The sequence below is a fragment of the Solanum dulcamara genome, chromosome 9 (assembly GCF_947179165.1).
Source record: "Solanum dulcamara chromosome 9, daSolDulc1.2, whole genome shotgun sequence".
NCBI lineage: Eukaryota > Viridiplantae > Streptophyta > Magnoliopsida > Solanales > Solanaceae > Solanum > Solanum dulcamara.
The window spans coordinates 31,418,334-31,562,512 of NC_077245.1; the positions used below are offsets into that span (position 1 = coordinate 31,418,334).

General features: G+C 37.4%; 1 pseudogene; it reads right to left on the bottom strand.

The window, feature by feature from the left end:
* Window positions 1-55,676: 55,676 nt before the first annotated feature.
* Window positions 55,677-55,796, bottom strand: LOC129904743 (5S ribosomal RNA; annotated as a pseudogene).
* Window positions 55,797-144,179: the final 88,383 nt, after the last annotated feature.

The following is a 144,179-nucleotide window of genomic DNA, read 5'->3' on the forward strand; positions in this document are numbered from 1 at the left end:
GGCTATCCCTTAGTCACATCCCCTTAAGTTGTTACTTCCACTTATTTTGTCATATTTCTTTACCTTATGAATGTAATGTCTGCTAAGATAGCTTGGTTGGGTCCCTCGCATCTCCGATCGCCGTGTCATGGCTTGGCCTTGGTTTGGGTTATAACAAAATTTGTATTAGAGCATAAGATTTAGAAGAGTCCTAGGAAGTCTAACATTCCGCGTTAAGTAGAGTTTTATTCATTGGTGTGAAGCGCGCTAGATCTATGAATAGAAGGCTACTAAATATCTTAGGAAAAGTCTCACTTCTTTCATGATCCATGTCGTACGGTAGAGTGGTTAAGTCTTTCACTCTAACGCTTGTTCTTTGTGATTTTCAGAATATGCCTCCATGAAGATACCCCACTAGAAGTAATATGGTTGAAGAGGAGCAACAAGCTCTGAATGATCCTTTGAATGATAAAGTCTCTAATGACGAGTTTCGAGCGACCTTTCAAGTACTTGCACACGCCATTACGGCCTAAGTTAACCATGAAGTAGTTGTTCCTATGAACCTGAATATTGGTACGACAGCAACACGAGTTCGTGATTTCATTAGGATGAATCCTCTGATGTTTTGGCATTCTAAGATGGAAGAGGATCCACAAGAATTTGTTAATAGCATTCACAAGATTATGGATATCATGGGGATTAGACCAGTTGAGAGGGCAGAGTTGGCCATGTATCAATTAAAGGGTGTTGCTCGTATTTGGTATGATCAATGGAAAAGTGAGAGGCCTAGAGAGGTGGATCCCGTGACTTGGGATGAGTTCAAAAGAGTATTTCTTGATCGCTTCTTTCCATTGGAGTTGAGGGAAGCCAAAGTACAAGAGTTCATCAATATTAATCAAGATGGGATGAGTGTGAGGGAGTATGCCCTCAAATTTACTCAATTGTCAAAATATGCTCCATTCATGGTTGCTGACTCATGAGTTCGTATGAGTAAGTTTGTGTCGGGTATGTTAGATATAGTCTCAAATGAGTGCAAAATGGCTATGTTGATTCGATAGATGGACATATCTAGACTCATGACCCATGTAGAGTAAATCGAGAGTGAGAAGCTAAAGGAGAAAAATAGGGAGTCCAAGAGGCCAAGGACCGATGATGGTGATTTCTCTCATGGTAAGTCTAAAGGAGGTGGACGTTGGCATTTTCACCAAAAGTACTCAGGACAAGGTTATTCTAATTCTACTACTCCAAGGTTTGATAAGGATAGAGTGCCCAATCCTAGCCTCAAGGAAGTGCTCCAATCGGCCAAGCTACTCCCGCATGCAAGAAGTATAGTAAGAACCACAAGGGTGAGTGTTTAGCGGGCTTGAATGCATGCTACCAGTGTGGTAAGCCGGGTCATCATGCTAAGAAATGCAAGGTCAAAGATGATCGTCCTCAAGGCTAGGTTGCTCATGGAGTCCAAATTGCTCAAGATGCTCAAGTACAATCAAAGGGTGGTCAACACAACAATCGGTTCTATGCTTTTCATGGTAGGCAAGAGGTGGAGGAGACTCCCAATGTTGTTACGGGTATTACGGGTCTTTCACTATGATGTTTATGCCTTACTTGATCTGGGTGCAAATTTGTCTTTTGTTTCCCCTTATATGGAAATGAGATTTGATGTTAGCCCCAAAACGCTGTTAGAGCCTTTTTTCGTTTATACTCCCGTGGGTAAGTCGGTTATGGCTAAAAGAGTGTATAGAAGTTGTCTGATTATGGTATTCCATTAAGTTACTCTATGTGATCTCATTGAGCTTGAGATAACCGATTTTAATATTATCCTTGGTATGGATTGGCTATATGCATATTATGCTTCTATTGATTGTACAACCTGAGTGGTTAAGTTTCAATTCCAAAATAAGCCGATCCTAGAATGGAAGGGTAGTAATTTCGTGTTCAAAGGTCAATTCATTTCGTGCCTTAAAGGTTGGAAAATAATTTCTAAAGGTTGTATCTACCATCTTGTTAGGGTTAGGGATGAAACTTCTAAAGCCCCTACTTTAGAGTCGGTCCTTATTGTTAATGAGTATCTGGATGTGTATCCTAATGATCTACCCGGTGTCCCTCCCGATAAGAATATTGATTTTGGTATAAACCTTTTTCTGGGTACTCAACCTATTTCTACCCCTACTTACCGAATAGCCCCAGCAAAATTAAAGGAGTAAAGGATCAATTGAAAGACTTGTTAGACAAATGTTTCACTAGACCAAGTATATCCCCATAGGGTGCTCCCATTTTGTTTGTTAGAAAGAAGAATGGTTCACTACGTATGTGCATTGACTACATTTAATTGAACAAAGTGACCATTAAGAATAAATACCCAATTCTGAGGATAAATGATTTTTTTGACCAATTACAAGGGGAGAGTTACTTTTCTAAGATTGACCTTCGATCTAGTTATCACCAATTGAGGATGAGGGAGTGTGACATTCCCAAAATGGAATTTTGAATAAGGTATGGCAATTATGAGTTCCTAGTTATATCGTTTGTTTAACTAATGCCCCTGCGACATTTATGGATTTGATGAATAGGGTGTTCAAATAATATTTGAACATGTTTGTAATTATATTTATTGATGATATATTGATTTACTATCGGAATGAAGAGGAGCATGCTAATAATTTGAGAATTGTGTTGCAAACTCTAAGAGACACGCAATTATTTGCCAAGTTCAACAAATGTGAGTTTTGGTTAAGGGAAATGGCTTTTCTTGGTCACATTGTGTCCAGTGAAGGGATTATGGTTGATCCTAAGAAAACTGAGGCGGTTAAAAATTGGCCTAGATCATTCTCTCCTTTAGATATTAGAAGTTTCTTAGGCTTATCCGGATACTATAGGAGATTGGTGGAAGGATTCTCATCAATCTTATCACCTTTGACCAAGTTGACTCAAAAAAGGTGAATTTTCAATGGTTCGAAGCTTGTGAAAAGAGTTTCCAAGAGTTGAAAGATCGTCTCACTACCACTCCTATTTTGACCTTGTCGGAAGGGTCCAATGATTTTGTGGTATATTATGATATTTCAAGGGTTGGTGTTGGTTGTGTTTTGATGCAACATGGTAAGGTTATAGCCTATGCTTCTAGGAAACTTAAGGTGCATGAAAAAAATTATCCAACCCATGATCTTTAACTAGTGACGGTTGTGTTTGCTTTGATGATTTGGAGATACTATCTTTATGATGTCCATGTGGATATGTTAACCGACCATAAGAGCTTACAATATATGTTTAAGCAAAAATAATTGAATTTTTGGCAAAGGAGATGGCTTGAATTGTTGAAGGATTATCATATAAGTGTGTTGTATCATCCGACAAAGCTAATGTGGTCCCCTATGCACTAAGTAGATTGTCCATGAGTAGGTAGCACATGTTGAGGAAGGTAAGAGAGAATTGATCAAATATGTTCATAGATTGGCACGTTTAGGTGTGCAGTTGGTTGACTCCAATGTTGGAGGTATTCTTGTTCATAATGGTTCAAAATCGTCTCTTGTAGCTGATGTTAAGGCCAAACAAAACCATGATCCATTGTTGGTTGAGTTGAAGAAGTTGGTTGCCGAAAAAGCCATTGAAGCTTTCTCCCAAGGGGGCGATGGTATAGTTCTTTATCAAGGTTGGTTGTGTGTGCCCAATGTTGATGGGTTAAGAGAGTTGATATTGAATAAAGCTCATAGTTCTTAATATTCAATTCATCCGGGTTCCACCAAGATATATCGTTATTTGAGGGAGGTGTATTGGTGGAATGGAATGAAGAAGGACATAGCGAAATTTGTGGCTAAGTGTACTAATTGCCAACAAGTTAAAGTTGAACATCAAAGACCGAGAAGTTTAGCCCAAGATATTAAAATGCCTACTTGGAAGGGGGAAGATGTGAATATGGACTTTGTAATGGGTTTGCCTCATATTAAGAAGCAACGTGATTCCATTTGGGTTGTTGTGGATCGAATAACTAAGTCGGCTTATTTTTACCATCAAGACCTCTTATGCTGCCGAAGAAGTTGTATGTCCGTGAGTTGGTAAGACTTTATGGTGTGCCCTTATCCATGATATCGGATCGAGGTACTCAATTCACTTCACACTTTTGGAAGTCATTTCTAAAGAGTCTCAGTACAAAGGTTAAGTTAAGTATCGCTTTGCATCCTCAAATTGATGGTCAAGCTGAAAGAATGATCTAAACTTTAGAGAATATGTTGAGGGCATGTGTCATTGATTTTAAAGGGAGTTGGGATGAACATTTGCCATTGATTGAATTTTGCCTACAATAATAGGTATCACTCTAACATCCAAATGGCTCCTTTTGAAGTTTTGTGTGGGAAAAGATGTAGGTCCCTGGTGGGATGGTTTGAAGTAGGTGAGATGGACTTGGTTGGTCTATATTTGGTAATAGATGCCATGGAAAAGATGAGACTAATAAGGGAGAGATTGAAAATGGCTCAAAGTTGTCAAAGGTCCTATTAGGATTTTAGAAAGAGAGACCTCAAATTTTAGGTGGATGGTTGGGTTTACTTGAAGTTTTCAACCATAAAGGGTGCAATGCATTTTGGCGAGAAGGAGAAACTAAGTCCTAGGTACGTTGGGCCTTATAAGATATTGAGATGTGTTGGCAAGGTGGATTATGAGTTAGATTTGCCACTTGAGTTAGCTATGGTCCACCCGGTGTTCCATGTATCTATGTTGAGAAAGTTTGTTGGTGATCCAAATTCCATTGTAACTTTGGAAGATATGAGTGTTGAAGAGAATTTGACTTACGAGGAGGTTACGGCGGAAATCTTAGAATGGCAAGTTAAGAAGTTAAGAAACAAAGAAGTTGTGTCCGTCAAAGTATTATGGAGTAATCAACAAGTATAAGGTGCTACTTGGGAAGCGGAGGTGGATATGATAAAATAATATTCGTACCTCTTTCCCTCTACTCAAGCCTAAAGTAGTAAGTTGTTCTTATTCCAACTTAATTGAACTCTTACATATTCAGTTCCTCCTATGTCACTCATATGCATGCATATTCATGAAAGTTGATTTTAAGTCATGATTTGTCTTAAAGTTTGAAGTTTTCATGTTCCATGCATTTTAAGGTGACATTATTACCATGCTGGGTTGCTAGTCCTCTGTCCATGTCTCTTTTATTCTAGTTAAATCTCATTCGAGGATGAATGTTCCCAAGGGGAAGATATTGTAAGACCTAGAAAGTCAAAAAGTTGGAACCAAGGAGAAAACTCTCAAAATTTTGAACTGACCCATGTTTATGAGTCTCTCTATGACTCATAGAACTTTCTACGACTCGTAAGAATGAGTCGCAAGGGTTCCATAAAAAACCTTAGATGACACCCTACGACTCAACAGGACAAGTCGTAAGAGTGTCCATAATTCGTAACAATGATCCGTAACCCAACTTCAGAGGCCATTTTTCAGAAGTCCCTCAAGTTCAAGTCCACGACTTGACATGATGACTCATAAAAACTGTTATAAATCATAGAAATTACTCATAAGCAAAGATCAGAGACCCTTAAAGTTGCAGGTTTTAGGACCTGCAGGATGGATCAACTCTATGACTCGTAGACAAGTTGACGAGTCGTAGAAATGACCCATTTGCAAACTTCAGAGACTTGAAAATCAGGCCTTTTTCTCAGACCTGTATGACGAGTCGTCTTGACGACTCGTCATTTATTCTATGATTTATAGAAAGGGATTCGTTGGGTCAAGTTTCAGTTTTAATAAAGGGTAATTATGTTATTTTCCAAGTTCGGTTCAATGAACGTAGTCACAATTATGGCTACGTTCAACCCTATATCTGGCCAATTCTTTCAAAATTCCCTCATTCTATATCACTTTCCCAAATTCTCTAAGGCAAGAACAAATTCTCTCAAGGTTTTTTCTCCAAGCTACAAGCTAGGGTTTCAGATTTCTACAAGGGTCCTTCTCAATTCTAAAGTTATTTCAATCAAGGTATGTGGGGATCGATCCATGGTTTCCTTTCAACCATAGAGTCCCAAAGTTTCCTCAAAGTTTCTTTCAATTTTCAATTGAATTATGAACCCTAGTTTTGATGAATTGAATTGTGTTGATTTTATCCCATTTTAAATTATTATCAATGATTATTCTAAAAATATGTCTACATGAATTTCATGATTTCAAGTTGATTTACGAATGACCATGCATAAAGCTATTTCAATAATGATTTTGAGGATTCAAAGATGATTTTCATGAGTTGATTTTAATGATTTTCAATGAAAGTTCTATGATTTAAAGTTGAAACTATGATTTTTAATGATGAAGTTATGATGATGATCAAGTTATGATCAAAGAAGTCATTATGGTGTGATAAGTACAATTCTCACACAATCATGTTAAAAATAGTGATAAGTACAATTTTCACCGAAGTTATGGATTCTTATGAATCACTAAAGTTAATGAGCTATTCCAAATATGTTTAATGAAGATGGATTGATAGGTAGTTACTATCTTTCCCTATTATGTTATGATCATGTTTTATGAGTTTCTATTGGGATATTGACTAAGCACCGAGAGGGCTTCTAGGTGGGGTTCGATCTGGTAACGCATTAGTTACCCCAGGGAATCCTAGTAGCAACTTGAAGTCCTAAACTACGTTGCCCGCGTAGGATTTGCCTTCATGGCGTAGCTAGTGGATCCTTATATAACACAGTTGAGATGAGTACCATTATGAAGTATACCTTGGCAAGGTAGCCTCCTCTTTTTTGATAAGGGTTCCATCAAATTCTATGCTATATCTTGCATGGTCTTAAATGTCAGTTAAATATTTTATCCCATACCAGTTAAATGTTAAATTATGAGTTTTATGATGATGTTTTATGATATGCATTGACCATGAGTTTTCATATGTTTTCAAATGCTTTTAAGCCTTGTTCATTTTCATTATGATAGTCATGCATCTTATAGCATATTGTTCACAATTCTTTACTTGTTCATGCATACCTCAAATACTTAGTACCTTCTATATACTAACACATATTTGACTACATTGTCTCCTAATGTAGGGGCGGATGATACTCAAGATCATCCTATTCGTGGCTAAAGTTATTTAGATATCAAGAGTTGGTGAGTCCTCATCCTATCGAGGGCAATGACTTTGTTCATGTTGCTACTATTTTGATATTTTCATATGTTCGGGTGAGCTAGGAGCTTTTCCTAAGCCCCATCAAAGATTAGACTAGAGGCATGTTTAGACTCTATGTGATGTAGTCCGGTTAGACATCTATTGAGTTGCTATTCCTTAGTCCTATCCCCTTAAGTTGTTACTTTCACTTATTTCGTCATGTTTCTTTACCTTATGAATGCAATGTATGCTAAGATAACTTATTTGGGGTCCCTCGCATCCTGATCGTCGTGTCGCGGCCAAGACCTAGTTAGGGTCGTGATATCTTACCGGGATATAAAGGCATTATCATTATGAGAACCTAGTACACGCCTCTAGTTCTTAGACTCGGTAGTCGCCTCTAGTCTTTGAGATTTGGTACTCGCTTCTAGTCTCCTTGAGATTGGGTATTCGCCTCTAATCTCCTTTAATCCTACAATGGTACGTAGTTATGGGACATGGGCATTCACAACAGAATGTTATTTATAATACAAATATATCATAGGAATAGCTCATGAAATGCATTAGGAGAGGCAATAATCTTCACCAATCCACATCCTAAAAATAATCATCGTAAATCATAAATTTGTCATAAATCATAGTTCATGAAACTTGTTCATAAGAATAGCTTATTATCACGTGATTCCTATAATGTGGGTGTAGTCCTTCCATCATTATAAATCCTTTTTCATAAAGAGTACCATTAGGGTCTCAAGTCACCCTATCATTAGCTTTCTTGAAATATCATAGAACATTCAAAACCTTTCATGGGTCATTCATAAACCTTGAAAATCATTTATAAAGCTTTCATTGAAATCTCTTGAAATTCATCATCATAATTCATTAAAAACATACTTGAAAATAGCATATAAAATGGGTTATTGAAATTCACCTTGAGATCATGCAATTTATTGTGAATTATGCATAATCTAATCAATAATCATAAGATATATCATGAGTAAAAAGAACCAATGCAACATCATAAAATTAGGGCTTTTAGAAGAAGAAATCATAAGAGAGTTTGAGAGAAAACTTGGGATTCCATGGGTGAAATGGCCCAAGGGTGAATTTCCACATACCTTAATGAATTCTAGACTTGAAATTTAAAAGGAAACTTGATTTCTTGAAATTTTTGACTTGAAATCTTTGGGGTTCTTGATGGGGAAGTAACCCTAGGATTTTTTGACAAGATTTCTTGATATTAGTATGTTTAGATTGGTGATTATGAGAGGGAAAGTAGTTACTTAATGATACACTCCTTTAAAAACCTCAAAACGACTTAGAATAGGGTTAAAAAGTTATGGAAAGGATAAAAATAACCATAGGTCACGTGCAGGAAGTTGTTGAAAAATTGTTGTAGCAATCCTTCACGGAAGGCAATACAGCCCATAATGATCTTTGCGGTCTGTAGCGGCGGTCATGAGCATGCAATTGCCTAACATGGCTTCACTAAAACAGGCATAACATTTAACTTCAAACTCTACAAGAGGCAAACTCGATGGTGTTAGACAGAGGACTCAAAGACCTTTAATTTGATAGGTCATGAAATACCTAATTCTTTATATTCTAGGAAATATGATTGTTTGAAGTTGACCCATGCAAAATCTTATATCGACACTCAATTAGTAAGGAACCTTTAAACTCAATTTTGTGCTATAGGATTCTTGTGACCTTAAAAAATCTCCAATTCTATTCCCATAGTAAAGAATTAACATTAACACCTACGCACAATTAAGAATCACCTGGTACACCCTATATACATATGAAGAATGATTCAGAATTTAGCTTAGAAAATTTTGGGGTGTTACAACAATCTAGAACTAAGAACTAAGGAATTTAGTACCACAAAAAAAAGATTTAAGCGAAATAATAAGAATGTTTTAGAAGAATAAACAATTGTTATCTTTCCCAAAATTGAAACTTTAATGTATGATGAGGATTTCTTTCCCGCAAAATCAAGCTTGTTGGGAATGCCAGATGCAAGAGTAGTGTCACAATTTGAAATTGGGTCATGATAGCGCCTACTACAACCTCCAAGTAGGCAAGCCTAAACCTAAAACACAACTTGCGGAAGACAACAATTTAAGTATAATAATAAGCGGAAGACGGGAAAACATATAGAAAATGGGTCATATTATAAATCTGCAGTTTGATACAAAATATACAAAAGAGGCGCAAAAGTGACCGAGAAGACAAACTAACACAAGACCAAATCCTCGGACTTGGTGTCACCTATAAAGGATCTACTAAGTATAGAAAAGTTATATGTACGAGAGAACTAAGTATGCAAAAATACAAAACACAAGTTAGTATAAAAAGAGGAAAATCAACAAGTGTTTGAACGCCTGGAGCTCACCACGATCCGAGTTTGTGACTGCCAAGGAAGATCCAACACTCATGGTGGATGGCCCATATTGAGAGCTGCATTAGGAAAAAGATGAAGAAGTATAGTATGAGTAACATGGGGTACTCAGTAGACATAATAGACCGACCGAGCTTAGAAAGATCATATATATAAATAAGCAACATGATAGTTCAAACAAGAGTTTGATAAAAGGCTAAAAGTAATACAAAACTACCAACAAGTGAAGCAACAACTAATCTACCACACCAAACAATAACACAATCAGTTAATCACACAATAAGGTGCAATACATATGTGGCCAATGCAGAGTGAATGCAAAACATTTCGGATTTGCCTCGCCGGCTGTCCCATGGACCCCCAAGGCAACTACAAAACTCCGCCAAAGCTTATCAGAAAAGTAAAAATCCAGAATTTAATCTGCAGTCCATCAGAGCTTATCAACATGTGCCTTATAAGGAAAAAATGGTACATTTCTCTCAAAACCAAGTTTTCATCAGTAAAATCAGTCGAAAATAAGTAATCCCGCTCTTTTGGAGCTAAAAACCAGTGGAAAGCGTAGTTTAACCAAAAGTAGTTCAAAAGCCTCTTTTCTTTGAGAAATTAGATGCAAGTATGACATGATCATGCTTTCAGGAAACTACAACCCAGTCATCATCACAAATTAATCTGAATCATATACACAACTGTGTAAACACCTGTCACAGCTCTAATGTATTAACCTAGAATTTCTGCTGTCTAAGATCACGTTCGTAGCCCCAACAATCCAAACAATAAAGAGATACACTTAAACATAACTCAAAAGAGGGACACAATTCATGAAAGCAACCAATGCAAGTACAACTAAGTTTCACACTACCTATGAGCAAACTAAGGATCTAAGCGACAACCAAGCCAAAAATCAACCTAAACTAATGTTAATCAACTAAAATACAAAGCTATATAACCCGAAATGGCCAATAATTCTCAGGATTAAGCACATCTATAACCTAGTCCCAACACCATTATAGCTATCAAATTACTAAATTACATAGATAATAAAGCTAGGCCAAGTCTAAAAGGGGAAAACCAGAATGTACCTTAGGGCCGAAAATCACACACGAACAACTACTCGAGTAATTTTCTCTTTCAAAGAACCTCAGACTGCTTTCAAGAACATAACGAGCAAGTCAATACGGGACTAATGATATCCATATCATAATTATGAAATTCAAATTAAAATCAGGTAAAAAGTTAACCCTCAAATGACATTATAAAATTATGAAACTAAAACCATCATTATATTTCCCTAAAGATAAGGATTACATGACCAAATGTTGGGCGAAAATGGAGTTCAATTCAGACCTCAAATGATACAAATACTAATCCTTGAAGGTTTGAAATCAAGGAATTTAAGGTCAAAAAAGGAATTGAACCACATAATTAAAGCAAGAATCGAATTTAGAAAGTGGAAAGGAAAGGAATTACCTTTGAAGCACCGGAAATAGTAAAGAAATAAGCAAATTCACCTAAGCCCGAGCTCGCCTTAAATGGGTTTCTTCCTTAAAGATGTGAGGAAGAAAAGAGAATTAAATCTCGATGATAACCGCAAAAGCAGTCAAATGGCCACTTAAGCAGCTATCACTTTAGCCATCAAGGGTCGCAAACAGACCCTCATAATTCATTCGGGGTCCAAACTACACAAACTAAAATGCTACCTACTCGGAAATGACATTCTGGACTCAATGAAATCGACAAAATAACCAACAGAGATCATTTCATAAAAATGTTGACTAAAGTCAACACTTACAAAGAAAAGCCAAGTATAATGCTAAAACCACAAACTTACCCCAGAAGCCTCGAAAATCAAACCAGAGGTCATTCTAGATCAAACTCGGCATTCCAGAGCTAATCTCAGTGATGGAATTTAAATCTGAACATGTTTCTAAAGAATGGTGACCAAAGTCAAATTTTAGCCAAAACTTTCAAAGTTAAAATGCCTAATTGCATAAACTCAAAAAGAAGATCTGAAACCCAAACCAACCATCACACTAGACAAAAATGAACCTTCCAAAGCTGATAGAGTTGAATTTTTTTTCACTCGACGTCAAAATCTTTAGATGTTGACTAAAGTTAGCTCATTAAACTCTTAAGCCTCCAAAATAGCCAAACCAACCCATAACTCACCTGAAAACCTTAGGAAGTGTTACACCCATCTCAACACCACATAAAAGCTATAAAGAAGCTATAAAAAAGGGCAAAACAGTAAAAGCTTATAAACATCCCTTACTAAAAAGGACTTTCATCCTTGAAAGTAAAAGAAAAGAAAGTAGTTGAAGGCTCAAAAAGGTAAGGATATCGGGTTCACATATAAATCTTGGTCTCCCAAGTCGCCTCCTCAATCGGATGATGCCTCCACTAAACCTTCACTGATAGGATCTCATTATACCTTAGCTTCCTAATCCGCCTATCTAGAATGGCCACATGCCCCTCCTCAAATGCCAATGACTCATCAACCTGAATTGATACCCATTGAAGCACGTTAGACTAATTTGGAACCTACCATCTTAGCATAGAAACATGGAACACAGGGTGAACAGTTGAAAAAGTTGGAGGTAAGGCTATCTTATAAGCCACCTTTCCTATCCATCTCAGAATCTCATTAGGGTTGATGAACCTAGGGCTAAGTTTTCCCCTCTTTTCGAATCTCATTACACCTTTAATGTGTGACACCTATAGAAACACATGATCACCAATCATAAACTCTAAGGGTCGTAGCCTCTGATCCGCATAGCTCTTTTGGCTACTCTAGGGAGTATGAAGTCTTTCCTGTATCACACGAACACAATACATGGAATCACATGATAGGTCGGTGCCTCATAGCCTAACCTCAATGGCAACAAACTAGCCTATAAGGGATCAACACCTCCTACCATACAACACCTCGAATAGAGCCATCTGAATATTTGAATGGTAGTTTTTATTATATGCAAACTCTGCCAAATCTAATAACTAATTCCACTGACCCCTGAAATAAATAACACCGGCCCAAATTATGTCCTTTAGGACCTAAATAGTCCTCTCAGATTGATCGTTAGTCTGTCGATGAAAGGCTGTGCTAAGCTCAACTCTAGTATCCAACTCCTCTGAATATACCCCCAAAAATTCAAAGTGAATTGAGTTCCACTATCTTAAATAATGGACACCGGTACACCATGCAAATGGACAATCTCCCGAATATAGATTTGAGCTAACCTCTCCAAACTGTTTGCAGTCTGAACCGGCAGAAAGTGAGTACACTTGGCCAATTGATCTATGATGACCCAAATAACATCAAAATTCTGCAAAGTACATTCAAGCCTACCATAACTTCTAAAGCTATCTGCTCCTACTTCCACTCCAGAATAGGTAGTTGCTGGGTCAAATCACCTAGCCTTTGGTGCTCGTACTTTACCTACTAACAATTCAAGCACCTAGCCACAAAAGTTGAAATATCCCTCTTCATCCTATACCACTAATGGTGCTGCCTAATATGATGATACATCTTCACCGCAGCGGGATGCATAAAATATCTAGAATAATAGGACTCTTCTAGAATCAGCCTAGCAAAGTCTCCAACTTCAAGAACACATATATGGACCTTAATTCTTAAAACACCCTCTTGGTCTAAGATTTCCTTCCTTGCCTTACTTCTAAGCAACCGATCTCGTATCACCCTCAATTGTGTATCATTGACCTGCTTTGTCTGAATTAACTCCACCACAGAAGATCTAGCCTCCACACAAGCAAGTACCCTATCCTGCTCAAAAATATCAAGTCTAACCATTCATTTTGATAGGGACTAAATGTCTGGAGCCATAGGTCGCTTTTCCACAGCTAAGAAAGGCAAATTCCTCATACTTACTGCCTTCTGGCTTAAGGCATCTGCTACCATATTAGCCTTGCCTGGGTGATAAAGAATTGAGATGTCACAATCTTTTAGTAACTCCAAATATTTGCGCTATCTCAGATTAAGTTCCTTCAGGTTGAAGATATACTAAAAGACTATGATAGTCAGTGAACTTCATATAAATAGTGCTGCCAAATCTTCAACGCGGACACTACCACCACCAACTCCAAGTCATTAGTGGGGTAGTTCTTCTCGTAAAGCTTTAGCTGCCTATAAGCATAAGAGATAACACTACCCTACCGCATCAACACATAACCCAATAACGAAAGCATCACACTAGACCCTAAACCCATGTCCCTCAATGGGAAGAGTCATAATCAAAGCTGAAGTCAACAAGGCCTTAAGGTTCAGAAAGCTCCCTCACATTCATTAGACCACTGGAAAGGGACATTCTTCTGAATCAATCTAGAAAAATATGCCGACATTGAATAAAACTCCTCTACAAACTGATTGTAGTGGCCTATTAAACCGATCAAACTACAAACCTTAATGGGAGAAGTAGGTTTAGCCCAATCATGAACTATGATGATCTTTGCCAAATCCACCCTAATCCTATCCTTGGACCCCATATGCCCTAAGAATTCTACAGACTCAAGTCAAAACTCACACTTACTGAATCTGGCATATACAACCCTCAGATGCTGCTCCCTGCTCCTGGTGTAGACTAGAATGTTGTCAATGAATACTATTACAAAGAAGTCTAAGTAGGGTCTGAACACATGGTTCATCAACTCCATAAATTCTTTTTGGGAAATAATCAACCTAAAAGACATATAATACCCTGAAGGTTGGAAAATTAGAACGAAGGAAAAATATTGCAAAAGAACTGCTAGTGCAGGCTCTACGAGCTGACCTACGGGCTGTAAGAAGAATTACGTTCGTAGGAAGTCCTCATAGGTGAGGTCCTAAAATTTGGAAAATTGGCTAAGTGTGGGTTCAAGCGTCGAGTGGGATCTACGGACCATATAAAGTCCTACGATCCGTAGATAGGGTTCGTAAGAGAGGTTTTTGAAGTTGGCAAATTCTAGTAGCTCAAGTTATGTTTGACGAAAGGGTCCTACGACCATAAAAGGAGCTACGGACAGTAGTAGGCCCCATACTTAAGATTTAGAGAAGTTGTTTTGGGAGTTGTACATGATGGACATGTTTGACGAGCTATAGGTCCGTCTACAACCTGTAGCCTGGGTCGTAGGATGATTTTCAATAACTTCTTATCACGAACTAAGCTAGACCATATATATGACACAGTGATTAAAATTCCAAAGGACTCTAACCAAGCCTCTTAGCATACATAGTAAGACACACATGCATAGCATAAAATCAAAAGTAAAGTTTAAATGCAGAAGATAGTCTCAAATATAAAAATCTCGATATAAGATAATTCAAGCATAATAGTTAAAATGAATTAAACATACTTTTATAGTCTGACAAATCCTCCACTATACTTAGACGGGGGCGTAGGACAAGCCTTAGCTCACCTAAATCATAAGAAATAACATTAGTCTAAAAGTAACAAAAAATGACATAGTGGGTTTTCCCTTGGATCATGAGAACTCACCAAATTTAGCAACACCAAATGGAGACCAGAACTAGCCACGTGGATGGGTAGGAGCGTAGTGACCTATATTATAAAATAATATAGGCAAAAGTATGCGTTAGTACATGAAATGTACTACGTATGTTAGAAATATGCATAATGTTAAATAAAGGACATAATAAGCGTGAACATGATATGCATGACCAATATTCCTTAAAAATGCGAGGAAAAACATAAAATCATGAGCTAAGTACAATGCATCATAAAAAGATATCATTCAAAAGCTTGTAAGAAAATATAGTCATTTTATGGGATATGGACTGTAAACGATAATAAAATTATATGAGCTATAATATGGAGTCCAATGTAAATCCTACTCTAAAAGAGGAGGGGCTACTTGCCAAGGTAGACTCCTTATCATTATCATCATGAGATATTTGTAGATCCACTAGCTAAGTCATTTAAGACAACCTACGTAGGCACGTAGTTAGGGACTAAAGCTTGCTACTAATGACTCCCTTACCAAGTCTCCACCTTAAGCCCTCTCAATGCTGAGTGAAATCCCAAAATAATAGATAAAATCATAAGATCATCATAACATTAGGAAAGACATTGCTCATATACCAATCTACATTCATAAAATCATATAAGAGTATCTCCTTAAATCATGATTAACAACATCGTTCATACATATACTTACATTTCTAAGCATCTAAATCATGATTTCATTTATATTATGAGAAAACCTTTCACAATTCATTGATACATATTTGAAAATATCCTTAAAATATAATTAATCACTTTCATAAAATATTCGTAAATCCTTCATAAACTTTATGATTGTAGTTCATAGTTCATACTTGAAAATCATAAACATAATCATGGGTCTGTATAAAATCAATTAAAAATTATGTATAACAATTAACTCATGCATAATAAGATAGAATAATATCAATGGAGTTGAAATAGAAAATATCCATGAATAATTGACATGAAACCCTCATAGAATTGGGTGAAATTGAACTTGAAAGTTGAGACTCTTTTGGGACCCAATGGATGAAAAGAATACATTGGTGAATTCACACATACCTGGATAATCATGGCCCTTAAAGCAAGCTTCTAACAAGGTAGATACATTTAACATCATCTATGACATCAATAGTCCTCCATTTGACATCACCCATGAAATCACAATTCTCCATTAAATTTTCAAATTTTTCTTTATAGTTATTTTAATTATTGTTAGGTCCCTCCTTCACACCTATATATACCCATCGTATTTCATAATTTGATTCATCAAGCTTTGTCAAACAACTTTCTCCTCTTTATATACTTCTTTACATATTCTCAAAATATAGTTTTAATTCTTAGTAGTGTATAAATACTATTTCGGTGATTCATATACTCTGGGTATTACATAAAATACTCCGACGAGGTACTCAAGAGTGTTCATTAAGTACTTTAATTCTGAGTAAGGCTTTAGATTCCATGTATGTAAGGCTTCAATGAGAGTATTCCTTCCAATCTCATACCTAAAGTATTTTGATTATATGATAAATTATGTTTATTTTTTTAAGCTTTATTTTAAGGTATGTGGGTGTTTATCCACGGGTTCTTTCACCTATGTAGTCTAAAACTCTTTCAACTAAATCTCTTGATTTCAAGTATCATTTTCTTATGGGTAATTCTTATTTCTACTTAATAGCATGAATCATGGTTAAACTAATGATTATTTGTCTATTTTGATGCAAAAATGATTTCATATATATGAATTGATGGTTTTCAAGTATTTTCTCTATTTAGCTCTTTAAAGGTTCTTGAAATTCATGGTAGGTTGTTTAAAACATGATTTTTAATTAATGGATTTAAAAGTATTTATGCATATTCATTTACATACATGTTTGAAAGTTGAAGTGATTTGAACCCACCTAGTTTTCAATGAAGTTTGACTTAAAAGTTTTGACTCCAAATAAATGTTTATGAAAGCAATGTCTATGATCAAACGAGAGTCTTATGAAATAAAAGAATGATGAAATGATATGAATGATGGATTCTTTATGAAATAAGTACAATTTTTGCATAGTTGAATTTTCAAAATTTTTAATGAGCTATTCTACCGAATATGATATTTTAAATTCTCAAGCTATATGCTATGAATATTTTGAAGTATTAAACTATTCTGTGGGATTGACTTAACACCGAATGGGTCATTGAGGTGGGATTCGGTAAGGGAATCCTAGTAACAACCCTTGTCTCATTAACTATGTGCCAACATAGGAGCCTTTGTAGGCTTAAGCTAATGGATCTACGAAATCCCTTAAAGTTAAAGTGAAAGAATGAATGTAAAATTTGCGGAGTTCTACCCTAGGCAAGTAGACTCCCTGGCCAACGTAGGGGGTTATGTTGGATTCCATATAATAGCTCATATGGTCTTAATATAGGTTATAGTTAACTTCCCACAAATGAGTGTTTCAAATGCTATTTACATGATTACTCATTCATGTATATATCCACACATGTATGATTTAAATGAAATCTACTTGATTACTCATGCATGCACTCATTTATATACTTTACCTTATAAATGTCCTAAATATTTTACTTTGTAATGCATGCCTACATACTTGGTACATTCAAAGTACTAACACATGCTCTTTTACCTACATGATATCACTATGTAGGGACTGGTTTTCCTCCTCGTTCTCCTCCATGTGGCTAGTTGATATTTCTCATTTGAAGGCTACTTTTGGTGAGTTCCCATGTTTCAGAAATAATATTTCTTTATCTTTATAGCATATGATATGTTGAGATCATTATACTTACTGTGGCATTTCTTTCTATAATGATTGAGGATGAGCTAGAGACTTGTCTTAGCCCCATAAAATCTAAAAGGTAGAGGTATTGTTGGACATATGTAAGTTAAAGATTTACTATTATGAATTCCACTGGTTTATTTATTATCATTACCTATTAAAGGATAAAAGAATGCTAAGAGGCTTGTTTGAGGTGCACTCGGGTTCTTCATTCGTCATGTCACGTCTAGGCATAAGGTGTTATGACCTAACCCCGTAGGCCGCGACTAGTGCCTGATTTGGACATCCATATATACCCTTAGCCCAAATTAGTATATTAGAAGAATAAGCAGATATAGAAATCAAGTGGGGTCGCTAGATAGCACACAAAAGCCGATAAGGCCGTCATGGAATATAAAAGCCCAGAGCATATACAGAACCCACAACACAAATCTACAGACCTCTACAAAATGATAGCCTAATCATATAATATGATAGGGCCCCGCCGTACCCCTGACCAACGTGTACAAATATGCAATAGAAAAGTTAATACCAAAATAGGGTCTCCGGATAAAAAAGCACTATCAAACAGTTGAGTAGATGTCCTAGACAAGCGGATCGGCAAATCGAGCGTCTGTACCTATGGACGTCACGCAGACCCCAAAGATAGGGGGTTAGTATGGAAATTATACTGAGTATGTAAAGCATGGGCTGTAATAAATAAAGTCATAAATAGATCAGAATATGCAGAAAATAAGTAAAATATCTAGAATGTCAAAATACTGATCACAAACACAAATCATGCATGCGGAAAACATATGTCATATCTGGCCCCATTAGGGGACTTGGTGAACAAAATATGGTCACCCTCCCATCCCTGGCGCCACAGCACAACATACTCTAGTATAGGGAACATCTCTATAATAGATCATATCACATTAGATGGCCATATTATATCATATCATCAAATATCAGCATATGCGTACATGGCACAACATACACCACAACCCATGTACATGTCATACCTGCCCCCTCACGTCGGGGCACAGCGAATAATGTAGAGAAGTACACGTGATAACATATCCTAGCCCGGGCTAAGTGGAAGAAGCATTAAGGCATCCACGAGTGGAGTAGTGAGAAACTAAATATAATTTAAAACACTGTCAAAGACTCAATAAAGAGTAACAATGAATTTTCATTTGAAAATCAGGGCGATAGTCATATCAATCATCCCTCAAGTATCACTATTGATCATATCAAAAGCGCCTTAGAAATCATAGGCATGAATCAAGACGATACAAAATAACTTATAAAAGTCAAGGACATTAACTACCAGAGAATCTCTAAGAACAGGAATCATGAATCACCCTCGAGACTTATAAATAAAATTACCCCTAAAGCTCATATTAATCCTCACTTAATTATAAGACATGCCGAAAGAAAGAAGGTAACTTCACATACCTATGCACAAAACATGCCAAGAGAAAGAAGGTAGCTTCACATACCTATGCCAAAAACATGCCAAGAGAAGAAGGTTCACATACCTCTTTAGGGATTAATTGTAACCCAGCTTGCCTCAATATCTCCTTAACCTATTTAACATGAAATTAATACTAAGATTAATAACCTTTTATTTACCAATTTCCAACTCTACACCCAAGTATTCATAGGAATCATTCCCTTATCCCTTTCCCTCGACTAGTTTATTACTAGTTCCAAAGTTACCAAAAATAGGGCAGCATCTCCCCTATAAATTGCCCTATCCAACTGCTAATCTTGGAGCCCATATTACGAACAACATCCAAAAGATATATATAGATAATCAAATCACTTCAACATTACTCAATACAACTCCAAACAACTAGCTCAAAACTAAGATACCAAAATAAAGTTTTTAACCTTTATTTCATAAAACCTTTAATAATACAAAATGGAGGTTCATGTGGATGCAAACAGAAGTACCCATACCCCTTTTAGAAAACCTTTCAGCCCCTGTAACACATAATCAACCCAGCTGCAGCTGCAATACCACAATCACAACATACTACTCAACTCCGATTTAACTATAACGACTTTAATTTAGTTTATTTCTAATGTCAAGCATCCTTATGCAATTTTTCCACTTCCAACCTTATTTAAGACATGTAATATACCTTATAAACACATCATAAACTCCAATTTGAAAGGGAAAACCTTACCTTGCCTGAAACTCGCCAAAACTCACCTCGGAAGTTCTTTTAGCGCGGGTAAAACTTCATGGCTGTTTGTTCAACTTTTGGTGCTTCTCCAAACCATGAATTTAAATTAATAATACCTTCATGCCATCATGGTATAGCCTAAATAATTAATTCATGGAACAAAATTGGAAAACTTACCTTTTTCTCCCCTTGGCCGCCACTATTTTCTCTATAGCTCTAGGGTTTCTTCTCTTCTTTTTTGATCTTGAATTTTCTAGAGAAGTATGGAACTAATGAGTTATAAGACACACATATATAGAGGCTACTTTAGGGGGTGACATATGTCATCCCCATAAGTGGTGATACGTGTCAAGCCCTCATTGGACCAACACACCACCTCCTCCAACCATGAGCTGCCACATGGCATGTGGAGGCCCACCCTTGCTCTAGCAGCTGCCACATGGCACCTCTAGCTGCTGACATATGGCACTCTCCCATGCTGTCATATGGCATCTTCTTTTTCCCATCGTGGGTTTGTAATCTCGTCTTACTTTACGAACCTATGTAATCCTTGCTACATAAGCTTGGTATGTACTGAAGTAGCTTAAGTATGTAAGATTTCCAAGTTGGTAGCTTAAGTAAGTAAGTTGAGTCCTATGACTCATTATTTGGTCTCTAACTTCTTCTGAATTCTTACGACCCTATTTTCAATCTTCTCTATTGTTACACCCCACATCTTTGAACTCGGAATGTCCCTTAAGTTACTTAGAATCTAGCATGTGAGCCACTTAAGTTACGACACTATCAAACGGCTCTAAGAAAGGGAGAATGTGATACCCCATACTAGAGAAGGTTGGAGATGAAATCATAAGAGTCCGGAAGGAATTGGAGGCCAAGTAATGAGTCGTAGGAATCGATTTACCTATGTAAGCTACTAAGTTAAAATTCATATGCACTTGAGCTACTTAAGCATATATCAAACTTACGTAGCACGGATTACATAGGTACATAAAATAAGACGAGATTACGAGCCCGCGAGGAAGAAAAAAAAAAGATGACACATGGTAGCAATTGAAGAAGTGACACGTGGAAGCACCTCAAGAAGGCAGGTGACCCACCTGCTTGGGGTCAAGTAGGTGACCCACCTGCTTGGGGGAGGTGGACCCCACTGCCACATGGCAGTACCCCATTGGTCGTGTGTTGAGGTGGCCCAATAAGGGCTTGACACGTGTCACCCTTAGGGGATGACACATGTCACCTTATATATATATATATATATATGTATACGACTCCTTAGTTGTTCATTATCCAAAAATAGCAGCAGCCTTGGAGAAACAAACGTGAAAGAGGGAAATAGAGAGGCAGCCATCGTTGTTGACGATTTAAGGTTAGTTTTCCAATTTTCTTCCGTGAATGAATTATATACGGTGTACCTTAAGTACATGGATACGTATATATGTATTTTAAGACCTTCATGGAAGTAAAACTCCAGCTTTGCAATTGGAATTTGGAAGAGAAAATAAGAGAAAACGTTAATTAATAAACCCGTTTTCGGAAGGGACAGTGGTTAGTAATATTGGTATAACTTCTTGTGTACAAATTCGTTTCGAGTGATTTAATATGTTTTGGAAAGGTATTTCGTGTTTCTATAACTTTCATTCAGACTCCAAAATCCATTTCTACTTGTATCAGCTTGAAAAGTTGTGATGAAGTGTAGAGGAGGTACTGCTCAAATTTGGTTTTGGAAATTCCACACGGACAGCTGTAAGTATTTTGGTCATATCTTTTTGTACAAAATTGATGTAGGGATGATTCTATATTTTTTGCGACCCTAAGACATATGTATATAACTTTCATGAAGGAGGTAAATCCTGTTTCCCTCCATTACCCCTTTGAAACGAAGCGACAAGGTAAAACAGTAAACTGTCCAGATTTCACATTTTGGATAGTTTTGGCGAGTTTGACAAGTGTAACGTAAGGTAAGGCCTTTCCTTTTAAATTGGAGTTTATGGTATTGTTATATGGTGTATTACACCCCTTGTATGCTGCTAGAAGTTTAAGAATGTCGTAGAAATGCTCGACGTTCGAAATAAACTAAATTGGAGTCGCTAGAAGTGAATTGTCATCGAAATAAAGTGTCGTTCTTGTGAGTTGCTGCTGAAGGGGTGTGGCTTGTTGTTGCAGGGCCTAAATATGTCCTAATGTGGGTTAGGGTTCTGCTGGTTGAGACCCCATGACCCCTCGTTACGTATAATTAAAGGCGTCACAAAAATAAAGGCTAGATGCCCTATTTTGATATCGTATTTTCGAATAAGTCATTTGGAGTTTATACTGTATATTGTTGATATGAATTGCTGCAGGTTGTTGTTGTTGGTTGGCTGTAGGTCTTAGGGACATAATTGGAAATTTGGATGGGGCACATTGTAGGGGAGGTGCTGCCCAATTTTCGTTAACGCCTTAACAAACTAAAGGACTAGTCGAGGAAACGACTAAGGAAATAGATTCCATTAACATTAAGGCGTAATCCAAGATGCTAGAAATTTAAGAGTAGTTGATATTAATATTACTTTCATGTTGAATAGGTTCAAAGGACGGCGAAGCAAGCAGGATAAGGAATAATTCAGACAAGGTATGTAAAGCTTTCTCTTGGCATGTTTTGGTATAAGCTCGTACAACTATCTTTCTTTCCTTTTGGAAAGTTTTAGCCTTAAGTGAATTGTGTGTGGAATGTGGGGATAATTCCATTCCCAAAACTCCAAGTACGCCTCATAACCCCTATCCACTGCTTAGTTTTGGAATTTCTGTAAGGATTGAGTATTGCCTAGTAAGGCTTTTACGTGTTAAACAGTAGTGTGTGAAAAGCTATCTCTCATTTTCCTTGACACGTATTTGGTACAAAAATGAGATTATGATGCCATAATGATTCACCGAGCCCCATGATGGGCCGGGTATGAAATATGTGGATGCAGATCCCCTGAAAGAAAGTACAGACTACATAAAGCTTATTCTCTTTCTTCTTTTGGGCATGCCTTTGTCTTAGTTGAAAGTTGAATATGATCTGAGCTCTAGGGTAACTCTATTCTCGAACATCTTTTATTTACTTCTGAATATTGAACTCCTATGGTAACCGAACTATTTCCCTGGAAATTATTATATGCTAAAGAAATAACAAATATACAGGCTCCAAGTCTTACAGACTATATGTTAGCAAATGTTTCTGGTTCCATAAGTGATTTGGCTTTACTTTAGCACATGTCTAGGAGCCCCAAGATTATAATTGAGACAGCCCATAATGGCATTTAGAGGACACTCGAGATTACTACACCGTTACTCGGGTCCTCAAACAAAAGCTTAACTTCCTTATTTTGTCGAGTCTATGATAATGATTTAAATTGCATATAGTTACTCACTACTCTACTCGTGTATATTGTAACATTTCTTTCCCTGAGTCCCGGGCCAGGATATGTTCTCGTGCACAGTTCACTGCATTACTCACTGAGTCCCTCAATAAAGGGCCAGGATACGTGTATAAATATATGATGATGTGTTGTAATAAGGTGGTGATGACACTGGGGCCATGATGGTTTTACAGAGATGATTTTACAAAGATGATTCACCAGACCCCCAAAAGGGCCGGCTATATGATATGACTCGAACATGCATGTTTTTGTAATTCACAAAGTACAGGTACATGTTTCTGAGTTGATATCTTATCCCCTGTTTCTCTATCTCAGATATGCTTCCAGTTGTATTATATTATGTTTTACATACTCAGTACATATATCGTACTGACTCCCTTTCTCGGGGGGCTGAGTTCATGCCTGCAGGTACAGATACAGATTTTGGGAGTCCGTCAGCTTAGAATTCCATGCAGCTCAGCTGGAAGAGGCTCCATTGTATCGGGGCCTAGTTTTGATACTGTCCACGGATGTATAGAAATTGTTTTATCCATTCAGGGGTACGGCGGGGGCCCTGTCCCGCCATATGTTGTCATTTATATGTTTAGAGGTCTGCAGACATGTATATGTGGGTTGTGTATGTCAGTTTGATTAAGCTGGGTCTACATGATATATGATATATGTTATTATGTTATGGCAGCCTTGTTGGCTTGCGTGCCCTGTCATGTTGTGATACAAACGAAAAGGGCTATAGTTTATGAAAATATTATCGCCCAGTGGGGCTCTGTTATATGATATTGTCTTATTTATGATTTAATGTGACCTCAGCTAATAGATATGTGTACGGGGGGTCTAGGTCGGACCCCAGTCGCAGCCTATGGGGTTAGGTCATGACATCTATTATAGGGTATCTCATTCTCTGTTCCTTAGAGTTATTTGATGACGTTATGGATTATCCGACTCACATGGTGACTTCTAAGAAGCTTAAGAGCCTTTCAACAAACTTAAGAGCTTAGGAATCTTACGTAACTTAGGAACCTTCCAAGGTACAAAAGTACGGGGTATAACATCCTTTCCCCTTTTAGAAAATTCGTCCTCGAATGTGAACTAAAACCTTTCCTCAATATCTTATATAGATTACAGGGAAATTTCTTTCTATTATAATAACACATACTTTTCTCACATAACCAATATAAGAGTTCAAAAGTTGGGATTACCTGTAGACGTAGGGAATAAGTACGGATACTTGTGTTTTATTTCCTTTTCAGCTTCCCAGGTCATTTCTTCATGATTGTTATTTCGCCACAGCACCTTGACGGAAGCTACTTCCTTAGTCCGCAACCTTCTAATCTACCGATCTAGGATGGCGATAGGTTGCTCTTCGTAGGATAACTCCTCTGTGACCTGGATATCATCTACGATATATATTCGAGATGGATCACCAATGCATTTGCGAAGCATTGATACATAAAAGACTGGATGCACTGCTTCCAGATCCGTTGGTAGGTCTAGCTCGTAGGCAACCTTGCCTATTCGGCGAAGGATATGGTAAGGGCCAATATATCTCAGACTCAGCTTCCCCCTTCTTGCCGTACCTCATTACTCCTTTCATGGGAGACACCTTCAAAAACACCCAATCACTCACTTGAAATTCCAAAGGTCAATGTCGATTGTCTACATATGACTTCTATCGACTTTGGGCAGCTAATAATCTCTCCTTAATAAGCTTTAACTCCTCCCCTGCTTGTTAAACCACGTCTGGGCCTATTAGTCGTATTTTGCCAATATCAGACTAACCAATGGCGACGTACACTTTCTTCCATACAACATCTTATATAGGGCCATCTGGAGACTAGAATGATAGTTAATATCGAGAGTAATCTTGAAAGGTAGTAGGCAATTGTCCGAGCTACCTTTGGAGTCAACCGTATAGGCCCACAATATATCTTCTAGCGTTTAGCTATTAAGATTAGTCTATCTATCGGTCTGAGGGTACAATGGTATACGAAGACCTGTGTATGTTCCCAGTCTTTTTGTGGGTTGATCTTCAGTAGTTAACTGTAACTCGGGCTCCTTCGTCTGAGAAAATAAGTATGGGAACTCCATAAAGTCTCACCATTATCTTGATCTATAATTTCACATAATCTCGACTAAATAGGTAGTCCTTGATTAAAGGAACACGGGCTGATATTGTTAATCTGTAGATGACATTTCATATAAAATCATTAATCCATGGAGTACAAAATGAGTCTTATAGCCAAGGTCGTGTTGTATAATCTTCGACCTCATATATTACTTCTTGTCTTCTTTAAATGACATCAACTGGTACTCTTACCTTTTGGGTTTTGCTGTTTTTTCCCATCAGGGTTGGCTATCGAGTGGTGCTAAATTTCCCTCACACAATAACCTTCATAGCCGTTCTGTGTTTTGTCTATCATTACTGGTATAGTGTTGAAGAACTTTGGCATACCAGTGTGCCATTTTCTAGTAACCAGCTACTCTTGCTCGTTTTGCTTAAGCCTTTTTTCAACTCCCTTAGCCCTACTTATAACACTCTAGGTACATAACCTCGTGTCGTTGCTTCAATGTTAGTTCAGATTTTTCCATGGTTTTTTGCTCAGTCTTACTCTCTTATTGTGTTCACCCCTTTTTGTATACACCCATCCATTAGGGTCGCTGCTAATGGTTCTCTGCACGATCTTAGATATCATAGTATCTATCCATTTATTGCTGGCCTTTAGCCCTTTGCTAACTCGTGCCAGCATGGGATCTCGCTTGAAGTTTAAGCGTTCCTATTAATATGTGATAGTGTTGGTGACTTCATCTCACACTTGTATTTCTCTTGTCCACTTCCCCTTTTAGGGTGTACCCATGTCATCCTCTATTTATTTTCAACTATTCATATGCATATGATTCTGTTCCAACACATTTGACCTACTGCACCATATCTATACCTTCTATTAGATCATCTATACTTTAGGTTGCCCCTATAAGAAACCTTAATACAACCATGGGGTGCTTAAAATTCTTGATAACTAGTACCCAATCTAGTCCAAGTACTGGTACTCAAGTCATATAATTAATGTAGTAGTTTATCCAGAGCCACATTCCTTTCTTGCCCACCAGTGATTAGCTAGCGCTCACAATCGTTTCCACTTCTCCATTTGGAAGTACTTGTATTCTAGTGACCCGTATTTCTAGCTCTGCTATAACACTATCTTCATCCCAGTGGATACCACTTATTCCTCCAACGGGAGTTTTCCTCCGAAATAAAACTTCTTAAGTAAACATGGGGCCCCCTTACCAACAATCACGGAGGGTACCCCTACAACTTTAGTTCATCATAATAAGGGTACTCGGTATTGACTTCCAAGCCGCATGATAAACTTATAGTTCATTCCATTTTTTATTCTAGAAAATGTCGGCAGAGTTTCCTCTATATTCCTTACTATACCAAACTTGCACTCAGGAAATACCAACAATGCCATTCAAGGCCAACGTATATATACATCTATATCACATCCACAATGCCTCACAGGGCTTCCTACCCTAAGCCGAAATAAAAAATGACAATTTGCCCCATATATCCCATAAAACTATACTTATCACTCCCCTATACCTGTAGTCGATCAGTCCCCAGTTTGACCCAGTGACTTAGGAGGTGAAGTATGCTCCCCATTTCTCTCTGGTTGCCATTTTCTTGTCTGTCCCTTGTAGACTTCCCCCTTCACTTAATTCCATCTTTCTCCTTAATTCCACTTTATATGAGTCAGTATTACCACTCGTGGAAGCTCCTACGACTCATAGGTTGAGGTCAGTTCCATTTTCTAAGAATTTTCCTTTTGTTCAAACTTTCTGACTTACGGGGTCTTTCACCTAAGTTCTCCTAACTCTCGCATTCTCACCCTAATAGTTAAATACCAAATTCTTCTCTATGAAGTTCTCTCTCAAGAGCCTTCTTATTCCTCAAGCAATTCACGAGAAAATCAAGGTCAAGTCTCCAAGTCAAGAGAAAATTAGGGCTTCTAAGATCTAAGGTATGTAGAATTCATCCATAGGTCTTCTCACCCATGGAGTCTTAAGGTTCTTCATAAATTTTCTTATGAATTCTTCTTCTAAAAGCCTTAGTTTTATGAACTTGCACTAGGTTTCCTAATTTTGATGTATCTTATTATTATTGGTTAGATTATGCATAATTCACATCATATTGCATGAATTCAAGTTGAATTTCAATGACCCATGTTATATGCTATTTCAAGTATGTTTTCAAAGAACTATGATCATGAAATTCAAATGATTTCAATGAAAGTTTTATGAATGAGTACCAAGGTTTATGAATAACTCATAAAAGGTTATGAATGATGTTTTAAGCAAGAAACTATGGTGTGTAAGGTAGTTCTCACACAATCATATTAAAGAGGTGAAAGGACATTCTCACCAGCCCAAGGATTCTTATGAATCAATTATGTTAATGAGGTATCTTATGATTTTCTTATGATGAGGATTGATATCTTTTATTTTCTTTACTAATGATGTTAATGACTATATTTTTATGAAATTCCATTGGGATAATGACTAAGCACCGAGAGGAATTTAAGGTTAGGTTTAGTTTGGTAGCCCTAGTAGTTACCCAAGGGAATCCTAGTAGCATCCTTTAGTCCCTAGCTATGTTACCCGCATAGGTTTATGATGCCAATATGGCCTATATAGTTGATCCGCATATAGCTCATAAATTTGATGTTCTCACGGAGTCTACCTAGGCAAAGTAGCCTCTCTCTTCTCGATGTTGTTATAGTTCGCATGGTCTTATATATCGGTTAAAGGTCCTATCCAATATCAAGGTATATGAAAAGTTATAAAGTTCTTATGATAATGTTTTAATGCATTAACCATATGATTATGATGTTTGAAAGTTTCAAGGTGTAACTTATGTTTTAAGATAATGGTCATGCATCTTATTATTCATATTGATTATGTATGATATTCATTATTCATGCATACTTCTCACATACTTATTGCATTCCATATACTAACATATATTTTATGCCTAAATTATATCATAATATAGGGTCGGATGATCACCGCGTACCTCCCACTAGTGGCTAGAGTTGAGCTTTGTTTCCTTATAGTCAGTGAGTCCTCATGTTTCGAGGAGAAGACTTTTATGGAGTTTATGTTGTCTTTTCATTCGAGTTTGTGACTTGTTCTCTTTTATTAAGATTTTCTATGTTGATACTTTATTATGCATCTATTTCTTAGTCTTATTTCTTTACTTAAATTATATATGCTTATGTATAATATACTAAGAGGCTTGGTTGGGGTCCCTCGTGATTTCAATCGCCGTGCCGCACCTAGGGTCTAGCTTAGGTTGTGACAAATTTGGTATCAGAGCAGAAGGTTTAAAGTATCCTAGGGAGTCTAACATGCCGTGTCGAGTAGGATATTGTTAATCGGTGGGAAGTGTGACACATATTTGAAAAGGAGGCTACGAGGTGTCTTAGGAAAAACATCACTTCATTAATGATCTCATCATACGCTAGAGTTGAAACTCTAAGGATTCTTCCTTTAATGCTTTCTCGTGCAATTGCAGAAATATGCCTCTAGGAAGGAACCCCATTCTGTCACGACCCAACCTAGGGCCTAGTCATAACACGGTGATCGAAACCCTAGAGGGCTCCAACCAAGCCTCTTGTACATATCATAAGCATACATAAGGTAAAATATAAAAGTGAAAACATAATAAGAGAGTCTAAGCCATGTATAGAAATCTAAAAAAAATATTTTATGACAACATAGACTCAAACATATATCCAACTAGATTCCTCAAAATATGAGTATGGGCGGGGGTTAAGACATGTCCCTAGATCACCCTCAATACACAACATAAGAAAATATCTTTTGAAAAGAAAGTAGTAAGTAACTTGAAACTAGTCCTCGGTCAATGAGGACTCACCACAACGCCTTCGATTAGAGGATGCCTACTAGTTATATGAATGATAAGAATTTTCAACCTCAACCCCTATATTATGAGACAATATAGGCAAAAAGTATACATTAGTACATTGGAATGTACTAAGTATGAGGGTGTGACATGCAACGTAAATCATGAAAATGCAAGGGTCAAGTAAATCACATGATAAGATGGAATACATAAAGTCATGAGAAAAACATATTGACCAAAGCATTTAAAAGCATAAGTTCAAAATCATAACATACTTAAGGAATCATACATATGTGGGATAGGAACCATAACTGACAATTAGACCATGCAAGCTATAACATGGAATTTGATGATACCCACATCGAGAAGGAGGAGGCTATTTTGCCAAGGTAGACCCCTAATCATGAACATGTGCTATTTGTGGATCCACTAGCTAGGCCATCAAGGCAACCTACGGTGGCACGTAGTTTATGGGATATGAGGCTGCTACTAAGACTTTTGGTAGGGCCCCCACCTCAAGTCCACTCGGTACAAAGTCAAATCCCATGTAATACATACATAACATAAGATTATACTATCATATATCATAGTCATGTTCATAGGCTTAAAATCATATAGTAGCTCATTTTCATAACATACTTGTAATGTGAGAATTGTCCTTTCATCATTATAATCATTTTTGCATAATTCATATAAATGGGCCTTAGGTCACCATATAAGATCCTAAGTCACCTTACTTCATAACTTGCATGAAATTCATACCTTAAAACATACTTAGAATTCCTGATCACCATGGGAACACATAGTCGTAATTCATACTTTGAAAATTCATGACCATAGCTTGAACTTAAAATTAGGGCATGACATGAATGCATGACCAATTGACTAAAAATTCATGAAATTAGCTTGAAGATATGCATGATCATAAACTTTATATCAGCCCATACATAATTCCTATAGATAATATCATTTGAAAGTATAATTGAAAATACTCAAATTTTTTACATCATGAACCCTAAAAATCAAAATAGGATAATTCATGAAAAAACTCTTCAATTTAATTGAATAGCCATCAATTTATATCAAAATAGACTAATGATCATACTTTAAATCAATATTCATGCAATTGGAATAGAGATCACAAAACTCATAAAATATCATTCTTTAATTTGATAGAAAACTTGAGAAATTTATTGGGCTTCATGAAAGAAAGGATCCATAAATCAATACCCACATACCTTGAGTGAGAACACAAATTAATTGGGAAGAACTTGAGAGTTTTGATGGAGAAATTGAGTGAATTTGCTTGAAGTCTTCAATGGAAACCCTTGAGATCCTTTTTTGTAGAGAGAGAAATATTTGATAGATGAATTGTAGAAGAATGAATTAAATTAGAGGTTTAGGTAAATTTATAGAGTTGAATTAGGTCCTAAAAATGTCTAGGTTCATTAACTAATAATTTGGAAAAAATCTAAAATGCCCTTAAAAAAACTTAATTTCGACCAGGAAACCTTCCCAGGTCCGCAATGCAGACTTGTCGCGACAACTCGGCCAGAAGACTATCCCCAGTGCACGACACGGTTCTGCCGCAGACTACTCTGTCTTGTGCATCTTCCCAGGTCCACAACGCGGTCTTGTCGCGGACCACACTATTTTATGGTTTCTTCAAAAATCTTTCTTCCATCTACGGGTCCTAAAAATCCATCGAGACCATTTTCCTGCAGGTTTTGACCTCCTAATCGATATTCTGAACTCTATTTTTCAAAAAGATTAAGGATAATGCATTACACGAGTGACCTATTTCCAAGTCATTCTTAGGGTATATATATATATAGATTTTTTATAAATATTTTGAGGGATGTTACACATCCAAAGGAACGTTGAGAAGTAGAAACAAGTTCAAAATGACCCTTTAAAAGAGCAAGTATCTCATGCGGAGTTTCAGGACGCATTTCATGTTCTTTCCAAGGCCATAGCCACTTAAGCTAATAGGGATGTGGTAGCTCTTGTGAACTAAAATATGGGTACAATGTCTAGCCAAGTTTGTGACTTTACTCGAATGAACCCCCTCGAATTCCATGGCTCTATGGTTGATGAGGATCCAAAAGACTTCATCAAAGTCATTTCTAAGATTGTTGGGATTATGGATATTAGTCTAGTCGAGAAGGTGGAATTAGCGGCTTATCAACTCAAGAGAGTGACACATGTTTGGTATGATCAATGGAAAGATGAAAGAGATAGAGATGATGGTCCCATTAATTGGGAGGAATTCAAGGGTGCTTTCCTTGACCGATTCTTTCCTTTGGAGTTAAGGAAATATAAGGTACAAGAGTTCATAAATTTGCACCAAGGTAATATAAGTGTGAGAAAGTATGCCCTTAAGTTTACTATGTTATCGAAGTATAATCCTTTCATGGTGGTGGATCCAAGGGATTGGATGAGAAAGTTTGTTTTGGGCGTGTCCAATTTGGTGGATAAAGAATGTAGAACCGCCATGCATATCAAAGAGATAGACATTTAAAGGCTTATGAAACATGCCAAGCAAATAGAGGAGGAAAAGTTAATAGAGAGATCTAGAAGGGAGTCTAAGAGGGAGGCTTGGACTGATGGTGGAAATTTCTCTTATGGTAAGTCTGTAAATGATGGTCGTCCATAGTTTATTCAAAACTATTTCGGCCAAGATTCATCTAACACTCTGACTCCAAAGTTTTATAAATAGGGTGCCTAACCCTAAGGTTCAAAGAGGAGCTCCGAGTGGGCAAGTCATCCCCCTATGCAAGAAATGTAGAAGAAACCATAAGAGAGAATACTTAGAGGGATTGGATGTATGCTATAGATGTGGGAAGTCCGGTCATTAGGCAAAGGAGTGTAGGAGTGGTGCTAGACCCTATAATCAGACATAGGCCACATACCGTCTGGGTCAATAGGGTACTACTTTGGGTGGAGTTAGTGCCAAAACATATTTTATGCCTTTTAGACTTGTCAGGAGTTAGAGGATTTCCCTAATGTGGTGACTGGTATGTTGAAAGTCTTTGACTTTGATGTTTATGCATTGTTAGATCTGGGTTCTAATCTATCAATTATAACTCTATCTTGATATGAAACCCATTGTTAATCTCGAAATCGTGTTAACACCTTTTTTGGTCTAAACTCCAGTTGGTGATTCAGATGTGGCTAAAAGAGTCAATCGAAATTGCCAAGTTTCAGTTTTCCATAAAATTACCTCAGTTGATCTTGTAGAGCTTGATATGATCGATTTTGATGTTATTCTCGATATAAATTGGCTTCACGCATATTTGTCATGATTGATCCTAGGGCCTAGACATGACACGATAATAGGAAGCTCAAAAGATTCCAACCAAGCCATCTTAGCATACATAGCATACATAAGACAATTAAACATAATGAAGTATGCGGGAGAAATAACTCAACATAGATGTCAATGAGAAAGTAAGTTCAACTCATTGTCCAAATTGGACTACGCCCCTTTAATTGTCTAAACATGCCTCTAAGTCTATTCTTGATGGGGGATTAGGACAAACTCCTAGCTCACCTAAAACATAGAAGGAAGTCAAAGCAATCAACATAAAAGAAAATCCTATCCTTGATAAATAAGGACTCAATAATGACAACTTGAGAGTGCTAAGTCAAATCTTTCCACGAGTAGGATGAATGTGGTCATTGGTCCCTACATTATGAGATAATGTTGGCAAAATATGCATGGATAATAAATATAAGGCATAATCAATATGAATCATAGGATGCAAGACCAATATCTTTTAAAATATGTATAAAATTATGAAAAAATTAAAAGCATTTATCTCATTGGTCAATGCATCAAAAAATCTCATATTCATCATAAAAACTCATAACTCAATTAAAATTGTGTGGGATAAGACCTTTAACCGACATCTTATGACCATGCTGGCTATAACATGGAATCTGATGTAACTCCCACATTGAGAATAAAGAGTCTACTTGCTAAGGTAGACTTCTGTAAGACCCCAGAAATGTGAAAGGTCTTAAACAAAGAACCAAGGAAGAATTCTTAGAAAGTTGCAGAAAACTGGCTCAGAAGCTGACCACGGAAGCCTTTACGGACCATGGTAAGCACCACGAACCATTGTGTGTCACCGTGGTAGAGATTCATAGGCTTAGACTATAAGGGACTAACTATGATGGAGGACCACAGACCATGGTGAGAAACACAGGCTGTGAATCCCTACGTGGTGAGACCTCCTCAAAGTCCTCAAGAATTTTCCCAAGGTAGGGTCCATGAAAGACCACCACTGGCCGTGATGAGTTTTACAGACCATTAAGGTATCCGTGAAGAAGCTTCAAAGACTACCTTGCAATTTCCTTTTCTAAAATTGTCTAAGTCCTTTATCATGGGACCCTACCACAGACCGTGGTGGGCACCACGGACCATGAAGGGTTCCTGTGAAATATCTTCCAGCCAGATATTTTTAGGGACATTCTAATCTTTTTCTATGTTTTAAATCAAAATAATGTCATTTTGAGGATTGAATTCTCTTATCTAAAGACCCTAAACCCTTCCAAGGCCTCATTGCTCACATTTGGACTTAAGACTCTCAAATTCTCTCTTCCCAAACTCTCTCAAGAACCTCAAGGCAAGGCTAGGGTTGCAAAATTCAAGGCATTCAAGTGTCCTTTCTTTCTCAAGTGTTCTTAGGGATTTTGTTTCCCCAAGGTACGTGGGTTTTAATCCATGGGTCCTTCCATCCATGGAGCTCAAATATTTTCTCAAACTAGTTTTTCAATTTTAAATAATGAAATCTTATGGGCTTTTAAAGATGACTTTAAATGTATAGATTATGATATATTTAAAGTTTCCTTACATATATTGATGTATATTGACTCTTGATTTCATAAAGTTATGATGTTATTAAATTGCCTATATGAAGGCTTGAAAAGAGTTTTAAGACATATATGGTGGGTTGCTTTTAGTATGTGTATTTTTTGCATTTCCATCACTCCCATGCATGCAAGAAGTCTTTAAAGGCATTTAAAGATTTTTGTGAAATGAACCCACCTGGTTTCCTATGATAAAGTAAAGTTGAAATGAAGTTTGGCTCCAATGAATGTTATGAAATAAATGCTTATGAAGGGGAGTCTTTATGAAATGATTGATTGATGAAAGAGTTTCTTAGCCAAAGTAAGGTTTCAATGTGAAAGGTCAATCCTCACATTGAATTAAATAAAATGTCTAAGATCATGATATGACATCCCTATATGCCGTCAATGCTTTTGAACATTTTTCCAAAAGGTAGGTCCGATTAGCATGGTACCCAGAATACCATCACATATTGTTGACCTAATTTTATTATAAATCAAGGTTAATTAGTAGGATGGTAAATGGGGTATGGTTGCCATGATGATATTATAAATCAAAGGTTTTTATGAGCTATTCCACCATTTGATATTTTAAAGCTAAAGTTATATAATTCTCATGCTATATTGATGTTCAAATGTTATTCTGTGGGATTTGACCTAGCACCGAATGTAGCTTGTAGATAGAGACTCAACTGAAGGGGTTCTTAAGTAAAGTCTCATATTGCATTAACTATGTGCCACCATAAGAGCCCTTGTAGGCTAGGCCTTTATAGAAATCATATGTTAAATTTAAAATTAAAGAATGTTTAAGTTGATCGGAGTTCTACCCCAGCAAGTTAGTCTCCCATGTCTCAATGCAGGAGTCATTGGACTGTGTCGATGCTGTAGTCATTGGCTTGCCCCAATGCAAGAGTCATCGAATTCAATGTAATAGCTCGCATAGTATTAAACGTCAGTTATGTTCACTTCCCCATAAAATATATGTTTAAGGTTTCATATGATAATTTCTCATGCATGCATCTACTTATATATATTGCTTATATATGCCTCTGACTTATGTTCTTTAGTTCATAGAATACTCACATACTTAGTAAATTCAAACTACTAATGCATACTTTTGGCTACGTGATATCACCATATAGGGACTGTCGTCACTCCACACTCTTCTCCCCATGGCTAACTTGATCATTGAAGGCTACCACTTTGGTGAGGTCCCGTGTTCTAGGAATAACACTCCCATCCTATCTAGATTATGTTATATTTAGACACGTAAGTTATGTTTTGATATTTGACATAATTTTGAGGGTGATCTAGGTAGATATCTTAGCCCCCGCCAAATCTTTAATGTAGAAGGTATGGTTAGACATAGTAAAGGATATTGTATTGTCTTTGACTTTTATTAATGTGAAGCCCCTTAGTCCCTATATCCCTTATGTTTCCGCTTGATTTGTTTATCATTATCGATGAAATGCTTAATGAATGCTAACAAGCTTGGGTGAGGTACCTCTGGGTGTCTCATCCATCATGTCACGTCTAGGCCCTAGGCTTGGGTTATGACAAACTTGGTATCAGAGCATGAGGTTTTGGAATGGTCTTTGGAGTCCAACATACCACTTCAAATAGGGTCTTGTTCATGGTTGAGAAGCGCACCACAACTATGAATAGGAGACTATGAGATGTTTAGAAAAGTCTTCACTTCTTTTAATTCATGTCGTCCCATAGAGTGTCTTAAGTTTTCCTTTAACGAATGAGTGGTTTTATGTTCTCTAGACAATGCCTCATTGAATAAAACCTCTAAGAGTAAGGGTTGATGATGAGGATAAAGATCCTCCAGTTTCGGATGCCCTACACCATGAGAAATGGGTAACCCATGCCGAATTTTGCAATATCATTACATTGTTGGTCCAAGAAGTAGCCAACCAAGAGCATCAAGGTATTTCTTCTTCCCAAATGCAAAAAATGGCCTCTAGGATTTGGGATTTCCAAAGGATGAATCCGTTCGAGTTTGACGATTCTAAACTAGATGAGGACCCTATGGAGTTTATTGATGAGGTATACTGGATTGTGTCCATTATGGGTGTGCGAACAAATGAGAAGGCTGAGCTAGTGGCATGTCAACTCAAAGATGTAGCTTGAGTATGGTATGGGCAATGCGTTATGTAGAGGGATGAAGGGATGGGGGCGATAGGATGGGAAGAGTTCAAAGGTGCTTTTCTAGACCACTTCTTTCCATTGGAGTTAAAGGAGATCAAAATCCAAGAGTTCATCAACCTCCGTCAAGGGAGTATGAGTGTGAGGGAGTATGCCCTCAAGTTCACAAAACTATCCAAGTATGCTCCTTTCATGGTCTCTGACCCTGTGCTAGACTGAGTAAGTTTATTTTCAGCATCTTAAGCTTGGAATCCAAGGAGTGCAAAACGGCCATGTTGGTCAAGGAAATGGATATCTCCCAATTAATGACTTATTCCGAACAAATCAAAGATTTGAAACTGAGGGAGAGGTATAGTGGGTTCAAGAAAGCTAGAGTGGATGGTTGAGGGTATAACCCTCAAAGGTCCGGTTATGGTAGCAATGGCAAAGGTCAAGGTGGGCAACGATTTATGGGACAAAGTTCCACTAATACTCCTCCTCCCAAGTTCAACAAGGATAAAGGTCCTAATCGAATAGTCTAAAGAGATATTGTTGGCACCTAAGCATTTTCCCCATGTAATAAATATGGGAGGAGCCACAAGGGGGAATGCTTGGCCGACTCAAATGTATGCTTCAAATATGGCAAACTGGGTCACCATGTTAAGGATTGTAGAGGTGGTAGTGGTAATAGGCCTCAAGGCTAAGTTTCTCATGGCCAACAAGCTCAAGGAGGTGGTCAATGCACCAACCATTTCTATGTCTTGCATGGGAGGCAAGAGGTTGAGTAAGCACCAAATGTTGTTACTGATATGTTAAGGTTCTTTACTTTTGATGTATATACATTGTTAGACCCGGGTGCAAACTTGTCATTTGTTAATCCATTCTTAGCTAATAGGTTTGATTTATTATTCGAAATATTAGTAGAGCTTTATTTGGTGTCTACCCCTGTGGGTGAGTCGATTGTGGCTAGAAAGGTTTATAGGGGTTGTCCCATGTCCATCTTGCTTAAAGTTGTTCCTTGTGATCTTATAGAGCTTGACATGGTAGATTTTGATGTCATCCTTGGGATGGATTGGCTACATGCATCTTATGCTTCCATAGAGTGTAGGACTCATCAAGTCAAGTTTTCATTCCTAGATGAGTCCATTCTTGAATGGAAGGGTGGTGATTCGATGGTGAAGAGTAGATTCATTTCTTATCTCAAGGCTCAAAAATTAATTGCTAAGGGTTGTATTTACCACATAGTGAGAGTTAGGGATGTTGACTCTGAAAGTTCTCCTCTTGATTTGGTCCCTATAGTCAATGAGTTTCTCGATGACCATCCCAGTATCCCTCCCGAAAGAGAAATTGATTTTGGTTTCGATCTCCTCCTCATTACCCAACCTATCTTTATTCCTCCTTACTAAATGGCCTAGCAAAATTCAAAAAATTAAAGGAACAATTGAAGGACTTTCTAGAAAAGGGGTTCATAAGGCCAAGTATCTCATCCTGGGGTGATCTTGTGCTATTTGTAAGAAACAAGGATGGGTAACTTCGAATGTGCATAGACTACCGACAATTAAATAAGGTAACCATTAAGAACAAGTATCCACTTCCTAGGATAGATGACTTGTTGGATCAATTGCAAGGAGCAAGTCACTTCTCCAAGATCAACCTTCGGTCCAACTATCATCAACTAAGGGTGAGGGAGTGTGACATTCCCAAGACGGCATTCCAGATAAGGTATGGTCACTTTGAGTTTTTGGTAATGAGTTTTGGGTTGACGAATGCTATGGAGGTGTTCATAGACCTAATGAATAGGGTGTTCAAACTCTACCTTGATACTCTCATTATGGTGTTCATTGATGATGTTTTGATCTACTCTCAGAGTGAGGAAGAACTTAAGGATCATTTGAGGGTTGTGTTCCAAACGTTGAGGGGTAGGCAATTATTTGCAAAATTTAGCAAGTATGAGTTTTGATTGAATGAGGTGGTCTTTCTTGGTAACATAGTGTCTGACGAGGGGATTAAGGTTGATCCTAAGAAAATGGAGTCGGTCAAGAATTATCCTAGACCATTGTCTCCTTCGGATATTTAGAGCTTCTTGGGTCTAGCTGGTTACTATAAAAGATTCGTCGAAGGGTTTTCTTCCATCTCATCTCCTATGGAAAAGTTGAATCAAAAAAAGGAGAAATTCATATGGATGGATGAGTGTGAAAGGAGTTTCCAAACATTGAAAGATGACTTACCTCCGCTCCTATTTTGACCCTACCAGAAGGATTAGAAAGGTTTGTGGTTTATTGTGATGCTTTGAAGATTGGTTTTGGGTTGTGTCTTAATGCAAAATGGTAAGGTCATAGCATATGCTTTTATGCAATTGAAAGTGGATAACTACCCTATCCATGATCTTGAGTTGGCGGCCATTGTTTTTATTGCCTTGAAAATTTAGCGGCACTACCTCTATGGGGTACATGCAGATGTGTATATCGATCATAAAAGCCTTCAATATGTATTCACTCAAAAGGACCTCAATCTAAGACAAAGAAGGTGGCTAGAGCTCCTTAAGAACTATGACTTAAGTGTGTACCATCATCCAGGGTAAAGCTAATATGGTTGCCGATGCATGTAGTAGAGTGTCTATGGGGAGTGTGGTCTATGTTGATGAAGGAAAGAGGGAGTTGGTGAAAGATATTCATCGGTTCGCTAGATTAGGTGTGAAGTTGTGCGGTACCGATGATGGTGGTTTGGTTGTCCAAAGTAGGTCCGAATCCTCCTTGGTGGTGGATGTCAAGATGAAACAAGACCTTGACCCGAGACTTGTCGAGTTAAAGAAGTTGGTGAAGGAAAAGACGGTAGAGGCCTTTTCACAAGGGGGAGATGGGTGTTATATTACCAAGGTCGGTTATGTGTTCCGAAAGTAAATGGCCTAAGAAGTTTGATCTTGATGGAGGCACATTATTCTTCATACTAGGTTCACCCTGGTTCAATAAAAATGTATTGAGATTTGAAAGAGTTGTATTAGTGGGGTGGCATGAAGAAGAACATAAAAAGGTTTGTGTTCAAATTACCAAAGAGTGAAAGATGAACATCAGAGGCTGGGTGGCCTAGCCCAAGATATCGAGATCCTTACTTGGAAGTGAGAAGAAGTGAATATAAATTTTGTAGTAGGTTTGCCTCACACTCAGAAGAGTCATAATTTGATTTGGGTAATTATTAATAGAATGACTAAGTCGGCTCATATCCTACTGGTTAAGACTTCCTATAAGGCCGAAGATTATGCAAAGTTATATATTCAGGAGTTGGTGAGGTTGCATGGTGTTCTATTGTCAATCATTTCATATCGTGGTACTCAATTCACTTCTCACTTTTCGATATCATTTCAAAAGGGCCTCGGTACAAATGTAAAGTTAAGCACTGCATTCCATCCTCAAAGCAACGGGCAAGACGAAAGGACAACTCAGACCCTAGAGGATATATTAGGGGCTTGTGTGCTAGAGTTCCAAGGGAGTTGGGATGATTACCTACCTCTCATCGAATTTGCTTATAATAATAGTTACCACTTAAGTATTGAGATTGCGTCGTTTGAGGCTTTGAAAGGGAGGAGATGTAGATCCTAGATTGGTTGGTTTGAAGTAGGTGAGACAACCTTGTTAGGTCCTGATTTGGTACTTGATGCTTTGGAGAAGGTGAACATCATTAGAGAAAGGATGAAGATGGCTCAAAGTCGTCAAAAGTCCTATTCCAAAACTAAAAGAAGGGATCTTGAGTTTAATGTGGATGATTGGGTGTATTTAAAGGTTTCACCCATGAAGGGTGTGGTTCAATTTAGTAAGAAAGGGAAATTGAGCCCTAGGTATGTAGGGACTTATAAAATCCTAAAGCGTGTTGGCAAAGTTGCATATGAGTGGGAATTACCTTCGGAAATGATCACGATTCACCCGGTATTCCATGTATCAATGTTGAGAAAATATGTGGGAGACCCTAACTCCATTGTGACTTTGGAGGTAGTAAATGTTGGGGAGAATTTGACCTATGAAGAAGTTCCGGTTGAAAGTTTTGACCAGCAATTCAATAGGTTGAGGAAAAAACAAGTTGCCTCCGTTAAAGTCCTTTGGAGGAATCAACAAGTCGAAAGTTCTACATGGGAAACGGAAATGGATATGATAAAAAAATATCTTCATCTCTTTCATACTGCTCAAGCCTAAGGTAATATGTCATTCATGTTCAAATGTTTAAGACTATTATGTTTCAGTTTTTCCAAGTCTTCATGTGCATGTATATTCATGAAGTTGAATTTTAAAGTTATGTTTTAAGCTCAAGTTTAAAGATTTCATGTTTGATGCAACTTCAGTATCATTGTATATATGTTGGGTTGCTAGTCCTCGTGCCATGTCCTTTCTATGTCAATGATTCTCATTCGAGGACAAATGTTCCGAAGGGGAAGATATTGTAAGACCCTGGAAATGTGAAAGGTCCTAAACCGAGAACCAAGGAAGAATTCTCAGAAAGTTGCAGAAAACTGGCTCAGAAGATGACCACAGAAGTCTTCACGGACCGTGGTATACACCATAGACCATGCTGTGCCATCGTGGTAGTGATTAGAGGCTTATACTGTAGACGAATAATCACGATGGAGGATCACAGACTGTGGTGAGCACCACGGGCAGTGAAACCCTCTGTGGTGAGACCTCTCCAAAGTCCTCAGGAATTTTCCCAAGGCAGGGTCCACAGACGACCACCACAGGCCGCGATGAGTTTCACTAACCGTCAAGGTGTCCATGAAGAAACTTCAGAGACTACCCTGCAAGTTCCTTTTTCTGAATTTCTCTAAGTCCCTTATCATGGGACCCCACCATGGACCATGAAGTGTCCATGTGAAGTCTCTTCTGGCCAGATTTGTTTAGAGACATTCCAGTCTTTTCCTATGTTTTAAATCAAAATGGTGTAGTTTTAAGGACTAAATTATGTCATCTAAAGACCTTAAACCCTTCCAAGAACTCATTCTTCACACTTGGACTCAAGTCTCTCAAATTCTCTCTTCTCAAACTATCTCAAGAACCTCAAGGAAAGACTAGGGTTTCCTCAAGGCATTCAAGTATCCTTTTTTCCTCAAGTGTTCTTAGGGATTTCATTTTCCCCAAGATATGTGGATTTTCATCCATGGGTCCTTCCACCCATGGATCTCAAATAATTTCTCAAACTATATTTTCAATTTAAAATGATGATATCTTATGAGATTTTACAAGATGACTTTAAATGCATGGATTATGATATATTTGAAGTTTCCTTACATATATTGATGTATATTGACTCTTGATTTCATAAAGTTATGATGTTATTAAATTGCCTATATGAAGGCTTGAAAAGAGTTTTAAGACATATATGGTGGGTTGCTTTTAGTATGTGTATTTTTTGCATTTCCATCACTCCCATGCATGCAAGAAGTCTTTAAAGGCATTTAAATTTTTTTATAAAATGAACCCACCTAGTTTCCTATGATAAAGTAAAGTTGAAATGAAGTTTGCCTCCAATGAATGTTATGAAGTAAATGCTTATGAAAGGGAGTCTTTATGAAATGATTGATTGATGAAAGAGCTTCTTAGCCAAAGTAAAGTTTTAATGTGAAAGGAAAATCCTCACATTGAATCAAATGAAATGTTTAAGATTATGATATGACATGTATGACTCCCTATATACCCTCAATGCTTTTGAAATTTTTTCCAAAATGTAGGTCCGATTAGAATGGTACCAAAATTACCATCACTGATTATAGACCTAATTATTTAGGAAACAAGGTTCATTAGTAGGATGGTAAATGGGGTATGACAACCATGATGATATTATAAACCAAAGGTTTTACTGAGCTATTCCACCGCTTGATGTTTTAATGTTTAAGTTATATAATGCTTATGCTATATTAATGTTCAAACATTCTTCCGTATGATTTGACCTAGCATCGAATGTAGTATGTAGATGGGGATCTCTACCGAAGGAGTTCTTAAGTAAAGTCTCATGTTGTATTAACTATGTGCCACCATAGGAGCCCTTGTCGGCTAGGCCTTTTTAGCCATCAAACGTTAAAGTTAAAATTAAAGAATGTTTAAGTTGATCAGAGTTCTACCCCAGCAAGGTAGTGTCCTTTGTCTCAAAGTAGGAGTCATTGGCCTTTCTCAATGCAGTAGTCATCGGCCTACCCCGATACAGGAGTCATCAGATTGCATGTAATAGCTCGCATGGTTTTAAATGTCGGTTATGGTCACTTCCCCACAAAATGTATTTTTAAGGTTTCATATGATCATTTCTCATGCATGTATCCACTTATGCATATTGCTTATACATGTCTCTCGCTTTTGTTCTTTACTTCATAGTATACTCACATACTTAGTACATTCAAAATACTAATGCATACTTTTGCCTATATGATATCAACATGTAGGGACCAGTGTCACTCCACACTCTCCTCCTCGTGGATAAGTTAATCGTTGAAGGCTACCACTTTGGTGAGTTCCCATATTCCAGGAACAACACTTCCATTCTATCTAGCTTATGTTATATTTAGACACTTAAGTTATGTTTTGGTATTTGATCTAATTTTTAGAGTGATCTAGGGACACGTCTTAGTCCCCACCAAGTCTTTAATGTAGAAGGTATGGTTGGACATAGTAAAGAATGTTATGTTGTCTTTGACTCTTAATAATGTGAAGCCTCTTAGAACCTATATCCCCCATGTTTCCGCTTGATTTACTTATCATTACCAATGAAGTTCTTAATGAATGCTAAGAGGCTTGGGTGAGGTACCTCTGGGTGTCTCATTCGGCTGTCATGACCAGTCCCTTCTCTTGGGTCATGACAACTCAATGAGAACAACTTTAATTTTTTGAGCTATATGTGGATCCACAAGATAAGCTGAGAAGGCAACCTACGGGGGTAACATAGTTTGGTACTTTAGGTTGCTACTAGTATTTTCTTGGATAACTAACTACGTTATCAGACCGAACCCTACCTACAAGTCCTCTCGTTGCTTAGTATATATTCCAATAGAATTCATTAAAAACATAGAAGAATTATCAACTTCATCATGAAAGTAATCATTAAAGTAGCTCATTAACTTTAGTGATTCATAAGAATCCATGAACTTTGGTGAGAATTGTCCCTATCACCATCAGAACCAGATTGTGTGAGAATTGTACTTATCACACAATAATATTTTTCTTAGATAATCATTGATCATCATTATAACTTTCACATTAAATCATAAATCTCAATTTCATTCATAAAAGCTTTTCTTTGAAAAATCATAGAACTTCATGATCACAACTCATGTAAGTGGTCACTGAAAGTAAATTCATGCATGGTTATTCATAATTCAATTTAAAATCATGAAATTAATATACAATCATGCTTGTAATGATCATTGATAAGAACTTAAAATGAAATAGAAACAGCCAACACAATTCATCAAAACTAGGGTTAGAAATTAATTGGAATTCAAGAGATCTTTTGAGGAAACCTTGGGACACCATAGGTGAAAGAAACCCATGGATCACTATCCACATACCTTGAACTTGATGAGTCTTAAATTATAGATATTGAAACCTTGACCTTGAATGGAATTGCTTGAGGGAGAAGAAGACCTTGGGAGAGGGTTTTATGATTTTGGGAATTATGGAGAGAATAGTTTGAAGACTTTACGGTAGTTAATAGATAGGAATTTAGTCTCTAAACCCATCTACATACATTAATGAGGTATATGGAAAAAACTAAAATAACCCTCATTAAAAATGAATCTGGAACTGAGGATGGACCTTCACTACGGACTGTTAAAGGCATCACGGTCCATGGTCCCCTCCATGGTTGGGGACTTGGAAATTTTTTGAAAAGGTTGTGGGAAGGCTTCTCACCATAAGACCCACCACATCCCGTTATGGGCACCACGGTCCGTGGTGGTTTCTGTTGACCTGCATTCTTGGGGTATGCAGGAATTGTTTCAGGACCTTCTCTATGGAGTACTTCACGGTCCTTGGAAGTCATCACGGTCCTCTATCATGGTTCATGGAAAGGATTCTGACAGGGAGCCATAACGGTCTATGTTACGCACCACGACTTGTGGTGTCCTCTCGGGGTCCTCACCTCTGGAATCAATTAGCTGGGCATGGACCACAGTGGCACTACACGGCCCGTGGTTCTCTTCACAGCCCATAGTAGGTCCCGTGAATACCATCTGGTTCCAAACCCTACAATGGTGTACCATTTCCCCATTAGGAACATTCATCCTCGAATGGGACTCAAACTTGCATGAACGAAATAGGAAAGGAATATAATAGCCCAACATGAATGCAAAACATCTCAAAAATGCATAAAATATGAAATATTTAATCTCAAGCTAAAATATAAGTTTGAAACTCATTTCATGAATATGATTGCATATGAAACCATGAGAACAACTGAAACACATGATTTGGGCTGGTTAGATCAATAAGGAACTAAATATCTCAACTAGGCATGGAAGGAATGAGATGAGGATATTAAGACATCATATCAGCTTCGACCTCTCATGTTGCACCCTCAACCTATTGGTTCCTCCATAACACTATAACTAAAGCTATTTCTTTATTTTTCACCTTTTTAACTTGCTGGTCCAAGATCTGAACCGGAACCTCTTGATATGAAAGACTCTTTTTAACCTCAATATTGTCCAATGGCCCAATGGAGTTAGGATCACCAACAAACTTCTTCAATAGTGACACATGGAACACCAGATACACCGATGCCAAATAAGAATGTAGATCCAACTCATAAGCCACCTTTCTGATCCACGTCAAAATCAGATATCAGCCAACATAGTAGGAACTTAGCTTCCCTTTCTTACAAAATGAATCACACCCTTCATGGGTGAAATTTTTAAGTAATTCCAATCATTAACCTTAAATTCAAGTCCCCTTCTTCTCACATCCGAATAGGACTTTTGTTGGCTTCGGGCCATTTTTAATCTTTCTCTAATGAGCCAAACCTTCTCCATAACCTTAAATACCAACTCAGGTCCTATATAAGCAACTTCAGCTACCTCGAACCAACTGATAGGGGATCTACACCACCTACCATATAACACCTCAAATAGAGCATCTCAATGCTAGAATGATAATCGTTATTATAAGCAAACTTTATCAATGGCAAATGATCATCCCAATTTCCTTTAAAATCAATAACACATGCTCTCAACATATCCTCTAATGCCTGAATGATACGCTTGGTCTTACCATCCATTTGTGGAAGGAAAATTGTACTAAGCTTCCCTTGAGTACCAAGACCCTTTTAGAAGGATCTCTAAAACAGAGATGTAAATAGAGTACCTCGATCTGAAATGATAGACAATGGAACTCCATGAAGCTTAACCAACTCTCATATATATAATCTACCATATCCCTCGGTTGAATATAAAGTTTAATAGGAAGAAAATGAGATGACTTGTTTCCTAGGGGTACGAGGCAAACTAGTAACAAAGTCTACATTCAAGGCTTCCCACTTCCAAATAGGAATTTCAATGTCTTGAACCAAACCTCCCAATTAGGAATTTCAATATCTTGAGCCAAATATCTCAATTTTTGATGATCAACTTTCACTTGTTGACAATTAGGAAACTTAGCCATGAATTCCACAATATTACTTTTCATGCCATTCCACCAATACACTTTTTTCAGATCTCGATACATCTTTGTGGAACATGGATAAATAGAATACCGCAAACTATGAACTTCAAAATTATCATATCTTTCAAGTCATCCACATTTGGAACACACAATCAGCCTTGATATATCAAAACACTATCTCCCTTTTGGGATAAAGCGTCAATGGCTTTTTCGGCACCCGCTTTCTTCAATTCCACCAAAGTGGGATCACTATCTTGCTTTGCCTTTACATCCGCCACAAGAGATAATTCAGAATCATCTTTCATAATAACACCACAATCTTTGGAATCAACCAGTCGGACACCCAAATGGGCTAATCTATGCACAATTCGAATTAACTCTTTTTTTTCATCCTTAATATGAGCAACAATGTCCATGGACAATCTACTAAGAGTGTCAGCAACCATATTTTCCTTACCCAGATGGTATGACATATTTATGATATAATACTTCAAAATCTCAAGCCATCTTCTCTATCGATAATTCAATTCCTTATGAATGAACACATATTTCAAACTTTTGTGATCGGTGAAAACATCCATATGGATGCCATACAAGTAGTGTCTCCACAATTTCAAAGCAAATACCACCGCAGTCAAATCCAAGTCATAAGTTGGGTAATTCTTCTCATGTACCTTCAGTTGCCTTGAAGCATAGGTTATTACTATTATACCCCATACTTTTGTACCTTGGAACATGTTCTTAAGTCTCTTCAAAGGTTCTTAAGTATCTGGAAAGGATCTTAAGTTACTTGGAAGGATCGTAAGCCTCTTAAGTTTCTTAAGGCTTTCTAAAGTTTCTTAAAGCTTCTTAAAGCTTTTTAAGACTCGTTAAGAAATCTTAAGCTCTTAAGAGTTACCATGTGAGCTGAAAAATCTATAACACTACCAAACAACTCTAAGGAAAGGAGAATGAGATACCCTATAGTAGAGAAGATTGGAAATAAAGTTATAAGAATCCGGAAGAAGTCGGAGACCAAATAATGAGTCATAGGACTCGACTTATTTATGTAAGCTACCAACTTGGAAATCTTACATACTTAAGCTACTTGAGTACATACTAAGCTTACATATCAAGGATTACATAGGTTCTTAAAGTAAGACGAGATTATGAACCCACGAGGAGGAAAAGAGAGTGCCACATGGCAGCGTGAGAGATTGCTACATTGCAGCATGAGAGAGTGCCATATAGAAGCATTAGAGAGTTCCACATGTCAGAAAATGGAGCAAGGGTGGTGGGCCACACATACCACGTGGAAGCCCAAGGTTGGAGGGGGTAGTGTGTTGGCCCAATGAGGGGTTGACACGTGTCACCTCCTAAGGTGGACTATATATATATATATGATGCATGACTCATTCTTATCAAAAATTCATCCTTATCTCCAACAAATTCAAGAAAATTCTAGAGAAAGAAAGAAGAGAAGAAACCCTAGAGCAACAGAAAAACTAGTGGCGGCCAAGGAGAAAAATGAAAGGTAAGTCTCTGATTTTATTCTGTGAATTAATTATCTAGGGTGAAACAAGATGTTATGAAGGTGTTAGTAATGAAAATTTATGATTTGGAGCAGCCCAAAATGTTATCAAACAGCCACAAAGTTTTAGGCGCGCTAAAGGAACTTCCAAGGCAAGTTTCGACGAGTTTGACAAGTTTTGGGCAAGGTAAGGGATTCTCTTTCAAATCAGAGTTTATGATGTTTATGTGAGGTATATAAAATATATTAAATAAGGTTGTAAGTGGAAAAATTGCATAAGGATGATTGACGTTAGAAACAAACTAAATTGAAGTGGTTATAGCTAAATCAAAGTCTAGTAGTGGTTGTCATTGTGGTGCTGCAGGTGCAGCTGGTTGGGTTGAATGTAGAACGGCTTTAAAGTGTTTTAAAAAGGGTGTGGTGATTCTGGTTGCAGCCACACAACCTTCTGTTTGGTATGGTTAAAGATTTTGAGAAATAAAGATTAAAAAACTCTATTTTCGTATCGTAGTTTGGAGCTTTTATTATGTAAGGTTAAAGTGATTTACTTGTAAATATACTGATGGTTGTGTTTGGTGGTATGGTTTTTGCGGATGAGTTGAAATATCGTGGATGTTGAATTTATAGGGGAGATGCTGTCCGATTTTCGTTAGATTCAGAACTAGTAACAAACTAGTCGAGGGTAATGGATAAGGAAATAACTCCTATGATTACTTGGGTGTAGGAGTTGGAAATTGGAAAGTGAAATTTCTTTAACCTTAATATTAATTTCATTTTAAATAGGTTCAAGAGACGACGAGGCAAACGCATAAGAGTAATCTGTAAGAGGTATGTAAAGCTACCCTTCTTTTTTTTGGCATGTCTTAGCCTTAAGTGATTAATATACGAAATGTGGGGAAAATTCCATTCATAGAACCCCAAGTATGAATCATAAGTCTTATTCACTTCTCGATGGTAGAATTCCTATACTAGTTGAGTTATTGCCTCTCAAGGCTTCTATATGATGGAGAGTAGTAAGTATGTTAAGTTATCTCCTTTCTCTTGGCATGTTTTGGCATAAGTACGTCGAGCTACCCTTCTTTCCTATTGATATAGCTTTGACATAAGTGTGGTGCTATGATGGTAAGGTAATGCAATAATAAGGTTATGATACCGAGCCTATGACGGGCCGGTATGATATTTGTAATGATGACTCCTTGAGGAAAAGTAGAGACTAGGTAAAACTTATTCTTTCTCTTCCTTTGGCATGTCCTAATTGTAAGTAAAATGTGAAATGATCTCTAGGGTAACTCTACTTTTAAGTCCTAAATGTAATCCGTATTTCTTATTCACTTCTGAATGTCAAACTCTTGTAGTAAATTGAACTACTCTCCTTGAACTCCATAGGTTGAGAAGTACTGGATGCATAAACTCCTAGTCCTAAGGACTATGTGATGACGGGTATCCCTTATTCTATGAACTGTTAGTATTAATTTATTACATGTCTAGGGTCCCTGAGATCCTAAGTGATATAGGCCTCAATGGCATTTAGAAGGCACTCGAGATGGCTACATTACTATTCTGGTCCTCGGACGATAGATTAATCTTTTTACATTATCGAGTCTCTGATAATGATTTAGATTATATATGGTTACTCACTACTTGATTCGTGTATACTATAAAACATCTGACACCGAGTCCCATAAAGGGCCAGGTATGGTATATGATGATTATGACATCGAGTCCCATAAAGGGCCGGGTATGGTATATGATGATATGATTATATTGAGTCCCATAAAGGGCTGGGTACGGTATATAATGATATGATGACACCGAGTCCCATAAAGGGCCGAGTACGGTATGTGATAATGTGATGACACTGAGTCCCATGAAGGGCCGGGTATGGTATATGTATGCAATGATATAATATGATGATGTAGATCAGACCGAACATTCCTCGGCATTATTATATGATATATGGATCGGACCGAACGTTTCTCGTCATTACTATATGATAAGTGGATCAGACTAAATATTCCTCGTCATTACTATATGATATGTGGATCGGGCCGTCATTCTTCGGCATTATTATACAATATGTGGATCGGGTCGTATGTTCCTCGGTATGTACTTACTATATACATGGATCGGGCTGTACGTTCCACAACGCTAATAATATATATGTGCATATGATGACAGAATGATGTAGATGGTACACCAAGTCCCCAAAACGGGCCGGGTACTATACGTGATGGTAATATGTATGACTTTGTTTTATATGATGCGAGTACGGTAAATGGTTAAATGTTATACTTGTCCCCTGCATCCCTACGCCAACTATAATTTCCTTATGATGTCTATGCTTTACATACTCAGTACATATGTCGTATTAACCCCTCCTTTCTCAGGGGGGCTGCGTTAATGCTCGCAGGTACAGATACACACTTTGGGGATCTGTCAACGTAGGTGTTCCACTTAGTAGTTTAGAAGCGCTCTATTGTGCCGGAGCCTAGTTTTGGTATTAACCCTCGATGTATATATTTATTTATTCATGGGTACAGCGGGGGCCCTGTCCCGCGTTATGTTACTGTTTTTACTCTTAGAGGTTTGTGGACATGTATATGGGTTATGTATGGGTTGTATATGCATGTATATACAGTGGTGCCTATGATAAGCCTCGCCGGCTTATATGTTATCCTGCCTATTGATGTGCTATAACTTAAACAGGGGAAAATTTTACTTACAGATAGCAGAGATATACGCGAGTGCCGAGTTCGGGCACCCGTCATGGCCTACGAGGTTGGGTCATGATAAAAGTGGTATTAGAGCGGTTTGGTCCTCGAAATGTCTACAGACCATTTCTAGTAGAGTCCTGTTTATCGGTGTGTTATGCACCACATATATAAACAAGAGGCTACAAGGTATTTAGGATGTTATCTTTCTTTCTTATCTTAGATCGTGCAATAGAGCCCCGCCATAGGAAATGAAATTCCTTTTTTACTAACCTTTGGTTTCAGCTAAAGAACGACATCGACAGAAGAAAGTGATGGATGATATTGAAAGCTACACAGTATACAGGTAAGTAATGGTATAAAAGAGGCATGCTGGATAAGGTAAGAAGATTGAAATATGATTAAAATATAAAGTTGAAAATTGAAGGAAAAAGTAGACAGGAAAGTGTAATGGGTGCAGTTCGAGTTGGACATATGAGGTAAACCCATCATTTTATACTGTGGTTGATATTGGGCTCCCTGGGCGGCTGTGATATGATACGAAATCATTTTATACTGTGAGGCATTATGGTTTTGATATGATACGATATGGATGTATATATACGTTGGCCTTGCATGACATTTCTGGTATTTCCTGAGTGCAGGTTTGGGATAGGAAGGAATATAGAGGGAACTCTGCCAAATTTATTTTGGAGATAGAAAGAGAATGAGATATACGATTGTAACATATCTTGAGAGATCGTATCCACGGTAACGATAAGGATAAAAGCTCATGAAGTAGAGAAGGGTATTGTGTATATGTACCTCCACTTTGGAAAATAGTGGGATCCCTCAAATATAGGGAATAGAAATTGCAAAACAACTGAGGTATTGTTAAATTATCAAAGGAACAAGTGGTATCCATTGGAAAAAAAGTGATAAACAAAATATGAGACACATGTCATTAGAGTATAAGTGCCCCTAATGGAGAATCAGATACGATTATAAGCACTAGTGACGTACTAATTGGGATGAATGAAATGTGGCTTTGGCTAAACTACTACATTAGTTATATGACTCGGGTACCAATACTTGGACTAGATTGGGTGCTAGTTATTGAGAATTCTGAGCACCCCATGGTTATATTAAGGTTTCTTATAGGGGCAACCTAAAGTGTAGATGAGTTAACAAAAGGTGTAGACATGGTGCTGTATGTCAAATGTGTCGGAACAGAATCATATGCGTATGAACAGTTAAAAATAAACAAAGGATAACATGGGTACACACTAAAGGGGGAAAGTGGACAAAAAAAATACAAGCGTGAGAGGAAGTCAACTGACACTGTCACATGTAGACAGGAACACTTAAACTTCAAGAGAGATCCCATACTGGCACGAGTTAGTAAGAGCTCAAGGCTAACAATAAATAGATAGAAGACGCGGCATCTGAGATCGGGTGAAGAATCATGGATGCCTACGAAAAAGGGTGAATACGATAAGAGAGTAGGACTGAGCAAACTAAGGGCCGCGAAAATGTAGTAGGGCCGTGTTTGAGTAAAGATTAAGATATGACAACAACATCATTGGTCGCTGATATCGGGACGTACAAGTAGCAAGGAGAATAGAAAATCTTCTACAGTAGGAAATGAGGAGACTAAGGAGTACGTAAAGGAAGAAAAGAAAGAAGTTGGACAAAATAGCTGTTACACCTCACCCTTTTAAACTCAGAATGTTTCATAAGTTCCTTGGACATTACCATATGAACCGGATATGCTACGACACTATCAAATGACTCCAACGAAGGGAGGATGTGATACCCCGTAGTAGAGAAGGTTGGAAGGGGAATCATATAAGAATCCAGAAGGAATAGGAGGCCAAGTAACGAGTCGTAGGACTCGACTTATCTACGCAAGCTACTAATTTAGAGATCTTACATACGTGAGTTACTTGATTACATACCAAACTTATGTAGCACGGATTACATAGGCTTTTAAAATAAGACGAGATTACGAACCTACGAGAGGGAGCAAAAACTAGTTTCCGAACTTACGAAAGTGAAGCAAGCAGGTGACAAGCAGGCAGGTGACTCACCTACTTGGGATGGACCCCACGCTGCCACGTGGCAGCCCCTAACTGGTTGCATAGATATGGTGGACCAATCACGGCTGGACACGTGTCACCCTAGGGGGCTGACACGTGTCACCCCCATAGCCACCCTATATATATGTGTATTGTGACTAATTAGTTCATTCCTAGCCAGAAAATCAGTCCAAAACATGGAGAGAAAACGTGAAAAATGAAGAAGGGAAAGGCAACCATGTCTGGAAGAATTTAAGGGTAAGTTCTTCAATTTTCTTCCGTGAATTAATTATATACGGTGTACCTTAAGTACGTGGATACGTATATATGTATTTTAAGACCTTCATGGAAGTAAAACTCCAGCTTTGCAATTGGAATTTGGAAGAGAAAATAAGAGAAAACGTTAATTAATAAACCCGTTTTTGGAAGGGACAGTGGTTAGTAATATTGGTATAACTTCTTGTGTACAGATTCGTTTCGAGTGATTTAATATGTTTTAGAAAGGTATTTCGTGGTTCTATAACTTTCATTCAGACTACAAAATTCAGTTCTACTTGTATCAGCTTGAAAAGTTGTGATGAAGTGTAGAGGAGGTACTGCTCAAATTTGGTTTTGGAAATTCCACACGGACAGCTGTAAGTATTTTGGTCATATCTTTTTGTACAAAATTGATGTAGGGATGATTCTAAATATTTTTCGACCCTAAGACATATGTATATAACTTTCATGAAGGGCGTAAATCCTGTTTCCCTCCATTACCCCTTCGAAACAAAGCGACAAGGTAAAACAGTAAACTGTCCAGATTTCACATTTTGGATAGTTTTGGCGAGTTTGAAAGGTTTAACGTAAGGTAAGGTTTCTTCTTTAAATTTGAGCTTTATGTGTTCTGATGGAGCATATTACACGCCCTATTGGTGGCTGGAAATATGAAAATGGCTTAGAAATACTTGGCGTTCGGAATAAACTAATTTGTAGTCGTTATAGTTGAATTGTTGTCGAAATAAAGTATTGCTTTGTGAAGTACTGCTGCAGGGGTATTGGCTGGTTGTTGCAGGGTCTAAATATGATCTAATGTGGGTTAGGTTGTTTCTGGTTGAGACCCCATGACCCCTCGTTATGTATAATTAAAGGCGTCACAAAATAAAGGCTAGACGCCCTATTGAGATATCGTATTTTTGGAATAAGTCGTTTGGAGTGTATGTTGTATATTGTTGGTATGAATTGCTGCAGGTTGTTGTTGTTGGTTGGCTGTAGGTCTTAGGGACCTAATTGGAAATTCGGATAGGGCACATTATAGGGGAGGTGCTGCCCAATTTTCGTTAACGCCTTAACAAACTAAAGGACTAGTCGAGGAAACAACTAAGGCAATAGATTCCATTAACATTAAGGCGTAATCCAAGATGCTGGAAAGTTAAGAGTAGTTGATATTTGTATTACTTTCATATTGAATAGGTTCAGAAGACGACGAGACGAGCAGGATAAAGGGTAACTCCCAAAAGGTATGTAAAGCTTTCTCTTGGCATGTTTTGGTATAAGTTCGTACAACTATCTTTCTTTCCTTTTGGCAAGTTTTAGCCTTAAATGAAGTGTGTGTGGAATGTGGGGATAATTCCATTCCCAAAACTCCAAGTATGCCTCATAACCCATATCCACTGCTTAGTATTGGAATTTCTGCAAGAATTGAGTATTGCCTAGTAAGGCTTCTATGTGTTAAACACTAGTATGCGGAAAACTATCTCTTATTTCCTTTGACACGTATTTGGTACGAAAGTGAGATTATGATGCCATAATGATTCACCGAGACCCATGATGGGCCGGGTATGAAATATGTGTATGCAGATCCCATAAAGAAAAGTACAGACCATATATAGTTTATTCTCTTTCTTCTTCTGGCATGTCTTGGTTGTAGGTTAAACATGATATGAGTTCCGGGGTAACTCCATTCTTAGAATCTCTTATTTACGTCTGAACATCGAACTTTTATAATAATCAAACTATTTCCCTGGAAACTTTTATATGTTAAAAAGGTAACAAATGTACAGGCTCCAAGTCTTACAGACTATATGTTAACAAATGTTTCTGGTTCCATAAGAGATTTGGCTTTACTTTAGTACATGTCTAGGAGCCCCGAGATTATAATTGAGACAACCCATAATGGCATTTAGAGGACACTCGAGATGACTACACCGTTACTCGGGTTCTCAAATAAAAGCTTAACTTTCTTATTCTGTCGAGTATCTGATAATGATTTAAATTGCATATAGTTACTCACTACTCTACTTGTGTATACCGTAACACTTCTTTCCTTGAGTCCCGGGCCAGGATATGTTCTCGTGCACAGTTCACTGCATTATTCACTGAGTCCCTCAATAGAGGGCCAGGATACGTGTATAAATATATGATGATGTGTTGTAATAAGGTGGTGATGGCACTGGGGCCATGATGGTTTTACAGAGATGATTCACCGGACCCCCGAAAGGGCCGGCTATATGATATGACTCGAACATGCATGTTTTTGTAACTCATAAAGTACAAGTACATGTTTTTGAATTGATATCTTATCCCCTGATTCTCTATCTCAGATATGTTTCCAGTTGTATTATATTATGTTTTACATACTCAGTACACATATCGTACTGACCCCCTTTCTTGGGGGGCTGCGTTCATGCCCGCAGGTACAGATACAGATTTTGGGAGTCCGTCAGCTTAGGATTCCATGCAGCTCAGCTGGAAGAGGCTTCATTGTATCGGAGCCTAGTTTTTTATGCTGTCCACGGATGTATAGAAATTGTTTTATCCATTCAGGGGTACGACGGGGGCCCTGTCCCGCCATATGTTGTCATTTATATGTTTAGAGGTCTGCAGACATGTATATATGGGTTGTGTATGTCAGTTTGATTAAGCTGAGTCTACATGATATATGATATATGTTATTATGTTATGGCAGCCTTGTCGGCTTGCGTACCCTATCGGGTTGTGGTACAAATGAAAAAGGCTACAGGTTTATGAAAATGTTATCGCCCAGTGGGGCTATGTTACATGATATTGTCTTATTTATGATTCAATGTGACCTCAGCTAATAGATATATGTACGGGGGGGTCCAGGTCGGACCCCAGTCGTGGCCTACGGGGTTGGGTCGTGACAATAGCATTAGCACGAGCAAGTCCTAGTATGAAGTCGATATGTAAAGCAAGACGGGCCGAGAGACGAAAAGACTGCGTTTACCTCATACTAGTGGTATAAGAGTAGTTGTACAACCTATGAATAGTTATATACAACATAAGACCAAGCGGAGGAGTACATGATGAAAATGAGTTATGATGTTTTGGAGACATTACAGAGGAATACGAAGAGAATTTAAATCAAATGGCCAAAAAGGACACAGTCATGGTTGAATTAAAGATCTATCCCAACACCGGTTGTAAGAGAGAAGAAGAGAGGGCAAGGTGAAACATGAAGACTAGCAAGAAGACGTTAAGGTAAATCTTGGGCTAAGATGAGTGCCTTCACATATTATTGCAAGGATGGAAATGGAACGTGACACGAGGACTTCACAGGGGGGTCACCCATCCTAGTACTACTCTCGCCCAAGCACGTTTAACTTTAGAATTCTGGTGGAATCCGGTGCATTAGTGCTGTTATGATCGCATGAGATGGAAGAATCCAAACTAGCGGCAAAACAATGACACGAGATTATGTACCTAGAGTGTTATAAGTTACGTTAAGGGAATTGTAAAAAGACTTAAGAAAAACAAGTAGGGTTAGATGATTACTTATAGATGGCGCACATGTACGCCATAGTTCTTCAACATAATACTAGTTAATGATAGGCAAACACAGAACGGCTATATAGGCCATTATGTGAGGGGATTTCAACACCATTTGGTAGCCAACTCTGAGGGTCAAAATGCAAAACCCAAAAGGTAAGGGTACCAGTTGATGTCATCTAAAGAAGGCAGGAAGTAATACACGAGGTCGAAGATTCCATAATATGACCTTGGCTACAAGACTCACTTCGCACTCTATGGACATATGATTCTGGAGGGAATGTTACCCGCAGATTAACAATATCAGCCCATGCTCATTCAATCAAAGACTACCTGCTCAGCCAAGAAGGTGTGAAATTATAGGTGAAGAGTGTGGTAGGACCTTACGGAGTCCCCATAGCTATTTTTCCAGACGAAGGAGCCCAAGTTACAGTTAACTACCGAAGATCAGTCCGCGAAGAGATTGGGAAGACAAATAGGTCTTCATACACCATTTTACCCTTAGACTAATAGACAGACTAAGCTTGGTAGCTACACAGTAGATGATATGTTGCGGGCCTATATGGTTGACCCCAAAGGTAACACGGAAAATTGCCTACCACCTGTCAAGAGTACTTGGTGGCCCCATACGAGACTTTGTATGGAAGACAGTGTAGGTCGCCAATTGGTTGGTTTGGTGTTAGTAAAGCACGACTAATAAGCCCAGACGTGGTTCAATAGGCAATATAGAAGGTGAAGCTTATTCGAGAGAGATTATTAGCAACACATAGTCAACAAAAGTCATACTCGGATAATCGACGTCGATCTATAAGTTTTCAAGTTATAGTTAAGCACTCTCAAAAATGTCTCCCAGAGAGAAAGTAATGAGAGCCAGCAAGAAAGATGACCTTACTCCTAGATACATTAACCTTATCAGATCCTCCGCTGCATAGGCAAGGTTGCCTACGAGCTGGACTTACCAGCGAATCTGGAAGTAGTACATCCAGCCTTCTATGTATGAATGCTTTTCAAGTATGTTGGTAATCCAACCCAAGTATATCCCGTAGATGGTATCCAGGTCACAGAGGAGTTATCCTACGAGAAGCAACCTATCGCCATCCTGGGTTGGCGAAGTAGAAGATTATGAACTAAGGACATAACTTTCTTCAAGGTGTTATGGCAAAACGATAGTCGCGAAGAAATGACCCGGGAAGCCAAAAGGAAAATGAAACATAAGTATCTATACCTATTCCCTATGTCTAACGGTAATCCCAACTTTTGAAACTTTTATATTGGTTACTTGATGAAAGTGTGGGTTATTTCAATAGACAAGAATTTCCCTGTAATCTGTATAAGATCTTAAGAAAGATTTTGATTTACATTCGAGGACGAATGTCCTAAATGAGGGAAGGATGTTACACCCAGTACTTTTGTACCTTGGAATGCGTTCTTAAGTCTTTTGAAAGGTTCTTAAGTCTCTAGAAAGGCTCTTAAGTTTCTTGGAAGGATCGTAAGCCTCTTAAGTTTCTTAAGACTTGTTAAAGTTTCTTAAAGCTTCTTAAGACTCCTTAAGAACTCTTAAGCTCTTAAGAGTTACCATGTGAGCCGGATAATCTATAAAGCTACCAAACAACTCTAAGGAAAGGAGAATGCGATACCCCATAGTAGAGAAAATTGGAAATAGAGTTATAAGAATCCGAAAGAATTCGGAGACCAAATAATGAGTCGTAGGACTCGACTTATTTATGTAAGATACAAACTTGGAAATCTTACATACTTAATATACATGAGTACATACCAAGCTTACGTAGCAAGGATTTCATAGGTTCGTAAAGTAAGACGAGATTACGAACCCACAAAGAAGAAAAGAGAGTACCACGTGGCAGCGTGAGAGAGTGCCATATGGCAGCATGAGAGAGTGCCATGTGTCAGCATGAGAGTGTTCCACATGGCAGAAGATGGAGCAAGGGTGGTGGGACCCACATACCACGTGAAAGCCCAAGGTTAGAGGGGGTGGTGTGTTGGCTCAATGAGGGCTTGACATGTGTCACCACTTAGGGGTTGGCATGTGTCACCTCCTAAAGTGGCCTATATATATATATATATGTTGCATGACTCATTCTTATCGAAAATTCATCCTTATCTCCAACAAATTCAAGAAAATTCTAGAGAAAGAAAGAAGAGAAGAAACCCTAGAGCAAGAGAGAAACTAGTGGCAGCCAAGGAGAAAAATGAAAGGTAAGTCTCAAATATTATTTTGTGAATTAATTATATAGGGTGAACCACGATGTTATGAAGGTGTTAGTAATGAAAATTTATGATTTGGATCAGCCCAAAACATTATCAAACAGCCATGAAGTTTTAGGCGCGCTAAAGGAACTTCCGAGGCAAGTTTCGACAAGTTTGACGAGTTTCGGGCAAGGTAAGGGTTTCCCTTTTAAATTGGAGTTTATGATGTTGATATGAGGAATATTACATGTCTTAAATAAGGTTGTAAGTGGAAAAATTGCATAAGTATGATTGACGTTAGAAACAAACTAAATTGAAGTGGTTATAGCTAAATAAAAGTCGAGTAGTGGGTTGTCGTTGTGGTGCTGCGGGTGCAGCTGGTTGGGTTGCGTGTTTCAGGGATTTAAAGTGTTTTAAAAAGGGTTTGGGTGCTTTTGGTTACATACACATGACCCTCCATTTGGTATGGTTAAATATTTTGCGAAATAAAGATTAAAAAACTCTATTTTCGTATCGTAGTTTAGAGCTTGTATTGTGTAAGGTTGAAGTGATTTACTTGTAAATATGTTGCTGGTTATGGTTGGTGGTATGGTTGTTGATATTGTGGCTTAGTTGAAATATCGGGGATGTTGAAGTTATAGGGGAGATGCTTCCCGATTTTCGGTAGATTTAGAACTAGTAACAAACTAGTCGAGGGTAATGGATAAGGAAATAACTCCTATGAGTACTTGGGTGTAGAGTTGGAAATTGGAAAGTGAAAGGTCATTAACCTTAGTATTACTTTCATGTTAAATAGGTTCAAGATACAACGAGGCAAACATGTGGGAATAATCCGTAAGAGGTATCTAAAGCTACCCTTCTTTTCTTTTGGTATGTACGAAATGTGGGAATAATTCCATTCATAGAACCCCAAGTATGAATCATAAGTCTTATTCACTTCTCGATGGTAGAATTCCTATACTAGTTGAGTTATTGCCTCTCAAGGCTTCTATATGATGGAGAGTAGTAAGTATGTTAAGTTATCTCCTTTCTCTTGGCATGTTTTGGCATAAGTACGTAGAGCTACCCTTCTTTACTCTTGGTATGTCTTTGACATAAGTGTGGTGCTATGGTGGTAAGGTAATGCAATAATAAGGTTATGATACCGAGCCCATGACGGGTACGGTATATGATGATTATGACACTGAGTCCCATAAAGGGCCGGGTACGGTATATGATAATTATAACATCGAATCTCATAAAGGGTCGGGTATGGTATATGATAATATGATTACACCAAGTCGGGCCGGGTATGGTATATGATGATATGATGACACCGAATCCCATAAAGGGGTGGATATGGTATATGATAATATGATGACATCGAGTCCCATGAAGGGCCGGGTACGGTATATGTATGCAATGATATAATATGATGATGTAGATCAGACCGAACGTTCTTCAGCATAATTATATGATATGTGGATCAAACCAAATGTTCCTCATTATTACTATATGATAAGTGGATCGGACCGAATGTTCCTCAGTATTACTATATGATATGTGGATCGGGTTGTCTTTCTTTGGCATTATAATACAATGTGTGGATCGGGACGTACGTTCCTCGGCATGTATTTACTATATATATAGATCGGGCTGTACGTTCCACAGCGCTAATAATATATAGCTGCATATGATGATAGAATGATGTAGATGGTACACCGAGTCCCCAAAATAGGCCGAGTACAATACGTGATGGTAATATATATGGTTTTCTTTTATATGATGCAAGTACGGTAAATGGTTAAATGTTATACTTGCCCCCTGCATCCCTATGCCAACTGTAATTTCCTTATGATGTCTATGCTTTACATACTCAGTACATATGTCATACTGACCCCTCTTTTCTCGAAGGGAGGGGGGCTGCATTAATGCCCGTAGGTATAGATACCCCATTTAGGGATCTGTCAGCGTAGGAGTTCTACTAAGCACTTCAGAAGCACTCCATTGTGTTAGAGACTAGTTTTGGTGTTAACCCTTGATATATATATTTATTTGTTTAGGGGTACGGCGGGGACCCTATCCCGTGTTATGTTACTGTTCTTACACTTAGAGGTCTGTGGACATGTATGTGGATTGTGTATGGGTTGTATATGCATGTATGTACAGTGGTGCCTATGATAAGCCTCGCCGGATTATATGTTATCCTACCTGTTGATGTGCTATAACTTAAACAGGGGACAAATTTACTTACAGATAGCAGGGATATACGCGAGTGCCCAGTTTGGGCACCCATCACTGCCTACGGGGTTGGGTCATGACAATTACTTTACTATTTTACATTAGAACACAATCAAGAACAACTTGTGAAGCATCACAATACAGAACAAAATCATCTAAACCTTCTGGTAAAGTCAACACCGGAGTTGAAGTAAGCCTATCCTTCAACTCTTTGAAGCTTTTCTCACATGCCTCTGTCCATTGGAATTTCACCTTCTTTTGAGTCAAAGTAGTCAAGGGAGATGAAATAGAAGAGAAACCATCCATTAATCGTCTATAATAACCATCTAAGCCTAAGAAACTCAGAATATCTGAAGGATTCAACGGTCTAGGACAATTCTTAACCGCCTGGTCTTTTTTGGATCAACCATAATTCAATCTGCAAAAACAATGTGACCATGGAACGCAACTGACCTTAACCAAAATTCACACTAACTAATCTTTTCATACATCTGATGGTCCTAGAGAAATTACAACGCACTCCTCAAGTGATCGACATTCTCTTGCTCAATCTGTGAGTAATCAAAATATCATCAATGAAGATGATCACAAACATATCCAAGTATTGATTGAACACCCTATTCATCAAATACATATAAGTTGCAGGGGCATTCATTAGTCTAAAAGACATAACCAAAAATTTCAAGTGAGCATACCGAGTTCTGAAAGCCGTCTTCGGAATGTCATATTCCCTCACTCAGAGTTGATGATAACCCGATCGGAGATCAATTTTTTAAAAGTAGCTCGCTCCTTGAAGTTTATCAAATAAGTCATCAATCTTTGGAATGAGATACTTATTCTTAATTGTGACCTTGCTCAACTGCCGATAATCAATACACATTCAAATAGAACCCTTATCTAGAAAATCCTACAACTAACCTTTTAACTCTTTTAATTCTGCCGGAGCCATTTGGTAAGGAGGAATAAAGATACACTACGTATTGGGTAAGTGATCGATACCGAAGTCTATTTCTATTTCAAGAGGAATACCTGGGAGATCTTTGGGAAAGACTTCCGAAAACTCATTAACAACTGAAATAGACTCAAAAGTAGGAGTTTCAGATTTACTATCTCTAACCCAAACTAGATGGTAGATGCAACCTTTGGAAATCATTTTCCGATCTTTAAGGCATGAGATAAATTGACTATTAAACAAGGAATTACTACCTTTCCATTCCAGGACTGTCTCAATTAGAAACTGAAACTTAACCACGTGGAATCTACAACATATAGAGGCATAACATGCATGAAGCCAATCCACACCAAAAATAATATCAAAATTAGTCATTTCAAGCTCTACTAGATCAACGAAGGTGACTTTATGAGAAATAGAAACTGGACAATTTTTATGGACTCTTTTAGCCATAACCGACTCACCCACAGGAGTATAAACAGAAAAAGGCTCTATCAATATTTCAGGGCTAACATCAAATCTCATGACCACATAAGGAGTAACAAAAGATAAATTTGCACCTAGATTTAGCAAGGCATAAACATTATAGTGAAAGACCCGTAACATACCAGTAACAATATCGAGAGTCTCTCTACCTCTTGCCTATCATAAAAAGCATATAACCGGTTGTTGCGTTGATCACCCTTTGGTTGAGCTTGGGAACCTTATTGAACTTTGCCTCCATGAAAAACTTGGCCTTGATGAAGACCATCCTTAACCCTATTCTCCTTAGCATGATGACCTGGCTTGCCACAATGATAACACACATTTAAAGCTACTAGAGATTCTCCTTTGTTAATCTTCCACACTTCTTGTATGCGGGGTGGGTTGGCCAATCGGGGCACCTTATTGAGGCTTAGGGATGGGAACCTTATATTTGTCAAACCTTGGAGTAGAAGTATTTGAAAAACCTTGACCGAAATACCTTTGACAAAAATGAGGATGCCCACCACTTTCGGGCCTAGCATTAGAGGAATCACCACCATTGGTCTCCTTAGTTTTTTCCCTTAGCTTCTCATCCTGTATTTTCTCCGCATAGGCTATAAGTTTATAGATGTCCATTTCCTGAATCAATATATCCATCTTGCATTTCTTAGAAATGAAATTCGACATACCCGACACAAATTTGCTCATACGAGCTCTTGGGTCGGCAACCATGAATTGAGCATACTTTGTCAACTGGGTGAATTTGAGGTCATAGTCCCTCACAATTATACTTTATTGCTAAATATTAATGAACTCTTGTATCTTGACCTCCCTTAACTCCAATTGGAAGAAGTGATAAAGAAACACTACTTTGAACTCTTCCCTATTTACGGGGCCCTCCTCAATAGGCCTCTCACTCTTCCATTGGTCAAACCAAATATTTTAATTGATAAGTAGAAAACTCTACCCTCTCAACCAGGCTAATCCCCATAATATCCATTATCTTATGAATGCTTTCAACAAAATCTTGTGGATCCTCATCTACCTTAGATTCACAAAACTCCAGAGGATTTATCCTCATGAAGTCACAAATCCTTGTTGCTGTCGTACCTATATTTGGGTTGATCGGAGCTACCATCTCACGATTCATTTGGGCCGTCATCGCTTGAGAAATTACTTGAAAAGCCACTCAAAATTCAATATTAGTCACTTGGTCATTCAGGGTATCATTTAGAGCTTGTGGTTCCTCTTCAACATTTCTTCGAATGGGAGCTCTTTGTGGAGACATTATTCTGTAATCATAAAGAGAAAGCATTAGAGCAGGAAACGTTAGAGTTCCACTCTATAGCACAATGAGATTTGAAAAAATAGCACGATGAGATTATGAAAGAAGTGAAGTATTTCCTAAGATGCCTTACAACCTCCTATTCATAGATGTGACATGCTTCACATCGATGAACCATACTCTACTTGATGCAGCATGATAGACTCCTTAGGATACTTGAACCTTGTGCTGTGATACCAAGTTTGTCACGATCCGAGCCTAGGGCCTAGACATAACACGATGATCAGAAACCCAAAAGATTCCAACCAAGCCATCTTAGCATGCATAACATACATAAGGCAATTAAACATAATGAAGTACACGGAAGAAACAACTCAACAAAGATGTCAAAGAGAAAGTAAGCTCAACTCAATGTCCAAATCAGACTATACCCCTTTAATCATCTAAACATGCCTCTAAGTCTATACTAGATGGGGGCTTAGGATAAGCTCCTAGCTCACCCAAATCATAGAAGAAAGTCAAAGCAATTGATATAAAAGAAAATCCCGTCCTCAATAAATGAGGACTCACCAATGATAACTTAAGAGTGCTAAGTCAACTCTAGCCATGAGAACGTGGTCATCGGTCCCTATATTATGAGATAATGTAGGCAAAGTATATGTTAGTACATAAAAAACACTAAGTATGTGAGATATGCATGAACAATAAATGTAAGGCGTAATCAATATGCATTATGGGATGCAAGACCAATATCTTCTAAAAGATGTATAAAATTATGAAAAACATTAAAACTATTTATCTCATTGGTCAATGCATTAAAAGAATCTCATATTCATCAATGGAACTCATAACTCAACGGAAACTGTGTGGGATAAGACCTTTAACCGATATCTTAAGACCATGCTAGCTATAACATAGAATACCATGTAACTCCCATATTGAGAAGAGAGAGTCTATTTGCCAACTTTAATTTTGTGAGCAATATGTGGATCCACTTGCTAAGCCAAGAAGGCAACCTATAGGGGTAACATAGTTTGGTACTTTAGGTTTCTACTAGTATTTTCTTGGATAACTAACTACGTTATCAGACCGAACCCCACCTACAAGTCCTCTCGGTGCTTAGTATATATTCCAACAGAATTCATTAAAAACATAGAAGCATCATCAACTTCATCATGAAAGTAATCATTAAAGCAGCTCATTAACTTTAGTGATTCATAAAAATCCATGAACTTTGGTGAGAATTATCCTTATCACCATCAGAACCATATTGTATGAGAATTGTGCTTATCACACCATAATAAGGTTTTTGGATCATCATTGATCATCATTATAACTTTCATCATGAAATCATGAACTTCATTCATAAAAGTTTTTCTTTGAAAAATCATAGAACTTCATAATCACAACTCATGTAAATCATCATTGAAAGAAGATTCATGCATATGTATTCATAATTCAATTTGAAATCATGAAATTAATATAGAATAATGCTTGTAATGATCATTGATAACAATTTAAAATGAAATTGAAATAGCCAACACAATTCATCAAAACTAGGGTTAGAAATTAATTGGAATTCAAGAGATCTTTTAAGGAAACCTTGGGGCTCTATTTGTGAAAGGAATCCATGGATCAATATCCACATACCTTGACCTTGAAGAACCCTTTAGAATTACTTAAGGGAGAAGAAAACCTTGGGAAAAACTTGGTAGATAGGGTTTTATGATTTTGGGAATTATGGAGAGAATAGAATAGTTACAAGACATTAGGGTAGTTAATAGATAGGAATTTAGTCCCTAAAACCATCCACATTCATTAATGAAGTATAGGAAAAATACTAAAATAACCCTAATTAAAACCAAATTTGGAACTCAGGATGGACCATCACCACGGTCCGGTAAAAGGCACCACGGTCCGTGGTCCCCTCCATGGTTGGGGACTTGGAATTTTTTTGAAAAGGTCTTGGGAAGGCTTCCCACCATGAGACCGACCACAGCCTGTTATGGGCACCACGGTCCGTGGTGGTCCACCGTGGTGGTTTTGTTTGACCTGTATTCTTGGGTTGTGCAGGGATTATTTCAGGACCTCCTCCATGGAACCTTCATGGTCTATGAAGGTCATCACAGTCCATTAGAATGGTAATGGAAAGCATTCTAACTGGGGGCCTATAGAGGTGGCCACCATGGGAACTATAAAAGTCTATGGTCCACACCATGGCTTGTGGTGGCCCCTCGTGGTCCTCACCTCTTGAACCAATTAGCTGGGCATAGACCACAGTGGCCCTACATGGCCCATGGTCCTCTTCACGACCTGTAGTGGGTACCATGAAGACTATCTGGTGCTAAAATTTGCATTTTCCAAGAATTTTGTATTTTGTTCCTTATTTTTCTATTTTTCCAACTTTCGGGGTCTTACAATATCTCCCCCTTGGGAACATTCATTCTCAAATGGGACTCCAGATAGCATGAATGGAATAGGAAAGGAACATAACAACCCAACATGAATGCAAAACATCTGAAAAATGCATAAAACATGAAATCTTAAATCTCAAGCTAAAATATGACTTTAAAATTCATTTCATGAACATGATTGCATATGAAATCATGAGAACAAATAAAATATATGATTTGGGCTAGTTGGATCATGAAGGAACTAACTAGCTCAACTAGGCATGGAAGAAATGAGATGAGGATATTAGGTCATCATATCAGCGTCGGCCTCCCATGTAGCATCCTCACCCTCTTGGTTCCTCCATTACAAGTTAACTGAAGTTGTTTCTTTGTTTATCAACTTTGTAATATTTTGGTCCAAGATCTTACCCTAAACCTCTTTATATGAAAGACTTTCTTTAACCTCAATGTTGTCCATTGGCACAATTGAGTTAGGATTACCAACAAACTTCCTCAAAATGACACATGGAACACATGATGCACCAATGCTAAATCAGAAGACAAATCAAAGTCATAAACCACCTTACCAATCCGCCTCAAAATATGATATGGGCAAATATAGAGGGGACTTAGCTTCCTTTTCTTACCAAAAATGCATCACACCTTTCATTGGTAAAATTTTGAAGTAAACATAATCATTAACCTCAAATTCAAGTTTCCTTATTCTTATATCTGAATAGGACTTTTATCAGCATTAGGCCAGTTTTAAACTTTTGCTAATGAGACTAACCCTCTCAATAGAGTAAAATACCAACTCGGGTCCTATAAAAAAACCTTCACCTACCTCAAACCAATCAATAGGGGATCTACACTGGCTACCATACAAGATCTCAAATAGAGCCATCTAAATGCTAGAATGATAACTGTTATCATAAGCAAACTCTATCAATGGAAAATAATCATCCCAATTTCCTTTAAAATCAATAACACACGCTCTCAAAATATCCTCTAATTTCTAAATGGTACGCTCATCCTAACCATTCGTTTATGAGTGAAAAGTTGTACTAAGCTTCACTTGAGTACCAAGACCCTTTTGGAAGGATCTCTAAAACTAAGATGTAAACTGAGTACCTCGATCCAAAATGATTGACAATGGAACACCATGAAGCTTAACTAACTCTAAAATATATAATCTAGCATAGTCTTCGACTGAATATAAAGTTTTAACCGAAAGAAAATGAGATGACTTAGTCATTCGATCAACAATAACCCAAATAGAGTCATGTTGACTATGGGTACGAGGCAAACCAGTAACAAAGTCCATATTCAAGGCTTCCCACTTTTAAGTTGAAATCTTAATGTCTTGAGACAAACCTCCCAATTTTTGATGCTCAACTTTCACTTGTTGACATTTAGGAAATTTAGCCACGAATTCCGCAATATCACTTTTCATGCCATTCCACCAATATACTTCTCTCAAATGTTGATGCATTTTTGTGGAACCAGGATGAATAGAATACTATGCACTATGAGATTCAGACAATATCATATCTCTCAAGCCATCTACATTTGAACACACAATCAACATTGATATCTTAAAACACCATCACCCCCTTAGGAGAAAGTCTCAATGTCTCTTTTGATAACTGCTTTCTTTAATTCCACCAAAGTGGGAACACTATCTTGCTTCGCCTTTACATACGCCACAAGAGATGATTCAGAATCATCTTGCACAATAACACCATCATCCTCAGAATCAACCAATCAAACACCTAAACTGGCTAATCTATACACATCCCGAATTAACTCTTTCTTTTCATCCTCAATATAAAAACACTATCCATGGACAATCTACTAAGAGAGTCGGCAACCATATTTGCCTTACTGAGATGGCATAGCTCACTTATGTCATAATTATTCAACATCTTAAGCCATATCTTCTGTCGAAGATTCAAGTTCTTTTGAGTGAACACATATTTCAAACTCTTCTGATCGGTGAAAATATCCATATGAATGTCATACAAGTAGAGTCTCCACAATTTTAAAACAAATCCACCGTCGCCAACTGCAAGTCACGACTCGGGTAATTCTTCTCATGTGCCTTGAGTTGCCTTGAAGCATATGTTATCACTTTACCATTATACATTAAAACACAACCAATACTAAATTTTGAAGCATCACAATACACAATGAAAACATCGGAACCTTCCGGTAAAGTCAACACCGAAGCAGAGGTAAGACTATCCTTCAATTCTTGAAAGCTTTTCTCACATGCATCAGACTATTGGATCACCTTTTTTTGGGTCAAAGTAGTCAAAGGTGATGCAACAGAATCCACAAACCATTTATAATACCTGGCTAAGCCCAAGAAACTCTGAATATCTGAAGGAGTCAACAGTATAGGCCAATTCTTAGCCACCTCAGTCTTCTTTGGATCAACCATAATTCATTTTTCGGAAACAATGTGATCAAGGAATGCAACTGACCTTAACAAAAATTCACATTTACTAAACTTTAAATACAAATAAAACTCCTTGAGAATTTGTGATATAATCCTCAAATGATCGACATGCTCTTCCTCACTCCGTGAGTAAATCAAAATATCATCAATGAAGACGATCACAAACATATCCAAGTATTACTTGAACACTTTGTTTATCAAATTCATAAAACCTGTGAGGGCATTCGTTAGTCTAAAAGAAATAACCAGAAATTCAAAATTACCATATCGAGTTCCAAAAACCGTCTTCGGAATGTGACATTGCCTCACTTGGAGTTGATGATAACCCGATCAGAGATCAATTTTTGAAATGTAGCTTGGTCCTTGAAGTTGATTAAATAAATCATCAATCCTTGGAATGGGATACTTATTCTTATTTGTGACCTAGTTCAACTGCTAATAATCTATACATGTTTGAAGAGAACCATCCTTCATTATGACAAAGAGAACCGGAGCACCCCACAGAGAGATACTCGTTCTACTGAAATCCTTATCTAGAAAATCCTTCTAATGACCTTTTAACTCTTTCATTTCTGTCAGAGCCATTCAGTAAGGAGGATTAGAGATAGGCTACATATCAACTAAGAGATTAATACCAAAGTTTATTTCTCTTTCAGGAGGAATATCTGGGAGATCTTTAATAAAGACTTCTGAAAACTCATTAACAACTGCAATTGACTCAAGAGTAGGAGTTTCAGAGTTAGTCTCTCTAACTCAAAAAAGATGATAGAAGCAACCTTTGGAAATCATTTTTGGGCTTTAAGGCATGAGATGAATTGACCATTAAACATGAAATTACTACCTTTCTATTCTAGGATTAGCTCATTCGAAAACTGAAACTTAACCACACGGGTTCTACAATATTTAGAGGCATAACACACATGAAGCCAATCCATACCAAGAATAATATAAAAATCGATCATATCAAGCTCCACTAGATCAATAGAGGTGACTTGATGAAAAACTATAGCTGGATAATTTCTATAGACTCTGTAACACCCTAAATTGTTTTAGTGAATACTTGAATTTTCAATTTATCATATCTTGATAGTAAGGGTATATTTTACTTTGCACTTCCTAATGTGAACTTGACGACATTTCAAACTTGTTTGAAGTGTTATGGTGTAGTTATATAAATTACTCCTACTATGATTATCTTATTAAATTTATTAAATGGATTAGATATTTATAAAAGTGGGCATCCCCTTTTTAATTTAATTTTATTATTTTTATATTTATCTTACTAAGTAAGATATATACCCTTGGTTCTTATCCTCTCCACCACCCCTCCAATTTCATTTTCTCCAAGGAAAAAAGATATCAAAACCTCTCTTCTATAATAATATTCATCCACAAAATTAATCATCAAGACTTTCCTTGGTTGAGCCCTAAACAACTCCACACGATTGAGGTAAGTTACAAACCCATTTTTGGACTAGACTGCTATTAGTGTTTTTAGCATAATTTCTTTTATAAAGCTCTGTTTAAAGTGATTCAAGATGTTATATAAAGATAATTCATATTAATACAAATTTGGTACAGGATAAAAAACCCAATATTTCTTGTATCTAATCGAAAGTGGGGGGGGGGGGGGGAAGGTAAGCCCTCCAATTTCGTTCCATGATTTAATTATTTAAGGTATCCTACGGTTACATAATGGTGTTTAATAGAGTAAATTGGATTTTTGGGGTAGCAAGACTCAGTTTTTAGCACGTTAAGGAGCTTTTAAGGGAACTTTTCAGCAAGGTAAGGTTTGATTCTCTCCTCCCACATCTGGGAAAATGTTTAAGCATATTATAGGTGTATAAATATGAGTAGTAAACATAAAAATATGAATTTTATAGCTGAAGGATGTTGCAGGTCATGTAGGGACTGTTTTAATGCTATTCAAACGAGTTAAAGTTTGGCTAGTGTTGTCGTTAGCATGGTGTTATGTTTGGAGGTAATTTATCTGTGTTGCATGGATGGAACATGACTAAAAATGACTCTTTATTCTACTGGTTGCAGCCATGTGATACCCCATTTCGTGTGGTTAAACATTTTATGAAATAGAGATTAAAAATCCTACTTTGGTATCAAAGTTTTAAGAGAGTTGTTTGGAGTTTGTGTTGTGTTATGTTGAAATAGTTTGCTTGTATATGAGCTACTGATTGTTGTTGGTTATTGGATGTAGTAATTAAGGATGTAATTGGAGGTTCGGATAGGGTGAGTTATAGAGGATATGCTACCCGAATTCCGTTAACTCCTTAACTAACTAATACACTAGTCAAGACTAGTCGAGAAGTATGATCAAGGAAGTAATTCCTATGGGTAATTGGTGGTAGAATTACAAGCTGGAAAGTCGAAGGTCACTAACCTTAGCATTACTTTCGTGTTAAATAGGTTAAAGGAGTAACAAAGTGAATTTGCATACGATTAACCCATAACAGGTATGTGAAGCTACCATTTCTTTTCTTTTGGCATGTCTTCAAGTTAAGTAATGAATGATATGAGCTTGAGGGTAAATCTACCCATAAATACTAGGCATAATCCACGGTCCTTACTTACTTCTTGATGAAAGCACTTTTACAGTAATTGAACTAGGGCTTCTCAAGCCTTCCGTACGTTAGGAAGTGATGAGTATGTAATGCTAGACTTTTTTTTTGGCATGTCTTAGATATAAGCGGAACGTAATATACTCTTTGAGGATAATTCCATTCATAGAGATTTGAGAATGCTTCATGCCTCTTACCTATTTCTTGATGTTAGAACTCCTACAATAAGTGAGATACTGCCTCTCAAGTCTTCTGTGTGAAGGAAAGTAGTAAATACGTAAAGTCTGTTCCTTCTTGTCTTTTGGCATATCTCTGAGATAGGTGATGTATGATACAAGATCTGGGGTAACTCTATTCCTAAGTCCTTAATACGATTCATGTCTCTTATTTACTCTCTGATGGAAAAGGCTCTTAAGGTAGTTGAGTTATCACCCTCGAGCCTTCTATATGTGAAATAGTAATTAAAAGTTTGATCTCCTGTGCCTAAGGACTCTATAATGGCAAGTGTCTCTGATTGCATAAGTCGTTTGAAATTATCTTAATAAAAGTCTATGATTCCTAAGACTCCATTTGATATGGCCCCTAATGGTACTTAGAGGATGCTTGATATCATGATCATATTGATCCTCAAATGATAGTTCATGACGATTGTTATACCTAGTATCAGATGATGAGATAATTACATATGGTCACTCACTACTCTACTCGTGCATGCTGTTAATACATCTTCTACCCAGTCCCATGAAGGGCCATGTATGACTGAGTCCCATAAAGGGTTGGGTACGATATATGGTGACATGATTATTCACCGAGTCCCATGAAGGGCCGGGTATGACCTAGTCCTATAAAGGGCAGGGTATGATATATGATGATATGAGCATTCACCGAGTCCCATAGAGGGCTGGGTACGACCGAGTCCCATAAAGAGCAGAGTAAAATATATAATGGTATGATTATTTACCGAGTCCCTCACTATGGGGCCGGGTACGACACATACATGCATATGATGACCTAATGGAACATTTGTTACACTGAGTTCCATGATGGGCTGGATACATTATAACTGTACGCTATATATACACTACTCTCTTCACCGAGTCCCTCATTAAAGGGCCGAATACAGTATATAGTCAAGCATATGAAAACATAATGGTGTATTTGTAACATATGAGATGATGTCGTATAAGAAGGAATGATGCCATATATGATGATATGATAACACCGAGTCCCACAGTGGGCCGGGTACGGTATGGGAGGATGATATACATGCCCTTATTTTATAAGATGCAGGTGTAGTGATTTATTAATTGTTATTCTTATTTCCTGCATCCCTAATTCTTTTGTAATCTCACTTATGCTGTGTTATGCTTTATATACTCAGTACATGTATCATACTAACCCCCTTTCCTCGGGGGGCTGAATTCATACCCACAGGTACATGTACACATTTTGGGGATCCACCAGCATAAGAGTCCCACTCAGCAGTCTAGAGGTGCTCCATTGTGCTGGAGCCTAATTTTTGTACTAAACCTCGATGTATATATTTGTTTGTTCACGGGTACGATGAGGGCCCTATCCCGCCATATGTTATCAGTAATACTCTTAGAGGTCTGTAGACATGTGTGTGGGTTGTGTATTTATGTCTATAGATACTTGTATGGGTTATGCATTTGTAATGTATGTTTTGGGGATGTTTCCCCTTCGTAGTGCCAGCCTCATCAGCTTATACACAGTGTTGCCTACTGACAGTCTAGGTTATACGTGGCCTACTTATGATTAGTAGGTATATAAACTGGTGTCCAGCTTGGGCACCAGTCATGGCCTACGGGGTTAGGTTGTGACAAAAATAGTATCAGAGCAGTTCATCCTCGAATTGTCTACAGACCGTGTCTAGTAGAATCTGTTTATTGGTGTATTGTGCACCACATCTATAAACATGATGCTACATGACATTTAGGATGTTGTCTCTCTTTTCTATCTTACATCGTGCGATAGATCTATGTTGTTAGGATGATCTCTTATTAACATATCATTATGTTTACAGTAATGACTCAAAGGAAAGCAACAACTGCCCAGAAGGGCAAATCGGTAGAAGGAGAAGCTAGTTAGACCCCAAGAGTTACTAGGGCTCATGCCCAATCTATCCAGGGGATTATGCTCTAGTCGACAAGCTCTACTATGCCGCCTCCAGAGGAGTTTAGAAAAGCAACAACATCTATAGATCCTGAGAACCCAGTACCTGAGCCTTTAGCCCCATAGCCAGGGCTGAAAGATAGGTCCATGAGAGATGCGGTTAAGTTGCTGAATGGGATAATGCAAGGGCAGGCTCAAAGGCATGGGATAGGATCTGGTGATATAGATAGACAAGATAGCTTAAGGTTTCGTGACATTCTGACTTGTAACCCTCCAGAGATTTATGGGTCGAGACCTACAGATGACCCACAAGAGTTCATTCAACAGATGCAGCATACATTAAGAATAATTAGGGCTTTTGAGACTGAGTCTATTAAGTTGGATTCATATCGGCTGTGTGATGTAGCCATTAATTGGTATGACTCTTGAGAATTATCAAGGGGCGAGGGTGTTCCTTTAGCAGTCTGGGATGAGTTCGTGGAAGCCTTCCTTAGCCATGTTTTACCTCCAGAAATGAAACAAGCTAGAGTTCATAAATTCTTACAGTTGAAGCAGAATGGTAGGAGCATTAGAGACTATAGCCTTGAGTTTGACTCGTTGGCAAGACATGTACCCACTATTGTGGTCGATATGGCTGATAAGGTACATTGCTATGTGATGGGGATGGACCGTCACTTGATTGAAAGTTGTATGGCTGTGGCTTCTTATCTAGGCATGGATATTGCTAGGGTACAAGCATATGCACAAGGAGTAGAGGATCGGCACAGAGGGCGACAACCCGATAGAGATTATGATAGGGGCCAACATAAGAAAGCTAGGTCGGTTTATTATTCGAGGGAGTTTCGAGGTGAGCAACCTAAGAAGTATAGTAGGTATCCTTCCCAGCCATCCCGAAGTGCACCCCCATAATTCACGGGTAAGGGATTCAATATCATAGGATATTCAGGAGCTGGTTAGAGCTCCAAGGTCCCAGGTTCACAAATGAAAAGGGGCTCACGTTAGTCAAGGCCACCTTTGCCTCAGTGTCCTCATTGTGGTAGGGCTCATTTTGGGGAATGCCATTTTGGGATAGGTGCCTATTTTACTTGTGGCCGACGAGGCCATGTTATAAGAGAGTGCCCATTCAGAGGTAACCTAGGTAGTGCAGCTCAGCCTACTGGTTCACTTGCTGATTCGTCTTCTTCCATAGCTATGCGCCCTGTGGGATAGGGTATTCAGACACCAGCAAGCCGTGGTAGAGGCTGTGGTGGAACTTCTAGTTCTAGCGGTCCTTCAAATCACATCTACGACTTAGCTAGCAGACAGGATCAGGAGGCGTCACCAAATGGGGTTACAGGTATATTATTAATTTTCCTTCAAAATATATATGCATTGGTATTAAGAGCCCTATATGGCTGTAATGTGATATGGTACATATATATATACATGTCATCCATGTGAGGCACTGTTGGTATTTCCTACATACAGGTTTTTAAGAAAGTAAGAAATATATAGGGAATTCTGCCAAAATTTTCCTAAAAATGAAAAAAGAATGAGAAATAGGGTTGTAGTGTGTCTTGAAAGGTCGTGTCCACCGTAATGATAGATTTGACTAAACTACGAATATGGTTGACCTCGAGGAATGAGTTAATTGCTGACTTGATAGCAATAGTAACTAGGAGATCAATACTGGTATGGTAGAAAGGAATGTAGAAAAGATTGGTGATACTAAAAAATGAATTGGGATGCTGGGGAAGAGGTGAAGAATAAATATCCATACTTTTTCCCCATATCTATAGGTAATCACATCTCCTACCTTGGTTATGCTGGTTAATAGAGGCTTGTATATGACAACTATTACAGAAAATTTCCTGAAATCTTTTTTAGACCTTATGGGAGTTAACATTCGAGGACGAACGTTCTAAAAGGGGGAAGGATGTTATACCCCACACCTTTGTACATTGAAGCATATTTTTTTTCTAAAAGATTGCCATGTGATCCATGTTATCTATGAAGTTCTACATGAGTAATGACGGTTGGAAATAGGTCTACAAGTCTTAGGAAAGAGTTAGAGGCCAAATAAGGAGTCGTGGTGCTTAACCTACTTGCTTAAGCTACAAACTTGGATGTCCTACCAAATTAAGCTACTTGAGAACATATCGAGCTTAAGTAGCAAGGAATACGCAAGCTCTTAAAGTGAGACGAGATTACGAATCCAAGAAAGAGGCGGAAGGAGGTGTGGCACCTACTTGGAAGCAAGTAGGTGATGCACCTACTTGGACTAAGTAGGTGATGCACCAACTTGGACCAAGTAGGTGACACACCTACTTGAGATGGACCCCACACTGCTACTTGGAAGCATGTGGGTGGCCGCATGAATGAGGTGGTGCCCTAGGGGGATGCCATGTGTCACCCCTAGGGGCAGCCACATGTCACCCTTTAAGGAAGGATATATACAAGTCTTTTTATGACTAAGGCTATATTTCAGCATCTTAAACTTAAGAGAAAAGAAAAGAAAACCCTATGAACTAGAGAAAGTAGTGGCGGCCAAGGGAGAAAGAAGGTAAGCCCTTCGATTTTGATTCATGATTTAATTATTTAAGGTATCCTACATTTACATAACGGTGTTTAATAGAGAAAATTGGATTTTTGGGGCAGCAAGATAGGGCGACGAATAACCCATTAGTTTTCAGCACATTAAAGAGCTTCCAAGGGAAATTTTCAACAAGGTAAGGTTTGATTCTCTCCTCCCACGTCTAGTCAAGTATTTAAGCATGTTATGGGTGTATAAATATGATTATGAAACATAAAATTATGCATGTTATGGATGAAAGATATTGCAGGTCATGTAGGGACTGTTTTGACTCTATTCTAACGAGTTAAAGTTTGGCTAGTGTTGTCGTTAGCATGGTGGTGTTTGGAGGCGATTTATCTGGGTTGCAGGGATGGAACAAGACTAAAAATTACTTTATATGTTGCTGTTTGCAGCCTCATAAAATCCCATTTCATGTGGTTAAAGGTTTAACGAAATAGAGATTAAAAACCCTATTTTGGTATCGAAGCTTTAAGCGAGTTGTTTGGAGTTTCTGTTATGTAATGTTAAAATGGTTTGATTGTATATGATCTGCTAATTGTTTTTGTTGGTTGGCTGTAGTAATTAAAGATGTAATTGGAGGTTTGGATAGGGCGAGTTATAGAGGAGATGCTGCCCGAATTCCGTTAACTCCTTAACTAACTAATACACTAGTCGAGAAGTGTGATCAAGGAAGTAATTCCTATGGGTAATTGGTGGTATAATTATAAGCTGGAAAGTCGAAGGTCACTAAACTTAGCATTACTTTCGTGTTAAATAGGTTAAAGGAGTAACGAAGCGAATCTTGATATGATTAACCCATAACAGGTATGTGAAGCTACCTTTTCTTTTCTTTTGGCATGTCTTCAAGTTAAGTAATGAATGATATAAGCTTGAGGGTAAATCTACTCATAAATGCCAAGCGTAATCCATGGTCCTTACTTACTTCTTGATGAAAGCACTTTTACAGTAATTGAACTTGGACTTCTCAAGCATTCCATACGTTAGGAAGTGCAGAGTATGTAACGCTAGACTTTCTTTTTTTGGCATGTCTTAGATATAAGCAAAACGTAATATGCTCTTTAAGGATAATTCCATTCGTAGAGATTCGAGAATGATTCATGCCTCTTACCTATTTTTTGATGTTAGAACTCCTACAATAAGTGAGATACTGCCTCTCAAGTCTTCTGTGTGAAAGAAAGTAGTAAGTACGTAAATTCTGTTCCTTCTTTTCTTTTGGCATATCTCCGAGATAGGTGATGTATGATACGAGCTCTGGGGTAACTCTATTCCTAAGTCCTTAATACGATTCATGTTTCTTTTTTACTCTATGATGGAAAAGGCTCTTAAGGTGGTTGAGCTATCACCCTTGAGCCTTCTATATATGAAATATTAATTGAATGTTTGAGCTCCCGTGCCTAAGGAATCTATAATGAAAAGTGTCTCTGATTGCATAAGCCATTTGGAATTATCTTAATAAAACTCTATGATTCCTAAGACTCCATTTGATATGGACCCTAATGGCACTTACAGAATACTTGAGATGATGATCATTTTGATCCTCAAATGATAGTTCATGACGATTGTAATACCTAGTCTCAGATGATGAGCTAATTGCATATGGTGACTCACTACTCTACTCGTGCATGCTGTTAATACATCTTCCACTGCATCCCATAAAGGGCTGGGTATGACCGAGTCCCATAAAGGGCCAGGTATGATATTTGATGATATGATTATTCATCAAGTCCTATGAAGGGCCGAGTATGATCGAGTCCCATAAAAGGGCTGGGTATGATATATGATGATATGAGCATTCACCTATTCCCATAGAGGGCCGGGTATGACCGAGTCCCATAAAGGGCCGGGTATAATATATGTTGGTATGATTGTTTACCGAGTCCCTCACTAGGAGGCCGGGTATGGCACATACATGCATATGATGACCTAATGGAACATTTGTGACATCGAGTCCCATAATGGGCCAGATACAGTATAATTGTATGCTATATGTACACTACTCTCTTCACCGAGTCCCTCACTTAAGGGACAGATACAGTATATATGCATGTATATGAAAACATAATGGTGTATTTGTAACATATGATATGATGTCGTATACGATGGTATGATATCGTATACGATGATATGATAATACTAAGTCCCACAGCAGGCCGAGTACGGTATGGAAGGATGATATACATGCCCTCATTTTATAAGATGCAGGTGCAATGATTTATTAAATGTTATACCTTTTTCCTGCATCCTAATTCTGTTGTAATCTCACTTATGTTGTGTTATGCTTTATATACTTAGTACATGTATCGTACTAACCCCCTTTCCTAGGGGGGCTGTATTCATGCCCGTAGGTACAGGTACACAGTTTGGGGATCTACCAGCGTAGGAGTCCCACTCAGCGGTCCAGAGGTGCTCTATTCTGCTGGATCCTAATTTTGGTACTAAACCTCGATGTGTATATTTATTTGTTCACAGGTATGGTGGGGACCCTGTACCACCATATTTTATCACTAATACTCTTAAAGGTCTGTAGATATATGTATGGGTTGTGTATTTATATCTGTAGATACTCGTATGGGTTATGCCTTTGTAATGTATGTTTTGGGGACGTTTCCCCCTTTTAGTGCTAGCCTAGTTGGCTTATGCACAATATTGCCTATTGATAGTTTGCGACAGGTTCAGGACAACCTTCTATCTCCTTAAGTCCAGGTTATACATGACCTACTTATGATTAATAGGAGTATAAGCTTGTGTCCAGCTTGGGCACTAGTCACGGCCCACAGGGTTAGGTCGTGACATAAATATTTTAAGTATTAAATTAGCTTTTATTTTGTTTGTGGTATCCTCCCAAGGGGATGCTACAAACTCTTTTACCCATAACCAACTTACTTATGAGTGTATAAATAGAAAAAAGGTTCCATCAATACTTTGTGGCTAACATCAAAACTCATGGCCACAAAAGGAGTAACAAAAGAAAATTTTGCATCTGGATCTAGCAAGGCATAAACATCATAGTGAAATACCTGAAACATATCGGTAACATCATTGGGAGTCTCCTCCACCACTTTCCTACCATGAAAAGAGTAAAACCGGTTGTTGCATTGATTACCCTTTGGTTGAGCTTGGGTACCTTGTTGAACTTGGACTCCATCAGAAACTTGTTCTTGAGGACAACCATCCTTAACCCTACACTCCTCAACATGATGAATCAATTTGCCACATTGATAGCACACATTCAAACCTGCTAGACATTCTCTATTTTCTCTGCATAAGTCATAAGTCTATAGATGTCTATTTCTCTAATAAAAATGGCCGTCAGGCATTCCTTAGAAACCAAATTTGACATACCCGACACGAACTTGCTCATACGAGCTCTTGGGTCGGCAACCATAAATGAAACATACTTTGACAATTAGGTGAACTTGAGGTCATACTCCCTCACACTCATACTTTCTTGCTTAATATTGATGAACTCTTGTATCTTAGACTCCCTAAACTCCAATAGGAAGAAGCAATCAAGAAACACTACTTTGAACTCTCCTTAATTTATGGGGCCCTCCTCAATAGGCCTCTTACTCTTCCATTGATCAAACCAAATCCTAGCAATACCTTGACAGGGGTTAAGACATATTCCTATATCACCCTCAAATGAAAGAAATAAAGGTCTTTGAATGAAGAAACAACTCATAAACCGCCCTCGATGGATGAAGACTCACCAAGACTTTGCCATAGGAACTCAACTAGATATATAAATGGATTCTCAACGTCAACTCCTACATTATGAGATAATATAGGCAATAATATGCGTTAGTATATTTGAATCTACTAAGTACGAGGGAATAACATGCAACGTAAATAATGAGATGCAATTATCAAGTCAAATACATAATAAGATGAGATAAGTAAACACATGAGAGAATCATAATGATCAAAGCATTTAAAAAGCATAGTTGAGATCATGAATATACATATATGGGTTAGAAACCATAATCGAAATTAAGACCATGTGAACTATGACACAAAATCTTGATGTTACCCCTACACCATAGAAAGGGGAATCTACTTGAAAAAGTAGACTTTACCCCATTTAAATAGGTGATCATGCTATGTGGATCCACTAGCTAAGCCATGAAGGCAACCTATGGTGGCATGTAGTTTATGAGACTTGAGGCTGCTACTAAGTCAAATCCCATGGAATACATCATATAGTAAACATACTTAGCATATATCATAACTTGCTCATAACTTCAGAATTTCGTAGAATAGCTCATTTTATAACATAGTTGCAATGTGGCACTATTACAAATCATACTTACATAATTCATGAAATTAGGTCCTAGGTCATCACATAGAGACCAAAGTCGCCTTTATTCATAATTTGCATGAAATCCATACCTTGAACATACTTGTAATTCATGAAGATAATTCATACTTGAATTTGAAGTAAAAACTCATATATAAAAGTAACCAACCCTGCCCTCTTAACTAGGCTAATCCTCATTATATCCATGATCTTATGAATGCTTTCAACAAATTCTCATGGATCATCATCCACCTTGGAACCCCAAAACTCCAGAGGATTCATCCTCATAAAGTCATGAATTTTTGTTTCCACCATACCCACATTTGGATTCACGGGAGCTAACACCTCACGATTCACTTGGGCCGTCATGGCTTGAGCAAGTACTTGAAAAGTTGCTCAAAATTAAGCATTAGTCACTTGGTCATTTAAGGGATCATTCAGAGCTTGTGGATCCTCTTCAACATTTCTTCGAATGGGAGCTCTTCGTAGAGGCATGATTCTATAGTCGCAAAGAGAAAATATTAGAGGAGAAAATCTTAGAGTTCAACTCTATAGTATCATGAGATCATGAAAGAAGTGAAATGTTTCCTAAGATGCCTTACAACCTCCTATTCATAGATGTGGCTTGCTTCACACCGATGAACAATACTATACTTGAAGCGGCATGTTAGACTCCCTAGGACACTTGAACCTTGTGTTGTGATACTAAGTTTGTAATAACCTAAGCCTAGGACCTCGACGTGATACGACAATCAGAAATCCAAAGGATTCCAACCAAGACATCTTAGCATGCATAGTATACATAAGGCAATTAAACATAATAAAGTACACGGAAGAAACTACTAAACATAGATGTCAAAGAGAATGTAAGTTCAACTCAATGTCCAAATTGGACTACATCTCTTTAATCATCTAAACATGCTTTTAAGTCTATACTTGATTAGGTCTTAGGAGAAGCTCCTAGCTTACGTGAACCATAGAATAAAGTCAAAGCAATCAATATAAAAGAAAATCCCATCCTCGATAAATGAGGACTCACCAAATAATATGTCAAAAGGCTTAGTTGGAGCCCTTCAGGGTTTCAATTGTAGTGTTACGACTAGGCCCTAGGTTGGGTCTAGATAGATCATTTGCCATTGATAGAGTTTTCTTATAATAATAGTTACCATTCTAGAATTTAGATGGCTCTATATGAGGCTATAAATGGTAGGAAGTGTAGATCTCTTATTGGGTTACTCAAAGTTGGTCAAGTTGAATTGATAAGACCCAAGTTGGTACATGAGGCTATGGAGAAGTTTAGATTGATTATAGAAGGATTGAAGACTATGTAGAGTCGATAGAAGTCCTATTCAGATGTAAGGAGAAAGGAACTTGAATTTGAGCTAAATGATTGGGTCAACTTGAAAATTTCACCCATGAAGGGTGTGATGTATTTTGGCAAGAAATGGAAACTTAGTCCCTGCATAAAGGTCTATATCATATTTTGAGGCAAATTAGCAAAGTGGCATATGAGTTGGATTTTTCCCCTGATTTGACATTGGTGCATCCAGTGTTCTATGTATCTTTGTTGAGAAAGTTTTTGGGTGATCCTAGCTCTAATGTGCCTTTGTACAACATTGATGTGAAAGACAGTGTTTCATATGAGGAAGTTCTAGTTGAGATCCTAGACTGGTAAGTTGAGAAGTTGAGAAATAATGAAATAACTTTAGTTAAAGTTTTATGGAGGAACCAAGAGGTCGAAGGTGCTAAATGGGAAGCTAAAGTCGATATGATGTCACAATATCCTCATCTCTTTCCTTCTGTTCCTAGTTAAGATATTGAGTTCCTTCATGATTCACCTCTTTGAATCCATGTATCTGAGTCATTATTATGTTTCATATCCATTTATGTTCGTGAAATGACTTTTAAAGTCATGTTTTAGCTTAAGATTGAATATTCCATGGTTTATGCATTCTCAATATATTTTGGCATTCATGTTAGGCTGTTATTTCTCCTTCCTATTTTATTCATACCAGCTTGAGTCCTATTCGAGGAAAAATGTTCCTAAGGTGGACATATTGTAATACCCTGAAGTTAGAAATTTGGGAAATAGGGTTTAAGATGAGAAATCATAGCTTTTGGCACTAGGTGGTCCTTCGCGGAGCCCTTCATGAGCTGTGGTGTTCTTCACTGGCCATGGAGAGCAATTGTGAAGGTGCACTATTGAATGGAAAAAATAGGACAAGGACCACAAAGGGCTCCTGGCTTTTGGTGCTCACCATAGACCATGAAGCAAATCATGAACCTAACCCTCTCAAGACCCTTACAACCCAAATCTGAGCCTCCGCACCACAACCACCACCACGGGTTGTAGTTGTCCTTTCATGTAGGTGCTTGAATTAAGTTAAATTAGGGGTGTTTTGGTCTTTCCCAATGGTTTTATAAATGAATGTGGATGGTTTTTAGGGGTTTATTTTATCCTATTAACTACCCAAAAATCTCCTAACTCTCTTATTCTAACCTTAACACTCAAATCCCAAAAATCTTCTCTTGAAAGTTCTCTCTCAAGAGCCTTCTTCTTCCTAAAGATATTCAAGAGAAACAGCAAGGTCAATCTCTAATTCAAGAGAAAATTAGGGCTTCTAAGATTTAAGATATGTGGGAATTCATCTGTGGGTCCTTTCACCGATGGAGTCCCAAGGTTCTTCCCAAATTCTCTTATTAGTTCTTCTTCTAAAAGTCATAGTTTTATAAACTTTCATTGGGTCTTCCTAATTTTAACGTATCTTATGATTATTGGTTATATCATGCATAATTCACATCATATTGCATGATTTCCAATTGAGTTTTAACGACCCATGTTATATGCTATTTCAAGTATGTTTTTAAGGAACTATGATCATGAATTTCAAGTGATTTCAATGAAAGTTTTATGAATGACTCATGAAAGGTTATGAATGATGTTTTAAGCAAGAAATTATTGTAGGAAAGGTAGTTCTCACAAAATTATGTTAAAGAGGTGAAAGGACATTCTCACCAACTCATGGATTCGTATGAATCAATCATGTTAATAAGCTATTTTATATGCTATTTCAAGTATGTTTTCAAGGAACTATGATCATAAATTTCAAGTTATTTCAATGAAAGTTTTATGAATGAATACCAAGGTTTATGAATGAATCATGAAAGGTTATGAATGATTTTTTAATCAAGAAATTATGGTAGGAAAGGTAGTTCTCACAAAATCATGTAAAAGAGGTGAAAGGACATTCTCACCAACTCATGGATTTTTATGAATCAATTATGTTAATGAGCTATTCTTATGATTTTCTTATGATGAGGATTGATATCTTTTATTGTATTTTCTAATGATATTAATGACTATGTTTTCATGAAATTCTGTTGGGATAATGAATAAGGACCGAGAGACTTTAAAGTGGGGTTTGGTCCTGTAGCCATTGTAGCTACCCAAGGTAATCCCAGTAGCAACATTTAGTACCTAATTGTGTTGCCCACATAAGTTTATGATGCCAATATGGCCTAGCTAGTGGATCCATATATAGATCATGCTTATTATGTTCCCATGGATCTACCTTAGCAAAGTGTCCTCTCTCTTCTTAATGTGGGAGTTACATTAAATTCCATGTTATAGCTCATATGGTCTTATATATCCTTAAAGGTCCTATCCCACATCAACGTATATGAAAAGGTATAAATTTTTTATGATGATGTTTTGATACATTGACCATATGATTATGATGTTTTAGTTTTAAGGTTTTACTCATATTTTAAGATATTGGTCTTGCATCTCATGATTCATATTGATTATGTTCGATATTCATTATTCATGCATACTTGTCACATACTTAGTGAATTCCATATACTAATGCATACCATTTTCCTACATTGTATCATTATATAGGGTCGAATGATCACCGCACACCTTCCACTTGTGGATAGAGTTAAGCTTTATTTTTTTATAGTTAGTGAGTCCTCATGCTTCGAGGATAATACTTTCATCTTTTATTGTTCTTATGACTTTATATGCTGTTGTGGGTTAGATAGGAGCTTATCTTATGCCCCCATCTAGTTTATTAGAGGCATGTTGGATGACATGGACTCTACGTTGTCTTTTCTTTTGAGTTTGAGACTTATTCTCTTTTATTGAGATTTTCCATGTTGATACTTTATTTCTGCATCTATGTCTTAGTATTATTGCTTTACTTACCTTATTTATGCTTATGTATGATATGCTAAGAGTCTTGGTTGGGTTCCTCTGGATTTTAATTGCCATATCTTACCTAGGGTCTAGCTTAGATAGTGACAACTTCTATTGCCTATATTATTTTATAATTTAGGTTACAATACTCCCCAATAGTCTCACAGTTAGTATTTGCTCAAGTGGGCATTACTTATTTGGCGAGTCCTCATTCTTTAAAGTCAAAAGCTCTTTATGATGTCTTTCATTTGATGACTTTTACTCTCAGATTTGTTTTGGGTGATCTAGGGCTTGTACTATGCCCCCATCAATGGTAGTTAGAAGCTATGTCATACTAGAATGGTTATTTCCACTTTGCAAGCCTATTCTTAAATTCTTTTAATTTAATTGCTATGATAAGATTGTTTAAAGAACTACCTTCCACATTTATCTTATGTTGTTTTAAGTCATGCTAATGTTATGCTAAAAGTCTTGTTTAGGGTCTCTCGAGATTTTATTCACCATGTCACATCTAGGGTCTAGCTTAGATCGTGACAAACTTGGTACTAGAGCATCAGGTTCAAGTGTCCTATGGTGTCTAACAAAGCCGCATCGAGTGGAGTCTTGTGTATGAGTGTGAAGTATACCACGTTTATGAATGATTTTTTATAAGGCACATAAGACACTTTACTTATTTCATCATTCCTTCCAACTCATGTTCTTTGCTTTATAAATCATGCCTCCACGAAGAGCTCCATTGCGAAGGAGTGTGGACAAAGATGAAGGGCATTAAGAACCTCCAACTCTAGTTAATTTTTTTGTCGAGCAAGTTACTTATGCCTAATTTAGGGCTGCTTTCCAAGTTCTTTCCCAAGATATAGTGGCACAAACCAACCGAGAGGTTGTATATCCTGTGAACCTAAATATGGGTACGACGGTTATAGAGTTTGTGACTTTATAATAATGATTCCCTCAAAATTTCATGCTTTAAAGGCTGATGAAGATCCACAAGATTTTATAGAGGGTATCTAAAATATTGTTGGTATAATAGGTGTGAGTCCAGTGGAAAAGGTGGATTTGTCCCGAGTGGTTCAGTTGCAATTTCCTAATGAATCAGTCAAAGAGTGGAAGGGTAGTAATTCCATGCTTAAGAGTTAGTTTATCTCCTGACTTAAAGCTCGGAGTATGATTTCCAAGGGGTGTATTTATTATCTAATATGAGTATTATGACCCAACCTAGAGCATAGTATTAACACGGTGATCGAAAACCCGAAGGATCCCAGCCAAACCATCTTAGCATACATAGCATACATAAGGCAGTTTAAATTCAAATTAATGTCCAACAATGCGAGTCTATGGAAGGAGTAATATTCAAATTAATGTCCAACATGGACTACATCGCTTGCAACATCTAAACATGCCTCTAAGTCTATATTTGATAGTGGCTTTAGAACAAACTCCTACATCACCCAAATATTAATAGAAAAGTCAAAGTGATTAACATAAAAGAAGTTCCGTCCTTGGTAAATGACGACTCACCAAAGATAACTTATGAATGCTATGTCAACTCTATCCATGAATAGGATGAATTTCATCCTCTCCTACATTATGAGACAATATAGGCAAAATATACATTAGTACATAGAAGGTACTAAGTATGTGAGATAGTCATGAATAATAAACATAGGGCATAATTAATATGAATCATGGGATACAAGACCAATATCTTATAAAACATGTATAAAAATCATAAAATGTTAAAAACATTAATCTCATTGGTCAATGCATCAAAATAATCTCATATTCATCATAAAAACTCATAACTCACTAAAATTGGGTGGGATAAGACCTTAAACCGACATATTAAGACCATGCAAGCTATAACATAGAATCCAATGTAACTCCCACATCGAGAAGAGAGGGGCTACTTTCCAAGGTAGACTCTGTGAGAACAAATTTAACGTTGTGAGCTATATGTGGATCTACTAGCTAAGCCATGAATGCAACCTATGGGGACAATATAGTTTGGGACTTTAGATTGCTACTAGGATTCCCTTGGTGTAAGACCCCAGAAATTTGGAAAGTCCTAAAATAAGGAACAAAGGATGAAATCTCAGAAAAATACAAAATATGGCACCAGGTGATGACCACAGAAGGACATCACGGGTTGTGGTATGCACCATGCCTCATGGTGAACAACCATGGTAAAGGTTCTGAAACCCAATCCTATAGGGAAACGACCATGATGAGGGACCATTGACCGAGGTAAGAACCATAGGCCATGAAACCCTTTATGGTGACCCCTACCCTGAAGCCTCAAAAAACTTTCCACAAAAAGGATCGAAAGGGACCATTACGCGCCGTGGAGATCTTCACAGACTGTGGTGTAATCCGGGATGGTCACTCTTGCAGGACCTGCACCATGGCCATGGTTCAAGGACCGTGATGCCCTCCACAAACTATGAAGGTCTACGTGGAGGAAGTTCAAAGACTTTTCCTACAAATGCCAAAATCTTTCCCTGAGTCATTCACCATGAGACACTACCACGAGCCGTGGTGAGCACCACTGACCATGATAGGTCCCCTTGAAGGTGAGTCCGATAAGTTTTAATAGGGGTATTGTAGTCTTTTCCTGTATTTTATAACCAAAGTGTGGTCATTTTGGGGACTGAATTCACTCTATCTAAACGACCCTAAGCCTTCACAAACTCATTTCCCTCACTGACATTGTAAGATCCAAACCATAACTCCTCAAGTTCTCTCAAGGTCTTCTTATTCACCAAGAAATCTAGGGTTTCATTCCAAGATCTTCAAGCCACCATTTTAGAGCTTGCATTTGAGAGTTGTTTCTTCAAGGTATGTGGGTCTCATTCATGGGTTCTTCCACCTATGGAGCCCAAGAATTTTCTAAACCAAATAGCTCATTTCAATGGTGAATTTTATGAGTTTTCAAATTATGATTCAAAATGTATAGATTCTTTAATATTTGATGTTTATATGCCTATATTGTCTTATTTTGACTCTTATTTACATGAAATGGATGATTTATCAAGGGCCTCATATGAAAGCGTCAAAGTACTTTTAAAGTATAGTGGTGGGTTGTTTTAAAGATGTCTTAAGTGATGCATTCTATTAGTCTCACGCATGATAGCATTGTTTTAAATGATTTGAAGGTTTAATGAGATTAACCCACCTAGTTTCAATATGTTTCAATGAAGTTGAATTGAAAGCTTTGACTCTAAAATAAAAGTTTATTAAAGCAATGTTTATGATTAAAAAGGGAGTCTTAGGAAATGAAAGAATGATTGAATGATGATGAAAGGACTTCTTAGCCAAAAAATGGATTCTTATGTGATAAGAACAATTCTCACATATTTGAATCAATGAAGGTTTTAATGACCTATTCTACCGAATGATATTTTGATCATATTACGTTATGCAATGGTTATATTCTTATTATGTGAACTATTCCGTGAGAATGACTTAGCACCGAATGGGGCATTGAGATGGATTCGGTAAGAGAATCCTAGTAGCAACCCTTTGTCTTATTAACCATGTGCCAATATACTAGCCCTTGTAGGCTTAGGCTAGTGGATCCATAAATAACTCTTAAATTTAAAGTTAAAGAAATGAATGAAGTTGACAGAGCTCTACTCGATAAGTAGTCTCCTCATGCAAACGTAGGAGGTTATGTTAGATTCCATGTAATATCTTGCATGGTATTAAATATCGGTTTTGGACATCTTCCTACAAAATGTTTTTTACTTGATCGATTTTGCATGCACTGCACTATGTTTAATATTACTTTAATATTCTAATGTTTCTTCAATGTTCATGTATTCCTACATACTTAGTACATTCAAAGTACTAACCCATACTTTTTTGCCTACATGATATCCCCATGTAGGGACCGGTGTTTCTCCACATTTTACTCCCCTTGGCTAGTTGATTATGTTGAAGGCTACTACTATGGTGAGTTCTCATGTTTTGGGGACAATAACCTTTATTTTTAAAGCATATGATATTTATAGAATTTTGGGTTATCTTTAGGTACTTTTGACACTGCATTTGAGGGTGAGCTTGGGACATGTCTTATCCTCCGCCAAGTCTAAAGATGTATTGGTATTGTTGGACAAACAAATGACATTTGATGTTGTGAATGACTCTTGTTTTGTGTCATTTACCCTAGTCCCATTATCCCATTTATTTCCGCACATTATTGAATATAATTATCTATGAAAAGCTAAATGAATGCTCATAGGCTTGGATAAGGTACCTCCGAATGTCTCATTCGCCGTGTCACGTCTAGGCCCTAGGCTTGGGTCATGAAAAACTTGGTAACAGAGCTTGAGAGTTTTGAATAGTTCTCGAAGTCCAATATACTTTATTGAATAGGTTCTAATTCAAGATATTAAATCGCACCATAATTATGAATATGAGACTATGGGAAATTTAGGAAAGTTTTCACTTCTTTGAAATTCATGTCATGCCCTAGAGTGTCCTAAGACTTTCTCTAACTAAAGAAACATTTTATGTCTTCTAGATCATGCTTCCAATAAGAGTACCTATACCTAGATCAAGGGTTGATGATAAGGACCAAGCTCCTCTGATTCTTGAAACTCTACATCATAAGGAAAAAATGACCAATGCGGAATTCCAAAATATCATCACATTGTTGGTTCAAGATATAGCCAACCAAAATAACCAAGGTATTATTCCTCCACCTTCTTATGTGCCTACTTCGGCTTCTATAATTCTAGAATTCAAGAGGATGAATCCACCTGAGTTTGATGATTGTGGATAAGGACCCTATAGAGTTGATTGGAATCAGATTATAGCTTTCATTGGTGTGCCTTCAAATAAAAAAGCCAAGCTAGTGGCTTATCAACTCAAATGAGTGGAAAGGGTTTGGTACGAGCAATGGGTGGTTGAGAGAGGTGAAAATATGAAGTCTATACGATGGAAAAAATTCAAGGGAGACTTCCTAGATCACTTAATTCCTTTGGATCTAAGAGAGGCAAAGATCCAAGAGTTCATCAATCTTTTCCAAGGGTGAAGGAGTGGTAGGTAATATGCCCTCAAGTTTACTAAATTATCTAAGTATGCTCCTTTCATGGTCTCTAACCCACAGGAAAGGATGATCAATTTCATTTTTGGCATTTCTAGCTTGGTGTTGAAGGAGTGCAAGACGACCATATTGGTCAAAGAGATGGACATCTCCCAGTTTATTACTTATGCTGAAAAAATTTAGTATGAGAAGTTAAGGAAGAGGTCAAGGGGGTTCAAAAAAGCTAGAGTTGATGGTGGAGGGTTTAATCCTCAAGGATCCAGTTATAGTGGTGATGGAAAGGGTAAAGGTGGACAATGATTCATGGGACAAGATTCCACTAATATTCCTCCTCCTAGGTTTAATAAGGACAAGGGCACAAATCCAATGGTTCCAAGATATAATGTTGGTGTTCAAGTTTTCCCTCTTGCAAGAAGTTTGGAAGGACACATAAAGAGGAATACTTAGCCGGCTCCAATGCATGTTTCAAGTATGGTAAACCGGATCATCATGCTAGAGATTGTAGAGGTAGTTGTGCTAGGCCTCAAGGCCAAATTGTTTATGGGAAAAGCTCAAGGAGGTGGATGCACCAACTACTTTTATTCTTTGCATGGGAGGCAAGAGGTTGAGGAAGCACCAAATGTTGTTTCAGGTATGTTAAAGGTCTTTGCTTTTAATGTGTATACATTATTAGATCTGGTGCAAATTTTTTCATTTGTTACTCCATTCTTAACTAATAGGTTTGATGTCTCACCCGAAATGTTAATGGAACCATATTTGGTGTCTACCCCCATTTGTGAGTCGATTATTTTTAAAAAGGTCTATAAGGGTTGTCCCATGACTATCTTGCATAAATTAGTTCCTTGTGATCTCATAGAGCTTGACATGGTAGATATTGATGTTATACTTAGGATGGATTAGTTTCATGCCTCTTATGCTTCCATAGATTGTAGAACTCATAGAGTAAACTTATAATTCCCAAATGAGTCTATTGTTGAATGGAAGGGTCAAGATTCGGTAGTGACGGGTAGGCTCATTTCTTGTCTTAAGGCCCGAAAGTTGATTGCAAAGGGTTGCATCTACCACATTCTGAGGGTTAGGGATGTTGACTCCAATATTCTTTCTCTTGAGTTGGTCTCCGTAGTCAATGAGTTTCCCGATGTCTTTCCTAATGACCTTCCAGTGTCCCTCCCAAAAACAAAATTGATGTTTTTTATTTATCTTCTCCCCGATACCCAACATATATCTATCCCTCTTTACCGAATGGCCACAATAAAATTAAAGGAATTGAAGCAACAATTGAAGGATTTGTTGGAGAAAGGGTTCATAAGATCAAGTATTTCACCATAGGGTGATCCGGTGTTGTTTTTAAGAAAGAAGGATGTGTTGCTTTAGGTATGCATAGATTATTATTAATTAAAGAAGGTGACCATTAAGAATAAGTACCCAATCCCTAAGATAGATGATTTATTTTATCAATTGCATGGGGAAAGTCATTTCTCTAAGATTGATCTTTGGTCCGACTATCATCAACTATGGGTAAGGGAATGTGACATTCCCAAGATGACATTTCAAATAAGGTATGGTCACTTTGAGTTTGTAGTAATGTCATTTGGGTTGACGAATATTCTGACACTATTTAAGGATCTAATGAATTAGGTGTTCAAATATTACCTTGATACATTTGTGGTGGTGTTCATTGATGACCTCTTGATTTGTTCTCGGAGCGAGGAAGAACATAAGAATCATTTGAGGGTTGTACTTCAAACATTGAGGAATAGGTAATTGTTTGCAAAATTTATTAAGTTTGAATTTTCGTTGAAAGAGGTAGTATTTCTTTGTCACATAATGTCTGGTGATGGGATCAAGGTTGATCTTAAGATAATAGAGGAGGTCAAGAATTGGCCTAGACCATTGTCTCCTTTGGACATTAAGAGCTTCTTGGGTCTTGCTGGGTATTACAAAAGGTTCATCGAAGGGTTTTCTACTATTTCATATCCGATGATAAAATTGACCTAGAAGAAGGTAAAGTTCATATGGATGGATGAGTGTGAAAAGAGTTTCCAAACTTTGAAAGATCGACTTACCTCTACTCCTATTTTGACTATATCAGAAGGATTAGAAGGGTTTATAGTTTATTTTGATGCTTCAAATATTGGTTTGGGTTGTGTTTTGATGCAAAATAGTAATATTATAGCCTATGCTTCTAGATAATTGAAAGTGCATGAGCATAACTACCCTACCCATGATCTTGAGTTAGCAGTGGTTGTACTTGCTCTAAAGGTTTAGAGGCACTACCTCTATGGGCTACATGTGGATATGTTCACCGATCAAAAGAGTCTCCAATATGGTTCACTCAAAAAGCCTCAATTTAAGGCAAAAAGGTGGCTTGAACTCTTTAAGGACTATGACATAAGTTTGCATTATTATTCGAGTAAAGCCAATGTGGTTGCTGATGTACTTAGTAGACTGTGTATGGGGAGTGTGGCTCATGTTGATGAGGGGAATAGAGTGTTTCTAAAGGATGTTCACCGATTGGCTAGATTAGGGGTGAAGTTGAGTGTTTCCGATGATTGTGGTATGGTTGGTCATAACGGGTCCAAATCATATTTTGTGGTAGATATTAAGTTAAAACAATACATTAACCCTACACTTGTATAGTTAAAGCGATTGGTAAAATAAAAGAAAGTAGAAGTCTTTTCATAAGGGGGAGATGGGTACTTCGTTACTAAGGCTGGTTATGTGTTCCTAATGTGGATGGCCTAAGAGATTGGATCTTGAAGGAGGCTCATATTTCTTCATACATTATTCATCCTGGTTGAATAAAATTATATCGGGACATAAAGGAACTCTATTGGTAGAGTGGCATGAGAAAGGATATAGCAAAGTTTGTGGTTGAATGTCTGAATTGCCAACAAGTTATGGCCGAACATCAATGGCCAGGTGGTCTAGTACAAGACATTGAAATTCCCACTTGGAAGTCAGAGGATGTGAATATGGATTTTGTAGTAGGTTTTCCTCACACTCGGAAGCATCATGATTCAATTTGTGTGATTATTAATAAAATGACAAAGTCTGCTCACTTCCTACCGGTCATGACATCTTATAGTGTCAAGGATTATGCTAAGTTGTATATTCGGGAATTGGTGAGGTTGCATGGTGTGCCTTTGTCAATTATTTCAGATCGTCGTACCAAATATACTTTTCATTTGTGGAGATTATTTGAAAGGGGACATGTACTAAAGTGAAGCTAAGCACCACATTCCACCCTCAAACCGATGGGCAAGCCGAGCGAACAATTCAAACACTAGAGGATATGTTAAGAAATTGTTTGTTGGAATTTAAAGGGAGTTGGGATGATCATCTACTTCTTATTGAGTTCTCCTACAATAACAACTATCACTCGAGCATAGAAATGGCACCGTTTGAGGCTTTGTATGGGAGATGATGTAGATCTCCGATTGGTTGGTTCGAGGTAGGTGAGATGACCTTGTTGGGTCCTGATTAGGTGCTTGATGCTTTGGTGAGGGTACGAGTCATTAGAAAAAGGTTGAAGAAGGCTCAAAGTCGTCAAAAAACCTATTCCAATACTAGGAGAAGGGATCTTGAGTTTAGTGTGGATGATTGGGTATACTTGAAGGTTTCACCCATGAAGGGTATAGTTTGGTTTGGTAAGAAGGGAAAATTGAGCCCTAGGTTTGTAGGTCCTTATAAAATTTTGAGGCGTATTGTTAAGGTTGCTTATGAGTTAGAGTTGGAAATGACCATGGTTCATCCGGTATTTCATGTATATATGTTGAGAAAATGTGTGGGTTCTCCTAGTTCCATTGTTCCATTGAAAGTAGTAAATGTTGAAGAAAACTTGACCTATGAAGCATTCCTGGTTGAAATTTTGGACCGGCAAGTTAAGAGATTGAGGAACTAGGAAGTTGTATCTTTTAAAGTCCTTTAGAGAAACCAACAAGTTTAGAATGCTACATGGGAAGTTGAAGCAGATATGATGAAGCAATACCCTCATCTCTTTCATTCTACTTAAGCCTAAAGTAGTAAGTTATTCATGGTCAAATGTTTAAGACTCCTATGTTTCAGTTTTCCTAAGTCTTCATATGCATGCATGTTCATGAAGTTGAATTTTAAAGTCATGTTGTATGCTAAGTTTAAAAATCTCATGTTTTATGCATTTCAAGTGTCATTGTATTCATGTTGGATTGATAGTTCTTATGCCATGTCCTTTTTTATGCTAATAACTCTTATTCGAGTATGAATGTTCTAAGGGGGAGATATTGTAAGACACCGATAATTTGGGAAGTCCTAAAACAAGGAACAAAGGATGAAATCTTAGAAAAATGCAGACAATGGCACCAGGTGATGACACCAGAAGGACATTATAGGCTGTGGTATGCACCATGCCTTGTGGTGAGCCACCGTGGTGGAGGTCTTGAAACCCAGTCATGCAGGGAAGTGACCACAATGAGGAACCATGGATAATGGTGAGCACCATGGGCCGTGAAGCCCTCCGTGGTACGCTCTCCCCTAAAGCTTGAGGAAACATTCCAAGGTAAGGACTACGAGGGACCACTAATGGCCGTAGAGATATTCAAGGACCATGGTGTGATCCATGGTGGTCACTCCTACAGAACATGCAACACGGCTATGGTTTATGGACGGTGATTCCCTCCATGGACTGTGAAGGTCTCCATGGAGGAAGTTCAGATACTTTTCCAGCAAATTCAAAAATCTTTCCATAAGTCATACACTATGGGATACCATCAAGGGCCGTGGTAAGCACAATGGACCATGATGGGACCCTATAAAGGTGAGTCCGACTAGTTTTAATAGGGGTATTTTGGTCATTACCTATATTTTATAACCAAAGTGTGGTTGTTTTGGGGACTGAATTGACTCTATCTAAAGGGACGCCTTCCCAAGCTTATTTCCCTCACTCACATTCTAAGATCCAAACCCTAACCTCTCAAGTACTCTCAAGATCGTCTTCTTCAACAAAAAAGCTAGGGTTTCATTCAAAGAGCTTCAAGCTTCCATTTTAAAGCTTGCATTAAGGAGTTGTTTCTTCAAGGTATGTGGGTCGCTTTCATGGGTTCTTCCATTTATGGAGCCTAAGTATTTTCTAAACCTAATAGCTCATGTCAATGGTGAATTTTATGGGTTTTCACATTATGATTCCAAATGTATAGATTCTTGAATATTTGAAGTTTATTTACCTATATTGTCTTATATTGAATCTTCTTTAAATGAAATGGATAATTTATCAAGGGAATCATATGAAAGCCTGAAAGTAGTTTTAAAGTATAGTGGTGGGTTGTTTTAAAGATGTCTTAAGTGATGCATTCCATTAGTATCATGCATGCTAACATTGTTTTAAATGATTTGAAGGTTAAATGAGATGAACCTACCTAGTTTCGCTATGTTTCAATAAAGTTGAATTGAAAGCTTTGACTCCAAAATAAAAGCTTATTAAAGCAATGTTTATGATAAAAAAGGCAGTCTTATTAAATGAAAAAATGATTGAATGATGATGAAAGGGATTCTTAGCCAAAGAATGGATTCTTATGTGATAAGGACAATTCTCACATATTTGAATCAATGAAGGTTTTAATGAGCTATTCTATCCAATGATGTTTTGATGATCTAAAGTTATGCAATGATTATGTTCTTATTATATGAACTATTCTGTGGGAATGACTTAGCATCGAATGGGGCATTGAGGTGGGACTCGTTAAGGAAATCCTAGTAGCAACCCTTTATCTCATTAACTATGCGCCAACATACAAGCCCATGTAGATTTAGGCTAATGGATCCAAAAATAGCCCTTAAAGTTAAAGTTAAAGATATGAATAAAGTTGATGAAGCTCTACCCAACAAATAGTCTCCCCGTGCAAATATAGGGGTTTATGTTGGATTCCATGCAATAGCTCGCATGGTCTTAAATGTCTGTTATGGTCATCTTCCTTCAAAATAAATGTTTCAAATGTTATTTACTTGATCTATTATGCATGCATTGCACTATGTTTCGTAGTACTTTAATATTCTGATGTTTTTTCAATGTTTATGCATGCCTACATACTTAGTACATTCAAATTACTAACACATACTCTTTTGCCTACATGACATCACCATGTAGGGACTGACGTTGCCCATATTCCCGTTCCCGTGGCTAGTTGATTACGTTGAAGGCTACTATTTTGGTGAGTTCCCATGTTTTGGGGACAATATCCTTTATTTTTCTAACATATCATATATATAGACTTTTGGTTTATCTTTTGGTACTTTTGACAGTACATTTGAGGGTAAGATACGGACATGTCTTAGCCCCTGCCAAGTCTAAAGATGTGGAGGTATTGTTGGAAAAATAGATTATGTTTGATGTTGTGAATGACTTTTGTTTTGTGTCGTTTACCCTAATCCCATTATCCCATTTATTTCCATAATTTATTGAATGTCATTACCTATGAAAAGCTAAATGAATGCTAAGAACCTTGGATGAGGTACCTTTGAGTGTCTCATTCGTCGTGTCATGTCTAGGCCCTAGGCTTCGGTCATGACAGTTGGGTAACTAACTATGTTACCAGACTGAACACCATCTAAAAATACTCTCGGTGCTTAGTAAATATCCCAAAGAAATTCATTAAAACACAGACGCATCATCATTAACTTCATCATGAATGTAATCATTAGAGTAGCTCATTAACTTTAGTGATTCATAAGAATCCATGAACTTTGGTGAGAATTGTCCTTATCACCATCTTAAATCATGAATTGTGTGAGAATTGTCCTTATCACACCATAATAACTTTCTTGGATCATCATTTATCATCATCATAAATTCCATCATTAAATCATAAATGTCAACTTCATTTATAAAAGCTTTTCTTTGAAAACCATAGAACTTCATAATCAAAAATCCATGTAACTCATCTTTGAACTTCATAATCCTAATTGAAATTGCTTAATACATGAAAATTCACAATTCAACTTGAAATCATGCAATTAACATAGAATTATACTTATAATGATCATTAATAATAAATTAAAAATATAATTTAAATATCCCAATGCAATTCATCAAAACAAGGGTTAGAAATTAATCAAAATTTAAGAGTTTTTCTGAATAAACCTTGGAAATCCATGGGTGAAAAGAACCATCAATCCCCATATACCTTGACCTTCATGATCTCTAACTTGTAGAGATTAAAAGTTTGACCTTGAAGAACCCTTGAATTGCTTGTGGAAGAAGAAGAATACTTTGAGAGAGGACTTGAGAGAGAGGGTTTTGTGATTTAGGGATTAAGGAGAGAATAGGATAGTTAGAATACTTTTGGGTAGTTAATATATATGAATTAAGTCCCTAAAACCATCTACATTCATTAATGAGCGATAGGGAAAAGACTAAAATAACCCTCATTAAAATTGAATTTAGAACTCAGGATGGACCATCACCACAGACCGTTAAAGGTACCATGGTCCGTGGTCTCCTCTGTGGTGAGGGACTTGGTAATTTATGAAAAGAATATTGGAAAGGCTGCCCACCATTAGACCCACCACGGCAAGTGATAGGCACCACGATCTTTGGTGGTCCTAAGTGGTGTTTGCCTTCGACCTGCATCCTTAGGGTATTGAGGGATTATTTTAGGACCTACTCTACGGAGACCTTTAGATCGTGAAGGTCACTACGTTCTATGAACTTGAGGAGTGAATAGGATTGTGATAGGGGGCTTGTAGAGGTTTCAACCATAGAAGCCATACCACGACATGTGGTGGCCTCTTGTGGTATTCACCTCTGCACTTCATAGACATGGCATGGACCACAATGGCCCTTCAAGGCCCATGGTGCTCTTCACAGCCCGTGATGGGTCTCCTTAAGACCACTAGTGCCCAAACGTTGCATTTATCAGGAATTTTATTTTTTGTTCCTCATTTTCTGTGTTTCTAGTTTCTAGGGTCTTATAATATCTCTCCCTTGGGAACATTGATTCTTGAATGGAACTCAAGCTAGCATGAATGGAATATGAAAGGAACATAATAACCCAACATGAATGTAAAACATCTCGAAAATGCATAAAACATGAAATCTTTAATCTCAAGCCAAAACATGACTTTAAAACTCATTTAATGAGCATGAATACCTATGAAACAATGAGAACAACTGAAACATATGATTTGGGCTGGTTGGATCCTGAAGGAACTAAATACCTAAACTAGACATGGAAGGAAAGAGATGAGGATATTGGGATATCATATCGATTTTGGCCTCCCATGTAGCACCTTCTACCTCGTGGTTCCTCCATAACACTTTAACAGAAGTGATTTGTTTATTTCACAACTTTCTAACTTGTCGGTCTAATATCTCAAACGAAACCTCTTCACATGGAAGACTCTCTTTGACCTTAATTGTAATACCTCAGGAGTCAGAAAGTTGGAACCAAGAAAATGTTCTCAAAATGCTAACTGAATTCAGGACCACGAGTCACTCTACAAATCGTAGAGGTTCCTATGACTCATGAGGATGAGTAGTGGAGTTACTTCTAAGGGCGGCCTGTCTAGGACCAAACTCAAAAGTAATTCTAAAACTCAATATTATGACTCGTAGTCCACTTGACGAGTCATAATATGGAGTCATGCAAAAGCTTCAGAGACCACTATTTTGCAGGTTTTCAGGACTTGCAGGACAAGTGAAGTTTATGAATCATAGTCCTTTTGATGAGTCGTAGACATGACTCATAGGGAAGAATCAGAGACTCTGAAATTAGGGTCCTTTTAGGACCCGCATGATGACTCAAGTCTACGAGTCGTATATTTGAGGATGAGTCATAGAACCCAACTCGTAGGTTAAAAATTTAGTTTTAAGGAAGGGAAAACTTATCTTTTCCCAAAGTTTAATTGTAAGACCCCAAAAGTTGGAAAGTGCTAAAACAAAGAACAAAGGATGAAATCCCAGAAAATTTCAGAAAAATCAACACTAGTTGATGACCACGAAGGGCCATCGTGGGCTATGGTTTGCACCACGCCTCGTGGTAAGCCACTGTGGTGGAGGTTCTAAAATGCAACCCTGCAAGAAAGGGACCACGCCGAGGGTCCATAGACCATGGTGAGTACCATAGGCCATAGTGCCATCCGTGGTGACCCCTCCCCTAAGACTTCAGAGAGACTTTCCAAGGAAAGGACCATGATGGAACACCACGGGCCGTATGGATCTTCACAGACTGTGGTGTGTTCTGTGGTAGTTATTTCTTATAGGCACTCCAGCAGTTACTGCACTACGACCACAGTTTATGGATCGTGATGCCCTCCACGGACCATAAAGTTGTCCATGGAGGAAGTTCCGAGACTTTCCCTACAAACCCCAAAAATCATTCTCCATGTCAATCATCATGGGACACCACCACAGGCCCTAGTGAGCATTATGGACCATGATGGGTCCTCTATGAAGCCCAAGTACGACAAGTTTTAAGAAAGGTATTTTGGTCTTTTCCTATGTTTTAACAATAAAGTGAGGTTGTTTTGGGGACTGGATTCACCCTATCTAAATGATCCTAAGCCCTCGCAAAGTCGTTATTGTCACTCAAGGTTCTAAGGCTCAAAACCCTAATCTCTCAAGATCGCATCATTATCTTCTTCACCAAGTAAAGGTAAGGTTTTATTCCAAGATCTTCAAGTCTTCACTTCCAAAGCTTGCATTAGGTATTTATTTCCCCAAGGTATGTGGGTCTCATTCATGGTTTCTTCCATCCTTGGAGCCCAAGTATTTTTATAAACTCAGTAGCGCATTTCAAATGGTGAATTTTATGGTTTTTCATATTATGATTTCAAATTATAGATTCTAGAATAGTTGAAGTTTATTTATCTGTCTTAGCTTATATTGACTTTAAATTGCATGAGATGGTTGATTTATCAAAGGTTCTTACCTAAAGGCATGAAAAAAAGTTTTAAAGTATATTGGTTGGCTGCTTTAAAGATATTTTAATTGTTGCATTAGATTACTCTCATGCATGCTAGCATTGGTTTAAATGATTTGAAGGGTGAATGAATAGAACCCACCTAGTTTCACTATGTTACAATGAAGTTTGAATTGAAAGCTTTGACTCCAAAAACTGAATGCTATGAAAGAAAATGTCTATGATCACAGAGAGTCTTATGAAATGAATAAATGATTATGAGATGATGTATTCCACTTATGAAAGGCCAATTCTCACTTGTTTAAATCAAATAAAAATTTTAATGAGCTATTCTACCTTATGATGCTTTGATGATTTAAAGCTATGTAATGATTATGTTTTTATGTTATATTGAACTATTCCATGGTATTGACTTAAAATCGAATGGGGCATTGAGGTGGGATTTGTCAAGGGAATCCTAGTAGCAATCCTTTATCTCATTAACTATGTGCCAACATAGCGATCCTTGTAGGCTTAGGCTAATGGTATCACAAAAGCCCTTATAGTTAAAGTTAAAGAAATGAATGAAGTTTGACAGATCTCTACTAGACAAGTTGTCTCCCCATGCCAACGTAAGGGGTTATGTTGGATTCCATGTATGAAATACCCTAGAATTTGGAAAGTTGGAAAATGAGGATTAAAATATGAGAATTCTGAAACATGTAATTTTCATCACCAGGTGATGACTACAGAAGGCAACCATAGGCCGAGATACTCACTACACCTCATGGTTAGCCATCGTAGTTGTAACCCTGTAGCTCAGACGTATAAGAAGGGACCATGATGAGGGACCACCGACCATGGTGAGCAACATGAGCCATGATTTCCTTCGTGGTAACCCCTCCCCTAAGTCCCCACAAAACTTCCCAAGGTAGGGACTATGATCGACCACCATGGGTTGTGTGTCTCTTCACGGACCGTGATGAGTCCTCCGAGGTGAGTTCCAATTTTAGTTAAATGAAGGGTATTTTAGTATTTCTCTTATTGTTTCATTAATGTATGTGGACGCTTTTGGGACTAGATTCATTATGAAATTATCCTATAAACTCCTAAACCTATTTTTCTCTCTCATTATTTCCCAAAGTAATTTAAGACTTCTCTCTCAAGGTTCATTCAACAGTTTATCTTCTTCATCAAGTTTGCTAGGGTTTCTTGAAGTCTCTTTTTTTAATTCCAAGTTCAATTTCAATCAAGCTATGTAGGAATTGATCCATGGGTCCCTTTAATCCATGGAGTCCCAAGGTTTTTTATTCAAAATCTCAAGAATTTCAATTGGGTTTGTAACCATAATTTTTGATAAATTGCATTGGATTGTTTAAATTATGTTTTGAATCATTATAGATGATAATTATAAGTATATTTCTACATGAATTACATGGTTTTAAGTTGAAATATGATTCCCCATGCATGAAGCTATTTTGAATGATGATATTATGAAATATGATTACGAATTCAATGATTTCATGGTATCATCATGGCTTTCATTCAAGATGACTAGGTATATGAATTTTTACTCTAAATTCAAAGTACGAATCATTATCAAGGACTTCAATTATTTTCAAGCTATGAATTATATGCAAGTTATGAAGAAAGGTGACTTAGGGCCCTATATGGTGACCTAGGAACGTAAGAGTATGATATTGTAATGTTGAAAGGCTAATACTCATATTCCAAGTATGTTATGAAAAATGAGATACTCTATGAATTATGAAGTTTATGAACAAGTTTATGATATATGCAAAGTATGATCACTATGATATGTATTCTGTGGGATTTGACTTAGCAGCAAGTGGACTTTGAGGTAGGAGCCCTACCAAAAGCCTTAGTAGTAGCCTCAAGTCCCTTAAACTACGTGTCACCATAGGATTTCCGTCATGGCTTAGCTAATGGATCCATATATAACATATGTACATGACCTGTTTAGCGGGGTAGAGTCAATATTGGCAAGTAGGTTCCCCTTTCTTCCGCTATATAAGAAGACATCGGGATTTCATGGTATAGCTCGCATGGTCTTATTGTTGGTTATGTTTCCTTTCCCACATATGTATATGATCTTTATGATCTTTATGTTGTCAACCATGTCTTTGAATTGCTTGATCATTATGGTTTCCTCATGACTTTACTTATCCTCTTTATCATGTACTAAGTTGATCATTGCATCTTAGCAAAGTATTTTGGTGAGTCCTCATCTATCGGGGAGTAGTTATGAGTTGTTTCTTCTTACTTAAAAAGACTTGTTAAGTTCCGATTTAAGGGTGAGCTAGGGACATGTCTTAGTCCCGTCTATTTTAATTAGTAGAGGCATTTGTTGGACAAAACATGTTGAGTCTATGTAGTCAAATTATGTTCTCTTTTATACTTTATGTTAGACTCATTCTTATGTTATTTCCATACTTATTTTACCTTATGCATCCTTAATGATATGTCAGAGACTTGCTTGGAGTCCTTTGGAGTTTCGATTGTTGTGTTACAACTAGGCCCTAGGTCGAGTCATAAGAAACTTGGTATTAGAGCACAAGGTTTAAGATGTCCTAGGGTGTCCAACATGCTGCGTCAAGTAGAGTATTCATGGTTATGAAGCGCACCACATCTATGAATATGAGACTATAAGGAGTTTTTATAAATTCTCACTTCTTTCATGATCTATGTCATGTAATAGAGTATTCTGTAAGACTTTTTTCCCTAATGATTGTCCCTTACGATTTTTAGAAAATGCCACCAAGAAGAGCACTGATGCAATGAGGGGTCAATGATAACGAGGGACAAGTTCCTCTGGTCCGTCAAGATAGTGGTCCCCTACCTGAAAAGAGACTAATGTAGAGTTTGGAATGCTATTACTATGCTAGCCCAAGTTATGGCCAACTAAGGAGTTGTGGCTCCTCCTAATGTTCCCACTCTGGCTTTTAGAGTGAGGGACTTTGCAAGGATGCCCTCCGGAGTTCCATGGTGCAAAAGTTGATGAGGATCTCCAAGAGTTTATCAATGAGGTATACAACATAGTAAGTATTATGGGTGTGACTTTGAAAGAGAAAGCAAAGTTGGAGGCTTACAAACTTAAAAGTGTGGCTCAAGTTTGGTATACTCAATGGAAGATAGAGAGAATGGATGAAGGACCTATTGAATTAGAATCCTTCAAACTTTCTTTCCATGATCATTTTTTCCCTCTTTAGCTAAGAGAAGCCAAGGTGTTGGAGTTCATTAATATTTGACAAGGAAACATGGGTATGTGGGACTATGTCCACATGGTTATATGAGATTATGCCCACAAGTTCATAAATCTATCCAAGTATGCTTCTGATCAACGTGCCCGAATGAGTCAATTTATATCGAGGGTATTCAATTCGGTTACAAAGGCATGTCGTACCGCTATGCTTGTTAAAGAAATGGACATATCTCATCTTATAACTTTTGCCAAACAAATTAAGAGAGAGAAACTCAAAGAGATGAGAATAAGAGATTCTAAGAAAGCTCGGTATGAAGGTGAGTTTTTAAATGCTAGGTCCAATGGTAATATTAGCCATTCTCAATGAGGCCAAAATTTCAAAAAGAAGTTTGTTAATGATAGGGTGTCATACCCTAAGGTTCAAGGAGAAGGTGTGAATGCTAGTAGCCCTTCATTTCTCAAGTGTGCTAAATGTGGGAAGAACCATGAAGGGACATGTTTAATGGAAACGGGTGATTGCTTTTGACGTGGAATGATGGGCCATAGATGATACGAGTGCTCTTATATTGCCAAAAAAAGTAGGGAAGGTCGTCCTCAAGGTCAAGTAGCCAAATGAGGTCAAGTTCCACAGGGTGCCCAAGTTCAACCTAGGGGTGGTCAATACAACAACTGGTTCTATGTTCTTAATGGTAGGAAAGAGGTGGAGGAGACTCCCGATATTGTTACTGGTATATTACGGGTCATTCACTATGATGTTTATGCCTTGCTTGATCCGAGTGCAAATTTGACTTTTGTTACTCCTTATATGGCTATGAGGTTTGATGCGTGCCCCGATGTGTTGTTAGAACCTTTTTCCGGTTATACTCCCATAGGTGAGTCGGTTATGGCTGAGAGAGTCTATAGAAGTTGTCCCGTATCGGTCTTGCATAATGTTATCCCCTGTGATCTCGTTGAACTTGACATGACTGATTTTGATATTATTATCGGTATGTATTGGTTACATGTCTCTTATGCATCCATTAATTTTAGAACTTATAGAGTCAAGTTTTTGTTTCCTAATGAGCCTATTCTTGAATGGAAGGATAATGATTCGGTGGTTAAAGGTTAATTTATCTCAAGTCTTAAGGCCTAGAAAATGATTTCCAAAGGGTGTATCTATCATTTAGTGTGAGTTAGGGTTGTTGATTTCGAAACTCCTACCCTTGAGTCGGTCCCTATAGTTAATGAGTTTCCCAATGATGATTTTCCTGGTGTTCCTCTTGAATGGGAAATTGACTTTGGAATAGATCTCCTTCCTGATACTGTCACAACCCCACCTAGGGCCTAGTCATAACATGGAGATCAAACTCTAAACGGGCTCCAACCAAGCATCTTAACATATCATAAGCATGCATAAGGTAAAGTAAATGGGGAAATAGCATAAGAGAGGTCTAAAACATGATCATAGAAGAACTGTAAACTTGACTACATAGACTCAATACATAGGTCCAAAAATGCCTCTACTACATAAGAAGGAAGGGAGCTAATATATGTCCCTAGCTCACCCTTAACATGAAAGAAATAAATGTCTTTGAAAGAAGAAACAAGCAACTCATAACTAGTTCCCGGTAGATGAGGACTCACAAAACATTTCATCGATAAGAAACTATACCAACCACATATGATAGGAGCATAATCCTCAACCCCTGCATTATGAGACAATATAGAAAACAAATATGCGTTAGTACTTTTAAGGTAATAAGTATAAGGGAATGACATGAAATATAAATCATAGGATGTAATGATCAATCTTTCAAAACAAGATAAAGAAGATAAGTGAAGTCATGAGAAAACTGTGATGATCAAAGCTTGAAAAGGAAATATTTGAAATCATGATTGAGCATAATAGAACACACATATGTGGGATATAACCCTAACCGACAATAACACTATGCGAGCTATAATATGGAATCCCAATGTCTCCCCATACAATGGAAGGAAGGAGAATCTACTTGCCAAGGTAGACTCTACCTCGTTAGGTGGGTCATGCACATACTCTATATGTGGATCCATTAGCTAAGCCATAAAGGCAACCTATGGTGTCACGTAGTTTAAGAGACTTGTTGTTGCTACTAAGGCTTTTGATAGGGCCAAGTCCACTCGATGCTAAGTCAAATCCCACAGAATACATAACATAGTAAAAATGCTTAGCATATATCATTACTTGCTCATAAACTTTATAATTCATAGAGTAGCTCATTCTATAACATAATTGCAATGTGAGTATTGACCTTTCATCATTACAAATCATACTTACTAATTCATGTCATTAAGTCCCTAGGTCACCACATAAGACCCTAAGTTACCTCCCTTCATACTATCATATAATTCATAACTTGAGAATAATTGTACTTCATGATTATAATTCATATTTCAATTTTGAGTAAAACTGGTAAACATAGTTAATTTGAATGAAAACCATGGTAATAACTTGAAATCATTGTACTTCATAATCATACTTTATAATATAATCATTAGAAATAACTATATGAATAGGAATTCATAATTTAACTTAAAATCATGTAATTAATGTCGAAACATACTTATAATGATCATCTATAATTATTAAAAACACAATTGAACTAACCCAATGCAACTCATTAATTTAGGGTTACAAACCAATTGAAATTCATGAGATTTTGAATGAAAACCTTGGGACTCCATGGGTGAAAGGGACCATGAATCAATTCCTCATACCTTGATTAAATTTGACCTTGAAATTGAAAAAATACACTTGTTCTTGAAAAATCCTAGCCAAATTTGATGAAGAAAATAAACCCTTGAATGAACCTTGAGAGAGAAGTCTTAAAATTATTTGGGAGTTAATGAAGGAATGAAATAGACTTAGGAGTATTTAGGATGAATTTCGTAATGAATCTTGTCCCAAGAACATCCAAATAAAATATTGGAAGAATAGGGAAATGAATGAATTACTCTTCATTTCACTAGACTAGGACGCACCACGAAGGACCCATCACGGTCTGTGATTCTCATCACGGCCCGTGATGGTGTCCAACCTTTTGGACATGGCTTGAATATTTTGAGTTATAGGGGAAGGGTTTCAGAACCTCCTCCATGGAACCCCTTCATGGTCTGTGGAGGGCATCAAGACTCGTGAAGAAGAAGCGTGGTGCAGAGCCAGTAGGGTGGCCTGGAGGAGTGACCACCACGGAACACACCATGGTCCTTGAAGAGCTTCATAGTTCTTGGTGGTCTATCATGGTCCGAGCTTTTGGATTATTTTCTGAGGTCTCAGTGGAGGGGTCACCACGGAGGGCTTCACGACTCGTAGTGTTCACCACTTTCCGTGGTCCTTGGTCATGGTCCCTTCCCCATCGAACTGAACCTCAGTGACTACACCGAGATGGCTTAGCATGAGGCATGGTGTGGACCATGACACATGATGTCCTTCTATGTTCATCACTTTGTGCCACAAATTACAAGTTTTAGTAATTTTATGTTTTGATCCTTGTTTTCTGACTTTTTGAATTCTGAGATCATACAATATCTCTCCCTTGGGAACATTCGTCCTCGAATGGGACTCAAGTTAACATGAATGGAATAACAAAGTAACATAACAGCCAAACATGAATACAAAACACTTGATAATGCATAAAACAAGAAATATTTAGTCTCAACCCAAAACATAACATAAAACTCATTTCATGAACATGAATGCATATAAAAGTATTAGAACGACTAAAACACATGATTTAGGCTGGTTGGATCATGAAGGAACTATATACCTCAACTAGGCATGGAAGGAAAGAGATAAGGATATCGGGACATCATATCGGCTTCGACCTCCCACGTAGCACCCTCAACCTCTTGATTCCTCCATAACACTTTAACTGAAGCTATTTCGTTGTTTTTCAATTATCTAACTTTCCGATCCAAAATGTCAACCAAAATGTAAATTCTTTCAAAATGCTCATAAGTGCCTTAAGAATGCCTTGGGAATAGGCCGCATGTAATGCATCATCCTTAATGTTTTTGGAAAATCTGAGTTTGAAATATCGATCAGGGGGTCAAAATATGAAGGAAAGTAGTTTCAGTGGATTTTTAGGACCCATAGATCGAAAGATAGATTTCTCAAGAAACTACACAAAATAGAAAGATCAGTGACAAGTCTGCATCATGGACCTGGCAAGGATTTTCCGGCCGAGTTGAATTTTTATTAAGGGCATTTTAGACTTTTCCCAAATTATTATCTAATAAAACTAGATGTTTTTAGGACCTAATTAAACTCTATAAATTAACCTAAACCTCTAATTCTATTCCTTTTTCTACAATTCACATACTCAAATATTTCTCTTTCTACAAGAGACTCTCAAGGACTCCATTGAAGACTTCAAGTAAATTCCCTCAAGCTCTCCATCAAAACTCTCAAGTTCTTCCAAATTATTTGGTGTTCTTATGTAAGGTATGTGGGTATTGATTCATGGATCCTTTCATCCATGAAGCCCAATCAATTTCTCAAGGTTTTCTATCAAATTAAAATTTGGTATTTTTATGGGTTTTATTATCTCTACTCCTATTGCATGAATTTTGATTTAAATTATGATTATGAGTCTAAAGGGCAGCCCGGTGCACTTAAGCTCTCGCTATGCACAGGGTCCGGTGAAGGGCCCGACCACAAGGGTCTGTTGTACGCAGCCTTACCTTGCATTTCTGCCAGAGGCTATTTCGATATAAATTAACGGTTATTGCATTAAATTGAAGAGTTTTTCCATGAATACTCCTATTTTGATTTGTAGGGTTTATGATGTAAAATATGAGTATTTTCAATTATACTTACCATTTGCCTTTTCCTCAGCTGACCAACAAAACAATGAATGATATCATCTATATGAATTATGCATGGGCTGAAAGAATGTTTATGATCATGTATGTTTTCAAATGCATGTCTTACCCTAATTTCAAGTATAAGCTATTATTATGAAATTCTAAGTATGAATTATATCTATGTATGTATGATTTGTAGTGTAGAAGAACAATGTCCGCATTGCACTTATGTTATGAAAATGAGTTACTCCATGATTTCAAACCTATGATAATGACTATGATCTATGAAATTATAATTTCTATGCTATGTATGTATTCCGTGGGATTTGACTTAGCACGGAATATAGACTTGAGGTGGGGGCTCAAAGTACGTGGTACTTATATAAAGTCTCTTATCTCATAACTATGTGCCACCATAGGATTGCATTTTTAGCCTAGCTAGTAGATCCACATATAGTATATGCATGACCCGCCTAGCGGGGTAGAGTCTATCTTGACAAGTAGATTCCCCTTTCCTCCAATGTAGGGGAACCATTGGAATTCCATGTTATAGCTCGCATGGTCTTATTATCGGTTATGGTTCCTATCCCACATATGTATTGTCCCTTTCATGTTCTAAATGACTAATTCTATCTTTTACTTTATAAGATACTCTTATGGTTTATTATTGTAGAGTTCCTCAAAATGCACAAGTGACTTAAGAAATGCCTTGGGAATAGGCCACTCATTTAATGCGTTATCCTTAATCTTTTTGGAAAATCCGAGTTTAGAATATCGATCAGGGGGATAAAACCTACGGAAAAAAGGTCTCGGTGGATTTTTAGGACCCGCATATCGGAAGATAGATTTTTGAAGAACCTACAAGAAACAGAAAGGTCTGCGACAGGTCCACAATTGGCATTTTTTTTTGGCCGAGTTGGGTTTTTAGTAAGAGTATTTTAGACCTTTCCCTAATTGTTATCTAATGAACCTTAACATTTTTAGGACCTAATGCAACTCTATAAATTGACCTAAACCTCTAATTCTATTTATTCTCCTACAATTCACTTACTCAAATATTTCCCTCTCTATAAAAGACTCTCAAGGACTCTATTGAAGACTTCAAGTAAATTCACTCAAGCTCTCCATCAAAACTTTTAAGTTCTTCAAAATTAATTGGTGTTCTCACTTAAGGTATGTGGGTATTGATTAATGAATTCTTTCTGTTACATCCCGTATTTTAGTACCTTGAAAGACTTTTGTATCTTGAGAGGTTTTAGAGTTTCTTGGAAGGTTCTCAAGATTGTTATGCTTCTTAAGTTTCTTGAACCTCTTAAGATTCTTAAGTTTTTATTTAAGCTTCTTAAGTTTCGTGAAAGGATTGTAAGCTTCTTATAAGTTGTCATGAGAGCAGGATAATCTATGACGCTATCAAACAACTCTAAGGAAGGGAGAATGTGGCACCCCATAAAAGGGAAGATTGGAATGTGGTTATGAGAATTTGGAAGGAATTGGAGGCCAAGTAATGAGTTGTAGGACTTGACTTACTTATGTAAGCTCTAATTTGAAACTCTTACATACTTAAGCTACTTGATTACATACCAAGGTTTCGTAGTAAGGATTACATAGGTTTATAAAGTAAGAAGAGATTACGAACCCATGAGTAGGAAAAGAAAGTGACACATGGCAGCCTATGAGAGAGTGCCATATGGCAGCATGAGGGAGTGCCACATGGCAGAAGCTGTAGCAAGGGGGTGGTCCCCATATGCCACGTGGTAACCCCTAAGTGAAAGGGGTGATGCATTGGCCCTATAAGGGTTTGATACATGTGTCACCCCTTAAGGTGGCCTATAATAGACGTGTTTGAAGACTTTTAAGTCATACTTATCCTTTAAGTTTCTTTTTGTCCAAAAAAATTCAAGAAAAGTCTAGAAGAAAAGAGGAGAAACTTGAGCTAGAGAGAAGAGAGAGCTTCAGTTTTGGAGGAGAAAAAAAAGTTAAGTCTATGATTTTGTTCTGCAAATTAATTACTTAGGGTGAATCACAATGTTATGAAAGTGTTATTAATGAAAATTTATGGTTTGGAGCAGCCCAAAATGTTATCAAACAGCCACGAAGTTTTAGGCGCGCTAAAGGAACTTCTAAGGCAAGTTTTGGCGAGTTTCGGACAAGGTAAGGCTTTCCCTTTCAAATTGAAGTTTATGATGTTGTTATGGGGGCTGTAAGTGGAAGAATTGCATAAGGATTCTTGATGTTAGAAACAAACTAAATTGATGTCGCTAGCGTTAAATCGAAGTCGAGTAGTGGGTTATCGTTGTGGTGTTGTAGGTGCAGCTGGTTGGGTTGTGTGTTGAAGGGATTCAAGGTGTTTTAACAAAGGTGTGGTTTCTTCTGGTTTCAGCCACATGATCCTACATTTGGTATGGTTAAAGAGTTTTTGAAACAAAGATTAAAAACTCTATTTTTGTATCGTAGTTTGGAGCTAGTTGTTTGGAGCTTGTATTGTGTAAGGTTGAAGTGATTTACTTGTAAATATTCTGCTGGTTGTTGTTGTTGGTATGGTTTTTGAAATTGTGGTCGAGTTGAAATATCAGGGATGTTGAAGTTATAGGGGAGATGCTGCCCAATTTTTGGTAGATTCGGAACTAATAACAAACTAGTCGAGGGTAATGGATAAGAAAATAACTCCTATGAGTACTTGGGTGTAGAGTTGGAAATTAGAAAGTGAAAGGTAATTAACCTTAGTATTACTTTCATGTTAAATAGGTTCAAAAGACGACGAGGAAAATATGGTTAAGAGTAGTCCCTAAGAGGTATGTGAAGCTATTTTTCTTTTCTTTTGGCATGTCTTAGCCTTAAGTGATTCATATACGAAATATGTGGATAATTCCATTCATATAAATCCAAGTATGACTCATAAAACTTATTCACTTCACGATGGTAGAATTCTTATACTAGTTGAGTTATTACCTCTCAAGGCTTCTATATGATGGAGAGTAGTAAGTATGTGAAGTTATCTACTTTCTCTTGGCATGTTTTGGCATAAGTACGTTAAGCTACCCTTCTTTCCTCTTGATATGTCTTTGACATAAGTATAGTGCTAGGATGTTAAGGTAATGCAATAAAAAGGTTATGATACCGAGTCCTTGACGGGCCGGGTATGATATATGTAAATGATGACTCCTTGAGGAAAAGTAGAGACTAGGTAAAACTTATTCTTTCTCTTTCTTTAGCATGTCCTAATTGTAAGTAAAATATGATACGAACTCTGGGGTAACTCCACTTTTATGTCTTAAATGTAATTTGTATCTCTTATTCACTTCTGAATATCAAACTCTTGTAGAAAGTTGAACTACTTTCCTTGAACTCCATAGGTTGAGAAGTACTGAATGCACAAGCTCCTAGTCCTAAGGACTATGTGACGACGGGTATCCCTGATTCTATGAGCTATTAGTATTACTTTAGTACATGTCTTGGGTCCCCAAGATCCTAAATGGTATAGGACTTAATGGCATTTAGAAGGCACTGGAGATGGCTACACTACTATTCTGGTCCTCAGACTATAGTTAATCTTCTTACATTGTCGAGTCTCTAATAATAATTTAGATTGTATATGATTACTCACTACCTTACTCGTGTATTCTGTAATACATCTTTCACCGAGTCCCATAAAGGGTCGGGTATGGTATATAATATACAGATCAGGCTGAATGTCCCTCGACATTACTATATAATATACGGATTGGTTCAAACGTTCCTTAGTATTACTATCTGATATGTGGATCAGACTGAATGTTCTTCGGCATTACTATATAATATATGGATTAGGCCAAATGTTCCTCGATATTACTATATGATATGTGGATCAGGCAGAACGTTCCTCGGTATTACTATATAATATATGGATCAGGCCGAATGTTCCTCGTTATTACTATATGATATGTGGATTAGACCGAACATTCCTCGGTATTACTATATGATATGTGGATTGGACCGAATGTTCCTCGATATTACTATATGGTATATGGATCGGGCCGTACGCTCCTGGGCATTATTATATGAGATAGCACTAATAGTATACAAATGCTTATGATAACAGGGTGATGTAGTTGTTACACCAAGTCCTCGAACAGGACGAGTACAATATGTGATGATAGTATGTACGACCTTATGTTATAAGCTATAGGTACAATAAATGATTAGATGTCACACTTTCCCTTGCATCCCTACGCCAACTATAATTTCCTTATGATGTCTATGCTTTACATACTCAGTACATATGTCATACTGACCCTTTTTTTCTTAGGAGGGTTGCGTTCATGCCCACAGGTACAGATGCACACTTTGGGGATCCATTAGTGTAGGAGTTCCACTTAGTAGTTCAAAAATGCTCTATAGTGCCAGAGCCTAGTTTTGGTATTAACCCTCGATGTATATATTTATTTGTTCACGGGTACGGCAGGGCCCCTATCCCACCTTATGTTACTGTTCTTACTCTTAGAAGTCTGTGGACATGTATGTAGGTTATGTATATGTATGTATGTACAGTTGTGCCGATATGCTATGATATCCTCATTGGCCTATATATTATCTTGCCTTTTGGAACACTATGACTCAAATATGAGACAATTTTAATTATGGTTAGCAAGGGTATACACAAGTGTCTAGTTCGGGCACCCATCGCGGCCTACGAAGTTGGGTCATGACATTTTTATCCATGAAGCCCAATCAATTTCTCGAGATTTTCTATCAAATTAAAGTATGGTATTTTATGGGTTTTATGATCTCTATTCCAATTGCATGAATTATGATTTAAAGTATGATCATGAGTCTATTTTGATATAAATTGATGGTTTTTGCATTGAATTGAAGAGTTTTCTCATGAATTCTCTATTTTGATCTATAGGGTTCATGATGTAAATTATGAGTATTTTGAATTATACTTCCAAAGGATATTATCTATATGAATTATGTATGGGTTGATATAAAGTTTATGATCATGCATGTTTTCAAGTGAATTACATGATTTTCAAAGTCAATTGATTATGTAATTGAGTTTTTACTCTAAGTTCAAGATATGAATTTCATGCAAGTTATGAAGTAAGGTGACTTTGATCCCTATAAGGTGACCTAAGACCTAACGATATGAATTATGCAAATATGATTGTAATGATGAAAGGACAATTCTCACATTACAAGTATGTTATGAAAATGAGCTACTCTATGATTTCAAACCTATGATCATGACTATGATATATATAATTATGATTTCTATGTTATGTATGTATTCTGTGGGATTTGACTTAGCACAAAGTGGACATGAGGTGGGGGCACTACCAAAAGCCTTAATAGCAGCCTTATGTCCCATAAACTACGTAGGTTGCCTTTATGGCTTAGCTATTGGATCCATATATAGTGTATGTATGACCCACCTAGCGGCGTAGAGTCTACCTTGCAAAGTAGATTTCCCTTATCTTCACTGTATAGGGAGACAACGGGATTCCATGTTATAGCTCACATAATCTTATTGTTGGTTATAGTTCCTATCCCACTTATGTATGATCTCTTAAGTATGTTATGATTTTTAATTTATGCTTTTAAATGCTTTGGTCAATATGATTTTCTCATGACTTTACTTATTCCATCTTATCTTGTGTTTTACTTGACCTTTGCATTCCATAATTTATGTTGCATGTCACGCCCTCATACTTAGTATATTCCAACGTACTAATGCATACTTTTGCCTACATTGTCTCATAATGTAGGGGTTGAGATTGAAGATCATACTCATCTGCGTGGCTAATTAAGCTTTCATATTCAGTGGCATTATGGTGAGTCCTCATTTATCAGGGACTAGTTGTTGAGTTAGTACTATTTCCAAAGACTTTTGCTATGTTTTATATTGAGGGTGAGCTAGGGACATGTATTAGCCCTCGCCCATATTCATGAGTAGAGGCATCTAGTTGGACAAATTTTTCAAGTGTATGTTGTCATATGATATATCTCAATTTGTGGTTTAGACTCTCTTAGGATGTTTCCGCTTTTACTTTACCTTATGTATGCTTATGATATGTACAAGATTCTTGGTTGGATCCCTTTAGGGTTTCGATCACTATGTTTTTTCAAGTATCCTAGAGTGTCCAACATGCCACATCAAGTAGAGTCTTATTCATGGGTGTGAAGCGCACCACACTTATAAGTAGGAGGCTATGAGGCATTTAGTAATTCTCACTTCCTTCATGATCCATATCGTGCTATAGAGTTTATGTTAAGACTTTTTTCCCTAACAGTCTTTCTTTGCGATTTTTCAAAAAGATGGCTCCAAGAAGACCACTCTTTCCAATAGGAGATAATGTTAATAAAGCCCAACCTCCCCCGTATCCTCAATACCATGGTCCTCTATCGGACCAAGTGACTACTGCAAAGTTCTGAACTGCTATTACTATGCTAGCCCAAGTGGTGACCAACTAAGGTGTTGTGGCTCCTCCTAATATTCCTACTCCAACCTCAAAAGTAAGGGACTTTGCACAAATGAATCCTCTGGAGTTTCATGGCTCAAAAGTCAATGAGGATCCTAAGGAGTTCATTGATGAGGTCTACAAGATAGTGAGTATTATGGGGGTGACTTTGGAAGAAAAAACGGAGTTGGCGGCTTACTAACTCAAGGGTGTTGCTCAAATATGGTACACTCAATGGAAGTTGGAGAGGATGGATAAGGGTCCTATTGAATGGGAATCTTTCAAACTTGCTTTCCTTGATCACATTTTCCCTCTTGATTTAAGGGAGGCTAAAGTGTTGGAGGTCATAAATCTTCGACAAGGCAATATAGGGATGAGGTACTATGCCCTTAAGTTTACTAAGCTATCCAAGTATATTCCTTTAATAGTTGCCGATCCACATGCCCGAAGGAGTAAATTCATATCGGGGGTGTCTGACTTGGTTGCTAAGGAATTTCGCACCGCTATGCTTGCTAAGGAGATGGACATATCTTAGCTCATGACTTTTGTCGAACAAATTGAAGGAGAAAAGCTCAAGGAAATAAGGATGAGGGATTCTAAGAGGGCCTTATATGAAGGTGGGTTCTCCAATGCTAGGACCATTGGTAGCAGTGGACGCTCTCATCAAGGCCAAAGCTCGGGGAAGAAGTTTGATAAGAATAGGGTGCCATACCCTAAATCTCAAGGAGAAGAAGACATAAATTCTAGTAATCCTTCTTTTCCAAAATGTGCAAGGTGTGGAAGGAATCATGGAGGAAAGTGCTTGATAGGAATAGGTGCTTGCTATGGATATGGAAGTATGGGCCATAAGCGATACGAGTGCCCTCTTGTTGCCAACAAGGATGGAGACAGTCATCCTATTGGACACTAAGTGAAATAAGGCGCCCAAACGCAACTTAATGGTGGCTAATGCAACAACCGATTCTATGCTCTTCATGCTAGGCAAGAGGTTGATTAGGCTCCCGATGTGGTCACGGGTATGTTATGAGACTTTAACTTCTATGTTTATGAATTGCTTGATTTAGGTGTCAACTTGTCTTTTGTTACTCCTTACATTGCTATTAGATTTGATGTGTGCCTCAAAGTGTTAATAGAACCTTTTTCAGTTTATACTCTCGTTGGTGGTTTGGTATTAGCCAAGAGAGCTTATAGAAATTGTCATGTATGGGTCTTGCACAAAGTTAATCTATGTGACCTTGTTGAACATGATATAACTGATTTTGATATCATTCTTGGTATGGATTGGTTACATGGTGCTTACGCATCTATATGTTGTACAACTTGTGTGGTTAAGTTTTACTTCCCTAATGAGCCTATTCTTGAATTAAAGGGTAATGGTTCAGTGGTTAAGGGTCGATTCATCTCAAGTATTAAAGCCTAAAAAATGATTTCCAAAGGGTGCATTTATGTTGCAGGACTACAACAAATATAGTAATTACAAACCCCAATAAGTTTCAGCTCAAATGTATAATTGGAGACTTTAGTCGAGCGACCTTGAAAAAGTTAGCCGACTTAACTCTCAGAATTGCAGAAACTTCAGAAACTCAGGAGACTTTTTTGGATATTTGCTTTGTTGTTTCTTGTTGCTTTAGTTGTGAAGGTGTCAGTCAGCAACAAAGACATATACAGCATCTGTGGAAAGCCAACAGGAAAAACATACCTCAGCTGAACAATCCAACAAAGTACTCATCATGGCCAGGGTACAGCTGTAGAGCAACAACTTTGGAGATCAAACATAAGTGTTGGTGTGTGTGGGGGAGTAGTTATGAAGCAACAATAGGTGTACTATACAACATAAAACATCCTAACTACAACAACTATACAAACAACAACAGGGTCATTAACAACCAAACCAAGTGCAGCAACCATGGACAGGGTACTGTAGGAGCCATGGTTGGGTGGTCATTTGCTTGCTTCTAGTTTCTTTATTTGTGCAGGATTCAACTGTGGAGAGACACAACCACTAAGAAGCTACACCAACAAGTAGCAACATCTTCAAGGAAGACAAGCCAAGAACAAAAATTCCAACCTGCAGCACACAAGGAACAACTATAAGTTAATAGTACAAGTTACAGCAGCTTGCAGATTTGTTTGGTAGTGTGTTGTTTTGTTTTTGATTGTCTGTGCAGGTATTCTAAGGAGCTGAACCTGATCACCAGGAAGGGTCTCCTTTTCTGTGAAACTTGCACCAACAAGCATCTTAACCACTCCTACTATGGAAGCAACAAGGAACTGCACATAGACCTGCACCAGCCTATACATCCCCCACATTTGTTTGTTTCTTTACTAACTGCTTATGCAGGTTCTCAGAGTATCAAACAAAGGGAGACAATAGCCTGGTATGCTGGGAACTCATCAACACATCAACAATCCATCCATACCAATTTCCATACTTCAACACCTGCAGCAACACTCTTGCACCCCAGCTACAGATCCAAATTTAAGAAAACATTGCTTCTCAATTCATCAGCTGCCAACATCATCCATCATCTTCCCCACCAATATGCAGCACACAAGGAGCAACTACAAGTCAATAATACTAGTTACAACAGATTGCAGAATTGTTTGTTTGTGTGTTGCTCTGGGTTTGTTTGTCTGTGCAGGTATCCCAAGGAGCTGATCCTCATCACAATGAAGGATCTATTTTTGAGTATAACATGCAACAACAAGCAGCCTACCACTTCATCAAGAGAGGCCATAAGGAATGGGTTATATATTTGCAGCAGCCTTTACATATCCTATATTTGTCTGTTTCTTTGGCCTCTTGTAGGTGCAGGTTTATAGAGCTTCAAATGAAGGGAGACTAAAGACTGGCATGCTAAGGCCTCCCCAACACTCTCCAACAATCCATACATGCCAGCTACTATGCTTCATTGTGTGCAGCAGTCCTATGGCATCCAAGCTACTTGGAATCCTTGGTGGGTTACTTGTTTGAGTACAGGCTATACTACTGGCTGGAACACTCCAATATGCAAGGCACCATCAGATGAGCTTCCAAGAAGCTTCACACGTCAGAGCTGCAACACCTTCAAAATGCAGCATGCAATAAGTCAGTGCCAATATTTTATCAACAACAACTCCAAGGCTGCTGGTTGCTACAGCTCAATATATTTCCTCTCCTATCATCCTCCCTAACTGATATATACATGATCTTGATGTGGATGCACCCTTCCATTTGGACTTACTTGGTATGACAAGACTAAAAAGGGCAAAGATGAACAGAACTTCCTCACCCTATGTGAGATAGAAGGTTCATATACTTGTTCTTCTTCAATTTAGATATGTATGATACGTAGCGTAGTTGAATAGGACTAGTGTAGGTTACTTTCTTATTTTCTCATGGAAAGGGAGAGTCTCCCTCATTTATGCTTTCTTAGTCGACTTGTATAGGGATGAGTCCTCCCATAGGTTTATCGCTTTCCATCTAGTAATGGGGATGAGTAGGCCGACCTGAGTAGGTCGGATGACTCATGAACCATCCTAAGTTCGGAGGTAAGATTTATGTCCCCCTCCGTGTATTTTTTCTTTAGTTTTATTTATGATAAGGCTTGGGGGTGCTGCTTAACCCCTGACTGTGCACGAGAGGTGGGAGCCTCGTGTAGGGTCTGTTCCCATAAAAAAAGGGTGCATTTATAATATGGTGCGAGTTAGGGACATTGATTCCAAAACTCCTACTCTTGAGTCGGTCCCTATAGTTAATGAGTTTTTTGACGCGTTTCCCGATGATTTGGCTAGTATTCCTCCCGAAAAGGAGATTGACTTTGGCATAGATCTCTTTCCCGATACCCAACTATTATAACCCGTATTTTACACATTTGGACATTTTGGGATAATGGTAACAATTTAAGGATAATGCTATGTTTTGATCTTGTTTGATACATAAGTTGGTTATGAAAATTTTGGATGTGGAAATATTACAAAAGGTTATGGAAAAAATTAGAATTTCACATAAGTGGTTATGAAATTTTTGATGTGGAAATATTAGAAAAGGCCAAGGGAAAAAATGGAAAATTTTTAAAAAAACTTAGTTCATGAATTATCCAAAAAAAGATGAAGATATATGGACTAAATGATTGGGCTTGAAATATTTGGAGAAAAAAAAGACAAGAGAGGCCCAACCATAAGGAGTGGCCATGGTCCAAAAAAAACAACAACCCAAGCCCAAGTAATTCATCCATATGATGAATTAATAAAAGGTCCATTTAAATCATAAAGTTCCATGGAACTTTCAAGACAAGTTGAGAAGAGAGAAGAATAAAATAAAGAAGAGAAAAAACAGAGAGAAAATCGGCCAAGCCTAGGAAAATTTTGGTCCTTGAAATCTTGTCCCAAAAATTATTTTCTTCTAGTATTTCCACTAATTCAAGGGTCCTCTATAATGTGGTGTAGTTATTTCGGAAGATAGGGCGCTTGTTTCATCAATTTAGCACCTTGGTCAAGTGAAGAAGTTAGGAGGAAAAGATAAGAATTAATCCCTTTTTAATATGTTATGAAGGCTTGTTTACATTGTAGTATGTGGAAATGGGTAGAATTTATGGAAATATGGAAGTTTGCATGGGGGTGCATATATGTATATGGCCGTATATATGTATTATCGTATGGGCAAGATGAATTAAATTTTATATACTATTGTAGTAGTATTATTGTGAATTTTATATTGAAATTGGAAGTTGAATGAATTTGGTTGAAGTTGGAAATGTGCTGTAGGGTGATGAGACAGAAATGAATTAATTTTGTGTAGTATGTTAGTTGGGTTATTGTGATTCTTATAATGTAAATGAAGGTTAAATGGTTTAAGTCGTCCTTGAAATGGATTGTAGGGAATTATGTCATTTTAGCATGATTTTATGATATTATGGAAATAAAGTTGTTAAAGTGTGGATTGTTGTTGTTGGTTATGAATTTGAAAGTAGAAAATATGTCGTGATAATTTTGTTGCATATATAGAGATTTCAGGTAAAATATGGAATTGGTGAATATTGCCTAGATTGCTTGGAATTCTTGGCCTATGCTTGAATGATCTTAAATTAGTATAGGAGCATAAAAATATTAATATTGATTTGAAAATGCAAAGTTGGATTGGAAGTTGTTGCGCTATTTAGAAAAAAGACAACTTATGTAACGATGCGTTTCAAATTGATTGTTGATGTTATTGGTATTGTTGTTGGTATGGATGTTAACATTTTGGACGAGTTGAAATCTCATGGATGTTATATGTATAGGGGAGATGCTGCCCAAATTTCTGTAGACAAGTATTGGTTAAGATTGAATTCTTAAAGTCTTATAACTAGTATTTGGTAAATGTGGCCAATTATAGATTTTTGAGGAAACGGAATTTAAATTTGGACAAGCGTAAAAGGCCAATAATGTATGTAAAGCTTTACCTTTCCTTCTCTTGGCATATCCTAGGTGTAATAATTTTGGATACGAGTCTTGAGGATGACTCTACTCTTCGAAATGGACGCCTAAATTTGCCCCATTTTCATTCAGTAGAATTGAATTAAATAGTTATAAATAGTTTGGAAAAATTGTCTAAACATCTAGAACTTGCAAAAATAGGACCCGACTATCTTAAAACTCTTATAAGTAACGTCATAAAGTTTAACACACATAATTTGTGTACGCCACCTTTTTTTGCCCGAGGTGGGCCCACTATTCTCTAAACTTTTCTTTGTTATTTTATTTGACATATGTTGGATAGGATTCAAAGAAAACTCTTTGCTACTCTTCTATATATTCTATTGATCCCTATAATATATTTTGAAATATGGAAATGAATTTAGAAAGACTATTTTGTCATAGACCATCGTGACATCGAAAAGACATGCACTATGATTATTGCTCAATTTTTCGTATATGATTTGTCATAGGAGCTATGCTATCGAGTCTCTATAAATGTTTTATATTTCATATTGAATTTAGTATCTCACTACTCCACTCGTGGATGCCTCAATGCTTCCCCCACTAAGCCTGGGCCAAGATATGTTATCAAACGTACTTCTTTGAATTATTCACCGTGCCCCACCATGAGGGGCAGGTATGACAGGTACATGGGTTATGGTGTATGCTGTGCCATATACACACATGCTGATATCTGGTGATATGATATGATATGGTCTATTATGGAGATATTCCATATTCTGGAATATATTGTGCAGTGGCGCTAGTGACGGGGTGGCGACCATATTTTGTTCACCAACTCCCATAACGGGGCCGGCTATGGCACATATTTTCCTGCATGCATTATCTGTGTTTATGATAAACATTTTGAAATTCTAGACATTTCGCTTATTTTCTGCACAGGCTATTCGGGTTATGGCCTTATTTATTACAGTTCATGCTTTACATATTCGGTACATTTTCCGTACTGACCCCCTTTCTTCGGGGGTTACATTATATGTCCGTAGGTACAAATGCTCAATTTGCCAACCCGTTTGCTTAGGACATCCAGTCTGTTGTTCGGCAGTGCTCCTTTATCCGAAGCCCATATTTTGGTACTAACTTTTCTATTGCATATATTTATATGTGTTGGTCATGGGTACGACGGGGCCCTGTCCCTTTCTATGACAAGGTTATGATTTTGTAGAGGTCTGTAGATATTTGTTGTGGGTTATATATATGATATGGGTTTTTATATTTCATGATGGCCTTACTGGCTTCCGTGTACTATATCTGTTTAGTGACTTTATGTGACTTCCATATTTTTTTAATGCTAATGTGGGCTAAGGGTACATAAGGGTGTCAAATTTGGGCACTAGTCACGTCCTATGGGGTTGGGTCTTGACTAAAGTAGTATCAGAGCAGTTTGGTCGTTAGAATATCTACACACCGTCTCTAGTAGATTCCTGTTTATCGATGTGTTATGCACCACATCTATAATCAGGAGGCTACAATATTTAGGATGTTATCTTTCTTTCTTGTCTTAGATCGTGCAATAGAGCTGTATTATTAGGATGATTTTTCCCTACAAAAATGAATTATTATGTTCTAGTGATGCCTCTGAAGAGAGCAACAACTAGACAAAAGGGAAAATCAGAAATGCCCGATGAGGCTAGTCAGGCCTACGGAGCTACCAGGGCCCGATCTCAGCGTGAGCTAGAGGCTATACCCCCAATAGCCAGCTTTGCGACACCGCTAGTATAAGATGAGATTAGGGCAACCCCTGCTACAAATTAGAGGGCGGCTTCACCATCATTTTTGATAGCCCTAACACTCGAGCCTCTAGCTCCACAACCAGGAGCTAAGGACAAGCTATACAGGATGTGGTCCAGCTATTGACCAGATTGGTGGCAGGTCAGGAGCACAAACGTGGTTTAGGTAGAGATTAGGTACACAGGATAGATAGTTTGAGTCCTCATGAGTTTCTGCCCAGCAATCCTCTAGAGTTATTTGGGACAAATCCCGAGGAGGATCCCTAGGAGTTCATTAGGGAGATGCAATGTACATTACACCTGATTAAGGCTTCTATGATGGAGTCGGGTGAGTTGGCCTCGTATAGACTGCACGAGGTAGCTGCTAATTGGTATGAGTCCTGGGAGTTATCTAGCGGCAGAGTTACTTCTCCAGTGGGATGGGACGAGTTTACAGAGGCTTTTCTTAGTCATTTCCTGCCTCCTGAGATGCGAAGAGCCAAAGCGGATAGATTTTTACTATTGAGGCAGCGAGGCCGTAGTGTTCACGAGTATAGTATGGAGTTTGACTCATTGGCTTGATATACACCTACTTTGGTAGCTGACATGACTGACATGATGCACAGTTATGTGATCGGCCTAGATCAGTATCTCGTTGATAGTTGTTTAGTGATGGCTACCCATCAAGGGATGGACATCGCTCGTGTACAGGCACATGCTTACGACATAGAGGACATACATAGAGGACACCAGTTTGACCAAGATTTTGGCAAGAGTCAGCCCAAGAGGGCCAGATCAGTCGGGTATTCTGGAGAGTTACGGAGTAGTCCATCCTAGCAACAGGGTAGCAGATATCCAGCCTAGCTAGCATGGAGTATACCTCTATAATTCTCAGGTCAGAGATTAGGTGGCACCAGATATTTGAGAGCAGGTCCAAGCTCTAGGGCTTCTAGTTTACAGCCAGATAGAGGCTCTAGTCATATGAGGCCACCCAGGCCTCAGCGTTCCTATTGTGGTAGATACGATCTGGGAGAGTGCTACAGTGCTACAAGGGCTTGTTTTTCTTATGGCCATCAAGGCCATGCGATGAGAGATTGCCCGTATAAGGGTAATGCGGGCAATACATCTCGATCTACCGGATCAACTAATGGGTCATTATTTTCTTCAGTAGCTATGCACCCTATGGGGCAGGGTGCGTCTACACCAGCAGGCCGCGGTAGAGGCCATGGTGGGATCTCTTATTCTAGCGGTCCTTCGAACAGCACTAATACTTTGACCACCTGGCAGGATCAAAAGGTGTCTCCATCTATGATCACAGGTACATTATTGATCTTTTCCCAGATTATATATGCATTGATAGATCCAGGCTTTATATTATCATATATTTCTCCATTTATTATCGATAAAATTAGGAAAAAACCTGAACTAATAGAACCATTTGAGGTAGCTACTCTGGTAGGGGATTCTACTATAGCAAAGTAGATATATAAAAATTGCACGTTATTTATATGTGATCACTGCACTAAGGCTGACTTAATAGAGCTGGAGATGACTGAATTTGATGTGATTATGGGTATGGATTGGCTATCTTCCTGTTACGCTAATGTTGACTATCAACGGAAGGTAGTCCATTTCCAATTTCTGGGAGAACCAGTGATGGAATGGGTAGGTAATACAACATCATCAAGAGGTAAGTTTATTTCATACCTTAAGGCGCGAAAGATGACCAGAAAAGGCTATATTTATCACATGGTTCACGTATAGAACTAGAAGGCAGAAGTGCCAACCGTCCTGTCAGTTCTAGTAGTTAATGAATTTCCAGATGTATTTCCAAATAAGCTTCCAGGCCTTTCTCCTGAGTGGGAGATAGACTTTCCTATAGATGTGCTGCCGGATACCCTGCCGATATCTATTCATTCGTATAAAATGACACCTATAGAATTAAAAGAACTGAAGGAGTAGTTGAAAGACTTACTGGAAAAAGGCTTCATCAAACCCATAACTTCGCCTTGGAGAGCCCCGGTATTATTTGTGAAGAAAAAAGATGGGTCACTACGGATGTGTATTGATTACAGGAATCTGAATAAGGTAACCATAAAGAATAAATACACCCTCCCCAAGATTGATGATTTGTTTGATCAGTTGTAGGGTGCCAAGTTTTTCTTAAAAATAGACTTGTGATCAAGTTATCATCAGGTGTGGGTAAGAGAATCAGATATTCTAAAGACAACATTCTAGACCCGATATGGCCATTATGAGTTTAGAGTGATGTCTTTTGGGCTGACGAATGCTCCGGCGATATTCATGGACCTGATGAATTGGGTATTCAGACCATTCTTGGATATGTTTGTGATTGTGTTTATTGATGATATTCTGATTTATTCCTTGTGAGAAAAAAAGCATGCAGATCATCTGAGAGTGGTAATTGAGGTACTCTGACACCAGAAACTGTATGCTAAATTTTCTAAATATGAATTTTGGTTAACTTCTGTGATATTTTTGGGACATATTATCAAGGCTGATGGTATTCGGGTAGATACGCAGAAGATTGAGGCCGTAAAGAACTGGCCTAGGCTGATGACACCTATAGAGGTACGCAACTTCCTAGGATTAGCAGGATATTACAGGAGATTTGTAGAGAAATTTGCTTTAATTTCTACACCATTGATAAGATTAACTTAGAAAGGAGCCAAATTCCAGTGGACTGATGCCTGTGAACGAAGTTTTCAGTTATTGAAAGAGAAGTTGACTACAGCGCCAGTTTAACTCTTCTTGAGAGACCTAATGTCTATGTTATCTATTTTGATGCTTCGAGCGTAGGAATCGGTTGTGTTTTAATGCAACACGACAAAGTTATAGCTTATGCTTCCCGGCAGCTTAAAAAGCATGAAAGAAATTACCCCACTCATGATCTGGAACTGGCAGCAGTAATTCACGCTCTAAAGATATGGAGGCACTATTTATATGGTGTTTATGTGGATATCTATACCAATCACAAGAATCTTTAGTATATTTTTAAGCATAAAGAATTGAATTTGTGGCAGAGGAGATGGCTTGAGTTCTTAAAAGATTATGATGTCGATATTTTATATTATCCTAGGAAGTCCAATGTCGTGGCAGATGCACTCAGCCGTAAGTCCTTGGGTAGCTTGGCAGATGTTCCACCAGGAAAAAAAGAAATAGTTCGTGAAATTGGTTAGCTATCTAGTCTAGGAGTTCGCTTGGCCGAATCTAGAGGTATTGGGGTTTCGGTCCGAGAATTTTTCTGAATCCTCTATTATAGAAGAAATAGAGCAATATCAATATGAAAATCCTATTTTGGCATGGTACCGAGACATAAGTCTTGACAGAAAAAAGACCCCATTTAGGATTATATCTGATGGGGTATTATTACATAGGGGCAGGTTATGTATACCTGATATTGCCAGACTACTGCGACAGGTTATGGGTGAGGCACATTATGCCCGATATTCTATTCATCTGGGGACAACAAAGATGTACCATGACCTTAGATGTTTATACTGGTGGGATGGTATGAAAAGAGATGTTGCAGAGTTCGTTGCCTAATGTCCAAACTGTCAACAAGTTAAGATTGAACACTAGAAACCAGGTGGATTATTACAGGAGATGGGTATCCTGACATAGAAGTGGGAGATCATTAATATGGATTTCATTATAGGTTTACCTCGCACTCTATGGAAGTATGATTTGACATGGGTTATTGTTGATAGATTGACTAACTCATCCTATTTTCTCCCGGTTTGGATCACTTATTCTGCCGAGAATTACGCCAGGTTGTATATTAAGGAGATAGTAAAACTCCACGGAGTTCTGGTATCCATTATCACCAATGGAGGTGCCCCGTTTATAGATAATTTCTGATGATCTTTTTAGGAAGGATTGGGAACCTAGGTGAGCCTTAATACAATATTCTATCCTCAGTCTGATAGGCAGGCCTAATGCACTATTTAGATACTGGAAGATATGTTACGGTCCTGTGTTATTAACTTCAGAGGTAGCTGGACAATCATCTACCACTTGTTGAATTTGTTTATAATATCAGCTATCATTCTAGCATCCAAATGGCACCGTATGAGGTACTGTATGGCAGAAAATATAGGTCACCTATTCGCTGGTTCAATATGGGGGAAACTAAGTTAATTGGCCCAGATGTGATTCAACAGGCAGTTCATAAGGTGAAGCTTATTCAGGAATGATTATTGGCGGCTCAAAGTCGAAAGAAAGTGTATGCAGACAACGGGCGTCGACCTTTAGAGTTCCAAGTGGGTGACTGGGTATTCTTGAAAGTGTCAGCTATGAAGGGAGTCATGAGATTCGACAGAAAAGGAAAGCTTAGTCTGAGGTACATCGGACCTTATCATATCATCCGTAAAGTAAGTAAGGTTGCCTATGAGTTTTACTTGCCAGCTGATTTAGAATTAGTACATCTGGTATTCCACATGTCTATACTTCGCAAATTCATTATCGACCGTTCTAGAGTATTTCCCGTGCTGGACATTCAGGTGACTGAAGAGCTATCCTGCGAAAAATAGCTGGTGGTTATCTTAGATCATCAGATAAGGAGATTGTGCACCAAAGATGTGCCCTCTATTAAAGTATTATGGCACAGCAATTACCGAGAAGAAATAACTTAGGAGGCGGAGGAAGAAATGAAGAAGAAGTATCCTCAGTTATTTTCTGCACCCACAGGTAACCTAAATTCCTTATTTACCTATGTTGGTTAATCAATAAATTATGTGAAATAGCCATAAGCAGAAACTCCTCCCTAAGATATTCATAAACCCTATAGGATCAGTTTAACATTCGAGGATGAATGTTCTAAAAGGGGGAGGATGTTATAACCCGTATTTTGCACATTTGGACATTTTGGGATAATGGTAACAAGTTAAGGATAATGCTATGTTTTGATCTTGTTTGATACATAAGTTGGTTATGAAAATTTTGGATGTGGAAATATTAGAAAAGGTTAAGTGAAAAAATAGAATTTCACATAAGTGGTTATGAAATTTTGGATGTGGAAATATTGGAAAAGGCCAAGGGCAAAAATGAGAATTTTTTTAAGAAAAACTTATTCATGAATTACCCAAAAAAAGAAGAAGATATATGGACTAAATGATTGGGCTTGGAATTTTTGCAGAAAAAAAATACAAGAGAGGCCCAACCATAAGGAGTGGCCATGGTCCAAAAAAAACAACAATCCAAGTCCAAGTAATTCATCCATGTGATGAATTAATAAAAGTTCCATTTAAATCATAAAGTTTCACGGAACTTTCAAGACAAGTTGAGAAGGGAGAAGAACAAAAGAAAGAAGATAAAAAAAAGAGAGAAAATCGGCCAAGCCTAGAGAAATTTTGGTCCTTGAAATCTTGTCCCAAAAATTATTTTCTTCTAATATTCCCACTAATTCAAGGGTCCTCTATAACGTGGTGTAGTTATTTTGAAGATAGGACACTTGTTTGATCAATTTAGCACCTTGGTCAATTGAAGAAGTTAGGAGGAAAAGGTAAGAATTAATCCCTTTTTAATATGTTATGAAGGCTTATTTACGTTGTAGTTTGTAGAAATGGGTAGAATTTATAGAAATATGGAAGTTTGCATGGTGGGGGTGCATATATGTATATGGCCGTATATATGTGTTATGGTATGGACAAGATTAATTAAATTTTATGTAGTGTTTTAGTAGTAGTTATTTTGTATTTTATATTGGAAATGGAAGTTGAATGAATTTGGTTGAAGTTGGAAATGTGGTGTAGGGTGATGAGACGGAAATGAATTAATTTGTGTAGTATGTTAGTTGGATTGTTGTGATTCTTATAATGTAAATGAAGGTTAAATGGTTTAAGTCATCCTTGAAATGGATTGTAGGGAATTATGTCGTTTTAGCATGATTTTATGATATTGTGGAAATGAAGTTGTTAAAGAGTGGATTATTGTTGTTGATTATGAATTTGAAAGTAGAAAATGTTTCGTGATAATTTTGTTGCATATATAGAGATTTCGGGTGAAATAAGGAATTGGTGAATATTGTCTAGATTTCTTGGAATATTCTTGGCCTATGCTTGAATGATCTTAAATTAATATAGGAGCATAAAAATATTAATATTGATTTGAAAATGCAAAGTTGGATTGGAAGTTGTTGCACTATTTAGAAAAAAGACAACTTAGGTTACGATGCATTTCAAATTGATTGTTAATGTTATTGGTATTATTGTTGGTATAGTTGTTGACATTTTGACCTAGTTGAAAGCTCGAGAATGTTATATGTATAGGGGAGATGTTGCCTAAATTTGTTTAGACATGTATTGGTTTAGATTGAATTCTTAAAGCCTTATAATTAGTACTTGGTAAATGTGGCCAATTGTACATTTTGAAGGAAACGGAATTTGAATTTGGACAAGCGTAAAAGGCCAAAAAGGTATGTAAAGCTTTACCTTTCCTTCTCTTGGCATGTCTTAGGTGTAATAGGTTTGGATATGAGCCTCAGGGATGACTCTACTCTTCGGAATCGACGCCTAAATTTGCCCCATTTTTATTTAGTAGAATTGCATTAAATAGTTATGAATAGTTTGAAAAAATTGTCTAAATATCTAGAACTTGCACAAATAGGATCCGACTACCTTAAAACTCTTATAAGTAACATCATAAAGTTTAGCACACATAATTTGTGTACGCCACCCAATTTGGCCCGAGGTGGGCCCACTATTCCCGAACTTTTCTTTGTTATTTCATTTGACTTATGTTGGGTAGGATTCAAAGGAAACTCTTTGCTACTTTTCTATATATTAAACGACAGTTATTTTAATTATTCTATTGATCCCCATAATATATTTTGAAATATGGAAATGAATTTAGAAAGATTATTTTAACATAGACCATCATGACATCGAAAAGACATGCACTATGATTATAGCTCAATTTTTCATATATGATTTTTCACTGGAGTTATGCTATTGAGTCTCTATAAATGTTTTGTATTTCATATTACATTTAGTTTCTCACTACTCCACTCGTGGATGCCTCAATGCTTCCTCCACTTAGCTCGGGCCAGGATATGTTATCAAGCATACTTCTCCGCATTGTTCGTCGTGCCCCGATGTGAGGGGGTAGGTATGACAGGTACATGGGTTATGGTGTATGTTGTTCCATGTACACATATGTAGATAGCTGGTGATATGATATGCTATGGCTATTTGATATGATATGGTCTGTTATGGAGATATTCCCTATTCTGGAGTATGTTGTGCGGTGGTACCAGTGATGGGGTGGCGACCATATTTTGTTCACCGACTCCCATAATGGGGCCGGCTATGGAATATGTTTTCTACATGCATTATTTATGTTTATGATAAATATTTTGAAATTCTGGATATTTCGCTCATTTTCTACACATGTTGTTTTGGTTATGGCTTTATTTATTACAATTCATGCTTTATATATTCGGTATATTTCTGTACTTACCCCTTATCTTCGGGGACTGCATTACTTGCCCGCAGATATAGATGCTCGATTTACCGACCCACTTGCTTAGGTCATCCACTCTGCTGTTCGACAGTGGTCCTTTATTCGGAGCCCATATTTTGGTACTAACTTTTCTGTTGTATATATTTGTATGTGTTTGTCAGGGGTACGATGGGGCCCTATCCCGTCCTATGACTAGGCAATCATTCTGTAAAGGTCTTTAGATATTTGTTATGGGTTCTGTATTTGATTTGGGTTTTTGTGTTTCATGACAGCCTTACTGGCTTCTGTGTACTATATCTGTTTAGCGACTTTATGTGACTTCTATATTTCTTTATTCTGCTAATATGCTAATGTGGGTTAAGGGTATATACGAGTGTACAATTCGGTAACTAGTCATGGCCTACGAGGTTGGGTCATGACACTAACCTATCTCTATTCCTTCTTACCATATGGCTCTTGCAGAACTTATGGAGTTGAAAGAATAATTAAAGGATTTGTTGGATAAGGGTTTTATAAGACCAAGCATTTTACCATGGGGTGCTCCCGTGTTATTTGTTAAGAAGAAAGATAGGTCACTCTGAATGTGTATAGATTACCGGCAATTGAATAAGGTCACCATAATGAACAAATATCCAATTACAAGGAGCAAGCTACTTTTCTAAGATTGACCTCCATTCTGGTTATCATCAATTAAGGGTAAGGGAGTGTGATATTCCCAAGATGGCTTTTCGGATAAGGTATGGTCATTTTGAAGTTGTAGTAATGTTGTTTGGGTTGACAAATGCTCTCGTTATATTCATGGATTTGATGAATCGTATTATCAAGCCATATTTGGATATATTGGTAGTGGTATTTATTAATGATATCTTGATTTACTCTCAAAATGAGGAAGATCATATGGGTCACTTGAGGATTGTGTTGCAAACAGTGGGGGAAAAGAAATTATTTGCTAAATTTAATAAGTGCAAATTTTGGCTAAGAGAGGTTACATTTCTTGTCCATGTAGTGTTTGGTGATGGGATTAAAGTAGATTCAAAGAAAATGAAGGCAATTAAGAATTTGCCTAGACCATTATCTCCTTCGGACATTAGAAGCTTTTTGGTATTAGCTAAATACTACAGAAGGTTTGTTGAAGGGTTCTCATCTATTTCTTCTCCTTAAACTAAGTTGACACAAAAGAAGGTAAAATTCCCATGGTCGGAAGAATGCGAGAATAGCTTCCAAATACGGAAAGATCGTCTTATGTCAGCTCCTATTTTGACATTGCCCAAAGGTTCAAATGGGTTTGTTGTTTATTTTGATGCTTCGCATGTTGGTTTGGGTTGTGTCTTGATGCAATATGGTAAGGTTATAGCCTACGCCTCTAGGAAACTTAAAGTACATGAAAGAAACTATCCAACCAATGATCTTGAACTTCCGACGGTTGTGTTTGCATTGAAAATTTGGCTCATTATCTTTATGGGGTACATGTTGATGTGTTTACCGATCACAAAAGCTTGCAATATGTGTTTTGTCAAAGGGACTTGAACCTTAGGAAAAGGAGGTGGCTTGAACTCCTAAAAGACTATGACATGAACGTATTCTACCATCTAGGTAAGGTAAATATTGTAGCCGATGCTCTTAGTCGGATGTCTATGGGTAGTGTTGCACATGTTGAGGAAGGTAAAAGGGAATTGGTCAAAGAGTTCCATAGATTGACACGTTTAGGTATGCGTTTGGTTGATTCCAATGATGCAGGCATTCTTATACATAATGGTTCAGAATTGTCTCTTATGGTAGACATCAACGCCAAATAAGACAATGATTAAATTTTGGTCGAAATGAAGACGTCGGTTGCAGAAATATCCATTGAGGCTTTCTCCCTAGGAGAAGATGGGGCACTACATTACCAAGGTCAGTTGTGTGTTCCAAATATTGATGGAATAAGAGAGTTGATACTGAATGAGGCCCATAGTTCTCGGGATTCAATTCATCCGGGATCCACCAAGATGTATCGTGACTTGAGGGAAGTCTATTGGTGGAATGGCATGAAGAACGACATAGTGGAGTTCATGGCTAAGTGTCCTAATTGTCAATAAGTGAAAGTTGAACATCAAAGGCCGGGAGGTCTAGTTCAAGAAATTAAAATTCCTACATGGAAGTAGGAAGATGTGAATATGGACTTTGTCACGGGTTTGCCTCATACTAGAAGACAACATGATTCTATTTGGGCCATTGTGGACCGAATGACCAAATCAATATATTTTCTACCGGTCAAAACTTTTTATAGTGATGAAGAGTATACTAAGTTGTACATTCGTGAACTTGTGAAACTTCATGGTGTTTCTTTGTCGATTATATCGGATAGAGGTACTCAATTTAGTTTACATTTTTGGAAGTTATTTCAGAAAGGTCTTAGCACTAAAGTAAATCTAAGTACCCCTTTTCATCCTCAAATCGATGGACAAGATGAGAGAACATTTCAATCCTTGGAGGATATGTTAAGGGAATATGTGATTGACCTTAGAGGAAGTTGGGATGACCATTTGCCATTGAGTTAGTTCTCCTACAATAATAGTTATCATACTAGCATCCAAATGACTCCTTTTGAAGCCTTGTACGAGAGAATATGTAGGTCTCCGATCGGGTGGTTTGAAGTTGGTGAGATGGCGTTGATTAGTCCAGATTTGTGAATTGATGCAATGAAGAAAGTAAGGCTTATAAGAGAAACATTGAAAATGGCTCAAAGTCGTCAAAAGTCCAATTCGGACAATAGGAGGAGAGAGCTTGAATTTGATGTGGATGATATGGTGTATTTAAATATTTCACCTATAAAAGGGGTAATGCGGTTTGGTAAGAAAGGGAAGTTGAGCCCTAGATATATAGGACCTTATAGTTTATTGAAGAGCATTGGCAAGGTAGCATATGAGTTAGACTTGTCACTTGAGTTGGCTTTGGTTCACCCAGTATTTTATGTGTCGATCTTGAGGAAGTTTGTAGGTGATCCAAATTCTATTATGCCAAGAGAGAACGTGAGTATTGAAGAAAATTTGACTTATGAGGAGGTCCTAATTGAGATTTTAGACCAAAGAGTGAAGAGACTGATAAATAAAGACGTTGCATTTGTCAAAGTGTTATGGTAGAATCAACAAGTAGAGAGTGCTACGTGGGAAGCAGAATCAGACATGATGAAGCGATATCCTTATCTCTTTCCTTTCACTCAAGCCTAAAGGTACTAAGTTTCTCATGATCAAATCGATTAAACTTCTATGCTTTAATTCCATACGTCATTCATATGCATGCATGATTCATGAAAATGATTTCTCTCAAGGACTATGTCTTATGTTAAGTATGAAGTTTACATGTTATATGCATTTTTTTTCAAGGTATCCTGATGACCATGTTGGGTTTCTAAATCCTTTTTCCATGTTTTTCCCTATATTAGTTGAATATCATTCAAGGATAAATGTTTTCAAGGGGGAGATATTGTAACGTTCCTCAAAATGCACAAGTTCCTTAAGAAATACCTTGGTAATAGGCCGCTCATTTAATGTGTTATCCTTCATCTTTTTGGAAAATCCGAGTCCATAATATCGATCAGAGGGTCAAAACCTGCAGGAGAAAGGTATCAGTGTATTTTTAGGACCCGTATATCGGAAGATAGATTTTTGAAGAAACTACACGAAACAGAAGGGGCCACGATAGGTCCGCGTTGCGGACCAAGCAAAGATTTTCTGGCCGAGTTAGGTTTTTAGTAAGGGCATTTAGACTTTTCCCTAATTGTTAGCTAATGAACCTAGTCATTTTTAGGACCTAATGAAACTCTATAAATGAACCTAAACCTCTAATTCTATTCATTCTCCTACAATTCATCTACTCAAATATTTCACTCTTTACAAAAGACTCTCAAGGACTCCATTGAAGACATCAAGTAAATTCACTCAAGTTCTCCATCAAAACTCTCAAGTTCTTCTAAATTAATTGGTGTTCTCACTTAAGGTATGTGGGTATTGATTAATGGATTCTTTCATCCATGAAGCCCAATAAATTTCTCAAGATTTTCTATCAAATTAAAGTATGGTATTTCATGGGTTTTATGATCTCTATTCCTATTGCATTAATTATGATTTAAAGTATGATCATAAATCTATTTTGATATAAATTGATGGTTATTGCATTGAATTGAAGAGTTTTCTCATGAATTCTCCTATTTTGATCTGTAGGGTTCATGATGTAAATTATGAGTATTTTGAATTATACTTCCATAGGATATTATCTATATGAATTTTGTATGGGCTGATATAATGTTTATGATCATACATGTTTTCAAGTGAATTACATGATTTTCAAAGTCAATTGATTATGCAATTGAGTTTTTACTCTAAGTTCAAGGTATGAATTTCATGCAGGTTATGAAGTAAGGTGACTTAGGGCCCTATGTGGTGATCTAAGGCCTAACGATATTAATTATGTAAATATGATTGTAATGGTGAAAGGACAATTCTCACATTATAAGTATTTTAAAAAAATGAGCTACTCTATGATTTCAAACCTATGATCATGACTATGATATATGTAATTATGATTTCTATGCTATGCATGTATTCCGTGGGATTTGACTTAGCTATGAGTAGACTTGACGTGAGGGCCCTACCAAAAGACTTAGTATCAGCCTCATGTCCCATAAACTACGTGCCACCATAGGTTGCCTTCATGGCTTAGCTATTGGATCCATATATAACGTATATATGACCCTCCAAGCGTGGTAGAGTCTATCTTGGCAAGTAGATTCTCCTTTACTTCATTGTATGGGGAGACAACGGGAATCCATTTTATTGATCGCATAGTCTTATTGTTGGTTATGGTTCCTATCCCACATATGTATGATCTCTTAAGTATGTTATGATTTTTAATTTATTCTTTTAAATCCTTTGGTCAATATGATTTTCTCATGACTTTACTTATTCTATCTTATCATGTGTTTTACTTGACCTTTGCATTCCATGATTTACGTTGCATGTTACACCATCATACTTAGTACATTCCAACATACTAATGCATATTTTTGCCTATATTGTCTCATAATGTAGGGGTTGAGGTTGAAGATCATACTCATCTACATGGCTAGTTAAGCTTCCCTATTTAGCGGCATTGTAGTGAGTCCTCATTTATAAGGGACTAGTTGTTGAGTTAGTACTATTTCTAAATACTTTTGTTATGTTTCATAGTGAGGGTGAACTAAAGACATGTCTTAGTCCCCCACCCATATTCATAAGTAGAGGCATCTAGTTAGATAAATATTTTGAGTCTATGTTGTCATATGACATTCCTCAATTTCTATTCGTGGTTTAGACTCTCTTATGATGTTTCTACTTTTACTTTACTTTATATATGCTTATGATATGGACAAGAGGCTTTGTTGGAGTCCTTCGTGGTTTCGATCGCCGTATTATGACTAGGCCCTAGGTCGGGTCATGACAATTATGTGTTGATCATTCTTAAGGACTACTTATGATTTTTACTACTTATCCTATAATGCTATTTAAAATGATCATTTGTACAAACATGATTTTTTAGGCATTGCATTGCCTTCATACTTAGTACATTCCAACATACTAATGTGTATTTTTGCCTACATTATCTCATAATATAGGGGTTGAGGTTGAAGATCATATTCATCCACGTGGCTAGTTAATATTTTCTATCCGACACTATTTGTGGTGAGTCCTCATTTATCGAGGACTAGTCATTGAGTTGATTATTATTTCAAAGAATTTTTGTTATGTTTCATATTGAGGGTGAGCTTGGGACATGTCTTAGCCCTCACCCATTTTCATGTGTAGAGGTATCTAGTTGGACAAATGTTTTGAGTCTATGTTGTCATGTCACATTCTTCATTTACTATTCATGGTTTAGACTCTCTTATGATGTTTACACTTTGGTTTACCTTATGAATGCTTATGATATGTGCAAAAGACTTGGTTGGTGCCCTCCAAGGTTCTAATCGCCATGTTATGACTAGGCCCTAGGTCGGGTCGTGAATAACTTGGTATCAGAGCACAAGGTTTTTAAAGTATCCTAGGGTATCCATTATGCTGCATCAAGTAGAGTCTTATTCATGGGTGTGAAGCGCGCCACACTTATGAGTAGGAGACTATAAGGCGTCTTAGGAAATTCTCACTTCTTTCATAATCCATGTCGTTTGATAGAGTGGTACTCTAAGACCTTCCCTTCGAATGAGTGTTCTTTGTGGTTTTTTAGAACATGCCTTTGAGAAAACAAATCTCTCAAGCTAATGGTCCTCTTCCCGATCAAGTTACTAATAAGGTTATAGAAATAGAGGAAGAGCTAGACAGATCTTATTATGAGCAATGTATAGGTAAGAGTATATTGGTGTGTTTGTTAGTCGGAGTTAATGCAAATGTAGATGTAGAGATGCTAGGGTAGACAAAAAAATTATTAAGTGATGTTGACCTCAAGGGATCCATAAAGTGGTTAGAATGGTAGGCTTGAATGCGTGATTGTAGATATGTGAATGATTGTAGTAATCTATTGATGAATTCTTGTTAAGGGTTTCAAGTGAGTGTATTCGAGTTGTTATAGAACTAGGCTTGAATGTAGTGTTGATGGAATATGGGTGAATGTACGATGCATTGTGTGTTTCATTATTAGGTTTTGAGGTTTGTTGAATACGGGTAGTAAGGGGTAGTACTCTTGGGATAAAGTTTCCTGTAGAGGTCTAGGATCCTAAGGTATATTGACAAAATGGAATATGAGTTAGACTTACCATTTGAGTTGGCATTGGTTAATCCGCTATTTCATGTGTCAATGCTGAGAAAGTTTGTTGGTGATCCAAATTCTATTGTGCCACTAGAGAATGTGAGTATTGAAGAGAGTTTGACTTATAAGGAGATCCCGACTAAGATTTTAGACCGGCAAGTGAAGAGGTTAAGAAATAAAGATGATGCATCCATCAAAGTATTATGGAGGAATCAACAAGTAGAGAGTTCTACATGGGAAGAGGAATCAGACATGATGAAGCATTATCCGTATCTCTTTGCTTCCACTCTAGCCAAAAGGTGCTAAGTTGTACATGATCAAATCGATTAAATTCCTATGTTTCAGTTCCATATGCCATTCATATGCATGCATGATTTATGAAAATGATTTTCTAAAAGACTATGTTTTATGTTAAGTATGAAGTTTACATGTTCTATGCATTTTTCAAAGTGTCTTCATAATCATGTTGGGTTATTAGTCCTTTTTACATGTCCTTCCTATATTAGTTGGATCTCATTCGAGGAAGAATGTTACCAAGGAAGAGATATAGTTATATCCCTCAAAATGCTCATAAGTGCCTTAAGAATGCCTTGGGAATAGGCCACTCAAGTAATGCAACATCCTTAATCTTTTTGGAAAATCTTAGTTCGGAATATCGATCAGAGGGTGAAAACATGAGGGAAAATAGTTTTGGTGGATTTTTAGGACCCGTAGATTGAAAGATAGATTTCTCAAAAAACTGCACAAAACAAAAAGGTCCACGACAAGTCCACGTCGCGGAACTAGCAAGGGTTTTCTGGTCGAGTTGGATTTTTAGTAAAGACATTTTAGACTTTTCCCAAATTATTAGCTAATGAAACTAGACATTTTTAGGACCTAATTCAACTCTATAAATTAACCTAAACCTCCAATTCTTTCATTCATCTATAATTCACCTACTCAAATATTCTACTCTCTACAAAAGACTCTCAAGGACTCCATTGAAGAATTCAAGTAAATTCACTCAAGCTCTCCATCAAAACTCTCAAGTTCTTCTAAATTATTTGGTGTTCTCACTTAAGGTATGTGGGTATTTATTCATGGATCCTTTCATCCATGAAGCCCAATAGATTTCTCAAGGTTTTCTATCAAATTAAAGTTTGGTATTTTTATGGATTTTGTGATCTCTACTCCTATTGCATGTATTTTGATTCAAATTATGATTATGAGTCTATTTTGATATAAATTGATGGTTATTGCATTAAATTGAAGAATTTTTTCATGAATACTTTTATTTTGATTTCTAGGGTTTACGATGTAAAATATGAGTATTTTCAATTATACTTCCTAAAGATATTATTTATATGAATTATATATGGGCTGAAAGAAAGTTTATGATCATGGATGTTTTCAAGTCAATTTCATGATTTTCAACTCAATTGATCATGCATTCATGTCTTACCCTAATTTCAAGTATAATCCATGATCATGAAATTCTAAGTATGAATCATGTCTATGTATGTATGATTTGTAATGTGGTAGAATAATGCCCAAATTGCAATTATGTTATAAAAATGAGATACTCCATGATTTCAAATCTATGATAATGACTATGATATATGACATTATGATTTCTATGCTACATATGTATTCCGTGGGATTTGACTTAGCATCGAATGTGGACTTGAGGTGGGAGCTCAAAGTACAGGGTCCTTATATAAAGTCTCTTGTATCATAACAATGTGCCACTATAGAATTGCCTTTTTGGCCTAGCTAGTGGATCGATCTATAGCATATGCACGATCCTCCTAGTGGGTTAGATTCTACCTTGGCTTATAGATTACCCTTTCCTCCAATGTAAGGGCAACATTAGGATTCCATGTTACAGCTCGCATGGTCTTATTGTCAGCTATGGTTCCTTTCCTACATATGTATGGTCCCTTTCATGTTCTAAATGACTAGTCCTAGCTTTTTCTTTATATGATACTCTTATGGTTTGTTATGTATTGATCCTTCTCAAAGACTACTTCTGATTTTTAGTACTTCTCCAATCATGCTATTTAAAATGGTCATTTGTAAAAACATGGTTTTCTATGTATTGCATTGCCTACGGACTTAGTACATTCCAATGTACTAATGCATACTTTTTGCCTAGATTGTCTCATAATGTAGGGGTTAGGGTTGAAGATCATATAGTTCCACATGGCTAGTTAAGATTTTCTATACGACGGTATTTGTGGTGAGTCCTCATTTTTGGGGACTAGTCATCGAGTTGGTTATTGTTTCCAAGACTTTTTATTATGTTTCATATTAAGGGTGAGCTAGGGACATTGCTTAGCCCCCACCCATACTCATATGCAGAGGCATCTATTTGGACAAATGTTTTGAGTCTATATTGTCATATGACATTCTTCATTTACTATTTATGGTTTAGACTCTCTTATGATATTTCGGCTTTGTTTTACATTATGAATGCTTATGATATGTACAAGAGGCTTGGTTGGAGCCCTCCGGGGTTTCAATATTCATGTTACGACTAGGCTATAGGTCGGGTCGTGACACAGAACCTCTTCATAAGAAAGACTCTCTTTAATCTGAATGCTATCCAATGGCATAATGGAGCTAGGATTACCTATAAACTTCCTCAATAATGACAAATGGAACATTAGATACATCGATGCCAAATCTGAATGCAAATCAAACTCATAAGCCACCTTACCAATTCACCTCAATATCTGATATAAGACAACATAATGGGGACTTAGGTTCTCTTTCTTACCAAAACACATCACACTAGTGAAATTTTCAAGTTAATTTAATCATTAATCTCAAATTCAAGTTCCCTTCTCCTCTCATCCGAATATGACTTTTGTCGGCTTAGGGCCATTTTTTATCTTTCTCTAATGAGTCTAATTTTCTCCATGGCCTCAAATCCAACTCGGGTCCTATCAAAACAGCTTCACCTACTTTAAACCAACTAATAGGGGATCTACACCGCGTACCATACAAATCTTCAAATGAAGTCATCTCAACGCATGAGTGATAGTTGTTGTTATAAGCAAACTATATTAATGGAAAATGGTCATCCCAATTCCCTTTAAAATAAATCACGCATGCTCTCAACATATCCTTTAATGTGTCATTATTGAGGAACCAGAATGAATAGAATACTATGAACTATGAGATTCAGAGAATATCATATCTTTCAAACCATCTACATTTGGAACACATAATTGGCCTTGATATCTCAAAATACCATCTCCGCCTTGGGAGAAATCCTCAATATCTTTTTCGGCAACTGCTCTCTTCAATTCAACCAAAGCGGGATCACTATCTTTTTTTTCCTTTACATCCACCATAAGAGATGATTCAGAACCATTTTGTATAATAAAACCAACATCCTTGGAATCAACTTATCGCACACCCAAACGAGCTAATCTATGAACATCCCAAACTAGCTCTTTCTTTTCATCCTCAATATGAGCTATACTATTCACAGACAATCTACTAAGTGTGTCAGCAACCACTTTAGCCTTACTCGGATGGTATAGCACACTATATCATAATCCTTCAATAATTCAAGCCATCTCATTTGTCAAAGATTCAAGTCCTTTTGAGTGAACACATATTGCAAACTCTTGTGATCAGTGAAAATATCCACATGGACACTATAGAGATAATGTCTACATAATTTCAAAGCAAATACCACTGCAGTCAACTCCAAGTCATGAGTTGGGTAATTCTTCTTATGCACCTTGAGTTTCCTTGAAGAATGAGATATCACTTTGCTATTTTGCATTAGAACATAAGCATAACCAACTCGTGAAGCATCACAATACACCACAAAACCATTGGAACCTTCTAGTAAAGTCAGCATATAAGGAGAGATAAGTCTATCCTTCAACTCTTTGAAGATTTTACCACATGCTTTGGACCATTGGAATTTCACCTTATTTTTAGTCAAAGAGGTCAAGGGACATGCAATGGAAGAAAAACACTTTGACGAACAGTCTATAAGAACCAGCTAAGCCCAAGAAACTCGAATATCATAAGGACTCAAAGGTATAAGCCAATTCTTAACTGTCTCGGTCTTCTTTGTATTAACCATAATTCTTTCTTCAAAAACAATATGACAAAAGACAAAACTAACCTTCACAAAAAATCACATTTGCTAAACTTTGCATACAACTGATGGTCCTTGAAAATTTGCAACGCAATCCTCAAATAATTCGTATGATATTCCTCACCCCTTGAGTAAATCAAAATATCATCAATAAAGACGATCACAAACACAACCAAATATTTCCTAACTACCCTGTTCATCAAATCCATAAAATCTGCAGGGGCATTCGTTAGTCCAGAAGACATAAAAAAAAATTAAAAGTGACCATACCGTTCTAAATGCCATTTTTGTAATATCACATTCTCTCACTCGGAGTTGATGATAACCTAATTAAAGATTAATCTTTGAAAAGTAACTCGCACTCTGCAATTGGTTAAATAAATCATCTATCTTCGGAATTGGATACTTGTTATTTACGGTGACCTTATTCCATTACTGGTAATCTATACACATTCAAAGTGACCCATGTTTCTTCCTAAAAAACAATACAGGATCACCCCAAGGTAAAATTCTTGGTTTTATGAAACCTTTATCCAAAAAATCCTTTAATTGCTCTTTCAATTCCTTAAGTTCTTCCAGAGCCAGACGTTAAGAAGGAATGGAAATAGGTTGAGTATCGAGAAGGAGATCTATGTCAAAGTCAATTTCCCTTTCGAGAGGAACACCAGGCAAATCATCGTGAAACACATCAAGAAACTCATTAATTATAAGGAAACACATCAAGAAACTCATTAATTAATTGTCGACGCTCTTAGTAGATTGTGTATGGACAGTGTTGCTCATATTGAGTATATAAAGAAAGAGCTAGTTTGGGATGTACATAGATTAGACTGTTTGGGTGTGTGATTCATTGAATCCAAGAATGGTGGTTTTATTATGCAAAATTGTTCCAAATTGTCTCTTGTGGCGGATGGAAAGGAAAAACAACATGGTGATCCCATTTTGGATGAATTGAAGAAAGTGGTTGCTGAAAAAGCTATTGAGGCTTTCTCCCAAGGGTAGATGGCATTTTGATATATCAAAGTCGATTGTGTGTTCCGAATGTAGATGGCTTGAAGTATATGATATTGTCTGAAGTTCATAGTTTGTGGTATTCTATTCATCCTGGTTCGATTAAGATGTATCGAGATTTGAGGGAAGTATATTGGTGGAATGGCATGAAAAGAGATATTGCAGAATTTGTGGCTAAGTGTCATAATTTTCAACAAGTGAAAGTTGAGCATCAAAAATTGAGAGGTTTGGCTCAAGACATTAAGCTTCCTACTTGGAAGTGAGAAGCCTTTAATATGTAATTTATTACTGTTTTGCCTCGTACTCGTAGGAAACATAATTCCATTTGGGTGATCATCGACTAAATGACTAAGATGACTCATTTTCTCCTAATTAAAGCCTCATATTCAGCCAAGGACTATGCTAGATTATATATCTGAGAGTTAGTCATGCTTCATGGTGTTTTGTTGTCTATCATTTAGGATTGAAGTACTCAGTTTTGGAGATCCCTCTAAAAGGGTCTTGGTACCCAAATAAAGCGTATTAAAACATTCCACCCACAAACGGATGGTCAGGTCGAGTGCACTATTCAGACATAAGAGGATATGTTGAGAGAATACGTCATCAATTTTAAAGGAAATTAGGATGATCATTTTCCATTAATAGAGTTTGCTTATAATAATAATTATCACTCTAGCAGTGAGATGGCTGCATTTGAAGCTTTGTATGGTTGGCAGTGCAGATTCCTTATTGGTTGGTTCGAGGTAGGTGAAGTTGATTTCATAGGAGTATTTGAGCTTATGGAGAAGGTTAGACTCATTAGAGAAAAATTGAAAATGGCTCAAAACTAACAAAAGTACTATTCGGATGTGAGGAGAAAGGGACTTGAATTTGAAGTTTATGATTGGGTTTACCTAACGATTTTTTCCATGAAGGGTGTGATGCATTTTGATAAGAAATAGGATGTTAAGTACCCGCTATGTTGGGACATATTATATTTTGAGGCAAATTAGTAAGGCGGCTTATGAGTTAGATTTGCCTTAAAATTTGTCAGCGGTACATCCAGTGTTCCATGTGTCATTATTGAGAAAGCTTGTTGGTGATCCTAATTCCATTGTGCCATTGAACAGCATCGAGATCAAAGAAAGTCTTTCTTATTAAGAGGTTCCGATTGAGATTTTGGACCAGCAAGTTAGAAAGTTGAGAAACAAAGAAATAACTTCAGTTAAAGTGTTATGGAGGAATCAAGAGGTTAAGGGTGCTACATGAGAGGCCGAAACTGATATGATGTCCCAATATCCTTATCTCTTTCCTTCTATGCCTAGTTAAGGTATTTAGTTCCTTCATGATCCAACCATCCCAAATCACATGTTTTAGTTGTTCTCATGGTTCCAAATGCATTCATGTTAATGAAATGAGTTTTAAAGTCATGTTTTAGTTTGAGATTAAAAAATTCATGTTTCATGCATTATTGAGATTTTTTGCATTCATGTTGGGCTATTACGTTCCTTTATTACTCCATTCATGCTATATTGAGTCTCATTCGGGAATAAATATTCCCAAGGGGGAGATATTGTAAGACACTAAAATTTGAAAAGTCATAAAATGGGGATCAAAACATGAAAATTCTGAAACCTATAATTTTGGCTCTAGGTGATGACCATGGAAGGCTACCATTGGCTGTGGTACGCACCATGCCTTGTGGTGTGCCACCATAGTAGAAACCATGAAACTCAGATCTACAGGAAAGGTATCACGACCCAACCCTATAGGTTGTGACTGTGGTCCGACCTGGACCCTCATATACATAACTATCAAATGTAACAATTGATATAAGAACTATACATAAGAACCCTTGTGGGTCATAACATTTTCATATATATGTAGCCTCTTTTATTTGTATTTTATCATGAAAGGGCATGCAAGCCGACAAGGCTGCCATAGCATCTTAACATTTACCATACATCATGTGGACATAACTGAACAGAACTTACACATACAACCCACACATATGTCGACAGGCCTCTAAGAATATTAACAGTAACAAATGGTGGGACAGAGTCCCCGCTGTACCCCTAAATAAATAAATATATACATTTGAAGATCAGCACCAAAAGCTAGGCTCCAGAACAGTGGAGCACTTCCGAAATAGCTGAGTTGAAATCCTAAGCTGGTGGATCCTTGAAATGAATATCTGTACCTGCGGGCATGAAATGCAACCCCCAAAGAAAAAGGGGTCAGTATGATATGTGTACTGAGTATATAAAGCATAACATAGCATAAATGAGATTACAACTGAAATAGGGATGCAGGGAATAAGTGAAACCTTTAATAAATCATTGTACCTGTATATTATAATATCAAGTCATGTATACCCTCATCACACGCCGTACCTGGCCCGCTAGGGGACTCGGTGTTACAAATACATCATTCTATCATCATAGGCCTATATATAGTATTAGCACTATGGAACGTACAGCCCGAGTGATGTATATAGTAAGTACACGCCAAAGAACGATGGCCCTATCCACATATCATATAATAATGTAGAGGAATGATGGCCCGATCCATATCTCATGTAATAATTCCGAGGTACAATGGCTCGATCCGTATATCATATAATAATGCCAAGGTACTACAGCCCAATCCGTATACATACATATCATATAATAATGCCAAGGAATGATGGCCCGATCCACATATCACATAATAATGCTGAGGAATGACGACCCAATCCACATATCTCATATACTAATATTGAGGAATGACGGCCTGATCTGTATATTGTATACATATATTATATATGGCCTCTGACTTAGTGAAAGATGTATTATAGTATGTGTGAGCAAAGCAGGGTAGTAATCAAGCGAACCATCACTTAAAGATCAGGGTAGTAATCATCTTAACTACCCTCCAACGGTTAGTAGGAATCATATCAAGTGAAGTCTTAGGCATCAGAGGCATGTATCAAGGTGATGTTATATAGTTTATACAATCAGAGACTTTTACCCTTGTAGAGCCTTTAAGAAGAGGAGCTGGTATCTCTACTTACTATTCACTATATAGAAGGCTCAAGAATAGTAGTTTAACTACTTCCAGACCTTTAATATTCAAAGGTGACTCAATCATGAGTTATACCCAGAACTATAAATGGAGTCACCTCCAAATCCATGTCCTATATTACCTATAGTCTAGTCTTTGTAGAAGTAGGAAAGGACAAGCTTTACATGTACTACTTTTTATCACATGGAAGACTTGAAAGGTAATGACTCAACTTATTACAGGAGTTCTAATAAGTAGGAAGTGAACAAGAGTCTTAACTCATACTCAGAGCTTTAAGAATGGAATAAATCCCAATTTCACATACATAATACTTACATCTAAGATATGCCAAAATAAAAGAAAGGGTAGCTTCACATACTCATCACTTCCTAACGTATGAAAGGTTTGAGAAGCCCTAGTTTAATTACTGTAAGAGTGCTTTCATAAAGAAGTAAATAAGGACCATGAATTATGCTTGGCATTTATGAGTAGATTTAACCCCAAGCTAATATCATTCCTTACTTGAATGCATGCCAAAAGAAAGGAGAGATAGGCTTTACATACCTCTTATGGGTTACTCATAACCACGTTCACGTCGTCGTCCTATGAACCTATTTAACACGAAGATAATACTCATATTAATAACCTTTGACTCTCCAGTTCCTACATTTGTATTCAAGTATCCATAGGAACCATTTCCATGTTTGCCTCTCTCGACTAGTTTAAAAGTTAGTTAAGAAGTTCATGGAAATCGGGCAGCTTCTCCTCTGTAACTTGCCATATCCAAATTTCCAACATAACCTATAACCTTAGAAGCCATGTTAAGAACAACAACCAGCAGCTATATACAACCAAATCACTACAATATTACACAATAGAAGTTCCCAACGACTCGCCCAAAATTATGATACCAAAATAAGGTTTTTAGTCTTTATTCATAAAACCTTTAACCACACAAAATGGGGTACTATGTAGATGAAAAAAACAGAATATATAGCCATTTTAAAACAAGTTCCAGACCTGTAACATAGATAAACCACCTCCAAGGACAACACCACAATAACAACAACACTAGTTAAACTTTAAGCCGACTAGAATACGTCAAAACAACCCCTACACGACCTGCCATACATTTTAGCAGTCACATACATATTTTCATGTTTCCAAACTATATTCACATACCCCCAACATGCTTAAACACTCACAAAAACACGTGACAAGAGAATCAAGCCATAACTTAACAACTTAGCTTCCGAAACTTGCCGAAAGTTGTTGTCTCACACTGAACATTGTTGCTGCCCCAACTATCAATGTTTACATTGTTTAACCCCTTTACTTATTCGAAGAACACCTTAGATAATGAATTCACGGAGAAAAGGTTGAGGGCTCACCATGTTCTCCTCCAAGCCGTAGCAACTCCTCTTTTCCTCTCTAGTTTCTCTCCAATTTTTCACCAAGTGTAAGGATGAAGAAGTGACTCCTTAGTCAACATAACATAAATATATACACCTCTACATGATCAAGAAACATCTTAGATAGTTAATTCACGAAATGAAATCAG